This window comes from Protomyctophum bolini, assembly GCF_963924005.1.
Source record: "Protomyctophum bolini genome assembly, chromosome: 8".
Lineage (NCBI taxonomy): Eukaryota > Metazoa > Chordata > Actinopteri > Myctophiformes > Myctophidae > Protomyctophum > Protomyctophum bolini.
The window spans coordinates 16,975,126-17,104,296 of NC_137869.1; the positions used below are offsets into that span (position 1 = coordinate 16,975,126).

Sequence of the window (129,171 nt, forward strand, 5' to 3'; positions counted from 1 at the left end):
AATGTTTGTGTTTACACAAACACTCAAAACTGGCTATTCATAATTGTCAATGGCATTTAATGTGTGTGTTTGCACAAACATTCAAAACTAGCCATTCATTGTCTCCACCAGGCCGAAGGCATGGGGAGAGAGTATGTTTTGCACTCCATCCGTGTGTGTCTGTCTGTCGGTGTGTGTGTCCGTCCGTCCGTCCGTCCATTACCAGCTAATTTCCGGCACCGTTGGCCCGATCCATGCCAAATTTTGCACACACACTTCCTAGATGCCAACAATGAACCCCACATTTTCCTGAACGGCCTGTTATAGCGCCACCGACTTTTGTAAAACAATTTCTTTGCTATTACTCCTCCAGATTTTGTCCAAAAATCCCACTCTAAAGTCATGCTCAAGAGGGATCTGTCCGATATTTCATATTCCATCCTAATTGACTAAAATTGGCTTTCAAAGTTTGCAGGACTGGCCCGTTTTGAACAAAAAGCCTCAAATCATGAACGCAGCGTGCAATTTACGTGAAATCTTTCACGCACTTTCCTACTAGGCTGAGGAATATATCCCACTCTTTTCACATTGGCCTGTTATAGCGCCACCAACAGGTGGATTTTTGCAAACACATTTTTGGAACTAAATGCCTCAAATCATCCAATTGCCATCAAAGGCATAAGAACAAATGGCACCCTTTTCACATTGGCCTATTATAGCGCCACCAGGAGGCCACAACCTGACCTGCCCTGGTGGAGACCTGTGCCTGTACCTTTCTCTAGTTGTCAATGGCATTCAATGTTTGTGTTAGGACAATGTTTGTGTTTCACAAACCCTTAAAGCTGGAGATAGGAGGGGCTAGCGCCCCTCAAAAACAAGGCAGAAGTCAGTAGATTTTAAAAGCAATCTGTTTTGAGCTTAAATATTTATTTATTTTATTATTCTCATGCTTCTTCTGTGACTGGAGGTGGCCTTCTATTTTAATTATTTTTACTGGACATATGGTGTAATTTTATTTATTTTTGTTCTGTGTGACTATTGTTCATATATTAAGGATTATGGCAATACATATTTATATGTATTACAAGATAGGAGATTGCAGCACAATGCCTATTAATGAAGGTACCATATGCAGCGCTCTGAAGTCTAAAGCATGTTTGCACATAGGTATTGGGCCATTTGTCAAGCCAGGAGAGCTAATTATCTCATACCATGCAATATTGTTTTCAACCAATGCATTTCATTTTGCAACATTAAAACACACGTGGACAAGTCAGGAAAAGGAATGGTTTCCATGAGTATGAATGCATTAGAACATTTTGGAAGGGGATATTGCATTACAACTCCACAGGGACATCAGCATGCTACACCTCTTCTGGTTTGTCATTCATCTTGCTCAGGGAGGGAGGAGAAAGAAGCAGTGTGTAGTGACGCCTTCAGCCAACTTGGCAGGTTAATGAAGGTAATTTGATTTTGCACACAATGGCTGCCCATGCCACGCAGGGCTTAATTGCGCTTGGTGTCTGGGCCTCATTTCATGGTACCAACCGAGCCCTTGTGTAGCTTCCTGAAGGTTGTGCGGAGGCAAACAAGTTCCTGATTCAAGCGAGACGGAACTGATAGCTCTGTTTCATCTGCTAATAGTTTGTCTGATTTCCCAGTCAGCTGTGAGCTCTGCTGTCACAGTGTGACGGCAGCAGCTCAGCTTTACTGAATCACTCTGGTTCATTATTTCAAGGCAAACAAACACTGTAGCTGTCCTGTGGTAACTCACTACAACATACTGTAGCACTGTTGTTCACTCTTTGATTGTGCTTTTTATTTATTTATTATTATTTAGAATTCTAGTTTCCCTTGTATTTTGTAACAATTAACCCCATGGCATCAACCACAGCAAATATAGGAAAACATTGAAAATAGTTAGCAAATAGCAGACCTACAAGTTGCACGATTCCGCACTATTTTGGCCAAAAAAATAAAAATATAATATATATATATATATATATATTATATAGAGACACCAGGTTGAAATTGGTTTATCTTCGTTGTATGTATGTATATATATATATATATATATATATATATATATATATATATATATATATATATAGAGAGAGAGAGAGAGACACCAGGTTGAAATTGGTTTATCTTCGTTGTATGTATGTATGTGTATATATATATATATATATATATATATATATATATATATATATATATAGAGAGAGAGACACCAGGTTGAAATTGGTTTATCTTCGTTGTTTCACGTGGAACTCTTAACAAGTGCTATTGTCAAGGTTATTGCTTTCCATTTGACAGAGACAACACATGCCTTGTACTGCATTTGCTACAGTAGTTTAAACGGTGTATAGTACCAGTAAGACGCGCAAACGCGGGAAGCGAACGCAGCTGAGACCCTGCAGATCATGTCTGTCTGTCTGTGTGTCTGTCCCGCTGTTACTGTATATGTGGACCTGGCCCCTTTTGTGCCCATATATGGAGCTGAGTGGACCTGGCCCCTTTTGTGCCCATATATGGAGCTGAGTGATTGCTGATGCAACACACTCCATATTTGGATAGCGGGACAGACAGACAGACAGACACACAGACAGACATGATCTGCTAGGTCTCATAGTAAGTGCTCACTGCGCAATGAACAGTGGCTGGAAGTGTCATTAGGCAGATTTCTTTTAAAACAAGATTTGTTTTAAAATATATTTAGATTTTTATTATTGTGAGAACGATCGCTTCAACTTTTGCATTGCAACTTTTCAGGAAAAGAAAGCCTGCCGTTTCTATTAGCTTGGATTCACCATCGATGATGTCAATGGTGGACAGGTTTCTGAACTGAGTAGGAAAATATTGTGGTATTTTATCATGAACATTAGTCAGGTCCAATTATAGGAAGAGAAGTTGAAAAGTGGTGAAGTGATCCTTTAAGGTGTAGGCAAAATCTGAGAGCTGTGGTCTGCTGGAATTCAATAAAGGTGTGAGGCTTTGTCTCACTTCCCTTAATTAAAGTTGAATATTATATGCCACTTGGTGAGCTACAGTATATATTCGTGTTGGGATGATTTTTATTGCTTAGCCAATGGTACCTATATTATTTTTAATCTAAATGTTTACCGTACCCATAATGGTAAAGAGTAAAACTTATTTCTTTAGTTTAGTTATATTATATATTTTCTTCAACTTTTGGGTTAGTATTCTTCAGTATTTGTCTGACATTGAAAGAAATTACACTGTTAAAGGGAAACTTCACCCTTTTTGCAAAAAAATATATGTTAATGACGTTTAGAAGATTTAGAACACTTTCCTGGGGGTCTTTTAAGTGTGTAATATGTGGTTTTAGATATTTTAGATTTTAGCAGTGAGCCCAGTGTCTCTGATGTCATGGACACTGTTATAATCTGATTGCCCATGGCTGTGTACTTGAGACACAGTGTACTTAATATGTACTGGGCTCACTTACTTCATGGACTACATGTTGTCTCAGTAAGACAGCCCTCCCAAGGAGGAGCAGTGCACCACAGCATTATGGGACATGTAGTCCAGGAAGGAAGTGAGCCCAGTGTCGATGACATAAGAGACACTGGGCTCACTGCTAAAATCTAAAATATCTAAAACCACATATTACACACATAAAGACCCCCAGGAAAGTGTTCTAAATCTTCTACATTTCATTAACGTATATTATTTTGCAAAAAGGGTGAAGTGTCCCTTTAAGTCATCACACAGCATTAAAAAGATAAATGGGGCAGGTGTGAAACACAAGCCATCCTGAAATTAATTTAAGATTATCTGCCCTCAATTTTTTTTATCCTAATCAGCATTTTGATTCAAGCTATTTTCATGAGACCTCTTTGGTTGATCATTATCTACAAAGCTGTTATAGATATTATAGGCCAAATTCCTTTACTCTGCCATACAATCTAAATGGATCTCATTTCAAAGCCTTAAAGGAAAGTCTTGTGATGAGTATGCTAGATTGAACATTCCTTATTTTATTTATCTACTGTACATCCACAAGGATGTCTGTAAACAGACAAAGCATACATATAAATATCTTTTCAAACATGCAATTTTAATTTAAATCCATTTTCATTCATATACTGTTAGTGTATACCTTACTGTTTCTTGCCTATGGTGCATGTTGTAAGCAAATGGCCCTTATCCATTTCCTCTATTTTGGGAACGTCAACATTTAGCTTTTGCATTTCCCCTCCAAAATAGTGAAAATAGAATAGCTACAAGCTCACAACAATGCCATGTGTTGTGGGCAATTTTTGTTTTTGTTTTAATCTAAGTGGTTAATAACTCAACTTCAACTTTCAGTTGCGTGAGTTTGACCTTTCCTTTCAAGGTGTGCTCTTTTTTTGGGACTGAAAACTTTTCCTCAAGATGTGCAAGCAGTTGAGCAAACGCCAAGAAGACCCAGGGGTAATAAAAGGATCACTCTGAAAGCCACTGATTTAGATGTGCCTAAATGTCACCCTAGGATCTGTTGTGTTTTTCCCAACAGGGCACAACCATGAGACCAAAAGATACATCTGCCTTGGGGAGCAACTGTTATTATAGTATTGACTCTTAACGCATGATGAAGGTATTACAATACTTCTGTTTAGAATTTGACCTCAAACGTGTCTTTCCAGCTTTGTATCAAATCAAATGTACAGTATTACTGTATACCGTATGAACAGATTGAAAATATGCTTTTTAATTTGGACACTTTTTAATTCCATCATTCCCACTGTGAGCTACAGTACATTCAAATGTTTTCAATTGAGTTTACCTTACCGGTAGAAGTAAAGTAACAGACTAAACTAGAAGAAGTGCCCCTCGGGGCACAGGTCTCCACCAGGATAAAGCGTTTGTGATGTTCGAATAAAATGTCTAGGAGTAATATGAACATGTTTTGGTTTTAAAAAAATAACACGTAACAGTGTATTCATAATTTGTAGTAAGTGCATATATACAAAGTTGTACACAGATCAGTGCAGTTATAGGTTTTCACGCGTATGATTTCCGCTGTGTTAATGATTTGAGGCATTTTGTTCAAAATGGACCAATCCACCAATTGGAAGGCAATCTTAGCCAATGGGGATGGAATATGGGAAAGCGGACAGATGCATGTTGATCTCATTACTATGGAGATAGTGTATACCGATTTGTGATGTATGGATAAAATATGTACGAGTAATGTACATAAATGTGTTTTACCAAAGTCGGCCTCATGGTGGCACTATAACCGGCAGATGTGGCATTTCTTACTCAGCCTAGTGGTAATGTGTGTGCATAATTGCAGCGAAATCGCACGCTGTGTTAATGATTGAGGCATTTTGTTGGAAATGGACAGATCTTGCAAACTTTGGAAGGTAATCTTAGCGATTGGTGATGAAATTATGAGGAAGCGGACAGGTCCGTATTAATGTGTTTTGCTCAAATTGGCCTCATGGTGGTGCTATAACAGGCCATTGTGGAAAATTTGAGAGGTTGCCATCCAGGAAGTGGGAACGGTGCCAGAAATGTGCTGTACGCAGACGGACGGACGGACGGACAGACACGCATGGACGGACGGAGTGCAAAACATACTCTCTCCCCATGCCTTCAGCCTGGTGAAGACAACAATACAATGCTCTTTTTAAAAATTCAACGTGTCAGTTGTCAGTTAACATCCAGAGCTTGGGTTGTTGGATAGTTATCATTTCTTCACTTTCATACAGTAACTGTCCAAGCACTGGAAGCATTGACAACGTTAGTTATCAATGCTTTGCAGATCTACAAGCTCACAACACGTTAACTTATGATGTGATGCATTGTAAGCTTGTTGAATAAACACATTATTAAGGGGGGGAGCTTCTGTTCCCATGCTGAAAGCACTTTCTCCCACTTGCAAAAGCATGTTGTGCATTTTTGGCAAAAGTTTTTCATCAATTCCACAGTCCCTGTCAGAGTCAATTGGATAGGCAGGTGCAAACAATTACGCCAGCTCCAGTAACATTTTTCACCAGCTATTAAACCTGCAATTTATGTTGAGTGAAAAGGCAATGGCAAGAACATAGCCAAAGGTAAATCTAATGAGCTATTGGACTTCTGTAAATAGTGCCGGAGTGCATCTTTGATGACGGCATTGGATATAACTTGCATACCAATATTATTCTTTACTGGCACTAAGCCAGGATAGAGATGCTTTAATGGCTCAGAGAGTGTTGAGTGGTTTGTTGGAATGAGAGGGACTGTTTGCTTTTAGTTGAATATCAACAAGTTGATGGCCCCCTGCTTGACAATTTCCCTGCCCTTGTTTACACGCAAATCCTTCAGCTCCTGACAAATCTCTCTTGGTCTGTTGGTTCCTTCTAAAGGCCTATTGGACAGTCAACCTAACCACTTAGCCCACATCTCCACATCATCATGGGGGGGGCGGTATTGGCTCAGGGGTAGAGTGACTGGATGGTAACCGCAAGGTTGCCAGTTCGAACCCGGGCTTCCCCAGAGTTGGTGTCGAAGTGTCCTTGAGCAAGACACTGAACCCCTAATTGCTCCTGATGTGCTGGTTGCATGGTTTCCGCCGCCATCGATGTGTAAATGTGTGTGTGAATGGGTGAATGTAATGCACAATCTATGTAAAGCGCCTTGGATAAAGGCGCTATATAAATGCACCCTTTACTATCATCATTATCCTGCTGAATTTTGAACTCGTTTTCAAGCGGTTTTGGTTTCAGACGATTGTAGTTATGTTATCATACAGGATACTTGGTTAAATCAAAATCACACCTGTGTGAAGTGAGGGGCACTCTTATCATTGTACTGTACATCATGACGTAAAATAGACACTAAGCCAATTTGCTCAGACACTATACGTAAAAATGTCCATTCATTGTCAATGGGAATTTAATAGGACAAAAAGGGACACAAGACGATTTGCTCGTTTCAGATATGACGTAAATTCTCCATTCATTGTCAATGGAAATTATTGTTTGTGTAGGACGAAAATAGCCGATTTGCTCGTCCACATATGAAGGAAATTCTCCATTCATTGTCAATGTCATGGGACTTTGTGTAAGACGAAAATCTACAGTAATAGCTGACTCCTCATAAAAGGGGTTTTTGTACCAAAATAGCATATCTTAGTTAGATAGTAACAGTAGTGGTTTGTTTAATGGTGTTACGAACTGTTCTAAAGTCTAGGGGTTTACTGCCCGTGACATGGATGAAAGAACAACACGGCTCATAAAAGAGTATCCGTTTTAATACTCAACGGCAAATAAATACAAAGTGGCTTAAGTGCATAATGATAATGATGAAAACAGAGTGGAATGGAGTGACTTACATTACATGAAGTTCAGGCATCTGTCTAACAAAAGAAAAGGGTGATGCCGGAAAACATACAGGAACGACACTACAACTAAACCTGACACACAGAACAAACACTCCTCCCCGAAGGGAGTGAACTTAAAGATACACAGAACGAAACACATAAGCAGACGGCTGGAGGGAAGGCCACACGCAGCAGTGTTCCCACCCCGAAGTCTAGGCAGAGACTGAGCTTTATAAACGTAGATGGCAATAAACACACATAGTTACGTCATCAGCCAATCCCTGATTGGCCGAGCAACACTACCAACACAAGGAGGCAATCCAAAGGGTCAAAGGGACCACCGACATACGCAGCAAGCTGCCAACTCTCGCTCTGATTGGCCGAGCGACGCACCAAGATACACAGATCAGAGATCATCGTGTTGTTCTACCTGGGAGCTCTTGCCTTGTCCATTGTTCCTGGACTGTGCTTTGAAGCTTCTGGTAATTTGCTTGTACCTCTTTGTTTTTGCATTTTTGGACTGCTTAGTTTCTGCCAGTATTTAGTAGTCTGCATTATTAAATAAATGTTTTGATTGCATTCTGCTTTGCTGGTCGTGACTGCACTTTGAACGTTTGGTTGAGCGTTTTATGGCCTCCTCCTAACCTGCGTGCTGAGGTTGAGGGGGAGATTTCAAACCAGAGGCAGTGGCTTAAAGAGAGGCCTTTGGTCAGCCATTTTGTGCCTTCGCCTTGTCTCAGCCTCCCGGCCGGCCTCCAGATGACGCCTCCTTCGCCTCGTCTCGGCCTCCCGGACGGCCTCCAGACGACGCCTCCTTCGCCTCGTCTCGGCCTCCCGGGCCGGCCTCCAGACGACGCCTCCTTCGCCTCGTCTCAGCCTCCCGGCCGGCCTCCAGATAACGCCTCCTTCGCCTCGTCTCGGCCTCCCGGCCGGCCTCCAGACGACGCCTCCTTCGCCTTGTCTCGGCCTCCCGGGCCGGCCTCCAGACGACGCCTCCTTCGCCTTGTCTCGGCCTCCCGGCCGGCCTCCAGACGACGCCTCCTTCGCCTTGTCTCAGCCTCCCGGCCGGCCTCCAGACGACGCCTCCTTCGCCTCGTCTCAGCCTCCCGGCCGGCCTCCAGACAACGCCTCCTTCGCCTCGTCTCGGCCTCCCAGCCGGCCTCCAGACGTAACCTGCTCAGCCATCTTGCCAACGGTGCCGGAGATTAGCTGATTACAGACAAACGGACGGATGGACGGACAGACAGACAAGGTGCAAAACCTATTCTCGGCCATGCCTTTCGACCTGGCGGATACAATAACATACTGTATAGCCTGTCTTTCACAGTGCCCAGCTGAACAGACTGTTCAGACCTGCCTGGGCTGGGGTTGCTATGGTGATCAATTTGCCATATTAGGGAGCCTAGTGCATTAGCCATTACCAGAGTGCTTGGAGGCCCAGTCTGGGGCCTTGTGGAACACCATATTAAGGCTGGTGTCATATTGATGATGTCTGTGTGGAACAAACGATGCAGGGAAATACAAGTTGGGAATGAATGCCCACACCCGGTTATGCAATACCCGTACCCATTGTCAGTGTCAGTTGTACACGTCTGTCTGTGTCGCTTTCATGAGCATTTGGAGTCATCAGTATACTCCCATATGGGTCGGTTCCCAAGCGGCCCAACAGGTAATCCATATTATGGAGGTGCCTGAACTCTCCCAAACTGATTGGTTGAAACACCCAGTAGCTGCTGTACCAACATAGAAAGCATGTCCTTCTTGTTTTCAACCAAATATAGCTCCCTGACTCACTTTTCTCAAATGGGAAAGAAAGTAGAGTACATGTATGTGCTCAGCGATACCCACCATACAATTACTACAAAAGTGAAACCTTTGTGAGGGCTTCTTATAATAGACCAGTTGTTCTCAAAGTGGGGTTTATACTATTATGTGTCACAGTATTGAAACAATATTGAAATACATAAAGTGAGATTTCCACAAAATGCCAGTTTGCTGATATAGACAAAGTAGCAAACAATATTCACATGTGAATATAAATGTTTGCGAGAATAGCCCTGGATAAACACTATAGTGTTTTTGTCAGGAGCGCGTGTGTGTTTCATCCTCTTGTTATGACATACTGTAGGTGGTGCAAGGTTCTGTGTATTCTATATTGTACTGTAGGTCATGTCTTTGGGTCTTTTTTATATTCCTTATGGCACAGCATTGGTCTAGCTGGGCAGTAATGTCAAAGTGACCGTTTATCAGATAATATCTAAACGTTCTTTCATAAGGTCAACATCCACGGTTGTTTTGGTTCCATAATCTACCATAAAGGAGAAGCCAAAGTCCACTTCTGAAAATGACTCATTAAGATTTTGATCAATCTTGTGCTTTCGGTGAGACAGAGTTAGGAAATGCCATCAGAAAATTGCATTTCCCAATGACATTAGGCGCCCACTCCACCATCCAATTCCATGTGTTTCTATTGAGACATTAAGATCTGATATAATTTGGGTCAGAAAACCTGCCTTTTTTCCCTCTGAGTGAGGCAATTAAATTTCCTTGATGGTCTCTGAGAGCACTTAGCTTAAGAGAATACACTTCCAAATCAAAAAGCTTTCAATCATCTCAAATCATATTTCGAAGAGATCTGCCCCCGAGTGTAGCATCACATGCGATGCTATTGACCATGTGACAGCCTTGTGCCGAGACAGGCGACGTTGGGAAAGGTTAATGCCTGCCTGCGCATCGAAAGTAGCCAATTTGCAAGCTCACAACGTGCCATAGCTCAACGTGAGCTTGTAGATCTATTTTCAGTGTGCAAGACTGGTGCGCAAAAAGTACAACAGGACTTTTATTCTGCGTGGCTCTTTGGCCTTCACATTGCTTGTGACATCTGGTTTGTCAGAATCATGATGTTACTTGATGTCAGAGACAGGACAAGGCACGATGAGAGGCATGGCTCAACAGACGAGAGGCCTGCTAAATTGATTGAGATGGGATGAGTCAAGTACAAGTGGTGGATGGGGTGCAAGTGGATGATCTCCTTCAAATGAATTAAATGAGAGCCAAGTGTAGTGCTCAAGATAAGTGCTTTGGAACAGCTGTACTCATCTTTCTCCTTCAGAGTTCAGATAGGATCGTTGATATAGCTGGGCACCAGTCAAGAGTAAGACTCTTTTGAAAATGTCCATCTACTGGAAATGAGAAACGATTGTGAGGTGTGGGGTCATTTATTCGTGCTGGGGGGTGGCAGTGGCCAAATTGAACCCCGGCTCCTCCTGCCATTTAGCTGTACACACAGAAGCCCTAAATGTTCCCGGTGAGCAGGGTGCGTTGCAGCTGGGTGAACACAGTGCTTTAGGTAAAGGTGCTAAGGGCATTTACACTTTGGTTGTGCTCTAAACCGGTATAAGAGAAAATTTTGTGGAAATATCTTTATAGATTATGATGATGTTTTCTTTGTTTCTTTGTGTGATGACTGATTCTACAGTACAATTACACCTCTGGGAGCGAAGTTGGAGTTTTTCTTGTCTGTGACATTCCTAAAGGTCACATTATAAAAGCTAAACATGTATAGCAGTTTAGTCAATTACAGGTGAAAATGGTAGAAAGATGATAGTCTGGCAAGCCTACACTAGTATTAGACCCTCTAACTACATTTTACAGAGGTGCACTAGCTGGGTCTGTAATCCTTTACTATTCTATTCAGATATAATATTTTCTGACAGCTAATTAAGCAGGTTTTATAACTAGGTTTGCTTAACTCTGTCAAATAAGGATGAATTACTATTTTGCATTTCTCACTTAATCATTTTAATTACAACAGGCAATTTATCAGGCTATCCTCAGGGTATGAATAATTGGTTGGGTTATTAGTTGAAAGGATGTATCATATATATTTTTGGACTAAATTCCGGAACCTTTGAAGTGTGGCTAGTCTTAGTTGAACTTAACAGAAAATGAATATTGTGCACTAGTCCACCGTTTATTCAGAAAAAAGAAGAAGAAATATTGCTGATGTTTGTGTCAGGCAACACCCCTCCAGGTCCGTTAGTAGTGAGTTCTGAACCGCCGCCATTTTGTAAATGTTAATCCCATTACTAGTCTAACCAGATGATTTAGATAAGATTTTACTCAGGGATTGGTGGTACACTGTAAACTCCTTAGTGTTCATTTATCCATTTGCAACTCAAGGTTAAACACTCAGAATTTTTTATGTGTAACCATAATGCTCTCCATTTTGCACGGTTTTACACTTTTTTGTGTTTGTGAATTGGGAAAGGGTTGTCCCTCTAGTGACTTTGTCCTGACATTCAGTCCCACTATCAACAGAAAAAGGAGGGGGTGCATTATAGACACTCCAAGCAGATCAAAGAAGGGCGTGCCATATTGCTGTGGGCTTACTTGAGAGACCACCAACTTGAAAATACCACATCCCAGTTCACAGAGGGGGGCCAGCCTGTAATTGTGTCTTGTCAGACCTCCAAAGTCCCTGGCACAGCTTCGCACCTGACATTTTACTCCACTGAATTTATTTTTCATTCTGTGGTATTTTGGCAATGGCTGCACCAGTGACACTTTTCCCCCAACCCTGCCCCCCAACACACATGTACGCACGAACGAACACACGCACGCACACATGCACACACGCACGCACGCACGCACACACACACACACACACACACACACACACACACACACACACACACACACACACACACACACCATACAGTATATATTGGACTTCCATGATAGAGGTGTGAGAAAATGTAAGTTGGCATAACAACAGAACATTATCCATATCTAGTAAAGGTCACATCAAGCTGCTGTGATGAACTGGCAAATCGCTTGGTTGCAAGCCACAATGTGTGCAGGATTGTTGTGGTGTATGGGTTTATGTGTGCTTCACTCACTGAAAACACTTTTAGCAGAAATTGAATTTAGCAAGGATTCTGATTCATGGAGTGGATGGATTGAAACACTCGGTACACAGTGTTATACTGACAATGAGGCCATTTAATATGGCCATTTGAAGACCAGAAGGACATCCCTCACTTTGTGGTATTGTACCTCAGCAGCACTACAGATTGTGTGAGAAATTATGTCAAAATGCTATGTAATTTTCTAATGAAAGGCCCTCTCATTATCAAAGGAGATTGAGGTCTAGCTCCTATAATGCATGAATCAGTAGTCTTTCAAAGATGCTGCACATGTACTTAATTCAACGTCCTTGTCTTTTTTTCTCTTCCGACCTATTTCTTCCTCCTCTTCTGCCTCTAAATGCCCGGCCCCAACACTTTAGTTCATCAAAGTTGAATTTACAGTAGTAATACAAATCGTCTCACTGGGAGAACAAAATAGTGGAGTGTAATACAGTTTTTTATCTCCACCAGAGAATCTACCGCAGGAGGAAGTTGCTACGTTGCTCTTGAAAGAAAAGTCTGACGTTCTTTGTTGGAACTGTTACCCCCACAACTCGATTCCGGATAATCAGTTCAAGATGGATAGATGATCGGTGAATTGGCGGGATGGTGGGTCTGAGATTAGGATTTCACAACAAATAATAAATATTCAGGTATTTACTTCTTTGGCCTACTGGCAGCATGCACGAGTGCATGGTTTGCAAGATTAGCTGGAAACAACACACAGGGTTGAAAACATATTCTCTCCCATGCCTTACGTTTGTCAGAGGCACTGAGATGGACCAAATGTTAACTTCAAGTTCTTAGATCTCCTCCAGCAAGAACATGCAGAGCAATATTGAGGTGTTCAGTGGTCGTACTGTAGGAAAGACTGACTGCACACTGTCCATGCAGTAACTCAGTCAAGGCAGCAGGCAAATTGAAATGCTCCAAAGAGTGATTTTAAGCTCAAAACATCACCATACTGGTAATCCATTGAAATTACTTTTGGAGCAAGATCCAGTGACCAGTGTGCAGTCTCCAGAGCCATGCATTTTCTTTTCCACAATGTCCCTGCAAGATTAGGACTTCACCACGGACTCATGTTGCTTCCCGCCACGTTTCTGTGGTGGCAACATATTGGTAGAGAATGTCCCCATGGCAGAGAGAGATTGGTAGAGAATGTCCCCATGGCAGAGAGCGATTGGTAGAGAATGTCCTCCCGAGGGAGACATTTTGGCCCTGCCAGGGACTCAAACCCAGGTCTCCCACACAAGTGCTGAAATATTTACGACAGAGCCAATAGAGCACAGATGTTTGCTCAGGGGAGATATTGAAATTTGACATTCAGGCAGTACCACCTGTTAACCAACTGTGGTCAAAGCAGACCACAGGGTCTAAATATCTCAGTAGGGGAGTAGGTACACCAAATGCAACCACCACAGTTGTGTTGGTTATGATGTATTAAAGGGCGAAGTCTTGTCTTGCGAAGCTTCCGGGTTCTACAGGAAAGCTGAACAGGACCCAGAAGTCTTGTGAGACGAGACTTTGCCTGTGATTTGAGACAAAGCCCTCGTATCAACACTACGGCGTCTGCAAGCAAGTTGGGACACTATCGCTGTGGACTGCATGTAGAGATGCTGCAAAAAAATAGCATTTTTGAGCGGATGTAATAGGCGATAATCAATTCACCTAGTATACTGTACCGCTTACGTTTAAGCTGCAGTGGGAGTTGACCAATATGAAAAATATCAATTGTACTAGTCTGTAGATAGAGGATATAATAACATTAGCAAATGGTAAAAAGAAAATCCTCTTTAACATATAACATATCTCTGCTGTCGGGAGGAAACCTCATACTCCAAAATGTTCATTTTTCAGGAAATGAAATAAAAAAAGTAAAAAACATATATTTTTTAAACAAAACAATACTGCCTCATCAAAGTTGGTGTTGTAACTTTAGTTTATATATTGTCAATTACTTCCATGAGAGGGGGAGAGGTGGTGGAGTTAGTTGCTTTAGCAGGCATTTTGAGGGTCCAATGGAGTTAAGAGGTTTTGTCCAAAGCACTTTTTACTACTTTCCATTGGTTCAATATTTTGGGTGTTCAATAGCACTGATTTATGCCAAAAATAATCAAAAACCTCAAAAATTGAGTTATGAGGTTTCCTCCCGACAGCAAAGAAACAATACTCTACCACACAGATTGGTCAATATAAAAATGTATTCACAGAGAAAAGTTACATATTGCACATATGAAATGACTTATACTGATTAACAGCCGGATAAACAACGTAGTTACAGCCATTTTCCTATAAGGTGGCAAAAAAAACACAACATAAAAGTATAAACGGAGAAGTTTTATTTGTTCTGCAAGTTCCAGACATTCCTCTTTGAACATGACTGTTAAGAACTACAAGTTCTCTAATATCAATTTGGCAAAAAATATATGAAAAACTGTGCGTTGTAACCTGTAGGCCTTTGTGGTTTGACCCACAGGTTCAGAGCTGACTCACGACTGTACACCTTGTTACTACTTGACACTAGTCAATCACAAAGCTGTGTCCTTGATGTTAATGACAACAAAGATAAGGCGGATGACAATTAGCTCAGGGTATGGTCACTTCACATCAGTCAACAGCAAGTATCTCATTGCCTCACGTGCCTTCTTCTTTTTTTAAAGGATTTAATGAGCATTACATTATCCCCTCCAGAAAAGCCAGGCCTAAATGCAACCTTCTTACTGTCATCAGGCACTGAGAAAGTGTAGGGTGGATGGAGCCCCGGGGGGCGGCGGCGGGGGGTGCTGGGTGGTGGGTTACAGCTTCTATTTCCCTTAGTAGGCTTTAAAATAAATCTCCTGCAGCTCTGTTTGACTTTTTGGAGAGAAAGTGTTGTGCAGTAACATAATTCTGATACGAAAAAGCCACTTAAGGAGACTAAGATGTAGTTTTGCATCTTTTAAGAACTATTTATAGTCCTACATTGTGGCTTACCCATTTGTAGGGGTATTCTATGTTATACTATACAGCTGAGAGAGAGAGAGAGAGAGAGAGAGAGAAGGAAAATGGAGTGAGGAATCCTTGGAGTGAGGAAGCGATACCATGGCAGCTATACATTATCATGGACGTGCACATCAATATGACTCCCAATCTGAATGTATTGCCGAAAATCCACACCGTTTGATCATACAATTCTATCTCTAAGAAAAGGGGAACACTTTTCACTGTAACCCCATTGCCTCGGTGCCCCTAGAAATCCATTCCCGCTAACACGCTGTACATTACCGTGAAGACTGAAGATTAGCATATGACATGACAGATTACATTAAATCATGTCTGCGCGGTACTTTATGACATTAGCCTCTTAGCCCAGGCATACAGATGCATGCAAATGCTCGGTGAAAACCCTCTTATTTAAATCTGCTGCGTGACATGGCACCTTTGATATGATTATTAGTCATCTAAGCGACTTGACTTCACCCTCATCAGATAGGACATGTCAGGGAAGGTGAGGAATGATGAACGCTTTGAACGTGGGCCTCGGATGAGACACTGTGAAGCACTGAAGAGCAGGCCGTTGTTTACAGTTAACAGTTGCCTTTACATTTTTGATGAACAAAAGGATGTGGGTGAATTTTTGTTTTCTTGTCATTATCATGCTGTCATGATTTATTTACATTCCCATTCCATTGAAAACGATGGTTCTTTGACCTAATATTGGACTTTTTTGTCGACATTGGTATCAGCAATAATTCTGCAGATGTGACCAGATTTTAATTTGTTTTCTTTTGTAATGCATTGTGATATTTTTGAAACATTTGAATAGGGCTTAAATAGTATTTGTTGTACTGTATAATTAAAGTGAAATGTTATTTTGATATTGAAGTTTAATATAATTATTAAGTATTGTTTTTAATCAAATACATTTTTGTAATCGACTGTCTTCAGTCAGTTCTAGTTCTTTTGTCTATTGAACGCTGCTCTAAAATACAAAAGGAACCCCCAAAATGTGGTTGTTCTTTTCATGCTGCATGTCCGACTCATCGCTACCATCATGGGAGCACAGATGGTCCCCCAGTCTGCACCATGTAAAGAGTGAATCATCATAATCACACATAATCTGCTGTTTGACACATGCCTTTTGCTTCACTTCTAACATTATACAACACAGCGATTCAGAAAGCAAGCTATTCCTACTTTAGCTCTCAATATGACCCTGAAATCATGAATTATTTGCCAGTCTAAAGCAATTCAGTGGCCCTGATGTTTCTGTCTCACTTCAGTCGTCAGTCACTTCCGATGTTTTCACAGTCATACCCATATTCCTGTACTCTTGGGGGAGGTAGGGAATGTAGATACTTCTCTCCAATTATTCCCAGTGTCATCAGAGAAGCCCCCAACACCACTCGAGTGTCTTCTCTGTGCTCTGTGGTCTTTAATCTTAATTATAAAGCTATCATTACAGCGTGGACCCTGGACTGCCAACGGAGGAGCCCTGGGCTCATCTGTTCCAAATCAATCAAACCAAGTTCTGCACTGGAGGACTTTTACTCCCCCCATTCTTTTTTTCCTTCTTTTCAATCAGGTCATTTTGATTCTCTCGTTTCCCCCATTTTCATAATTATACTTGTCCCTTCTCTAATGAACTGAAAACATAACTCTGCCTCCTGAAGGTTCATGCAGTCAGTTGTTAATCTTTAAACCCGAATTGCAACCTGGAATTTGTGACCTTGGATTAGGCACAAACGGCAACAGTAATAGTTCTCTTTTGGGACGAGTGTGTAGAAGTGCACTGAATGATCAAAATCATGGTGTTCTATTTTATTTGATTTAGTTAGTTCATTAATAGACAGCATATGGGGGAATAAATGTTATTAAAACCACTTAAACCTATACTTCCCAAGGGGTCTATAGTTGGTTGTCACCTCCTTCTTTCCCTCTGTTGATCTACAAACTCACAACTTGAAACATTGTGAGCTTGTAGATTGTCTATTTTTGCAGAAAGTTTGCCCCAGAATAGGGACGCTAGGGATCAAGTGGTTAAACTGCGATGAGGAGAGCCCAATATCAATTTCACACTCAATTGTTTGTGAGAGGATTTTACTGTAAGTATATGGAATGGAATTATAGAGTCAGTGAAACAGTTGAGTTCTTTCAATCTGAAGGACACCCTCATTTACACTCAGATTGACAGATTTTCGCAATTCAAATCAATGCAGTCAAGCTGGATGTTGGAGAGAAAGTTAGGAACAGCTAACGATGAATATATTCCATCTCGAAAAACCGCTCACATTTGAAAGCTGCGTCAAGTGTCATGATCAAAGGCCCTCCGTTTTCTATTGAAAGAGTGTGTGTGTGTGTGTGTGTGTGTGTGTGTGTGTGTGTGTGTGTGTGTGTGTGTGCGCGTGCACGCGTGCGTGCAGGGGAGTCGGGTGTCATGATGACTTCTGCCTCACTGCCAGGAGGTTTGTTTTATCCTGAAGGCTTCTTTATGTTAGAATTTTATGTGTCAATTAATTAGGTGCGTTCTAATGTATGTTGAGCCCTAACTCTACACTATTTAGAGTGGGGGATAATTTATCCCGGGAAAATCATCCTCTGCATGACTCTTTAGTCATCTTATGATAAATTTAAAAATCAGAGCCAAAACTTAACAGATAGTTAGTTCACTAAAAACTTTCCTGTCCAAAGACAGTCTGGTGATTCACAGTTTTGGAGATGAAAGGGTAGATTTGTAAAGTATTTACATCTAAAGGTAATGTGTAAAGTTACAGTGGGCCTCATGCGGCAACAGTTCTTAAGAAGTTCTTACGAGGAAATCTGTTCTTAGACCCACTTAGGACGTTTTTAAGAAGGTTTTGCGATCCCTCGATGTTTTCTTAGCTGTGATTTGTTCGTAGGTAAGAACAAAATCTACACACACTGGAGCACTCTTAGGGTGCAATCTGAAAAGTGCAAGTGCAATCTGAAAGTGGTCCTTGAGGAAGTTCCAGGCAGTCCACAGCAAAATATGCAACATTTTTGAGCGGTGCCTCCATTGTGCAGCAATGTGTGTATACATGTCTGTATGTCTGAGCACAGCTGCAACACCTAAAGTGGCCAGTAGAGTACAGCACAGAGTAAAGTGGCACAGAGTACACTACACTGTAGCCCCTAGCGGCCAGGGTTCTGTTGCGCATTTACAATGGAGAGAAAACCAAGATGCCCACTAGATTCCGAGACATAGTATGGACAGAGTGGATCAAAATACCTTTTTTATTGAAAACTACGGTCGTACGGTGTGTAATTGTTTTGCGTACACCCACCGGACAAGTGGGGCAAAGGATACAGTGGCTTAGATTTTGCATTTGTACAAGGTAAGAGTGATTTTGAGGCAAAAAGGTTCGCCCCTGGCAAGGATTTGGCAGTAGAGCCGCTTAGACTCTCATAGAGAGATTCGTCAGAATCAGAAAAAAACTCTACGATAGTCTAAACCCTAACCTAACCATAACCGCAAGCACGGAGCAGCACATGTTCGCCAACCTTAGCGCATGTTCGCCAACCTTAATCCGATTGTTTTTCGCATGTCAGTCCTATGGTATGTCGGAACAAAAGTCAGCCCCCCGAAACTATGTGTATATATTCACACCACCAACACAATAAATGCTTTTCTATATAAAGACAGGTTTGATTGACTATGTCACAATGTCAAAGCTTTGTGCAGCAGTAGGCTGTAATAATAAATAAAATGTCGGGGGAGAAGCAAAACCACACTTACTTTACGCCTACAGTACTTATGTAGGAGACCATTTGTAGGATTTTTGTACCATTTCGCCTCTAGTGGCTCCAACTGGGATCGACTATCTTCCTATATTAACATTTTTTTGGTATATGAGACTCAGAAGATTATGTCGAGTTCACAGGTCACCTTTTTAAGCATGCAAACCCTCTTGAACACCTTACTGCTGTCTGGAAGGGAGTGAAAGCATTACTTTAATGCGCTAGAACGAAGGTCCTCATTCGTTTTTAAAATATGCAAAGAAGCACATGCTAACATTAACCACTGCCTACATTATTTATCCCGCTGAAAAGTGTTTTATCAGCACTAGGACTGCTTTACTTTTAAATATTCAAATGAGAGCTGAAATGTCTAACTGCAGCCTGTAATAGAGTATACTATACTCTATTAGAGTCATTGCGGATTCCACAGAGTACCTACAGTGGTGTAAACTGTAAAGTAACTAAGTACCTATAACTATGTACTCAAATACTTAAGTACAATTTTGAGGTTGCTTTTTTTTTTACACTTTACTAGAGTATTTCCACATTTTAGTACTTTTACTTCTACTCTCAGAAACAAATATTGTACTCTTTTACTCCACTACAATTATTTGAGAACTTTAGTTACTACCGGTAGTTACTTTGAAGATTTTGAATATTCAACCATAAGGTAACATTTCTCGTACTGAGCTGGAATCGAACTCTCCTCTGTCAGTCCGTTGCCCCCCCCCCCCCCCCCTACTTTGTTGTGCATCATGCCGTGCACTGAATATAGCTGATTTACAAGCTCACAACGGGTCCCACTGTGATGCATTGTGAGCTTGTAGATTGTCCGTTTTCGTTGCATATCACAGCCAGGCGTCCAACAGAACAAAGTATAAATCAGGCCTTACAGTACAGCATGCACCATGGCATTTGCTGTATATGATTCTTCATTGGAATGTGCTGAGAACAAAGTCTAATTATCCTAAAAGTACTGTCAAAGTCCAAATCCCTATAGCAATGTGTTTTATGCGGTATTTGCGGTTGAACTTGGGGGCCGGGGAGTATAGTATTGTGTAGGGGGACACAGACTAATGAAAGGTTTTTTCACGTAACACTGTCAGGTCATAAACCAATATCCATATCTCCCATAAGACAATTTCTATTCATTCCTTTCCTTTTAGTTCTTGATTCCCTTGCTGATGTGGACTTTATTTACATGGCAGGAGAGGGAAAAGCTTTTACCATGGTTTACATTGGCAATGTATCATTGGGGTTACTAAAAACTCTAGAGCTGTTCCTTGCTTTTTAGCACTCAATCTTTTTCTGTTTCTTTATTCTCTAACAACCATTGCAAATTTGGTCTGGTATTTGACTGCTAATTCATCCTTTCAATGTATGATCTCCTGTCATCTCCTCATTTGTCTCTGAGTGTTTCTAATCTGAGATAATCCCAGTCAAATCCTTTGATTGTGAGTTTGGACCTGATCCATCTCAAAGAAGCCATTTAATGGGCTTCATGGCACTTGGTGTCGAGTCATTTATCTAGTGGAATGGATGTGGATGCTTGTTTTAATAAGTGCTCTTCGTGAATATAGTAGGGGACACACTATTTAATTAGACAAAGTGAACACCCACCCTGTGCATGCACCTTCAGTACAGTACTTTGTTTGTCTGGGGACACACTGTAGTCCGACTTAAGAAAGTAATAATAATAATCATCATCATAATAATAATATGTGACGAGTATGTTCACGAGTGAGGGGAGGACGGAGAAGGATATCACCCGGAGAATTGGAGCGGCAGGGGCGGTATTGCAGTCGCTGTAGCGCACTGTTGTGATGAAAAGAGAGTTGAGCCAGAAGGCAAAGCTCTCTGTCTACCGAGCAATCTTCGTTCCTATATCACCTATGGTCATGAAGTGTGGGTCATGACCGAAAGAATAAGGTCGCGAATACAAGTGGCCGAAATGTGTTTTCGGGCGTTTTCCTAGGGAGGTCCTCGATGCACGTCCCACTGGGAGGAGACCCCGGGGCAGACCAAGGCGCAGATGGAGGGATTACATCGACTCACTGGCCTTGGAACGTCTCGGGATCCCCCCAGGAGGAAGGCACTAATGTTGCTCATGAGAGGGAAGTCTGGAGCTCTCTGGTAGAGCTGTTGGCCCCAGCGACCCGACTACGGATAAGCGGTTGAAGATGGATGGATGAATTATAATAATATAATAGTATACTGTATATGGGTTGACAGAAAAGCAGGGACATAATAGATACACAACCTATGAACCTGTTTAGGAAAAAGTAGTTTTAAAGGGATGGTTCAGAATCTTTGAACTTAAGCTGCATCAAGTATTTGCCATTAATATAGTGGTTGCAACTGTATTAATTGAAGTCCCATGGTGGGAGTCCTGCTCTGGTTTTGGTGAAATATTAAGTACCGTTAGTTCCGGTAATTTTGTGGGGGGCACAGGGGGCCATGCATTAAAAGTAAATAAATTCACAAAATTAGCGTAATTTGTATTGTTGACCTATTTCTACCATATAGTGCAACTTTCGTTCACTTTTGACCCATCTATCACACAATTGTCCATATCATTACGCCCGGAAAATAGTTCCATGTGATAGAGGGGTCAAAGTTGAACGAAAGTTACACTAATATTTTAGAAATAGGTCAACAATACAAATTACGCTAGTTTTGTATTGTTTGTATAGTATTGTATTGTTTGTTTATTTTCATTTAGTGTATTGTTAGTCAAAGAGCCCAATTCCCCCAACGTTGCATACTGAGAGGGTAGAGAGCCCATTTGGGGAGCTGGATTGACTCAGGTTTGATTCCAGGCCAGATTCAAAGTGTTGAAGTATCCCTGAGCAAGACACTTAACCCCAAGGACAAGTTGTCCCTGAGGCGCTGCCCCGCGTAGCTCCCACTACTCCTGTTACTTAGTTAGGATGGGTTAAATGCAGACACCTCATTTCACTGATATGCAATATACAGTGACAAATACCACTGAGGACTGTGGACAAGTGACAGGACAACAACTTAAAATTTCCATAACGCACTTTCCAGTCATATTATACTTAGGTCAGCAAGTGGAACAATAACTGCTGTTTATAAGGTCAAGTGTGTGTTGGGAACTTCTCAAATCTATCTGATTCATTTCCCATACACGAGTGATATGGTTGAACTCGTGTTCCCAGAAGTGATGTTTATCACTCCTCCATTACATGCCTCTCTATTGTAAAATATGTTTTTTTCTCTACTGCAATATTTTTCCTGGGTTGTCTGCCTTCATTCAAAGCAAAACATGATGTCATCACCATTTGCCTGCTCATAACGAGTGTATCATAGCCTAGAGCAGGGGTGGGCAACTTTGACAATGGAGAGGGCCACTATATTTCCACACTCACTCCAGTAGTAACAAAAATAGATTGTACATAAAATACAAATACATTGGACATTAAAACTAACATAAGGGGCACAGTTGGTAGTGCTGTCGCCTCACAGCTAGAAGGTCCTGGGTTCGATTCCCGCTCGGGACGCTGTGGGTGCTGGCGGCGTGTTTCCTCCTCCGCGTCATCAGTGCCCATAGCCAAGGCGGGGTTGTTGAAAGGGCGTTTCTGTGTGTAGTTTGCATGTTCTCCCCGTGTCCCCTAGGGTAGGTACCCTCACAAAAATCATGCAGTAATCCTGGTCTCTAAACTGCCTCCCCCTGGCCAGCCGGGGCGCCTGATGGAGGGGAAAGGAACTGGTTGGAATAACGTGTTCCTTCCACGCGCCAACCAGGGAAACTCCCCCCTGGCAGGTGTAAAGGAGCAACTTGGACACTCAGGCATGAAGGAAGCATGAGTTCAAGTCCGTTGCTCTCCCCATGTCCCCCATATACAGTATGGGGACTAGGTTGGCGGAGGGTGTGTAGAGCCCAGGATCACATTAGATAATTGACACACAGGGATGAAACATGGGTTACAAAATCGTAGGATAAAATTTATAACGTAAAAAAAAGACAAACATTTTAATACTACTCATTAAGCTACAAATTTAGACTGAAGTAATTAGTGGGTCATGTTTGGAAATCAATAATATATCAGAATTCTGATATTAACCAATAACCTGAGGGCCACATTAAGTGAAGGTGGGGGCTGCATGTGTCCCCCAGGCCGCCTGTTGCCCATGTATGGCCTACAGTATTAATAATTACTGATATTAATATTAATAATTAATAATATTAATGCAGTCTGCATGTTGAACCAGACCCGACAGAAAGTGTGCACACTGAAGGCCTTTCTTTTACTTTCTTTTTTGGCTCATTTGTCTTCCTGTCCTGACATGCTCCTGCCTACAGCTCGGCTGTGATTGGCCTTCTGCATTCACAGCTTCCTGGAAAACGAAACCAACAACGATCAGCTGACAATGACTAACCCACTGGCTGAAACTGAAGGAAGTACAAGATATTCAAAACAAAACTTCTGCTCTCTCTCTTTCACTGCACTTTAAATGTCCATGGGACTCCATAACACAAGAAAACAGAGGAATGTAAATAGGAACGGCAGGAAACTGCTGACATCTGGAACAGATCAGGAGTGGATGGAAGAAGCCGTCTTTGACACAGGGGAAAGGAAAGTGAAATTATGGACAATTATGGATATGACACTTCTAACGTCTCAAAAGAACCGTGCAAAATGATGTTCACAGGTACGTTACTTGTAATTTCATCAGGGAAATGGAATATACGTTGCTTACTTTGTATCTGTTCATGTGTAAACATTGTAGTAGCCCCATCTCTGTTGTTTCTAAATCTGGCTACAGTATTTCTAATGACCCCCCCCACACACACACACACACACACACACACACACACACACACACAGACGCACACAATAATTTGTGTATATCAGTATACTTTTACTTGTGATTACATCTAAACACTAAAGCCTGAGTTATTGTCTCCACCAGGCCAGGAGAGAGTATGTTTTGCACTTGTGTGTGTGTGTGTGTGTGTGTGTGTGTGTGTGTGTGCGCAACTGCGCACCAATTCCAGTTTTTTCCTATAACTGCATCGATCTGTGTACGACTTTGTATGCACACTCCCTTGAGGAGATGGCAAAACATTTTCCACATCTCTCAGTTATAGCGCCACCATGAGGCCGGTTTCTGTAAAACACATTTGTTTATATTAGTCACACAGATTTCATCCAAATCTCACGCAAATCGATACACATGATCATGCCACTTGACAATTTTCAAATCAGTGGCCAAGTCGCATCTTCACATGTAACTGCATAAAACATTGTGTGCCTTTTCGAGCGCCACCAGGAGGCCCATTTATTTGCAACACCCTTTTTTGAGTGGTGCAACCACTCCCTTACGGAGTTGTGTGGGTGGGTGCCTGCCTGGCTGGCTGGCTGGGTATGAGTACGAAAACAGCATGGTTGTTTTTCACCACCTGTGAGCAACCCAACACACACACAAACACACACGCACATATTAACTGTATATATGATGATTTCGGGTGTGCCAGTACAGTGACCGTACAGGGTACAGTAGAGGGGTACATTTCTGTACCGTTTCGGACTCGGGGCGGCTCGCCAGAACCGGGCCGACACCCTGGGTGCGTTCCTGTGGGTCTGGAACTCCACCCCCTCCCCCCCGGGAACCCCCACACGGAGTTGCACCACTCCCTTCACACGGGTGTAATTTTTTTTTTGTCAGTTTCATGCACTGAACTTAGTCACACTACGATGCATGAGTTTTTAGAGTTGCTATTTTCGGTGCACAAATAAGTATTCATCGGGCATAACTCTAACCCTAACCCTTAAAGCCAACTTTTAAATGTCAAATTCTACTTGTTGGGGACATCTGTATAGTACTATATAGTAAGTAGAGTAATACAAACACGTACGCACGTACACACACACACGTACACACACACACACACACACACACACACACACACACACACACACACACAGATTGACCCAATCGCAAACTCCATCCTCACATTACTAGTCGAGGTCTGAACTACATCTGTCTTTTTGCTGAGGGTTTGAATGTCAGTAAATCAGATGAGATCCGGAATGTGTGATAACGACATTGACCACGATGTAATTGAAAACCCAAACTAATCAAATTTAAGGTCAGGGATTCTGTGAACTCGTTCACTGATACACAATAACATGCACCTCCAGCTAGATGCGCTTATGGAGCCACTGGCTGAAAGTTGTGCTGGCCACGGTGGTGTGAGCTTACCCGCCCCCCCGCCATCATCCATCCAGCCCTGTCCCCCACTAGGTGGTGTGAGCTTACCCACTCCCCCGCCTACATCCATCCAGCCCTGTCCCCCACTAGGTGGTGTGAGCTTACCCGCTCCCCCGCCTACATCCATCCAGCCCTGTCCCCCACACTAGCCAGATGGCTGTCACACAGGCAATTCCTCTCCCAGACCATGCTGATTTCCCATCATTCTTTTGTTAATGAGGTCGTTAACAATGTAACGGACAATTAAATTATCTCAATCTGGCATTTTCCACCATTAATTTACTGTATAGAGTATTGTATAGTGTTTCGAACTGGTCAACATATTGTTTCAGTAACATGGCTCAGATTAGCGACTACTATTGTCTCTGTGACACCCACAGATGGTCAGTAGTTCATTAAATGTGTAAATGGTGCAGCTGAACCACTGAACGATTGTTTTTCAAGGGCATACTACCTGTATGTGTTATATTACACATATCGTTGCTATTGGGCAGAAACCTATCTCCATATTTGAACTTTTAGTTTTTTCGTAAATTAACTAACTTCGTCATACTACAGTGTCAAACAAAAATAGACAATCAAGTATTCAAATGTAAGTACGTTTTGGACATACTGTAGGTTTCCATCCGACCTTTTTCCACCCGACAGCGACAATATTTTACATACATTGTAAATATGCAAAAGTGTGTTGAAAGCCAAGCCAGCCTGTAAGTTACTGTAACTGTAGTAAATTGTGTTCTTAACCACTTACAGTATACTGTACTTCCTTGACCGGGGGTCCCCCAGGGGTCTCCCTGGGGTCTCCCCTCCTGTTTCCCCTCTATACCAAATCTCAATGGTTTTCCTATTTACACTGAATGTTTGCCTATCATGACAATCCCAGAATAGGGGAGGCATGTAGTAATGCAAAATAACGAGTAAAAGAAAAAGTATGATGGCAATGTGAATGCTTCGTTTTAGTAAATCAACAACCAGTGTGGGCTGACATTGACATCCATGGGATGTTTCGGTGTGTGGAGAGTGACTTCTGCCAGTTAGCTTAGTACTCACCTCTGTCCAAAGTATTGTCTAACGTTGACACCCATGACAGTTAATTATAGGAGCCACAGATCACGGAGACAACCCACCTGTGCTGCGATTGACATGCCACATGTTTACAGTACATCTCTATGTTGTATTGTTGTCTTCCTGCTTATTTTGGCGCCAGCAGTGTATCTGTATTTTTGTCCCCCCCTAAGTGCCTCGGGGCTTGCCATAATGATCGTAATAGCAATACAGATTTCGAGGAGTGCAACGTTGAAAAGGAGCACTAGTGGGTATAATTGGTGAACTTGCCACATCGCAGTAACTTGAGAAATATTTTCAGGCAGACAGTGGACACACACTGCATTTTATGTGGGAAGGTGCTTTGGATGTAATCTTCAGAGCACTAGCATGCAGATTGACATGCGCAAAGTTCGAATCCAGGTTGTGTTGTTATTAGCACACATCGTTTAGCTCAAACTGCTTAAACATCAACTTGCCCTGTGTTGAGTCGGTCCAGAACCGCCCCAAAAAGGCCTCTCCCCAGGCTCTGGACAGGACCCCTGACCAGGGTCCATATATGGAGCTGGCCTGTTCTGACATCATTCTGACGTCTGCATAGACTCCATATTTGGGCATGCCAGACAAAGAACTCCATATATGGGCATAAAAGGGACACAGACATAATATCTGGGTGGGCCATGCATTTCCAACTTGCATCGTTCCAAGTAGGCCTGTGCCCAATGGGCACCGCTGTATGAGGCTCCAAACTCATAATATCTGGGTGGGGCATTCATTTCCAACTTGCATCGTTCCAAGTAGGTCAGTGCCCGTTGGCACCGCTGTAGAGGCCCCATGGGCACCGCTCTAGTAACTAAAAGTCTGCAAATATTTTGAGTGTGCATATCTAGTAGTAACTAGAACTGCACTCTGTCGAGTGCCTACTTGTGCGTTGCACACAAGTAGAACGTGCAAGTACTGTCGACCGCTACGAACTTTCAAATCTCAGCCTCTCTGTAAAACATTGAAATTAAATACTAAAGTCGGGTTATAACTGGCTGTCAATGGTGACGTAATTGTCTCCACCAGGCCGAAGGCATGGGGGGAGAGTATGTTTTGCACTCCGTCCGTGTGTGTGTGTGTGTGTGTGTGTGTGTGTGCGTGTATCCGTCCTTCCGTTACCAGCTAATCTCCGGCACCGTTGGCCCGATCCATGCCAAACTTTGTACACACCCTGGATGCCAACCACGAACCTCTGCCCCAAATATTCCTCAACGGCCTGTTATAGCGCCACCAGGAGGCCTATTTTTGAAAAACATTTTTATTTATATTACTCCTCCAGATTCTGTCTCTATAGTCATGTGTTGTTACAAAACCATATGTCTAGGGGTAAAGGTAATGTAATATATGAGAGAAACGGAAACCAAGGCCTTAATACAAGGATTTATTCAATAGTATAATGAATAAATTATAAGAATCAACAATAGTTTACAAAATAAATGGCTCTTTAACTCGCATGAACATAATAAACGGAATCCAAAAACAAAACTAAGGTTATTCCTTTCCGAAGGGAATAACTTGTCTAACAAAAGTTCAGCTTCACAAAATAAAGGAACAAAACAGTTGGCGACATGTAGTAGTAGTACGACGGATGGGGGAAAGACCTTGGAAGTGTTTCCCCAGCGCTGGGCTGGGCATGAATGGGCTATGTAGTGAGAGAGCCGCGGCCGCTAGCTCGCTCACGTGACCGTCAGCCAATCAGGGAGGTTGATCAGACCTCCATGGTCATGGCCAACAGGGTTACCCCAGCCACACAGCTGATGACAATCAGTCTGTCTGAAAACCCATTAGTATCCTCTGCATGGGAGGAGAGTTAGTCTAATACAGGTTCATAACAACTGCTGCACAGATATAGATATATATATATATATTAGAAGACATCTAGGCCTAAGATAATCCACATACATATATATATACTATAACAATATACCACCATATAAATATATATATACTATTAGCAATAAACATATATATATTTATAATCCAAAATAACACTCATAAATCATAACACTCATAATTAATCATAACCACACACGACCATAGTCGTGACACCCCCCTTCCCGAAAAGAAGTTATATCCCCAAATAACTTCTTCTCAAAGAAGAGAGCACCTTAAACCCGGGAAAGGGCATCCGCAAGGACATTGTCCGTCCCCTTCTTGTGGCGAATTTCCACTTCAAAGTCCTGTAGCATCAAGGACCATCTCATCAGTCTCTGATTTGAATTTTGCATTTGCCTTAGGAACACAAGGGGATTATGGTCAGTATAGACAACAATAGGCAACGGGCTTGAGCCAACATATACCTCGAAAAATTGTAATGCAAGTAACAGGGCGAGAGCTTCCTTCTCAACGGTACTATAGTTACCCTGCGCTGAATTAAATTTCTTTGAATAGTAACCGATGGGATGATCGATATCCTGAAGATCCTCCTGGAGCAGGACAGCACCGGCGCCACAGGCGCTGGCATCCACCTCCAGCTTGAACGGTTTGGTGAAGTCGGGCGCAGCCAGGACTGGAGTGCTGCAGAGGAGAGCCTTGCAGGATTCGAACGCTAACTGACAGGCAGGCGACCAGATAAATACTCTTTTGACGCTAGTCAGCGTAGTCAGCGGCGCAGTGACGGCAGCAAAATTTTTGCAAAACCCCCGGTAGTAACCTGCCATGCCCAAAAACCGGCGGAGCTCACGCCTAGTCCTCGGCACAGGATATTCTAGAATAGCCTGGATTTTTGCATTAATAGCACGTACCTGGCCCTGACCAACCTGCTTCCCAAGATACGTTACGGTCGCACAACCAAATTCACATTTTGACAAATTTAATGTCAGGTTAGCCTCTCCTAACCGCTGAAAAATCTGTCTCAAAGTGTGTATATGCTCAAGCCAAGTATCATTATATGCCACAACATCGTCCAAATAAGTCTCTGTATTGTCCACGCCTCTTAGTACATTATTCATTAATCTTTGAAATGTCGCTGGTGCATTTCTTAAGCCAAATGGCATCACTGTATATTGGTATAAACCGTCTGGTGTCACGAATGCACTGATCTCTGATGCACGGGGTGTCAAAGCCACTTGCCAATAACCCTTTAGCAAATCCAATTTAGTTACAAATTTAGCAGACCCCACCCGATCCACGCAATCCAACATCCTCGGGAGCGGATAACTGTCAGCCTGCGTTATATTGTTAACCTTACGAAAATCTGTACAAAACCGCTGGCTCCCGTCAGCCTTAGGCACCAGCAAGCAGGGGCTAGACCACGCACTGCTGCTATGAACAGCCAGCCCGTTCTCTAACAAGTAGTCAACCTCTTTTCGTAGTAAAGCACGCTTGGTTGGATTAACCCGATAGGCATGTTGCTTAATAGGAGGGCAATCCTTCTGTACAATTACGTCATGAGAAAGGGCTGATGTGCATGATGGGTTATCTGAAAACAGATTCACATTATTTTCCATCAAATCAATAATGTCTGCTTGCGCCTGGGGACCCAAATGTTTTAAATACCCCGGTAAATCATTCAATATTTCAGAGTTCTGTAGACGTGACCCAGACGAACCTTTTACACGCAGCCCATCACTCTCAGGGGAATAAAGTGACGGCGCTGCTGCAGAAAGTGAGGCGACAACTGCGGGAATAACAGGAGTATCTGACTCGGTGCGAGCCAGATACGGCTTGAGCATATTCACATGACAAACCCTTGTCTTTTTGCGACGATCGGGCGTCAAAATCACATAATCCGTTTCACTTATTTTTTTGTCAATCACATAAGGACCACTGAATTTGGCCTGGAAGGCTGAGCTTTGCAGTGGGAGCAGCACCAACACCCTCTGACCCACAGCAAACACTCTATGCACAGCCTTCCTGTCAAACCATGCCTTCATTTTACCTTGAGCTTTACTCAGAAAGCTGCTAGCCATCTGTCTGGCCTTGTGCAATCGCTCGCGAAACCCCGCAACAAAATCCAATACATTAGTCACCGGCGAGTTTGCGTTGGCTAATAAGCCCTCTCGAAACGCACGCAACGGCCCGCGCACCGTATGGCCAAACACCAGCTCCGCTGGGCTAAACCCCAGCGACTCCTGTACGCTCTCTCTTACTGCCAGCATAAGATAAGGCAAGCCCTCGTCCCAGGCTTTACCAGTTTCGTGACAGTATTTCTTCATCATCGCTTTCAACGTCTGGTGAAACCGCTCAAGCGCGCCCTGGGACTCAGGATGATAAGCGCTAGAGTGTCTGTGTTCTATGCCAAGGGTGGAAGCAACTTGAGCAAATAATTTTGACATGAAATTTGAGCCCTGGTCACTTTGAAGATACCGGCAAAACCCAAAAGTAGAGAAAAAGCTAGAAAGCGCTTTAATAACTGGTCTCACTTTTAGTGTGCGTAATGGGAACGCTTCTGGGTAGCGCGTTGCACTACACATTACAGTAAGAAGGTATTTGTGACCAGATTTTGTGGTCGGTAATGGACCGACACAGTCAATCATGATGTGCTCAAATGGTTCACCCACAGCAGGGATCGGTTTCAACGGCGCGGGCGGAATAGTCTGGTTTGGCTTCCCCGTCATCTGACACACATGACAAGTGCGGCAGAAGTCAGTAACAGACGCATTCAAACCCGGCCAGAAAAAATAGCGTAGGATGCGGTCATAAGTTTTACGAATGCCCAGGTGGCCAGAAATGTTGTCGTGAGCCAGACTGAGAATCTGGGAACGGAAACCCTGAGGTACCACAACCTGACGCACCACATTCCATTTCAAGTCACCGATAGCCGCTGGAAACCATTTACGCACAAGGAGGCCATCCTCTACACTATATGCACTCGGCCCAGCAGCCTCACCCACTTTGGTAACTGCCTCCCAGCACACAGAGAGAGAGCGATCGTGCTTCTGCGCATGCGCAAATGTTTCCCTATCGATATCAAACCCAAAATCACTTTTAGTAGCCAGCAAGCTTTTCCTAGCCCGCTTACGCGGTGTCTGTGGGGCATCACCCACTGGTCGCTCGGCACACAAGAAAGTGTCACACAACGTAGCCTCGTCATCAAACTTTTTCAATTGTGCGCGAGTCACAGCACAACCCGGAAACACAGTGGGTGGGGCTCCCAGCGCAGGCATAGCTACGTTAGCCACAGGTTTTTCAACCACTTCTAGCGACGCAAACACTTTGTCCCCAGCTATGTCGTTGCCAAGAATCATCCCCACACCTTCAATGGGTAAACTTTCACGTAACCCGATCTGCACAAGACCAGAAACAAGTGGAGAGCGTAGGTGGATCATATGCAATGGAGCGCGAGAGGATATCATTTCCACGCCCAAAACCAATGCATCGGAACCACAAAAGGTATTCTCCGCAAATGGCAGTACACTCTGTAAAATAAGGGACTGTGAGGCGCCTGTATCACGCAAAATGGTGATAGGAACGCGCTCATTTTCCTTATCAGACAGCGAGACTGAGCCATGCAAAATAAAGGGATCAAAACACTCCTCTACCTCCGCCCGGACAGCCATAGCTGTCTCGGAAGCAGACCGAGGAATAGTATGCACAAACCCCACACCCTTTGGTTTTTTTGAATACACATTTCCATTTCCATTCTCTTTCTGCTGCTTATGTTGTACTTTAGGGCAGCGAGAAACCAAATGGCCCACTTCATGACAGTAAAAACAAGCACGATTGTCAGGCGCTGCACTTGCGCCCCTCGGTGGACTTTTCGGTTGTGACAATTTGTGCTGTTTTTTCTGCATGTTGAACAGACCCTCCCCGCTACGCACCGGAGAAACACCCGAACGGTGCGTCAGATCATATTCATCGGCCCTCACAGAGGCTTTAGCAATTGAGTTAATCTTTTGTTCCTCAAGATAGACAACAATACGATCTGGGATACATGATTTGAAATCTTCCATCACTATCAGCTCAGTAAGCTGCTCAAAAGTGTGTACGTTGCTCGCGTTGCACCATTTCCTAAACAATGTGGCTTTTTCACGGCCAAATTCCACAAACGTTTGAGTAGAGGATTTTTGAGCGGCCCTATATTTTTGCCTATAATGTTCAGGCACCATTTCGAAACCGCTAAGGATAGCCGCCTTTACGACATCATAACATAGGCTCTCATCCACCGTGAGTGCGCTACAGATATCCTGTGCTCTACCTGTCAACTTACATTGGAGTAGCAAACTCCAGAATTCCCTGGGCCACTTAACAGCACCAGCAATTCGTTCAAAAGCACAAAAGTAGTTATCCAACTCACCCTCCTTGAACGCAGGTACCAATGCGATTTGTTTGCTTATGTCGAACGCTGCCACTCCTCTGGAACCTGGGGGTGACCCGTGTCGCTGCTGGGAGGCGGGCGCCCCTGCGGACGCCTCGTCGGGGTAGGTCTGGCCTCGCAGGCGTGCCATGTCGAGCTCATGTCTCTGATGCTGTAGTTTGCACTCCTCGCTCTTCAGCGTTGTTAGTGCTATTTCCAGCTCAAGCTCCCGGAGGCGCAGAACCCCCCCTATGTCCTGAGGACTCCCCCCAGTGCCCCGTGGGTAATCATGTGGGGCCTGAGCAGACGGGTCCCCCGCGGGATCCTCGCCCTGCTCTAACACACCCGTAGTGTCAGACTGATTGGCCCCACTAGAACTCGGTTCTGCGACAATGAGTGATACGTCTCCCCCCTCACTCTCATCTGACAGCATCGTAATGACTCCCTGTGAAAACAACTGCCGTGAGACAGCTGCGAAAATCGCCTCTTTCTTTTTGGTACCGTGCGGTAAAGGAACGTTAAATTGTTTGGCAATACTGTACAATTCCCAATATGAGCACTGTTGTAGCTCCTCAAGCGACAGGACATCCGTACTAGCACCCTGGTCATCAGAGGCCATACCAAATACAGGCCATATACAAAATCCGCTACTCAAACTGGTACGAGCAACATACTCACCATTAATACTCCCCAATCCGTCTACCACCAAAAGCAATACTAGCAAAACAAAAAACATAACCAACTGAACAACTGAATCCTTAATTTGTTTTTTGAAACGGACGGGCTCCCAAATATGTTACAAAACCATATGTCTAGGGGTAAAGGTAATGTAATATATGAGAGAAACGGAAACCAAGGCCTTAATACAAGGATTTATTCAATAGTATAATGAATAAATTATAAGAATCAACAATAGTTTACAAAATAAATGGCTCTTTAACTCGCATGAACATAATAAACGGAATCCAAAAACAAAACTAAGGTTATTCCTTTCCGAAGGGAATAACTTGTCTAACAAAAGTTCAGCTTCACAAAATAAAGGAACAAAACAGTTGGCGACATGTAGTAGTAGTACGACGGATGGGGGAAAGACCTTGGAAGTGTTTCCCCAGCGCTGGGCTGGGCATGAATGGGCTATGTAGTGAGAGAGCCGCGGCCGCTAGCTCGCTCACGTGACCGTCAGCCAATCAGGGAGGTTGATCAGACCTCCATGGTCATGGCCAACAGGGTTACCCCAGCCACACAGCTGATGACAATCAGTCTGTCTGAAAACCCATTAGTATCCTCTGCATGGGAGGAGAGTTAGTCTAATACAGGTTCATAACAACTGCTGCACAGATATAGATATATATATATATATTAGAAGACATCTAGGCCTAAGATAATCCACATACATATATATATACTATAACAATATACCACCATATAAATATATATATACTATTAGCAATAAACATATATATATTTATAATCCAAAATAACACTCATAAATCATAACACTCATAATTAATCATAACCACACACGACCATAGTCGTGACATGTGTTCAAGCCGGATCTGTCCGATATTTCATATTCCATCCTAGTTGGCTAACATTGGCTTTCAAAGTTTGCAGGATTGGCCCTTTTGAACAAAAAGCCTCAAATCATGAACGCAGCGTGCAATTTACGTGAAATCTTTCACGGACTGTCCTACTAGGCTGAGGAATATATCCCACCCTTTTCACATTGGCTGTGTTTTGCAATTTTTGCAAAACACATTTTTGGAACAAAATGCCTCAAATCATCCAAGGCGTAAGAAGAAATGTCACCCTTTTCACATTGGCCTATTTTAGCGCCACCAGGAGGCCACAACCTGACCTGCCCTGGTGGAGACCTGTGCCCCGAGGGGCACTTTTTCTAGTTATAAATGTAGAAAATGCATGTGAAAAAGACTAGAGAGGTACTTCTATGGCCTACTGGAAGTGTGCATACTGTACAAGTATGGCGCCGATCGGTCCAGTGGTTTGCGAGATTTGTTCTGGACAGGCAGACAGTCAAACACGCTTGCATTGCACGCATGCACACACTCACACTCACACACGCACACACACACACACACACAAACACACACACACACACACACACACACACACACACACACACACACACACACACACACACACACACACACACACACACACACACGTCATATAGACAGCTAGTCTCTTACATAGCCACAGCATGATAATAAAAAAACAACTAAAGCTGATCCATTTCCATACATGTATACAAAGTGCCACACAATGAGACAAAGCCCAACAGAGCATTTAAGCACACAGTAGGATTTGGAAAGTGTCTCAGCTGAATGATTTCCATTAACACAGACTTTGTACATGCCCAGGTGGCTGTTGTCAGTAGCAGGGAATGATGTGCCAATTATGCTCCATCGTACAACGGTGTCACACGCTGAAAATAGCAAATCTACAAGTTCAGAATGCATCGTCAAATCAGGCTTGAGTCTGAGCACCAGCCAGACGACATACAGTACATACATATTCATCTGATTACTAAAATGAGTGTCAGAGGAAGAATTGTTACTGTAGTTCCCCTCATCTCGCGTCTTGTCTCAGAGAATATTAATGCAAGTTGAGATATATGCCTGGTCAGTAATAAAATCTGCTTACACAGATACTGACGGGTTACATTAAAAGCCTACCCTTTGATTAAGGGATTTCTCATCTGAACATAGCTATTCACCTGAAGCGATCCAGCTCACCGAGAGCCCCCAAAGAGACAGCGCCTTCTGAAGCAGCAGTTTATCCCCAATTCAGACAAGCACACTGATGACAGCCAGCCCTCACCGCTGTCTCCCTGTATTTTTATGGATGAAACGAGCCAAGCTGGCTTCCAGCTACTGTCCAATATTTTGCTTCAAAGCCCCCTGTTTGGGGATCATCAGTGGAGAAGATGTGGGCTAAGGTTGCTACTAAATCAAAGGCACCGGTTGCAGCACAAAGAAGCATAAAGAAGAACTGTGAAGGGATCTTGTGACGAAACCAGGCCTAGGGCCTACACCAGCTGTCTGTCTGGCAACTTGTATGTGATGTATATTCTGCTACTCAGCTTTTATGTCCATTCCAGTAAGAATGAGGACGGATACAATTACTGTACGCCATCATTTCAATGTTGGGTCTGAATCAGTTGGTGCCTGACCGATGACAGATATTTCTAGTTTGATGCCCATCCCAATTTTGGAGAGTCATAGACCACCGATTACCAATGTTTTGACAGATATTTTCTTGTAAAAATTCTTAGATAATTTATTTTTAAATCAAGTAGTCGTGTATATTAAACTACAATTAGATAATAACATCCTTAACTAATCCAATGAACAAGTAAATATAAATAAAGCACATGAACTGAACTTTATTAAATGTAATAATTTTAGCTCTATTCAACATGTTTTAACAATAGCAGAAGCAATGCGTTGTGAGCTTGTACTGTGTAGATCAACAATCTTTTTAGACGTTTGTGATTTTTTGAATGTTGTGGCTGCATAATCGATTGTTATAATTAGTCCATGCACAGTACATCTTAGTCTGTGTACTTGAACTTGAGATACAGTGTACTTGATATGGATTGTGTATTGCCTGTACTGTAGCCTACTTTATGGATAGGCTACGAGAGACATCTCAGCACCAGCAAGGTCAGCCTTGCTGCAGTAGTCATTATCATGTCACGTTTCTATGTCTCATATCTTGTTGTCACGTCATTATGATCCAGCACTATATACAGTATGTTCCTGTTTGTGTAATAAACTTTGTGAACCTTTAGTGTGATACTGTCTCGTGTCACGTTATTGTTCTCCCGGGGCCGCTGCCGCAGTCGCCGTACCAAAGGAATGCTTCAACCGGATTATCACACACCACCCAGCCTGCACACACTACCTGTCTGTCAGAACCAGACGAGGGTCCAGTACTTAGAGATTACAGCATCGATGTTGTAAAAAAAGAAGAAAATAATGCAAATGATGGCCCATATACCGACCAAAGCTATAGCATATATCAGTCATGCTCTGATCAGTTGCCGTTGTTGCCCCTTTGCCCATTCTCTCCCCTCAGCCTCTTGCCAATCGCTATCTCCTATCGGGCCAAGCTTCCAACACATTCCTCAGATCTGGGTTTGATGCAGTTTCAAGTGCTGACACCTCCATGTTTTAATTGACTTACAGGTGCAAAGATCAGCTCATGGCTGCCAAAATACAGCGCCTGGCCAAAAAAGGCAAGAGATCTATGGGCTAATGTAAAGAAATTACTCAAAATGGTAATTTCACACAAAAAAGGATGTTTCATCTCGGAAAGACTGGAACAGAGCCATATACAGTACAGGCCTACTGTAACTATACACATTGTAATGAATATGGTAGAGGGTGTATAATGTATCTTGAATATGCTTTTAATGGTTTGCTCTGGAAGGTAGCTGCCAAGATAAAACACTTATGAGAAACATGAGTTCATAGTAAATTAGAATGAGTGATTGGTGATGATTGTAGCAATCCAGAAGTGAAGAAACAATAATCTGTGTCTAGGGAGTTTTTCCACTATTGCTCACTTTGAGAGTTTCCTGGCTTTATTTCCTGAATCGACAAATCTGAGTTGTTTAATGTTATGTACTTTCCCTAAAAATGTTGACGTGAGTATAATAGTATAGGGTGAATGCATTTTAATGTGTGGATCCAAATTAGAGCCCAACTGTATATTGATTTCACTGATATATCGGCCATAATTGTGTTTTCTTTTGATGCTGTGTTGGCAGTTACAGTACAGTATGCAGCCAATTCTTAACCACTTCAACCTGGCATCCCTATTTTCGGCATGTCATTAGACAAAAATAGCAGATTCAGTAGTATTAACCATTAGCAGTTGTGTTATTAATATTTACTGGTTTGCTTTTCATTGAATAACTAGTTAAGTGTTCTTAACTTACTGTAACTGTTAATCAGCCATTCATTGCGGACTCTACTTCAAATAAATATCAATGTGATTGTTTGAGCTGACTTCAAATGCAAAGGTCTTGTAGTGTTGCATTTTTGAACTACTAAGTGCTGTGTTTTTGAAAGCCACTACTTCTATACTGTATTTTGAAATAGTATCTTTAAAGTGGATCGTACAGGCTTTTCATCAGATGTTATCAGCATTCATAGTGCATCAGCTGGTTATTGTGGTGGCCCCAGGCTCTCATTATAAGAGCATTGTTCAGCCACCTCCACAACAAAGACTAGAATTGTTCCTCTGATGTCCAAAACACACACATACATACACAAAGTGTACAGTGTACACATAGCTGCTTTAGTTAATTGCAATTTTTAAGATCAATGGGTTGTCTAATCTATTTTTCTTTTGGGCATCTTTCTATCACATGCGCTTAATGATGCACTATCCTATATTTTCAAGGCTTTCGAATTTAGATGATATAAATGTCAGGTAGTCACCAACTCACCATTCTGTATTAATCAAAGCTATGAAACTATCTTAAAAATCTTTCCAATTCAGAGAAATAAAAATGGTATGAGTCTATTTAAGTATTCAGCACAACCTTCAGTTATTGCCTACATCACCTTACAGTTATTGCCTGTTTTTATGAGATGGTATAGAATCATTCTCTGCTTATGATATCTGTGGATAATTTACCCTTCAACAGTCAGTGAGTGAGTGAGTGAGTGAGTGCATTAACAATTGTACAAAAACACATCCTGTCAGTTTAATGTGACACAATGACAAATTGGCATATAAGATAACCAGTCTGAGCAAGGGGCAACTTCAGAGATTTACACCCACTCCTCATAGTCTGTAGTAATCAAATAATTGCTCAACATGGTTCATGTCTAAGCCAGTACATCAAGGAATCTAACTAAACTATTAATCAGCTTATGGCAATAAAGGAACGCTTAAAAAAATTAATAATCTGTTCCAACTTCCTTCATACCTCAAGAGCTACCTTTCCTTCTATAATATATACTGTAACTTTGGGTATCATAGAGATTAGTAACTAGCAAGTATAGTGGAAAAGATTATTACGTAGAAACTAGTTTCAGTACAGGATGTGGAGCAAGTGCGCTTCCTCTGGTCGCTTCCATGGCTGTGGGTGCTTGCTTCAAACAGCAGCACGAGATTAAAATGCAAGGCTTGACTCGGATGCATATTCTTATATTATGCTATTATTATGCTATTATACTATTCCCACTTTTTGTGGTTCTTTATACTTAATTTCACTCCAGATTAAGAGACAAATTCAGTGAACGTATTTCCTGTAGGCGGAGACAACGTTTCTCTCCAAAGTTGAATGTTGCCACTACTGTTGGAGCAGCCATAAACTACACATCCCGATGTTCTGGGCATCTTTGTGAAGTTAGTATTAGTAAAAAGCAGGTAAAAGAGTAACGTTTGAGCAGACTAACATCAGTCACTCTACCATTCAATGTAATAGAAGACCTGCCTGTTTGTTTACACCGCAGTTATGTCGTCTCCGCCTACAGGAAATACGTTCGCTGCGACCAGGGGACCCGTCTCTGAATTTGTCTTGGAGATTGCTGATATCAGCAAACTCAACATCAACTAATGATCCATTCATGAAGCTCATGTCGAGCCCTGCTCAGTATTAGGCCTTTGTGATTGCATCCTAGTGATTCCTAAGCCACCTGAGCCAGTTGAGCTTGCTGTGATTGGGGAGTGCATGTACGTAGGTTCAAGTACTATTGCAGGTGTGCAATAAAACAAAATACTATACATCACCTAAAAACAATCTAGGTATGCTGCAAGTCAATTTACATGTTTTGTAAGTGAAATGCTCCATGTTGTTACAGTTATTTCTTTTTCAGAACACTCAAGAGTGATACTAAGAGGATTTATATTATAAACGTGTTCAGCTGTATATGGGGTCATTGTGCAAAGATCCCATAACACATCATATCGTAGTGATTTTGTCTTTTGTGTGTGCTCCTAAAACCCTGTTGTCCACTGAGAAGATTTAGCTGCATTGTTAGTGAAAACATTGCTTATTAGAGTGTTCCTGTGACTTTTCCCATAATGGGATGGAAAATTGATTGAGCCAATTTAGGAAATCTTAATCTGAAGTAATGTGTGTTTTCTCCTACAGAGACCTCAGAATGCTTCATTTGCAAAGACGTTCAACTTCTGGACAGTGACCCCCTGAGGACTTTCTGTGACTGTAAAACTCTGCTTGCCCATCATGTGTGTCTGTCCAAATGGATCCAGAGGGTAAGAAGTTCTACATCCGTGTTCAAGCAATAGCTTGATATATTTCATGTAAAACTAAATCAAATAAAATGAACACGCAGGGAAATGCCGAATGCAATTGTACTATTGCGGGCAGATTCCACACTTCTCATTCTCCCCTGCTTGTTCTACAATGTTATGTCCCTTTAATTTGCTCTGTGCAACAGGTTGTCTTTATTTAACTTTCAAACAACAGGGGATTTCTGGTGGTGGTGAACTCTTATATCTGATATTACAGAATGTGTTGATGTAGTGTATCTAGTTCTAACAAGCCACACTCTAAGCCAGGGTTCCCCAATAGGCGGCCTGTGGAGCGCCCCCTTGTGGCCCCTGGAAGAATGTTTAAAAATATATATATACCGGTATACAGTATATATATATATATATATATATATATATATATATATATATATATATACAGTAGATATAAGTGGCATTACATGGGGGTCAGTAGCCTATTCATGTCAAACTGGGCATCCTTTTCAAATGGGGTCTTGCCCTGAAAATGAATTTTCAGGGCAAGACCTTGACCTCGCGCGTGCAGACTCGGCCCCCAGCCAGGTACGCTAGTCAAAATATGGCCCTTGAGGAAAATTAATTGGGGAACCCTGCTCTAAGCATTAGCATTAAGAACTTGTTATGCATTGGGAAATTTGTCCAATGTCTGTTCATCTGACAGTTGTATAGCTGCATTCAAGCTGCATTCAATCCTGTTTGGATTTGTCTACGCAAAATTAAAATGTATCTCCTGTAAGAACAAAGTTTGTCCCATGCACTGTTGATCATACGGTATGTGAGTATAGTCAGTCATTCATGTGCTGCTTGAGGACACTTCTTCCATAGTGGCTTCACTCCTGTGAGCCTTGGGTCTGTTTGAATATTCCACAAGTGGTAGACAACGTGCTACAGGAGACCTTTCATCTGCACTACCCAGCTGTCACAGTGAAGGGCCACTTCCATTAAGTGTGTGTGTCTCCCTGCTACCCAGTTCCACACACACACACACACACACACACACACACACACATGCACAGTCGCACACCCATGCATGCACACACAGTACACTGTGCACGTGTGTGTGTGTGTGTGTGTGTGTGTGTGTGTGTGTGTGTGCACTTTTAGAGTACTTGGGTTAGGCAACCCCTTTCCCCTTTTTCCGGAACAGAAATCTACAATTGACCTGTCACTTTTGCTCTGATGGCCATCTCTACAAAGCGGGTCATGCACGTATGTCTAAAGTGCCTCTTAACCGCATTTTATGAAGCCAGAAAATGTAATCCAATTACGATTTGACTTGTGAGAGCCGGCCGGCCAGGGAGTGATAGCATGTGCCGTTACCACTCCTAAAAGCAGCTTGAACGAGAGAAGTGAAAAAAAGAAGGCAAATGTTATGTCCTTATTTAATTTCACACAGTGTCACACAGATGTCGCTTAAAAGGAACACACAGCGAGCCTGCCCGATTCAAACAGAAGTGGCACTGACGTTATTTTACGTAATGCCTGAATTATATACTCTGCCATCTGACGGTGTCCCACACCATACAGCCGATCTCAACGCATCGCGGGTGTTTTTGGCACGGGACACCGCCATACGGCTAAGTATAAATCAAGCTTAACTGTTGATCCACTCAGCTGTTTGCTGCAGCGGAGGACTTATTGGCATGATTATCATCTGCACTGAGGCAAACCATACGCTATCTTTTTTTAGATTGCCTCATTTGTCCCTCCTCAGCCCCCCTTCCGCGTTCAGGCTCCCAAAGACAAATAACATGGCACAAAACTAATTAGTAACCAGGAACTAGTTAAGAGATGCCCTTTGAAAAAACATGTCCCGAGGCATGATTTAAATATAGGGACAGAGCCAGTGACTGAGTGTGCCTGGGAGATCCCGGCCTCCAGGCGCACCACCACTTTGACCTCTGACCCTCATTATAGGGAGCGCATTCCTAGAGGGGTGCAACCCCTCGCAGCACAAAGTACAAGGGCATGGGAGGACTGTATGGCTCTGGTACTATACCAGCCCACCACGCCTGGTGTGTGTCTCACTATGGAACCCTCAAAAGGGCTCTCAAGAATCCAGGGCTTGAGAAAATACAGAGCAAGGACAGCAGTGTATACCATTACTTTCCGAAAGCCACGTTTTAAACCATCCGCAATCACTCTCCCTCTGCGATCCCAACAGATAAATATGTTTTTCATTTCTATACTGGCTCCATCTGGTTTCACTCTATTAAAGTTAATGGAAATGATATTCTGTTAAAAAAAATCTCTCGAGAATATGTAATCCAATCCATTTGAAATAAACCTCAGAGTAGTCGGAGTAAAGGGGGGGGGAAAAAGATCACTGTGGTAAGCCAGAGGCAGGCAAGCTTTAAAATGCTAACAACTACCTAGCTAAATATAGTTTTGTTCCAATGATAGACCTGAGAATGAAGCATTGATCGAAGTATGAAATGAAAAACATAGTATGGGAAATGGTAATGTAGATGGATGACATCGCAGCAGATGTTTTAACATGCTGAGATACAATAACATTTCTGTGTGTGTGTGTGTGTGTGTGTGTGCGCGCGTGTGCGTGCGTGTGCGCGTGCGTGCGCATGCACGTGCAAGTGCGTGTGTGTGGTGGGGGGGTTTTCAATATCTATGTGCATGTTCATGTCAGCGTGTGTGCCCTTGACTGGGAGCGTGCATGCGTATATCTCCCCTTAATTGCGAGTAGTTTGAATAGTGAGTTAAGCTCCCCCGCCCTCTCTCTCATGGGTTGATAATTCTCATCATTGCAAACAGACTTGCTTTACATTCATTAGCCAAACACTCACAGCAATCAGGCCACAGTGCCAGGGGCAACGGTCCTCTTATAAAATCACATCGCCTAATAGCAGTGTTCTATAATTATATGCCATTAACATCTATCAAAATGTGCTCCTGCATGGCATGCATATTAGCAGTGGATTTGGCAATTGTGTTTGTACAAATGCTTTTCTTGCAATTTGCATCTTCGGTTAGTTAACACCAGCTTGAAGATTATTGCCGACATGTTATTTTCATTTCATGTGCAAGTGACATGCAGAGCCGAGCAGTGTTTTGTTTAGTGAACTGTTACGTTTAGTGGGGGAAATAAAACAGCGTCTATTGGCATAAATAAACAACTACAAATGATCTTAAAAGCACAGTAAATACATTGGCAAAATGTGTATTAAGAGTGCTCAATTGTGTTTGTGTTAGAAATGCTTTCATTGCAACTATTATGTTTTCCATAAACAAACGTAATTAATTTATTGACAAAGAAAAAGGATTTGTGATTCCTGTAGGTTATGGTTATTATTGATATCTCATTGTTAGAGTTAACATGGGTACTTTTCCTGTAGCTGTGTGATCTGTGATGATGTCTTACATTTTGCTTCTTTACAGGGGCATGACAGCTGCAGTGTGTGCGGGGCAGAGGTAAGTGTGTACTACTGTACTGTGTGTGTGTGTGTGTGTTAAGGCTGTACCCTAGCCCTTATTTTAGGACTCGAACTTCGGCAGGAATTTCCGAGTGAACATTCAGACCATTTTTTTCTAATTAATTAATTTCTCAGAGTGCTTTTAACCAGGCTGCAATTCAACACTATATATCCGCCTTGAACATGATTAGCGCAGCGCTGAAGAGAGCGCCCTCTCTTTATCTCTCTCTCGTCTCTCCCAACACACACACACACACAAACACACACACACACACACACACACACACACACACACACACACACACACACACACACACACACACACACACACACACACACACGTAGTTTAGGGCAAGGGGGGTCTGCATTTTCCTAAGAATGTTCTAATGCTGTTGTTCATTTCAAATCACAACGGATTGTATATTGTGGAAATTCAGTGATGTCTCATTGTTTTTAATCCTGCTCTGTGAGATGCCGGGTACACAGCGTTTAGACAGACACCATTTAAGTCATTAAACAGAGGCATCAGCTCGCAGAGCAGATTTAACAACAGCAGATCCATAATACTAATGAGCAATCAGGTCTTTGTTTCTCTCTCTCTCTGATTTGGCTGATTTGCTAGCGGCCGTGTTGGTTATGAGCTGTAAGCTGTCTTTTATTCCTCATTATTGTACCAGAACACTCATGGAAAAAAAAGAAGAGGGGAAACATTATAATATTTGGCAACGGATACAAGGCATGTAATGACAAAATCTGTATTCGTTTCATGGGCAGAAATTAATCACGCCTTCCTGCGGTACATTCCCCATGCAAATGTTCTGTCAACACGTTGCTGCTTCTTCTGTTTGTGAGTTTATTTGGACGAAACAGTGGGGCTGATGTGTCATCACAGATGGGGTCTTGTGCTCGACAAGGTGGACACATTACAAACAATCTCAGATTAGGCAGAGGTTTGCTGTTGATGTGCTGTATGTATTCATGCCCGCACAGTAGGTCAAAGCATCACGGTATGGGTACAGTGTGTTTTATTCATTGAGTATTATTGCTGCTGCTCCTGTCTGTTTGGGCAAGGAGACGGAAATGTCATGTTCTTGTGACAACCTTTTTTATGATTTTGGTATTTTAAGATAATTAACAATATTCCCTATGAATACAACCACCCACTCTCTCTCTCTCTCTCTCTCTCTCTCGCACGCACGCACACACACACACACACACACACACACACACACACACACACACACACACACACACACACACACACTCTCTACACAGACACACTACAGCATGTATGCATGCACGCACACTGACATAACCGCACAGACACACATGCACACTCACACACAGAAATGATAAAGTGTTCCATAAGGCTTATTGGCAGTCAGTTTTCTGTTTCAGTTTTTCGTCATCATACATCAAGTAGATTGGAGGTTGTGTCTATTTGGGTCCAACAGCAATCAGTACTGAGTGGGATGGATATTTATTTATTTATTATATCTTATTAGAGATGGTATGCATCTCCTGAGCACTCTCATCTGTGTGTGTTGGGGTATTCACAATAATAGTATAGGGTGTCAACACAGAACCCTGCAAAGTTTTCATTCAAGCTCAAAATATCATACTGTAGCAGTGTATTGCAGCAAAATAAAAATAAAAAACACTCATAGATATGAGCTACAGTTGTTAATCCTCTGGCACAAGGATTTGTTGTCCATCACATGTAAATGCTTTATGAAGGCCATTTAGTGTTTGGTAAGTAGTCCAAATATCCCCATATCAGTTCACAGAGTCGAGACTGTTGTAATGTAGCGTACTGGGGCTGTCACTACATATTGTTTGATTACAAGTTAGTTTGAGGTTTCATGATGAAACCATGTTTGGCTGGAGGCAAAGTCACCATGTTGGATGTTGATGCAACAATCTCTGCTCTTCTAGTACCGATGAGGGGCCGTCGCCTGAACTTTTGCTGCAACTCCAGTTTACTCTTCACTCGTCTTTGTCCATTGTACCACTGGCATTGTCATCAATTATTAATGTAGAGCAGTAAATGGTCTGAGGGACATCCCAGTGAGAGCCCAGACAGCCATGAACTCATGAGGGCAGAGACGGCAGCACTGGTGAATGTTGCAAGTGCACACATGTGCCATTTAGAGAATGATTGTTAGGAAGCTTCAACCGTATATTGATATGAACTCTGTTAAGTTAATGCATCACTATAATAACATTTTAATGCCCATAGTAGTATAAAGCCATTTAATATTTGCCCACAGAGAGATATATATGTAGATCCGCAATGACTGTAATGACCATAATGATAATCATTTGGTCCTGCACTGCTATAACTCCGTAATGCCTTCTAGTTGCTCACCGGTGGTTAAAATTAAGAGCCTTTAGCTATTAAGACTTTGAAAAAACTCACAGCAATTCTCATAATGTAACCTCTGATTCCATGTGCCTGCCATTTAATTTTATTGCATTTTTTGTTGATGCCACTGTTTATTGTTGGTTGTTTTCTTTTCTTTTCAGTTCCTTTTTTTGCACTGGGGTCTCAAATGTGGGCCATTTGTATGAGTTATGCTAATGTGTTAGGGCAATGAATGCATTAATTTCATTAGCAAATGGCCTCAAAGCAATAATTACCAGAGTAGGTGTGTCACAAGCAATCATGTTAAAATTTGCCAGTTAATTATTAAGATTTTGTTCTGAGGGACCTGGATTTGACATGAGTCGCCGTGGGAGAAAAAGAAAAGGAGAAAAAAAAGAAAGAAAGAAGAGAAAGTTAATACATTCCAGTGGCTGAAGCTTAATTTATAATCCATTTTACGACTGCGTCGCTTGCCCACAAGAACTGACGTTCGAGCTAACGATGCATCGTTAGCTCGAAAGTCAGTTATTTTCGGCGAGTGACACCAATGTACGACGGATTATACATTTTGCTTAGGGCTAGGTGCTTATTGTGCTCTGTGGGGGTGACTGTGGTATTGCAAGGCTACTGGCGGGAGTTTTGCATGTTGACAGCTCACATTCTGGACTAATTACTGCAAATAACAGAGGGCTAGCTGGTGCTCCATGAATCCAGAGGGGTGCAATTATAAAGAAAAGGAGGGCCAGAGCCGCCTTAATGGCCTCTGCTCCCATTGATTGGAGTCCAGTGGAGTAGGCGTTGGCAGATAGTGGGGCGGCAGGAACAGATACACGGTGCCCCTTCCTTTGGCCCTGATTAGCCCCCCGTCCCACACCAGAGCTGGGTTACAGAGGGCAAACTTCACTGGTCTAATGACTCAGCTTTAATAGAAATCTAATACTCTAAAAGTGTTGGTTCCCAACCTTTCTGCCTTAATAGCCCCACCTTCTTAAATTAGAGAAAAGCTTTCCCCCCTCAAAACAGAATCTCTGGCGCAGGTCACAAGCTGAAATATTTCCGAGTGAAGACAAGATGGGAAGATAGAATAAAAGCATCTGCATACACTGTGGGGAATTCGGGAAATGGCATAACGACTACCGGTACATTGGGACTGGGAGAAACAAGGGTGAAAAATAATTGGCAAAACAATACATCTGCATAAGAAGATTTAGAAGGGGATGTATTTAGAAATTTTGTCTGGAAAGTGAGTTATTATGTTTTCTACCTCGCTGTGATCTTTTCTCACAGCACCATACCACATTGTTATGAAACTTGTTAGTAGCTTGGTTTTATAGTGTATAGGTGGAGCTCTTCATGTCCAGTCAAGGATTTGAGTTTCCTGTAACTACAGAAAACAGCAGTCCATTGTTCTGTGGAAAGATAAGGCATACTTGCCGCATTATGAAATTTGATGTTGGTGGGCTCCATAATCAAACTCCACAAACATTAAAAAGGGCACACTTTTATTTGTAGGTTCACATAACTTCATACGCAGATATGGTGGCTGCCAGCCTGTCTCATTTCAATATGTGTCAACTACCAGAGGCAAGAATTCAGACACCACAAAGAGGGAAATGACAGGCCGGCCAGATTGTCATGATGGAGAGTGGAATGCCAGAATGGAACAAAGTCAGTTGAAGAATAACAATCAGTCTTTGATTTTTATGGAAAATGTAAAACTAATTTATTCAAGTCATTAACATTATACCCTTGTTGTGTATGGCTGTAATGGCCTTATTATAGTCCATGGATTTGTAACAATCAGTTACAGTCCACTAACACACTAATTACAGTAGCATAGTAGCCTACTGACGGCCAATTTGCCACTAAAACTTTGTACACTGTATAGAATGCTGTATAAGCTGTATCCTTTTTTCATGATATGCTAATTAAAAGAACCTTCTGACATAGTTCTACAGAAGTGTCTAAGCGTAAATGTGGTGGCATTTGAGCTTAGCATTGGTGTCGTTCACAAAAGTCTACCAATCTCTCCTCAGCCTTTTCACATTCACAATTGGTGCAGTGAGGCACTTTTATAACCATAAAGTCATGTTTTACAAACCATATTCAAACATTAAAGACACAGTAGCTTGGTTTTTTCTCAAGAACCTGATGTTAGATAGGAAATTGTGGAGAGCAGCGATCTTTTTAATTTGTCTGAGCAAGAACTCCAAATTATTCATCTGGACCACTGTGGTTCAAATGTGTGATGATATCTTGCCTGTGCATTCCGGCAAATAGGAACAGACTGAACTCCTGACGTACTGTATCAGGACCAGTGTACATGCTGTACATCACAATGCAAATGTCACTCCAGAAGACATGCAGACTAACTTGAGAAATAGGTTCCTACAGTACTGTGTACAGTTGATCCTCTGCACTTCAAACCCTCCAACACTAGCCTTCCTCACCATGTGTCTCTCAAGTGTCTCCTTAAAGGTGATAACGTTTTCAACCCCCTCTTCACACAATCTCTCTTTGAAATGAAGGGGAAAAAGGGTAATCATGACTTGATATTGCATGGAAAGCAGCTTATCCTTTGATTTAGATGAATGCAGCAGCTGCCAGACTCTTCATTTGACTAAAAGCAGGACATTCTGCCCAGACCTCTCACATGTCACTATAAGCCTCTGTCAGGAGAGATGTCACATGAAAGGAATGCCTCCTTGTGGCTTTCCCAGGACAATGGAACTTGGCCTTGAGGTGACTCGGGTGTGCGTGCGTGCGTGCGTGCACGTGCATAGACACACAGAAACGTGAGGCATTGCATGGCTTTTTAATTACAAGTTATAAATAATTTGTCCCACCCAATTGCCATATTGACACACAGTTAGGATACTTCCACATACTGTACATCCTTAACAACTTAAGCTCTATACTTCGCCGTACACTGAATAGCGAAAAATAGCCGATCTACAAGCTCACAACACTTGGGAGCTAGCTAATTTTGCTATATTTGAGGATTTTGTAAGATTTTCTAAAACGGCGAGCTGTATTAAATCACATGCCCAATATAGGGCTGCCAGGTTGAAAGTTTGTAAGTCCCTGTGCAATGGAGTGCGCCTCTTAATTTGTTGAAAATACACAAAACTTTGGGAGATTTTGCGTGTTGGTGCAAATGAGTACACATTTGGGCTGGTCCCTGTGTCAGTATTGAGAATGGAAAGCCACAAGGTTACTTGAGGAATAACAACCAGCCTGCCTGGTCAGATAAGGTCACAAACAAGATTTAATTTGCATCAATAGCAGGGTCAGTCTGTATAGCTATTATTCCCAGCCAAGAGTTGGATTGTGGTAATTTCACTCTCTTTTTATTTAACCCTGATGCCCTCTCCCCTTCTCCCGCCACCCCAGCCCCAAGCACAATTCATTTGAGTTCCTGTCCAGGAGGTTCCTGAGGCTGATTCAATTAAACGCTCCTTTAATTGGCTCTCAGGCATTCAAATTGAAACTGATGGGGAATTAATAACAGCTACGACTGGTTGCCATGCAGCTTGGAACCTTGGGAACATCCTTGAGAGATTGTGTCCTGTGACATTGGCCTGACCTCTGTGTCCCGTGTTCTGTAACAGAGTGTCTGTTTCGGTACTAGTTTGATGACACAGCTGCCAGAGGAAAATGCCAAGTCACATTTGGTTTGCACTCCTCCCCGCTGGCCTGCCGTTCGTCTCCTTGTCAGCACCCTCACCCCAGCCTTTTGGCACTAACTCTGTAGAACTATGGGAAACCAGGAGCCAGATGTTGGACGTTTTCCATAAACCACTGCAAAAAAAACACAACGTACACAAGAACATACTGTACACACATTTATTCAAAATTTCTAAAAGACCTGTGAATGCCTTGAAGTTCCAATCAATACGTTTTATGTCCTCTTCCGACAGAGAGAGCTAAATTGCAACTTTAACAACCATAATTTGAATTAATTGGAAACCAAGCATCTGCCACTCATCCAAGAAGGAATCCCTGCTTCGTCAGGGGATATGTTGGGCTTATTGGTGTCCTACCCGACACCAGGATCTACATTTCTCAATGGAAGAGTAGGGAGACCACCTCCAACCACTCAGTTATTGTTTTAACATACTCATACAGATGTTTTATTCATTATAAAATAAGTTCTGGATTGCAGCTTTATGTGCACATTTCCTGTTATTAATCACAAACTCCTTCAAATCCCGCAATTAGCAATCAATGATCATTGAAGCATGACCATATTCACTACCCAAACGTGACATAAGAGCTGCCATGTAAATATGTTCAGTGCGTCGTGGTACTTCTTTAATTTATGATTTAAATTAGACAAATAATATAATGTAAATAAAAGTGACTTTTCCATCTTTAAAGTTGATCTGTATGGATAGATACCCTGGATCCCCCCTCCCAAAAAACAGTCTATCCCTTGAAAGCATTTATGTTTTATGTTTGATTTATGTTAATGAGAGACATATTGGAGAAGGAAATTAAAGATGTGCACAGAAATGAAGGTTTGAAATGCACCATTAATAACCCCACCCCTCCCGAAGCATTACTGCACCCCGTCCTCACCATGAAGTCTGGCTGGCAGTGGCTGCCATTGTCTGTCAGTCATTTTACATCATTATGCATAATCCACTATAATCACAGAACAATTTAGTATTACATTTTCAAATGTTACACCTTACTTTTTGGTGGTTACCATGGTTATCTTGGACATATGTATGATGTGTTCTACCCTTTGTAATAGAATATTAAGGAGTGAGGCATCTAAATCCAAGGCAGGACATAAATGCATGCAGGAACATTTGAAAGGCTGATTCAAATAAAAATAAAAAAATTAATACATACAGTACAGCCAATGCAGCAGTCAAGGTTCAGGCAACAGGCCAAGCATTATAAAAGTATTCTTTCATTAATCCTTTACTGCATTTGAAGAACAGAATATTAAAAATCACAAGACACACTGTCATGACATGTACTTTGTACTGTAGACCAATAGGTTCAGCAAATATTCTCATGTCAAGGTAATTTTTTACTTTAAATTCAAATCTTTTATATAGAGAGTCATTTACCACCTTAGGGCTAGACTCATTAAAAGTGTATAGACGTATGAAATCCACCTTCAACAAAGTGTAGCTTTATATCCACACCAAGCCTATGATATGAATATTATTGTCTCCACCAGGCCGAAGGCATGGGGAGAAAGGATGTTTTGCACTCCGTCCGTGTGTGTGTGTGTGTGTGTGTGTGTGTGTGTGTGTGCGTGTGTGTGTGTGTGTGTGTGTGTGTCCGTCCGTCCGTCCGTCCGTCCGTCCTTCCTTCTGTCTGTGCAATTTCCGTTAAATTATACACGCACATTTCCAATAGGCAGAGGACAACGTGCCAATATCTTTTCCCCAAATCAGCCTCACGGTGGCGCTATAACAGGGCAATTCCTGTTTTACCTATAACTGCATAACTTTGTATGCACTCCCTAGAGGCCATGGAAAAACATTTTCCCTGCATCCCTCCACATCTGCCGGTTATAGCGCCACCATGAGGCTGATTTCTGCAAAACATTAGTCGCACAGATTTTATCCAAATCTCACGCAAATCGGTACACATGATCTCTGTAGTCATGTGATCAAGACGAGTCTGTTGGATTTCTCAGATTCTACACTGATTGGCTAAGATTGCCTTCCAAAGTTTACAGAAGTGGCCCGTTTTGTACAAAATGCTTCACATGTTCTGCTCATCCAGAATTCTATCCTCAGAGATGCTATGAGTTATCTGGCTCTGCATTTCCTCAACAAAATGAAGACAATTGTTGCAAAAAACAAACAAACAAACAAACAAAAACATGTTTATAATGTTTAAACATTTTGCCAAACATCACACACACTCCTATCCTCCTGGTGGAGACCTGTGCCCAGAAGGGCACTTTTTCTAGTTATTTAATCATTTAGGGGTGAAACTATTTAATTAAACCGTAGTAATTAAATAATAATTTCATCATAGTATAGATATTTTTAATGCGTGCCATTCGCAATGTCATGTCATGTCATCAACATGTGAATGATTGTCTTTGTTACGTATTACAACATTTATAGTTAGACATGATTTCAAGATGTACTTATGTTGAGCATAATTCCGTACCTTAAGTTACCATTGTATTGCCCAAATTATTTTTTTGCCCAAAGAATCTAAAAACTAAACAAAAACTAAAAAGATGATTAATCAAATTATGAAAATGATATGGCTATTTGCAGCCCTATAATTAGTGTTATAATGATGGCTGCATAAGAGACAGCATTTTAGAAGGATTTGTGTATTGAGCCTTATCTGGGTTTATACCACCAACACTAACAGACCTCCTAACAGACCACCTAGCGTAAATACACCATTCTAATTAATTTGGGGGTACATAAATGCACTGTAACACAAAACAGATGTGTTAAATTTGTTCACAGCTAAAAACAAAAAAAATAGTAAAAAGAGAGAATGCGTTCACCATAGTAGGCAAGGCAATTTTTATTTGTATAGCACATTTAAACAAAAGGACATTCAGTGTGCATTTTCCATACAAGCTATTTTTAATAACTGGTGACAAAAAAACTGTATGTTGATGTTCCTGTAGGTACACTACATATGTATTTAATGTATATATTATTTGTCACAACTCGAGTTGGCTAAGTCCGTGGCGTAAACGTCTTTAAATAAATACTTTTTGAAAAGTCTATGAGGAAAATGAACAGAGAATTCTTTTCCGGGTCTCAAGTTGAGGGGGCGGGACTGCGACGCTCTATAATGTTAACACATCAAAGTTCCACAATCATAACTGTAGATGTTTATTAAACCCAATTTTAACCACTTAAGCCTTAATCGCATATCTACAAGCTCACATTGTGTTGCACTGTGAGCTTATCTCACCGTATTTTGATATTTTGGAAAACATTCTTCTTTAATGACATTCCCAAAATAGAGATGCCTGCAGGTTGAAAGTGGTTAAAAAACAAAGCAACACACAAATGATTTCCTATCTCATTTCATCTTTGAAAAAAACAACAACAACAACAACGTCAAACTTGACATCACAACATCCAAAAGGTTGTGCATGCTACGGTAGAGACTGTCAAACACTGTTCCATCATATTCTGTTCAGTGTTAACCCATTCTGACCGGGCACCCATTTTGGTGTCAGCATCGTGTTATGCTTTAGCTATTGAAAAATAGCAGATCTACAAGCTCATATCGCGCCACCGAGTGGCGCGATATGAGCTTGTAGGTCTGCTATTTTTGAAAAATTCGAAGAACGACTGACATTTTTAGAATCTGATCTCAGGTCAGAATGGGTTATTCAGACCAGTTTGTGTCCCGTGGAAACCTCGTATGAATCTGATCTCAGGTCAGAATGGGTTAACAGTGTTGTTCTCAATAATACACCAGTGCTTCTCAAACTTGTTCTTGTCAAAATGCATTGTAATAGTATATTGAAAATATTTTATTTTAATAGCCTTTGTTTTTAGGGTTAAAACTTTCCTCTTTCCTCTCTCTCTTTTTTTAAACAAGATTTATTTTCATTATACACAATATTAATTGTATATAGCTGTGCAATTGCTGAAATATTGCTCAGGGGAGAAATATAATCTTGACCATCAGCTCAAAATCCTGTGTCTACATGAGACATGACCTTTGACACGATCTAAATGTCTCAATAGAAGAGCGTGGAGACGAAATACAATCACCCCAATTAAGTTATATTGTATTAACATATTCTAGTAATTCTACCATACAGATTGGGCAAAATTACATTTTATTCGCTTAAAAAAAGTTCCATAGTGCTGCTATAACCATTATAACTATTTTAACCGTAGTGCATGGTTAAAATAATTGTGTTACTATAGTATTAACACATGTTAATGTGTCCCCGGACCCCACTTTGGGAACCACTGCAAAACATCTCAGCTCACCAAAAGCTGCACTGTAACGCTATCAGATGTTGTTCTATCCTTCCTGTTTGCAGTTTGGAATTGGTCTAAATAGGGCATATGAAATGGACTCTGTTTAATCTGAGCAATGAAATGTAGACCGTGTAATCAGGCCTCGTTCACATGTGGGCCATGATAAGACTGTTTTTATTTGTGTGTAAATCTATCCTGAGAGGCCTCATTCTTGGCTCTGGATATAGTAAGCCATGCCTCGGAGCTATAGCACTGTGTGCGTGCGTGTGTGCGTGCGTGTGTGCGCGTGTGCGTGTGCGTGTGTGTGTGTGCGTGTGTGTGTGTGTGTGTGTGTGTGTGTGTGTGTGTGTGTGTGTGTGTGCGCATGCGGTAAGGGGACATAACTGGTCCTTCGCTTGGGTCCCCACCCCTTGCCTGAGGATCCTTGGGTAATTGAGAGATGATCTGGGCATAGCACACACAAAGCTTGGTCACACCGCCCCAGGAAGTGAGCACAAATAATCTTTGTAACAAGGCTGGGATGAATTTTCTTGTCTCTCGTGGTGGAAACAAGGGAACACTGTAACTCAAGTGGGAGATAATTTGATTCTTTAACGAGACAGGGGGGTTGAAATGTTGACTAATTTGCTCTACCACAGAAGAAAGTTTCAACTGTCAGCTTTTAGCAAACTTCTGATTTTTTTGTCTGAAACGTGCTCTCCCTTCAACACTTTGAACTCCATAGCCCTGCCAGTGATGTAAACAGCACACTATTTTGTTTCAACAAAACGTTCTTCATCATTTGCATCCATTTCCATTACTTTAGCTCTGTAGCAACAATGCATTATGAACAAAACTTGATTCCAAGTTGTCACTTGAGAAGCATTTCCTTTAATTAAAGTCTTTGCATGGATATCCATGCATAGAAACGGCTTATTTTAAGGGTGGAAAAAAAGGAGTTAATTTGAGAAACTACAAAGAAACCATTTATTCCACACCAAAACAGCGCTTGCCATATGACAAATGATACTTTAGTCTTATGAATAATTCTCAAATTCTGAGCAATCAGGTTTTAAAGGTATCATAAATCCAGTTTAAATGGCCTCATTCATTATGCCGTGACTACAGGAGGGATACTAAAAAAGTGTTATGTCTCGAATCATCACCGACGCCATGCTTTGCTGGGAGATGTTCCGGCTAGGCCTGATATATGGTACAGCTGACTGTATGGTGATGGAAATGTCGCTGTGGCCTCGTTAGCATTCTGTTGTAACCCCCGGGCCGCGGTGTCAGATACTCTCAAAATTTACAGCTCAATTTGGAACCCAAAGATATAGTGCATAATGGCTGTGGGGCGTCTTCTAATGAAAATACAGATCCACATTAGTAGTGTTTTCTATAAGCAAAATGTTTAAAAAATAAAAACACATTGGCTACCGTATGCAAAATGCTAGCAATGGTTAAGCGCATGAAAAACATAATGTTACATTTTTGATCACCGCTAATGCCAACTTTAGCTTGTTTTCTTTAAGTGTTGTGAGTACAAAGTTCTATCAGATCTACCTGGGCAGATTGCCCAGGATTCAAATCTTTCTTTCAAATAACTTTAATCAGGCAAGCTCCTTACCCCATATACATACTGTGTGTGTGTGTGTGTGTGTGTGTGTGTGTGTGTGTGTGTGTGTGTGTGTGTGTGTGTGTGTGTGTGTGTGTGTGTGTGTGTGTGTGTGTGTGTGTGTGTGTGTGTGTGTGTGTGTACAGTATATATATTCATTTTTTTCACAATCCAAGTTCTTAAAACCCATAATGAAAAAGCTTGAACTCAATTAGATCTCAATTATTACTACCTTTCATGAGTGATCAGGGCAGGTTTTTTGTGGTTGCGTTCAAAGGCGTTGTTCATTGTTGTCTTGAACCGTGCAGAACCTGTTGGGGAAAGCAGCAACCATGTAAACTTTGTGTTGTCACTCTTGAGGCCAACCAACCCGTTGAGGTTTTCCTTTTTTTAAATATATATATATTTTTATCCCACGATTTTGCAACCCATTTTTTCACTCAGATAGTCCAGTAAGGCAGGGGTTCTCAACGTTTTTGGCCAGGGACCCCCGGAGATGCACAAAAAAAAGAATGGCGGCATCTTGGATTAAGGCAAATTTAGGATATTTGCAGTGAGCGGATTAGGGTAGATTTTTTATCCTGGCTAGTAGACCTAATGTCCTGTCAGAATCAGTTGAGAAACAAAATAAAGCAATTTATTCCAACCTCTGCTATTTAATTATTGGACTAAATGTCAATTATCTAATGTAATCCTGGGCGCTACACTTCCACTGCCAACCTGGGAGGGAGGTAGGAATGTTAACATTTTACTACATTCATTTGACAGCTATTATTTTGTGTGTGTGTGTGTGTGTGTGTGCGTGTGCGTGTGCGTGTGCGCACACTCAGATTCGACACACCAAAGGTCCGAAGTATGAGGACATGCAATGCGAAAATGCGATGGTCCGACATGCGCTGCTCCCGTGTTTGCGGTTATGGTTAGGTTAGGGATTGAGGTTTCGAATAAATAGTATATCGGTGCGGGCGTATGTGTGTGTGTGTGTGTGTGTGGGGGGGGGGGGGGGTTAAGGGGACATACAGTCCTTAATTTGCTTGGGTCCCCACCCCTTGCTCCACCACTTTTACTCACGTCAATGTTAGAAAACAGACATTTTACTTGATGCTATTTTTATATTGTGGTATTCCTACTTTAACTTAAGTTAAACAAGAGGACTTCTTCCACCACAGACTCTTAAGAGTGTATGAATGGAACCAAAAAGACCTGCAAGGGTCCATGTGGATGATGTGGTTCCATTTGTACACTCTCAGACCAAGGACACTGAGGATTTTAGAGTGTATCTAAACCATGAAGCATCTACCTGACACATTACTGTACCTCCCTGTTCATTATGAGCCTATATGAAACGGCACGCTGAGTGTATAGGTGGGTGTGTACAGTATGTGTGTGCATGCACACACGAGTGGGTGTACTGTACAGTATATGTGTGGGTGGGTGTGCTTTAAAATCCAAGGGGCACGCTGCAACGCCTCATCAAAGCTTTCGATTAGATATGGGTTTTATGTGGGGATGGTCCATTTAATTAGGTTATGTACCAGATAAAGGCTGGCTAAAAGTAATCACAAGGATTATTTACTCTTGTTAATTGAGCTTCCATCTTTCCACCACAAAACTAAAGGTTAATGTTCTCTTGATGTATTATGACTCCACTCTCCAAGACTAACTTACAGGGGAACACACAGGTATGGAAAGTGGAAAACGATTTGCTGGTATCTTGAACTATACGGACATTTACCAGGCCCATGCACTGCAAAGCACTGTAATTCTATACAACTTTTTAATCATCTTTTCTTTTGCCCCAGTCAGGGGCTTAGGTTTCCTAGGGCTTTTAGGAAGGTGTAGCCCTCCACCACCCTTAATCTTTCCTTTAACTAACCACTGAGTACTAGATAAATCTCCATGCACATGTAAATCACGATGTGAGGTTTAGTGTGAATTGAAAGGTAGATTTGAATTGACATTGTGTGATTAATTCTCCTGCTCTCTAAATGACCCCTGGTTCTGTCTTCATAGGAAAGCCATTCTAATAGTCTTTTCCAATGGTGATTTAAAATTACAAAAATGGTAACCCGCAGGTTAATAAAAATGGTAATTTAACTAGTATCTGATTTAATTGACTCTGAAGAAGTACTTAAGCGTGTTTGCACTCTGGAAAATCTACATGGCTCAGCAGCAAAGAAATTGGAATATCCAGCTGTCAAGTTAATAAATTTGACTATTTCATCACTGTAATCTTCAGACAATCTCCCTTTGTACTCGTCTGCTGTGGCTGTCCACTAATGCAATAAATCACCTAAATGTTTTGAATGGTTTCACACAATTTAAAATAGCTGGAATCCAGTTCAATGGATCGACTAAACGTAGAGCTCCTGGTGTGTTTTTCACCTTCTTATACAGTATGTAGATTTAAGATTAAGTGAGTCTCATATCTTCGCTGTCAGGTGGAAACCTTGTAAACTGTACTGTACAGTACTGTACTGTACTGTATGTCCAAAACCGTTAAATGGAAAAAATTACCTGTGTTTTAATCTAAGGGACCCAATGTAGTTATTATTTAGTCATACAGTAAGCTCTTGTTAAACCTTTTCATTGGTTTTATATTTATAAAACAATACACAAAATATAGCAGATCTACAGTACAAAACACATCAATGTGATGATATTTTTGCTACTTTTGCACAACATTGTTGTATGACAAAGTAGGGCATTCATTTACCAAAAAAAGAAGGTATACTGGTATGTAGATTTAAGATTAAGTGAGTCTCATATCATCTTCCACCTTTTTGACAGAACAAATGAAACTCACTTCAGTCATTGGTCCCTAGACGGGTACGTATACAGAAATATGATTGTTTCTTTAACATAATACTGTAGGTTGAGTTCCAAAATGGGTCATATGCCATATATACATATGGCTCCCCAAGTGACACGCTGTAAAGTCCTGAGTGTTCATTTAGCATTTAAAAGTGTACAAATGGTCCCTCTGGCCCATTTGAATACTCTGGATTTTACTGTGCAAGAAGTTTTCCTGACAAATAATAATGTCTTTCATAATAAAGTCCTGAGTTAGTATAAAAATTGACCCATAAGAGTCGAATCTCACACTCACAGAGTTAAATGAACACTCGACAATCTGCTGTGAATGCATTTTTTTGGCTCCTTCATTTATTTCCCCTGTTTCTTATTTATGCAAAGCCAAAAATAAAAAATATAATGCTCCCAGGCCTATCCCTTTTCTGTGGCTATTTGCAAAACTGGAGAGCTAAGAGGATTTATCATTTTGACCCATCACACAAGGACAATGAGCCCTGCACAATATTGGTGTCCAAAGGGGAGAAATGAGTGTGGGCACACCCACTGATCCCCAGGCATGGCTTCTAAAGACAGAATCATGTTACAGGTGTGAGAGCCATTACTCTTGTCTGTAGTCTGTATCAACTCTCAGTGCAACACTACCTTTCTAAAGGCCCGGTGCATGTGTGCGTTAAACTCGGGGATAACTGTATGCCAACGCTGAACGTCCTCATTATGTGTCTGTCTTGTTTTGTGTGTGCGTGTGTGCGTGCGTGCGTGCGTGCATGTGTGTGTGTGTGTGTGTGTGTGTGTGTGTGTGTGTGTGTGCGTGCTTTCTCGGCCCAACCTGGGCTTCGGGTTTCAAACAGTACAGAGCACTAGATGAGCCCTGTCTGTGATGACAGTGGCGAGACAAAGCCGTTTCTTCCTGTCTCCAGTAAATAACGCCACCACAGTATCACCCTTTTGCATAGTGGCTCGGATAAAATGGGGGATGCTGAACTCTCCACTTTCTGCGAGCTGTTTGCCCCGAGGCTATGGCTAATGGGTTACTGACTCCCCGACAGACCCCGAGGGCTCTCGGTAGCCTCGCATTGTCAACCTGCTCTCATTAACTCCCATAACTCCGCCAGAGTCACACAAGTCAGACAGTCACACACAACTGCACTACTTCTTACAATACGAAATGTTGCACTGACAAACAACGTTTACAGGCAAAAGTACAAAACGAAGTGATAGCTACAATAAACTCCCAATAGAATGGCAGGAGAAAAAAATCAAGTTGTTTCCATCGAGCTTTAGATAACTTCTCAGGCAAGATGATCATTACGATTAAAACAATTAATCTCGTCAGACAGCGTTTTCCTTGTTTGTGTTAGATTATCTTCCTCACAGGGTACGATATTGACCATTAAGTGCATGGTTTTGTCGGGGAAACGACAATATTTCTATCAATTACTCAGTGAAACCTTGAATTCATGCAGAATCTATGTTTTTCTCACCTGAGCAAGTGGGGTTTAATAAGACCTGAGTTCACATGCACACGCTTTCCGAGGCTTGCTCCTCTTTGGTGCGTGAGACGGAAGTTCTGAGAATATGACTGGGTACATGACACTTGCATTATACTTTATACATTATATTGAGAGTTACAGTGTGTTGGAGTTTAACAGATTTTTGTAATAGTTTTGCTGTTACAATCTTGGACCCCTATTTCCTTCAATTCTTTATTATACTCCAAAAACTAAATTCTCCATGAATTCAAGGCTTCACAGGGTGAGTAATTGATATGGAAAAAAGTAATTCTGGGGTGAAGTATTCCTATACAGGCGGTTCTTAACTGACGTTTTCAACACTTTTCATAATCTCCTTTCATCGCCTTCTAGATGAATACCCCACTCAATGGCTTATCTTTGAATATGAGCACAAATCATGGTAATCTCTACATTTACTGCAGCTTCCGGGGGAATTCAGGTGCGCTTTGCAGACACCTCCATTTGCATTTTAACCTGACAGGAAACAAACATGCATTTTTGAGTGGTGACCAGATTCAAGGTCGTCTACTTTATAGTGCTGTAAGGCTCTCGGCATGGCTGACAATACTGGTTTTTGAACGCTGAACTCTATTGTTTTTTATGATCATCCGTTGACAAAATATGACATCCGCTTGTGGACGGAGTGGAATGCCCCTAATCCAGCTGGGAACGCTGGAAGTCCGTTTTCAGGTCTATTACATTCCATTTCAACTTTACTAAATGATGGTGGAATATTGGTTTGACTGTGTCTGTGTTTGCTAAAAAGGGCCTTGTTTTCAGCTTTATAGTAATATCAGTTTTACAAGATAAAAGGTTACACAGTTTACACGTGTTAATTAATCCATTTGTAAGTCTGAGATTGTACAAATGTAACCAAATGGACCCTTATGGGTCCACTTGGTTAGATTTGTACAATCTAACACTCAGGATTTTACTGTGTTGTAGAAGAAGAAGATTGATTGATTGATTGAAGTATTTATTAACAGTTTGTAGGGTACATTTCACATGAAAGCATTTCCCTGTCAATCAGGCTCCCCCAGAGTTAGTGTCGAAGTGTCTTTGAGCAAGACTCTGAACCCCTAATTGCTCCCGATGTGCAGGTTGGTGCCTTGCATGGTTTCCTCTGCCATCGTGTGTGTGTGTGTGTGTGTGTGTGTGTGTGTGTGTGTGTGTGTGTGTGTGTGTGTGTGTGTGTGTGTATGTGTGAATGCAATGCACAATCTATGTAAAGCACCTTGGATAAAGGCACTATATAAATTTACCATATATGGAGCTGACCTGTTCTGAGTCTGACATTCCATACTGTATGTTGATCTGACCTCATCAAACTCTGTACACTCAAGACACTGCACCCGCTGCCACCCTTAGATCTCTATATACGGAGCTGACCTGTTCTGACATTCCATATGTTGATCTGACCTTATCAAACCCTGTAAACTCAAGACACGCTCCATATATGGCCAGTACAGAATTAATTCCATATGTTGATCTGGCCCCCCATGCCAAAGTGCCAGCGCTCGCCCAGCAGTCTGCCGTCAGCCCGTCACCCAGGTCGCTTCTCGCCCTCAGGGTGGCTTACTGGTATTTCTATTAAATAAATTCTTCTCGATTACTGCAGACCTAGTTCCAACATAACAAGAAATAGTCTGTGTTGCATTATGCGCTCAGGGTCAAATCTTCATTTGGGCTCCAAATTGAATGAAACTTAATACAGGGGCTCAGTTACAACATGGCTTGAACGAGTTTGCATTGAAGTAAGGTCAAGTGAATAGCTTGCATATACTGTAGGTGGGGCATATATTATGCATGCACCGCATTGCTCTTGGTTGGTTTGGTAATCACCAAAACAGAGTGTTTGAGAGCAACATGAATGAACAAAACAACCTGTAGAAGGTTGCATTGTCTTCTTAATCTTCATCCTGCTCTTACTCATCCCTGTTTATTTGTTCATTCATTAGGCTAATGAAAAGTTAAGACACTCTTCTGGCTTTGAATCCAAGGTTAATGTAGTGATTTGTGGCTTAGCCAATCAGACCGAGGGAGTCATTTGTTCAATCTCTGCCTCCTTTACTGTACCATAAACCTGATACCGCAGATTCCCTTTTTAATAGGTTAAAATCCTGTGTTCTCTCGATAGATCATACACATAAAGGCCGACATGCTTAGTTTTGTAGATCAGAATCTTCCATACGACGGTGCAATCCATCTAGTATACAGTACATCCAAACTTCAGTGTTTCTGAACTGTCAACAGTAGACACAGAAATCTGCAACGTTGGGCGGGTAAGAATGTCAAACCAAAGGATGTACCCAATTCCCTTGTCGAACGATCATCAAGTATTAGTTCCATCCATTCATTCACAATGGAGCCGCTTGTTGATGCAACATCAGATAAAGAGGCTGGCTTTCTCCCTCATTTCTGGAAAAACAGGACACTGTAATAATGACAAGTTCCACATATAAACCCCCAAGGGCATTGGAACACATGCTACTCATGTATTGTAGCTCTATTCCACTTTGTGAGTATTATTTCTGTATTTGCTTCAGGTTAAATGTTTTTCAGTAGATAGACTGTATAGCGAATAGAATTGGTGTCCTTGCCAGATAAATTATAAATGTTTTCTTTTTTTACTAAAGGTAGCCAGCAGCAGCCTAATAGGTGGAGAGGCAAGCTTGTAAACAGCAGTTTGTTTGAATCACCATGAGGTCAGTTAGACGTGCTCTTCCTTATCTCCACAAACACTGTTGAGATTTTCTTTGGGTTATTGTACCAACGACCTATTGGAAATGCACCTGACTGGAGGGAGGTTTCCAGGTGTGTTTATGTACAAAGTACGAACGCCTGTCCGTCTGCATCTTTGTTCACTAGGGTTCATGGTTAGTCTGCTTACCCTCATCTGGCACTTGTACATTGCTCTGGATAAGAGTGTCTGCTAAATACCTAAATTGTCATTCTAATCACGACTTCTTCCTAAAGCTGCTGCTGTAAATGGTCTGCTCATAGTCTATTGCATGGTTAAATAATTATAGTGCCACGAGGAAAATGGCCAATCTAGAAAGTCACAACTTGCTTCGATGCAATGCATTGTGAGCTTGTAGATCTGCTATTTCTGGTGCAGGTCATCGTCATATGTCTAAATCAGGCTTAAGGGTGAAGAAGGAAGCATGTAACTATTAACTACCTTATAGCAACAACAAGTCCCCCCTCCCCTCCTTTTTCATTTGCCCGTGTGCTTGTGCTTGTTAAGGCTACAAAAAACAGATTAGAGGAAAGGAGTGCACCATAAACGGGTTCCAGCAGGCCTTGGGGCAACAGTGTCTGCTCCGACGCTGGATAATCTCATATCAGTGTGGCGTTTCATTTAGCTTAAGAGATAGGACAGTTTCATAAGCAGCTCCTTAGGTTATTATGAGGCTTTTCATACTCAAGATGATAAACTCATTCTGGCACCTGTGTAATTCACTAATGACACACGGTTTTAGCCTCGACATCACCGCGATATCGGGAGGAATTCGGATGCTTCACACAGGACCCACTGCTGCTATGCCAGTTTGACACTGGAGGCAGAACCCCTCAGAAGCCTGTGTTTCAACAGCAACTTCTTTAATTACGTACGTACAGTATATGCTGCTCCCTCGATTTTATTTGCGAAGATCATGGTGGAGCCTACGGTGAGGTGGATTTAATTATGGGACACTGATGAAAGCACACGACTCTCACCATCATCACACAAGTGTTTCCTCTGATTTCGCTGCAAAATGTCTTGGTGACAGGTGGTGCCGGGGAGGAGCTGACAACACAGCTAAATAGAACGATTTGGATTCCTTCTCACACATGGTGGGAAGGAAAACACTCTCAACCGGTTGAGGTCTCTCTGGCACATCTTACTGTGCCCAATGACGCTGCAGCCTCCCATGTGATTTTATTCACTGTCTTCACACAAGATTAATTTAAACCCTATGCATGTACAGACCCCCGAGGGGTCTGGACATGGCCTCCTCCTCCTTATTTCCCTCTACACCAAAAATATATTCACCTGACCAAACATATTCAATCTACAAGTTCAATAACACAACATGATCTGCTATTTTGGAATGTTCTGAATGTTCAGCTATTATGACATGCACAGAATAGGGATACAACTGTTCATGTGGTTACTGGTTAAACTGTCTACCTGTGGTGGCTATGAAATGTATATCATAAAAAGTATATACTATATCTGTAGGAATGTGTAAAAGAGTAGCCCCATAAAGGATATTCCTGATGGTTGCGAGACGGGGGAAATGCAAGATTGCAATTAGCAAGTGCAGGCATGCCACATTGTCAAATGCCCTCACGCTCTGTCTCTGCGATAATTGTCACAGCCCCTCTCCTTTATTACAATCTGTCAGAGAGTCAACCATATTCATTATGAATTCTTATCTCTGTGTGCTTTAACGTTTGCCAGATGGCACACTGGTATCAAAAGCTAATAATGATGTAGTAAGGAAATTAAGACTTTATCAAAAGATACTTAATGCCAGGGAAAAAATGGGGGGGAAAAGGAAAATCAAAATGCATTGATGAATGAGTTGGTTCCTGATGAACCCATCTGTGAATGTGCAGAAGCCAGAAGGTGAATCCCTCTGTCTTATAGCCATGAAATAAATCAAACACCAGAGAGAATCTAACAAGATTGGACTTTGCTGAAATAATCTTTTCTGGGAACATTATAAGTTTGATACGGGGACAAATCCATTTTACACACATAATGATCTGATGTCCATTAATAATTTTACTTTTTCCATCTACTGTATAGAATCCTTTTGAAATGAACTGGAGAGATTATTTCCCCTTTTATGCACATAATGATCTTTTGTTTCTTTTACTTTATATTGTACTGTATGTGGAAATAATTCATTTTTGGAAATAAAAATGAACTATACAATGTAGCTTACTGAATATTACACATACGAGGTCCATTACCGGTATGCTATTAATGTGGTCAGGTGCATAATATAGAGTTTCACATACTTTGTAGACTGTAGAGTATTTTGTTATTTCCTCCAAGTCGAAGGCAGGGGGAGATTATGTTCTCTGTCTGTCCCTGTCCACTGTCTCTGTGTTTATGAGAAACCTCAGATTGATGAATTGAATGTCCAATCTTCAAATCACCACATGGAGTCAGCAGCCATATTGAACTGGACAACGATACCACTTCCTGGTTGATCCCAAATGTGTGGCCGTTTTCGAATGAATACATATGATGTGATATTGATTGTCAGTCAGTGATGTCAGAGATTTTCTCTCCATTAATCACACCTTACTTCCATCTTTCTCCTATCCAATTCTCATTGACAAGAAATACTTACAGTATAAGAAGTATTTAATTTAGGATATTACCCCTCCAGATTATGTCCAAAAATCCCCACAAATCATTACACAGTATAGGCCTATCTCTATAGTCATGTGTTCAAGACGGATCTGTCCGATATTTCATATTCCATCCTAATTGGCTATCATTGGCTTTCAAAGTTTGCAGGATTGGCCCATTTTTAACAAAAAACCTCAAATCATGAACGCAGCGTGCAATTTACGTGAAATATTTCACACAGACTTTCCTACTAGGCTGAGGAATATATCCCACCCTTTTCACATTGGCCTGTTATAGCGCCACCATCAGGTGGATTTTAGCAAAACACATTTTTGGAACCAAATGCCTCAAATCATCCTATTGCCATCGAAGAAGAAATGGCACCCTTTTCACATTGGCCTATTATAGCGCCACCAGGAGGCCACAACCTGCTGACCTGCCCTGGTGGAGACCTGTGCCCAGAGGGGCACTTTATCTAGTTATTTATAAATTAAGGCCCATGTTATACTTTGTCATATGACAGTGTTGTGACGATGTGCAATAGTGGAAAAGAAGATCTACAGTAATGATTTACATGATAGCGATGCATGTGTTGTGAGCTTAAAAACCTGCCCAAAATGGGGACACAATGTTGAAGTTGAAAGTGGTTTAATTCTCTCTGTGGGATTTATAAATATTTAAATAATGGAAAGTACGAGAGCTTGTGACTAAATAATAACTACATTGGATTCAGTGGAACACAGGTTATTATTATTATTTTTTTCAACTTCCTGAAAAGTAACGATTTTGGACATATTTGTACAAGGTTTCTGTAGTGTAGACCAATACCTGCACCCCCTTCAGTCACAGACTCTGGGTGACCTCCTCAGAATTAAACATGGCAGAAGGTAGAGATGCTAAAAAAGAAATGAGAACGGACACACCCAATGTAATTAGACTAATCACACAGTGGTGGAGAATCGGTTATTGAGATGCCTCATGCAGTGGCTCCCTTGTCTTTAAATAATGCAGTAAATTAAAAGGAATTGTGCCTGGGAGCACTCTTCATACCATTGATTTAAATGAATCAGGGTCAGGCTTGTCAGAGCCAGATTAGTCTCCGTTGTCCAATAACATGCTCGCTGTTGGGGAAATCATTCCAGCAGGACGTCTGCACCAGTGCACCCACTTCCATGACCCCACAGCTATGAAGGGAGGTGAAGCAGGCTCTCACTCATGGTGGCGCTGTACCTTGTGAGAAGAGAGCGAATGGAGAGAAGTAGCCCTAATCGTCAACGTCCATACAATACATGTCATTGCCTATTCGCAGCTTTGCACATAACATACTTTTCAGTTGCTGCCGTTGTTTTTAGACCTTGGGTATTTTTACAAGTCATTAAATCGTTACAGAACTTACTCGAATAATTGTGCAGTAAGGAAGTCATGGGCATTTGCATTTTGTTAATTAACATTTATTCAGGGGATTGCTATGATCCAACTTTCGCACTGTTTATCGGTTTAGCTTTTCCTCTGTTTCGCATTTCCTGGTTGTACAAACGCTGTTTATGCTGCGGAGGTTGTTCTGTTTCATGAGGTCATGCACCTCATGCAGCGTGAGCTGTGATTGGTCTACTTTCTTCATACAGTGCATACAGACAAACATGTTCTAATCTAGACCAAGGCTTGGCATTCAGCCACACTGTAAACTCTGTACAGTATTGTATGCTTTGGAAAATGGTCAGCAGTAATGTCAAGTATACCATGAATTATAAAGTCAATGGGAAAAACATGTCAGTATGGACCTTAATTACAGTATGTTTCTATAAGGTATGGCCATCTCTAGTGAAACATGATGCTCTTTGCAAACTATGTACTCTACGAGAAGCAATATGCAAAAACAAGCAAATATAGTCTACTGTCTTCATATTTCTATTTAAATGTGTAGTAGTAATACACTGACAGTTTCAACCATCCATAGTTAATCTGTTTGGTTTGAGAAATGAGTCTTGGGAGGGGAAGGGGTGGGGTCCTACATTTTCCCAGCCAGCTTGTCAGTGACATGTTGAATAGTTTAGAAATGATGAGCAAAAGTTGTGTAAGATAATGTCTGCTGAAGTGGAGTGGGTGTCACCATTTTTCATCACAGTTCCTTTCCATTCTGAGCACACCTCTCCAATGGCAGATACCTATTTCCTCAGGATTAATGTCCCAATTTCTACACCCCCTCGACTCCCCTCCGTTAATGACCTTGATTTAAATCACCAGAAGGTGTGTAGGATCTCGCATCACTTTCTAAACAAGGAAATAGATCAGCTTTTCAGATTTGGGGTTTTTGTCTGGGCCTCCGGCAGCCCACCTTTCGCCCCTGCAGCCCCTTGAGGCGTGTTGGTAGACTGCCTTTGTTCTAAATAGGAACCACATTGGATCCATTTTTCCATGATCAGAAATGTAACAGTTTTGAACAATCAAGGTTTCCACCCGAAAGTGTCGATTTATTTTGCCTACAACTTACCCCACCCGCTCCTTTGTGGTAACTGCAACTTTCCACTGTGACATTACTCACACCCCAGAGTATTTCCAGTTCAACCACCTGCAACCGCACAACACTGTGAAAATTAGCTACAAAGACCCACATTTAAACAAGATAATAATATGGAAACTATGCTAATTTAGCAAAGGATGAAGTACCTTCAAGATTTTTTATGACCTTCTCTACCCTCGCCCACGTGCAATTATTCAGAAAGTTAGTTGTTTGTTTTTGAGTGGTGCAACCACTCCCTGGGTGGGTGGCTGGGTGGGTATGAGCACGAAAACAGCATGGCTGTTTTTCACTACCTGTGCGCAACCTAACACACACACAAACACGCATATATTAACTGTATATATGATGATTTCGGGTGTGCCAGTACAGTATACAGTACAGTACAGTAGAGGGTACAGTAGAGGGACCCCCACACAGTAACTCTGTCATTTCTGAACCGTTTCGGACGTGGGGCGGCTCGCCGGATTCGGCCTGGCCCCCTGGGCGTGTTCCTGGGACCCCCAGGGGACCCCCACATGGAGTTGCAACACTCACTTCACACAGGTGTGATTCTTCTTATGACACGAATCTGTGGAATTGCAAGTTTATGTGACGTCCTGCCAAAAGAACCAAACCAAACGCTGCATGGTGAAATAATGGTCATTAACGGTAATAGGCCTACAGATTATTCCATGCAATGTATTATCCATTCTCACATCAGCAGAGAGGGCACGCACTAACTAATAATTTATACAAATATTGTACAGTGATGAAGTTAAAAGCTTTTGCATGAGTCTCTGTTAACAATAAAGTCAAAGATCATTTCAGATCAATCGCCGTGGGTCACAGTGTTTGTAGTGTGTAGCAATGTAGCGCGACAGCTGTTGTCAATGTGTCCAGCCTGTGACCCCTGAAACCAGAGGAATGCCTACTTGAGACCTCCCTGGTGTTGGCATGCTTTCACAGACTGTTGATCTTTGACAGTATAGGCCTACTCAACTTTACAGCTGTAGCTAAGTAGCTGCAAATAGTTATATAATAGTTAAGTAATAGTTTAACTTGATATTTATAAACTGTACATAAAAATACAAATACTTTTATCTCACACATTCCATGAATTGTATTGTGACCAGAATGATCTCACAAACCTCCTGGGGGGGTCTGACCCTCAGAATGAGGATCACTGATGTAGGGCAGATGACACAGGCAGCCAATAACACTTTGCAGTTGAAGAAATATGAATAGATGTTTTTGCGCACGCACAGTCGCGTTTCATCCTCAATCTTCAGACAGAGTGCAGATTACACCTAATAAAGCCTATGAGGATAACTGAGTGAGTGGTGATGAAAGTCATATGCTTCTCCCTATTGAGCTCTCTTAGCTGTGAACAAACAGAGACATCTGGATTTGATCTCAATAAGGCCCGAGGAGTCTGAGTAATCGCCAGAGTAGCCCAGGTAAACTATTGCAGATGTGAGATAATTGCGGGGACTTGCACTCAAAATAACTTCATTTAGATATCTTCTTGCAGACGTTAGGCGGTGTCCGTCCATACTGAGGCTGAAGGACGAGTGACCTCCTCCTGTAGCTGTTTACTGCAGAGTGGCCAAGCTGCTCAACGGAACACGGGCCGTCACGCTGTGTAGAGGAGCAAACCTCTAGTGAAATACAGAAGAGCCACGGCTCGTGTTCGTTCAAGTTTCCGTGTTGTAATCGAAGGCCTTTTCCACGTAAGACTAGTGTAGTTGTGCTTCATTTGGTGTCAAAAACGGAAGATCTACAAGCTCACAACAGTGACGCATTGGGAGCTTGTAGATAGGCTATTTTCAACACGTGACAGTCTTTCGATGATTTATAAAGCAAGTCTGGGTCTGCAGAGAATGAGCAAAGCCAAACGCAAGAAAAACAATATCCTTTTAAAACTAAATATGGTATTCTCTTCCCATTGAAAATAGACGATCTACAAGCTTGCAGATCGTCTATTTTCGGCACTGGTCCTACGACAATGTATAAATGTGGCTTTTGGTCGTGGAAGCAAACCCATGCATGCCCACAGAGACCGAGCAAAACAAAAGAAAAACAATAGCCTTTTGAATGGAACCTAAATAAAGTATCCCAGTAATTGTACAGAGTTGTTTCCTCTATTGTAAAGTGACAGAGATGGCGTAATGCTAGTCTTCATGGGTAGATATCCTGCCTAATTGGCTCTTTAAAAAACGGGGTTAAGGCATTTTAAAGTCCTTAAATTGGTCTTTTCTCCTTCAGAGCAAGTTCGGAGTGCCAAAACTAATTAGAGTGTTGCTGATTATTTTGGAACCCAAAACACACTAAGGCAAAGCAGACGGCAGGAAGGATGCCAAGGGAGCCTTATGAGTCTCCGTTGAGGTAAAAGGAACTGACACTGATTATATACCGTATGAGTTAAAGAGACAGTCAGCAATCCAGATTATGCAACTAACTGCGGTGTATACAGCCTTGAAAAACAAGGATTTACAGTTTGCAAAGTCATTATTGGTTGAATTGAGCCTTTGTTCGGTAATGCCTTAATTGGCTAATTCACGCTGGTGTTTTGGTCTCGCATGCGGAACTGTAAATCCAGAGGTCGTCGAGTCAGAAAATGGTCAAACCTCAGCATTCCTGCTTTTCCTGCAGTGAAGCTAGCACTGTTGTTGTTGTTGATGTTACTTTATGGACTGCAGGCTTGCAGTATGTTTTCATTTCAAGCTTTTAGACAAAGTGCGCTCTTAGATCCACACACTTAGATTTCAGTTGTATGCAGGATTCTGGCCATTCCTCTTAATCCAACAACATGATGACGGCTTCCGTTCTCATTTATTGCAAAAGTGGAAATGGCATTATTTACAGCTTGTTCTAGTTTATGGAATGGGGAGGGTTATTTAATGTTCCCTCATTACAAATGTCTTACAGATGCGTTTGTCTTACATGGGTTGCATAGGTCCTACATAGGTTTTACAGCAGCCTTTAAGCCGTAGTAGCCGAAAAGAATCAAAAGCAAACGTGCCTTCTTTATTCTTTACCGATGGAGAGAATCAAACATTAATTGTCGAATAAGACCCTTCTGAGCGCTCGGCTCTCCATAGCAGCTGTTTCGGGGGAGTTCCACATCGCAAGGCTCCGTAACGGTGGGATGGAAACATGGTGAGCAGCGGATGTCCTAGTAGCCTCATTCTCCCTGCTAGCAGAGCATGTCCCAACTGTTGTCAATTTATCAATGTATCGTGCACTAGTGGGCACAGTTTGAGCCACCATTAGGACAGGTGCCTCCATCCATCATGGCCAAGTCACTTATTCCACCTTGTCACGGGAAACTAAATGGGGCTTTTGAAGAAATGTAAACAACTCTCAACGGACAATCAGTGCGCCCATCTCAACGCAAACTGAAGAACTGAGTGCAGACAGAGTTCAGTCTTCCATTAACACCTGGGCCCTCCTTTGCCAAGGATACGGATGCAGAGACGGTGTTCATGCTTTCTCACAAGAAACTCATGAAACAAACAAAAGAAAAGCGCATTGTTTTCTTTTTCATACATTTTTGGGATAAATAATACATTGACTATCAGGTCCTAATTAGAGATACCACAGATGGCCACATATTTCAACATTGAATATTGACAATGGGTATGACAAAATGCAATGGTTATCCAAATATCTGAAATCCTTCCTTTTTACCACTTATACCCTATATAAAATATCTTGACCATTGTTCTCCAGGGGTATATATTTGGTCCCCTCATTTTGACCCTCTACTTCTACTACATCAAATTACCTACAGTATTTGCAAGCTTGCGAAGTCTAGTGAGCTCGTAGATCTTTTATTTTTTCCAAATGTTCATATATTTTGACATGCTCAAAATTGGGATGCTAGTGTTTCTGTGGTTTCAGGAATCAGGGAAATGTTTTATAATAATTGAAACTATGAGTTGTTGGAAACCACCTACATTGATAGAATGTGATGTTCTAACAATGATGATTTAATAGCAGTATAAATATCTAAATATTTTATGCATGTATGCATTGTACATGAGCATCTACTATTTAATTCATGTTTGGAAATCGGTTTCACTAAAGCTTGTTTGGTGAAACTGACAATTATACTGTAGGCTTCTATGGAGGTCTCCTACCCCCCTAGGACACAATTCATTCATTTTTGTTACACTGTTACACAGTGCAGCCAGGGGTGAATTTAACTAGGTTTTAATTAAAAGAGAGAAAAAGAAAATAAATTAAAAGTCGGTGGATTCAAATACCATCCCACCATCAACTTTGATGAGAAGTCTCTCTAATCACTTGCATGTGAGAGGATAGGGAACCGAAAGATGAAATATTGTTTTAGTTTTTTAATCAGTGGTCAAAATCAAACCTAAATCCTTGCAGGCATTTTGAAAGCGGCTCTCTGGTCATGGTAAATGCATGCTCGTTGCTCTGCAAAATTTAACACAGCCTGCTATAGACTACAGGGACAACAGCCTCGGTTAATGATGCTTTGGAGATCATTTTACACACATAATGCAGTGAGTTTCCACCCACTCCATATTGTTCCCCTCTTTCAATATTTCAAGCCAGAAAGAAGCAAGGTGATGTCTGTTTGTGTGCAAACCAAGGTCAATGCTGTCCCTGTGATATGCACACAGCAAAAGCATCAGTGTTCATTCAACTCTGGGAGGGTAATTTGAGGATTTTGCTGTCCAGCATTTAGATTGAAACACAATTGGGAAAATTGGGAAAAATGCACGCATTAGCCAAATATGTTGATTATGCTGCTTCATTGGACAGAATACACTTATCAATCTGTTTTAGTTGATGCTTTCAGTGGGCATTAATTGGCAACAGGTGTAGCAAAGATTGTTGTTCCCAGGCTTATAATCATTTTCCAACGCGCCACACTATGGATAATGAATGAAACTGCTTAGGATATTGAATCATTAGCGTTGCTGAGGAATCACTGTTAGTCATACATTGATGTCACATCATTAAATGAAGACAACTTCCCTCCCTGAAGTATATAGTTTGACTCTGAAAGTTAAAGTTAAAAAACACTTTTTTTTTGTTTTACTTATTTTGCTGAAGAAGCCTCTTACTCAATTGATGTTTTCAAGGGCCACAAAGTTATGTCTTTGAAGTGGAAAGGAGAACTCTCTCCATGGGCCTGTCTTTACAGTCCCCTTGCCAGCACTGCTGATGTGATGTCCTTTGGAAGTGTCCCATCTTCCCTCCTGTGCGTATGGCCCACCACTGAAGGTGACCATGATACAGAAGGAGAGAGGACATGTTGGGGACAGGTGCTCTATAGAACTGCAGTAGTTTAGGCTGTAAGAGACATTATATGCAGCTCATTGGTGCTTAGATACCTTAGAAAACCTGCATTGTTTTTCCACACATTGTTTTTGTGCTGCATCCAGTATAACCATGTAAATATAGCTTTATTGATTGATTGATGTACATGATAAGGGCTTCCTTTGAGCTATAATATAGGCCTATGTCACAAAGCAATTCATCAGATTGGTGAAATCATCATTATTGAAGGCCTGTTGAAGAATGCAAACTGTGTGCATTAAGCACACACAAACTCTTTGACTAACTTGCTTTAATCAAACAGTGCCTAACCTTAAAACTGAAACGAATCAAGTAAATTTAAAGGAGATATAGACAACATTCAGTGTTTGTAACTTTGTACACAGAAGTTAGAGGTTTTGCAAAATAGATTAAATTCTGGCTCCCCCCCCCCACCCATTGAGCCATGTAACTTCAGGCTATGGGTTGTTGTTGTTGCTCAGCTCCTGGCCCTGGGAGAGACGCATTGGATATTTGCGCTCATAATGGCTAAATATGGCATTAAAAAATATGAATTTCTATCCAATATCTTAGTTACAATGAAATTTAGTTGAGGTGGGGCTTTTTTAAGGGTAACTGTAGTATAATCGCAATATCACAGTCCTGTGGTCACCAATATCTGAGATGCTCTGAATTCCCGCACACGAATGAGGACGTAGCTCACTGGCTCTCAACATATATTCTCTTTTATTTGTAATTGGTGCATATAAAAAATATATTCCTATTCCTAAATATATGCCCCAGCCACTACAGCATCGTTCATGTGAACTACTTTGTCCACGCTTATTCATTGTAATGATCGCTATGATGATCTGATCATAATAGCGACGGCTCTGCGCCTCTCATGGCTAGCGAGCACGGCAGAATCCACTCTTCAGCCGTTTTCACACCGTCACACCCTCGCGCTGTTAGGGGGCAGCGGTGGCCGAACGGTTTGCGGAGCGGTCTTGATATCGGAAGGTCGCTAGTTCGTATCCCCGGACCGGCACGTTAAAATTACCACCGCTGAAGTGCCCTTGGACAAGGCATTGCACCCCTACCATGAAATGTTCTATGAGCAGGGCCTGGCTGTAAACAAGTTCTTGAGCTTAGACCAGTTACCCTGGGTAAACATACGTAGTACCCAGGGTAGGTTGAATTGAATTGAATTGTCTGTCTGCCGGTAAACACCCAAGCATCATTATACAGGGGATGATAGAGGGGGAAAAGGCCAAAGATATAGAGTATGTTGCAGCGCACTATGGGAAGAAGGTAATTGCGGGAGTTGACTCCACATGTAGTAACGGATGGGTTATTAGTTATTATGTGTCCTTATTAGTGTAGTGTAGTCAACATGTTAAGGCTCGTACACACTGCCTGGTATATTGCTGTCGGGGAGCATTTTTGGCGCTCGCCGACAAAAACCCCTGATCTGACGTTAAGCGGTGCCCAAATGGTAGATCACGATCTACAAAGGCTTTGCAGGTAGACCACGATTTTTGCATCTGCCGCTTTAGATGACCTGAGATGACTTGATTGATTGACATCAAAAAGGGCCTGTCAGCTCAAACACACAATGCAATACCTGTTGCTTACAATCATCAGTAGCAAAGTCAAATACCAACCAAAATAAAACCCTACCATTTCCATTTTTCCCCCTCTATTTCCCATTCCATGTGCGTTTGTCTTATATGTAGCCTATGAAAGGCCCCTCAATTACATTTTGTAACTATTTTCAGCAATGGGATGATAGTATTATTTGGTGGGTATGTTGAGCTGGTCGTTTTGAAAGTAGCTCTGAAGTAAAAAAAAGTGTAGGCACCCCTGGTATAGATGATTATTTATATATATATATATATATATTCATTCCGTCGGTAAATCCCTGTAGGCTATACCCACATATTGGTAGCCTATATTAGCCCAATATTGGCATTTCACTTGAATAATGTGTGGGCGCGTGCGCATGCGGAGAAAGACAGTTATTTAATGAAACTCAAGATTATAACGTCCTGTATTGGTAGCCTATATTAGCCCAATTCCTGTGTGTGTTGCGTGCCGAGAGAGAGAGAGAGAGAGAGAGAGAGAGAGACTCCGAGAGACACTGCACGTCAAAATGAATTGGAATAAAAAAAACAAATGATGTAGCCGCTGCCTATATGTATCGGGTCTGGATCGCATGTTGGTGAACTCTTGCCGTGTGTGATCTTCGGCGCGGGGCGGAGGGGGTCCGCGGTAGTATATATATAGTAAATCAGCGAGTCTGCTGGCACGTTTTCTCGGCGCTCCGCTGTTTTTTTGTGTGTGTTTGGGACACGGACACGGGGTAGTGTTGTGTGTGTGTGTGTGTGGGGGGGGGGTGGCTTACAGGCGTGCGTGTGTGTGTGTGTGCAATCCAAAGTACTCGGCAGTAGCGAAATAGCCAATGCAATGTTGCGAACAGTCTAATCGTTTTACTTAGGCAAAAAACAGCTATTGTCGAAGAACAATGTTGATGTAACTAAGAGATTCGCTGAGTGACCTATATTTTATATACAGAGATTTAGAAGGAATAAGCAAAATGGTGAGCCGACTATTCCTCCTTCCGCGAAGATGTTTCTCTGCGGACTCGGAGAGAGGGAGATCAGATTGCAGGCTCGCAGCAGGCAAAGGGGGAGGGGCATTGGCCATGCGAACATCTTTTCATTGGCTTGTCACCACATGCGAACATCTTTTCATTGACTTGTCGCCACATCTTTTTCGCACGTGACAACTTTAGACTTGTTAATATAGATATATACATTTAAAAATGTGGCTTAAAAGTTAAAAAGAAAAGATAAATAGCATATAGTGTCAACATAATTGATTTGAACGCAATACTGCTACTGTTTCTACAAATGTATGAAAGGTGTTGCCAATGATACCTCGAATTTGCAGGCAATGTCTTTTTCACGAAATACTGTATTAAATGACCCTGGTGAGAACACGTTTCATCCGCCTGTAGCTGCAGAGGCTCTGTAGATGACCTGAATGCAAGCTAGAGAAAGGGAGAACATGCATGTGACAGGCCTCTGTCCCTCAGACTCCCTCATCTCTCTAATTGTCCATTTGCTGGTGACCAATGTGTGTCTGTTTTCCCAGCAGTGTATGGTCCTGTTTGAGGCAGACTAACTTTATGCCCCGGGCTGGGCAGGACTTTTTTGGTGCAAGCCTTGAGTGAGACTTGTAACATACATTTGACTCTTAAGGGAATCTGAAGTGGGTATCATCTTAAATTGTACATGTGAATTGTTGTGGATGGCAGTTTCAATATGCTGGTTAAGAAGGAGGTGAAGGAGGTACTTCTACTGATTAGGTCAGCGAACAAGTGCTTCTCACAGCTCAAGTCAGTGACTGCACTCTGTCTTGTAGTCCCTACAACAGTTTTTGTCGTGTTGATAGGGCAAATTTGATCCATCTCTATAAAGCATCCCAAAGATATGTTCAAACCGCCACGAACGGGTCCATAACTCTCAGAGTTAAACACTTTTTTACAGTGTAACACATTTGCACACTATTGCACAAAGTATATATATATTTAATCTATAGAGCACCGAAGTCTGACGTCAATATCGGTAGAGGGCGCAAATCCACGGGTTCATGTACTTTTTATTTGCATTGTAATCCCCATAGGGGGATTTTAGATTACTCATAATAACTGTGTTTGAAAAATAAACAAATCATCCAGGCCACTTAGAAAACATTACATTTTTGCTAGAAACAGACTGTAACATATATGAGTGACTGACTGTCGCAAACGATACAGAGACACCTCCCTGACAATAACGCAGAGACAGCTTGTTTATTTTTGCGCTTATATGAAATGATTTTAAGATGAGCCCATGTTGTTCTCCATAGAGAAATTACTTCCCTGAACCAGGGGAATAGAGGGGACGAGCGAGTGACGTCAGGACTTCGGTGCTCTATTGTGCCGGTCTATGTACTGAAATAATCATCATAATTATAATAATTGACTGGAAATTATTCTTGCCACTCTCCAAAATAGTAGTCATGCATCACACATCCAGACACATTTCACCTTCTCATTTAGACAAATCACTGTGAAGTGAATTCCATTCAATTTCAAAGTAATTACTCTCTATTATGTTCAAACAAGATGTTGTAAACCTTTGGCCACAGTAATCAATTTTTGTCTTTTATTCCAAATCTTCTTTTATTCCAAAAGACTCTTGCTTGGCTCCATATGAAGTCCCTTTCATTTTTGAATGCTTATTATCAAATTTTCTTTTGAAGGCTTTGATTATCCCGTGTCTGAAAATGGACAATAATTACTGCCCCACTGCTTACAGAGGTCCAATGAACAGAAGAATGAGAGAAAAGTGGATGGACATTTTGAATGGTCAATCAACAAAGGAGTAGATTAATCATTATTTTGTCAGTGCATTTTCTTTGCTTTGTTCGTGGAAGAGAGTTCTCGCGGAATTAAAACGTCTTTTACCCTGTCCATCATGCATGCCATTTATATGGCTATTCTGGAACATATGAGCAACAAACATAAAATGGAGTTTTAAAAAGGAGAGCGTGCTTTGAACACACGCCTTGAGGATTCTTGCCTGAGAGTCTTTGATGTGGATCAGTGCATGAAAGACAGGTCCAATTGGCCCGGGGTGGCGCTCAAATTTGTAACTCTTTAATCTTGTGTTCCACGGCAGGTGCATGAAAGTGCACACAGTCCCCTTCATGCTTTATCATTTTTTATCATTATCACACAATCAAGATGTGTCCTAAGTTACTGTGACAGACCAGTGTGAAACAATTTCCTGCTCCGAGAAGTACCTTTTTAATTATCATACAAACACTACTTCTGCTGCAGAACAGGTGCTTCTGAATTAATAGTGTGTGTGTGTGTGTGTGTGTGTGTGTGTGTGTGTGTGTGTGTGTGTGTGTGTGTGTGTGTGTGTGTGTGTGTGTGTGTGTGTGTGTGTGTGTGTGTGTGTGTGTGTGTGTGTGTGTGTGTGTGTGTGTGTGTGTGTGTGTGTGTGTGTGTGTGTGTGTGTGTGTGTGTGTGTGTGTGCGTGCGTGTGCGCGCAAGTGTGCGTGCGTGCACTGGGGGTCGGTGGAGAAAAGCCCTAACAGTTGTTGTTTAAATACTTTAATAAACCCTCAGATTGCAGCACCTGATTGCTATCAGCTGGATGAAATTTAAAGGTCAGTGACTGCCTTTTTTGTTGAGGAAGGAGGAATGATGTTGTGTGTGTGTGTGTGTGTGTGTGCGCGCAGTGCAGGAAGTTTAGATTATAGATTCATCTACCCACGACATTTCTTTCATTCACCACAGTCAATTCACACATGCAGGAGTGTGCATACTCTACTACCATATTGCGGCACCACGTGTGTTTAGCTTATGATTCTCTTGTGCTAATTCATGCCTGCAACATCTGGTATTTGCTTTATTTATAGGTAAGCAATTAACAACATGTGAATTTGTGAATATAAGACAGATGAAAGGTTATGCTGACATGTGGTGTACTTGATTATGACTCTGTGCATGGAAACAGGCAGATAAAGTCTGAAAAGTTTACTTCATTATAAAAAATACAATAAAATACCAGACCGGTATTGGTAACTATGGCATTGGTTATTTCTGAATTATCACTGGATCCCTATAAAAACCATCCACAATTCTGAGAGTGTACGTACATATAATACAAACAGCAATCTGTCCATAAACTGGGTGCTGTTGAGCCTATCGTGGCACAGACATCCCTCTGCGCCTTAATAGGGTCTCCTTATTACTATATGGAGATAGAATTGGAAGACAAATAGGATTTAAGGGAACATATTACCACATGTCCCTCTCTGAATACAAAGGGCTGCCCTCGGTGCTATCACAAAGAAAACAGCTTAGCAGCACTGCATTTGTTTTCCATTCAGAGGGAGAAGCACTTTGTCTTTCCAATCGTTACCTGTCTGCGAATCAGTTGCTCCATTAAGGCAGGCCTAAAGAGGGAGGCGCTGTCTGGGGCTAAATTGCAATTAGTCGGCCTGCAAGTGAGGCTGGCACCAGTTAACTTGGGATATTGGAGTGCAAGGGCCCAGTAATCAGCCTTTGGTCATGTAGAACAATGCATAAAATTAAATTGACATTAATGAATAATTGTGTAATGAAAATGGAGGAGAAGAGTTAATTGCATGTTACAGTGAGTGTAATGCCCAGATAACCTTGTGTCTAATGCTATTCTTAGTCTGACTTCCAAGGCTCTCAACAAGGCTCCTCTCTGCGGGAAGTCATTAAAGGCAGGGAGTAGATAATGCCGGTGTGCCGAAACCCAGAGTGGCTACAATCTAGCTCTCAGACTTTCTTTCACAGCCTTTTTTTTTTTGGGCTATGTTGAAGTCATTTGTACACAGTCTGAATGAAATTAAAGGTCACCAGTGCTAAGCATCCATGCCTGGATGGGCTTTTAGAGCAGGGCCCACTCACCTATAGGGGCTGTCACATAGAAGAATATGCGCCTTTAACTGACAGGGGACTGGGGAAAGATATTCACCACAGATGGTCACAAAGGGCCTTGTGACTTGACTGACAGCTGTTTAGCCTACTGTAGGTCACGATTGCATCTTATATCCCACTGCAGCGTTCATTCAGAATAATTCCAAACATCAGACTATGCTAAAAAAATCCAGATTGCACATTTTGTTTCCCAATAGAACTACAGTATACTAGCTACAGTATACAGTATTCCATATACATGTTTTATCAATAGCGAAAGATGGTTTAAGTGGCGCATGAACCTTTGTCCAACAGTGTGATTGAATCATTGGGCCTATAAAACCACTCATTTGATAATGTTTATCATAATTTAACAGATTACACTAACAAAATAAATCTATGAAATAAAGGTTTTCTTGCCACACATCATAATTGGAAGGGACTAATGTAATGGATTAATTTAAAAGGCCTAACTCATACTACATTACACATGGCAGATCAATGATTTTATTTCACAGGACAATGTTATAGTTTTCAATATATATTTCAACTTCCTAATGAGTGATTTTGTTTTATATTTATCAGATACATGGCACTGTAAGAATTCTCAGTATTCAGGGAGTCAATGCTGGCTGATACTGACAGGAAGATTGCTCAAACCCTTAAGTATAGATCAGCAGTTTATGGCGAGCAACATAAATCAAACATTAGCTTCACATGTTGCCCCCAAGCCAGTGTATTGAAAGACACCTATATTGACAATAAGTCTTGTCTTTTCTTCATGGTAGGTGGACATGTGAAGTGAGTGTTGCAACTCCGTGTTCCAGACCCACAGGACCAAGGCCAGGGTGCCGGTCCGGTTTCGGCAGAGCCGCCCCACGTCCGAAACGGTAGAGAAATGAGAGTTACCATGTGGGGGTCTCCGGGGGTCCCCGGGGAGTGGGGGTTCGCCGCTAGCTCTTGTTCTTGAGCGACAAAGTGGCTAGTCTCGTCCTCTAGGTTCATACGCCACATCAAGGCTTTTGTTGAGTAAGCCCTAAAATTATGATGCAGGGAATTATTTGGGTAATTTAGTTTGGGGGCTCCGGCCTGATGACTACAAAACAGACTACAACAAGTTATCATCCGCTCCCGACAGGATCCTAAACCCCAAAACCCAACAGCCAATAGAAAGGGAATAGACCCGGCGGCCTTCAGCAGTATGTCCGTCCACTGTGGCGGAAGGCTGCCACTACTTGTGCTCATGGTCATGGAGTGCTGAGTGATATGCATGTTGTATCATCTTTACTGCACCTAAAATATTAGTGTCCCTGCATGCTTTCCCTGTGTGTGTGTGTGTGTGTGTGTGTGTGTGTGTGTGTGTGTGTGTGTGTGTGTGTGTGTGCGTGTGCGCGTGTGCGTGTGCGTGCGCGTGCGACACTTCACACCTGCGTCCTTGAAAGCTGATCTCTGTGGATATGGTCCACATGTTTCTCAATTGTCGGAGAGGAGGGTCCCGTTTTCCTGTGAAAGCACATCTGGGGATTGTGACTGAGAATACTGTCCCAGGCCTAAATTAATGCTTAATTAGCCTAAATATCCGAACTGTAAGTTCACAACAAGTCGTGTTGCAATCATATAACTACAGTAGTCACTCCAGCTGTCAACTATTATTCACTGGTGCAACTGTGAATGTCTCTCTAGCATGAAATAGGTGGCACAGAGTCAAACGTGGCATCCTTGTCCCTCACCACTTTGACTATTAAACCTGACCATCATGTACTGTATGTGGAAGCAATTTGATACAAATATAAAACATCTTGAGAGCTACGATGTGCATTTAGTGCATTTAGTGCATTTCTTTGTTAAAGTATGTGTAAGATAACTATTACAGTAGTAACCATAGAGTGTATCCACTCATAGATGATGATAAAGAAAAGATAGAAAAGACTAGAAAAAGTGCCCCTCTGGGCTCAGGTCTCAACCAGGATAGGAGCGTTATTTTTCTTCCTCAACCTAGTGTGTGCACAGTTTCACCGCAATCATGATTTGCGGCATTTTGTACAAAACGGAAAACTTTGGAAGCCAATCAGGTTGGAATATAACAAATCAAACAGACCCATCGTGATCACATGTGTACCGATTAGCGTGAAATGTTGATAAAATCTGAAGGAAAAGGAAGGAACTGAAACACTCCTGATTGGATAAAATTGGCATCCCGACTGAAAGTGTATGTTCTGTTTAATGGAGAGAGAGTGGGAACACTCTCTTTACTGAACAAACTTTCTATAGCAGTGATTACTAGTGGAATATAGATCTTTAAAAAATAGTTTTTGTTTTCTTTACAAAAATATATCACCTGTCCAACGCCGCTTTAATGGTAAAATAATAGCGTGCCTGTCCCAAATTATTTGTTCAGATGTTTTTTTTTTATTAAGATGAGACACAATGAGATGCCAATATTTTGGCAGCAGAGGAATAATACACAGCAGAAATATGAAGAATAACATTACACTACATTGCAAGAACACAAATAAAGCAACAAAACTGGTGTTGCCAAAACATGGCTGCAGTGAGTGGAATGTCCATAATGTATTTGTGGGATCTGAGGAGGCTATGGTTTCTCGGTCGTCAGAAGCCACATGTGACTGTCCCCTGTTATAATACATAGTTTCGCTTCTAATCTGTGCCATGTTGAAATTGTTTTTAAATGCCCACCTACAGCTTGGATGACATTCAGGGAGAGATGATCCAAAACTAAAGAGAGAAAAAACACTCCTGTGTGGAGAACACAGTCACGGCTCTGGCATGAGGGGGTACAAAAATGAATTGGTTTGGAGGGTAAGAACATTTTCTCATTAGCCGTGATTGCAGATGAAAGCCAAGGCTAATCTTTTTCTTTTTTTTTGGCAATTAGGCAGATAATGAATCATGCCTCGACCTGTTTACACCTACTCAGACATTAAAGCACTTTTCCCCTTTATTAGTCTTTTTTTCTTTCCAGTTACAGATAATAGGGAAGTTTTTTCTTTCTCTCTCTTGTTCATTACAAACTATGTGATTCTATAGTCAAAGTACAATCTGTGGAATCAGTGCTCGATCTATGGATGTGCTACATGAAAGGGAAATGGCAGAACAGCGGAGTTGCCCTGTTCTTTATGAAGATCTTAAAAGACTTTGTTCAATACAAGGTGTCCAGTAACCTATTGTGTAATTCACACGGGGCCTGGTCGAGATTACTTCTCTCTCTTGAAGTTGGTTGAAGTTGTGTTCAGCCTCATCTATATACTCCGTCTATGACGGTGTCCCATGTTGAAAATAGCTGATCTACAAGCTCACAACACGTCACATAATAGCTGATCTACAAGCGAGCTTTAACATTGCAGAGCCGCTATTTCATTTTCCTTTCCTAGAAATGTAGTTGACTCTAGTAGGCCTACAAAAAAAAATGTCTTTGAAATGTAGTGGAGTGAAAGTCATATTAAAAAATACACATACTCAAGTGAATTCTTCCTTATGGTCCTTTAAGTATGTCCACCACTGACGAGCTCGCCTTTTGTGCTGGTCAGTGGCGTGGATGTGAGCTTGTAGATCAGCTATCTTCAGTGCGGACACCACTGTTCAACTAGGCCTCCTGTAATCTTAAATCAGGCTTTAGACTGTGGGAATAAACATGCGGTGGTGGTGATGAGGTGACGTTGCCTTATTGAGAGGGAATTCCTTCGCAGTGCAGTTTAGGTGCAGATGCCGAACAATTTATAAACAGATAATGAAGAATAACCTGTGAGAGTGGAGACTACGGCTTTTAGCTGCTTTGTTTTGACTTCACAGGACTTTAGGCTTTTCACTGCTCTTGAACAGACTGACTCAGCTCTGAATAAAACTGACAACTAGAAATGCACTCTCCAACTTGCGCCTTGCACACAAGTAGGCCATGTATGGCCTACTTGTGTGCAAGCAGAGCGCGCCATGAAGTGAGCTCACCACTGCTGGTACGACTCCTAAAGCGAGTCCTAAAGCTCTCTGCTGCTGTCGGGTACGACTGCATCTCTGAGTCCCTATAGAGGAATTCACAGAGGGGTGCCCTGGGCACGGCCATTACTGAGGGGTAATCCATGGAGCAGGTGCTCATAGGTGTAGCTAATCAGTGCTGCTGCGCTTAATGGCCACACCTCAGTAATGGCCGCACCCAGGCAAGCCTCTGTGAATTTGTCTATAGAGCTCTCTGTCTAGGTACAACTGCTTCTCTGAGTCCTAGAGCTCTCTGCTATTCGAAATCCTTTAGACCCGTTATTGACCTTATACCAACCATGAAACGTACCTTATATTAGTTACGTCACCAAGAATGGTGGTCCCGTTTTGGTTGGAAGACATACCGACATACTATATATATTATACATGCATGCGTGCGTGTGTGCGTGGGTGCGTGTGTGCGTGGGTGCGTGTGTAGTGTGTACAGTACGTACGTATTATACCTACACATACATACATACACATACATACACATACATACACATACACATACATACATACATACATACATACACACCCCCTATTGACCTTATACCAACCTTGAAATGTACTTTACTGACATCATCAAGAACAGTGGTCCCTTATTGGCCGGTGGAGTACAGTCAGCGACATATACATACCTAGCCGATCGCAGGACTTGCACGCTCTGCTTGCGCAAGTAATTATGAGACAACTGTTCATGAGGTTTAAACACATCTAGAAATTGGAAGAAAAGGTTATCCACATTTACTTATGGAATGGAGCCGCTGTATTGGTGAAACCTGTATTTTGGGGTGAGTTATGCAGGCTGTGCACCAAAGGGTACCATTTTTACAATCTCACAGTTATACGGTTTATGAAAGCAGACTGAGCTCTATGCGTGATTGACCAAGTCATACTGTACTGCAAAACAGCATTTCACTTTTCAGAGTGCAGAATTCTGTTTGCAAAGACCGGCAAGGCTTGGAGTGGTCTTTAGATTGACCACCCGCTAGCACCCACAGTGTTTTTAATAGGCTCCTCACAGCAGGTGGTGTTGCAGCCATTTGTGTTGTCCGGGACCCCTGAGGAGGCCGGTTTCTCTCTTTTTCCCTCTGCTACAAAGGGATGTTTCCTTGACCCCCGAGGGATGAACCTTGGTGGATAGTATTGATCTAATTCTAAAGTACCGTACATGTGACTGGATCACGCTCACGCACAATCAGGATGATCTTATAGCTCGGTGAAGAGCAAACAGGGCGATGGGTGGATGAATAAAGGCGTCTTCTGATATTTCGCCCCACATTCTCAACCTTTTTCATTTCAGGGATCCCCAGTTTGAATTAGGCCATGGCGTGGACTCCCATTTCATACTTTTTTTCTGCACATTTTAATCCACACTGTAAGAAGTGTACAGAGAGTGTACAAATGGAACCAGACTATCAATCACTCTATGAGTCCCACACTGAATCACTGTCTTAACAAGTTAACTTTGTTGACTTCTATTTAAAGGCCTATACAAAATGAACAATTCATTGTCTTCATGAACCACTTTGACACTTTTTGGTGGGTGTGCGCTCCATGACACTCTTGGGGGTGGGGGGGGGGGGGGTGCGCAGAGACGTTACCTGTCTGAAAAAGGGCGGCAGTGAATAATTTGATCGCATTTTTCATTTCGCTCCGAGTGCTGAACAAACAGGAATCTGTGATTAACAGTTTTAATTAGGACTCTAACTTGACAAATTCTTACAGCCTTGCAACGCGTCTGCGGCGAATAAATCACCGGCTCCGGGATCATCAACCTGCCTGCTAAGTGAATGTGCTCATAGCCACAGATTGCTCTGTGACTCGACAAACTGTGAGTCAGCCCAGGCACCCACACCCCCACCCCCTCCCTGCTTCTGTCCACTGTATGACCATCTTGTCAACAAAGTGAATTCTCAGCCCTTTCTATAATGTGTACGTACAGTACATACTCTCAATGCTCAATTTATATTTATCATTTAAAGTGTACACATTTGTACATGTTCATTGATTGATTGATTGATTGATTGAATACTTTATTAGCAGTTTGCAAAGAAAAACAAAGTACAGAGAAAGCAAAAGTGCAGTTCGATACAAGGTCTGCTAAGAGGATTTTAAACCCAAGAAGGCATATGGCTTTCTATTGGGGTCCTTTTGTACTCAATTCATCTAAACATTTAATGACAGACAAATATATACAATATTATGCACATCGTATAAACGGTTAGAAGTTAAAAAAAGAAAGATATGTACAATAAACAGCTCGAGCGGTTTTGAAGGAGAGTAGGGATTCACACTCCTTTATGACTGTTGATAGGGTGTTCCACATTTTTGTGGCATAGCAGGACTTTTCATGTATTTACACCCTTGTTTGAGCCAAATCTGGGTTGAACATGATTTGTGGAGCTCCCTCTGGTGTTGTGATTGTGGACGTCATTGACGTGTATCTTGTAGACCAGGCCCATTGCACGATGTTGTACTCTGTCCTCTACCCTGAGCCATCCCACAAAGGCCCTAAAACAAGCTTGCTGCAGACATCCCAAAACACAAAGAAGCTGCTTGGACTCCTCATGCATAGAAGGAAGCATGAGGTCGCGCCCGGCAGCCGGCGAAAACTAGAACTAGAGTTCTCAACAGGCCCGAAACTTAAGGCCCGGCCCTACCTGGACCCACATCAAACCCCGTACACTCAAGACACTGCCCCCACTGCTACCCTTAGATCTCTATATATGGAGCTGACCTGTTTTGACATTCCATATTGTTGATCTGACCTCATCAAACCCTGTACACTCAAGACACTGCCCCAGCTGCTACCCTTAGATCTCTATATATGGAGCTGACCTGTTCTGACATCCCATTATGTTGATCTGACCTCATCAAACCCTGTACACGCTCCATATATGCCCAGAACAGAATTCATTCCATAATGTTGATCTGACCCCCCCATTCCAAAGTGCCAGCACTCGCCTAGCAGTCTGCCGTCACCCAGGCGGATACCTGCACGTGAGGTCGCTTCTCGACCTCAGGGCGTCTTACTGGTATATAGATGGATGGACAGACAGATGATTAGACGGATGGACGGACGGATGGATGTCAGACAGACAGACAGACTGTATATCAATACATTGTACTAGATAGATGGATGGATGGTTGGACAGAGACAGACAGAACGAACATGGGTCCAGAATTTGTGGCCTCATGCGCACGTCTCCTCTCGCAAATCTGCTAAACATAACCATACACCGTAAGAGAAAGTCAAAGTGCCCTACTATAATAGCAATAAATGTTTTTTTGTCTTTGACTTATATTTTCCACTGAACAGACAAAAGACTGATTTTAACCTCTTCACAGTATGTTCTTCCTTCTTTCCGATACGTTTCTATAGCAATATGATTGTCTGTAATTCACAGGCATCATAAGAGACGACACAGCAATACAATGAAAAGAGACAAGTCAAATTGACTTAGCAATACGTGTTTTTCTTTGTCTTCCTCTCAGGGGGAGGCAAAGCGTAGATACTATTTTTCACGGAACAGACAAAGGTTTGGTGTTCCTCCTTTCCCTTCCGTTTCTGTATCAATTTGGCCCTGGCTTGCACATTATACTAGGGTTATGCTGTCATTTTGGTGGATTTAAGAGGTGAAATGGATCTGGAAAATGTCACAACTTCTTTGTTTTAAGCGTTTGTTTTCAGTGTGAAAGTGGATGTGTGATAAATCTCCTACTTATGAATGCTTGTCTGTTAGTGGTGTGTTTCTATATTGCTATTTGAAACCTCACATCATGTATTATTGTACGACAATGACAGAGTGCTTTTTCCAACAGGCATGTGAAAACTAAATAACTGAAAATGTGTGTAAACAAGAGGAGAATGTTGAAAAAATTGTGAGTATCAATTGAACCACTTAAAACCCTACTTTGTTGACTGGAGTCCTCCAGCGGTCTATACTAGGTCCGCTCCTTTTCCCCTCTACATCAAATATCTTCTGCAAAAATAGTCGCTCTACGAGATCACAACGCATTAATACGTTGTGAGCTTGTCGAATGTTTGCCCTGTATTGCTGAATGTTCACCTGCTGTGACATGCCCAAATTAGGGTTCAATTGGTTTACTGTGAGTTAAATGAACACTCTGGATTTTGCAGTGTAGGCTACATTATTGTATGTCTGTGGGCACTGGTATCTGAAACGTGAGATCGCAATGTGAGAATTTAAAACCTGATGATATGCATCATAACTATTGTAATTATAGATCCTGGGCCTCTCCTACATTATTAATTGTCCAAAGCGTAATGATTTATTGTGGTCCGGCAGAATGATTATTCATTTTCTGGTTGATTATACCTGTGGGCGGCAACAGCACTGTTCTGGATTAGAGCGTCTGCTAAATGAAAAAGTATTATTCACGTGAAAAGATGTCCTTGGAGAAACAACTCATTTTTGCTTTAATCAAACACATATGAAGGTGTTGTTGATTAAAGGTGCCGTGGCCCCCATTCTGTGGGGAAATTTGGAATGAGCGTATTGGTTTTGCTCTTTATGAGCGAGATGATTTCCTTTGTTTAGACTGCAGAAATGAACAACGTTATACATGCAGGGAAATCCTAACTACTCTTACTACTATATATATACTTTATTCCGCTGAATGGTTTGCAGGTTGTAACTTGGCAAAGGGCTCAAACCAAAACAAAACACAAAGCTCACCACCTGAATATTACACTGATGGGACATTGTCGTTCATCAGCATTCCAAAAGAACAGCGGAGTGACAGGAGCCTGTGTGTACAATACAAGCTTGCTTTTCCATCAGGCAAGTCTGGGTCTGCCCGAACTGTGTACGCCAGGCCAAGTTCAAACTTCACCTTGAGAAATTCTAGGATCTCAACGCTCAGTGGAATGCACAGGTGCGGACACTGTTGTAGGAGACAGTTCCTGCAAACACTTGATCTATTTGACATGTTAGGGGGCTCATGTCGGTGGCAGGTTCCTGTGGGGACTGCTGAAGGGCCTCATGCAGCAAGCGAAAAAGAAAAGAAAGAATTCCAAAGACACAAGTGCTTTCTAGAAAAGTAGCTACTATAGAAAAGGCCCCTAGAAAAGACCCACAATGTGTCTGTACACAGTAAAATCCCCTGTTAAAGCTGCGATCCGTGAGCTTCATCCCCTACCCAGGCTTTGAACTCAGGAGATATTGCCCTTTACGAGTATGATCAAGAATCCACCATTATGGAGACCATCAAAAACTTGTGCTAGTTATATTGTAACAACATACTCTACCATTCGGATTGGTTAAAACATAATTTTATTCAGTAAAATAAGACCTGGATTGCAGCTTTAATTTATTCATTTGTAACTCTGAGTGTGTGCAAATGTAACCAAACGGACCCGTAAGGCCGCCATTTGGTTACATTTGCACACGCTCAGAGTTAAATTAACCCTGAGGATTTGACTGTGTACTTAGAACCACAACATCACTACTGACAGTTTGTGTAATAACACTATTACTCTGACAAGCTTGGCAGGGAATGTCCGGTGGCAAATTAATCTATCTGTGTCCAATTAATCAATTCTATGTTTCATGCTCAGCCTATACTCGAGCTCCCACTTCCACATTACTTCACTGATATCCCCCGACGTGATGCATCGGGGGAACGCCACTGCATGCATGAAGAATACACAAACGCCGCCCTTACGTACTTTTCCCCTTTCGAATCGAGATTCGCGCAGCCGTATTGATCCGAATCCAATACTTTAAGTAGTTTCTCCGTTGTAGTTATATTAATGATCAGACCAGAGAGAAGCTCTGAAGTGCTCCGTTTGCCGCTGTGATTGATCGCGAGAGATATCGCTGTCCCCGAGACAAAGGTCTGCAGGACTTTTCATTATCTGAATTGAATTGAAGTTATCCGATTAAAGAGGTTCAGTCAATTGCGGAGTGCTATTTGTCATTAATTTGAAAGGAGGGGACCAGATGAGGCATTCTAATGGTGCTTTATGATTAGGGCCCGTGGCTGGACATCATATCGGTTTTGGGTGATTTGTGACATTTGGTGTGCCCGCAGTGAGCATATTTTTGCTGGGAATAGTGCAGCTGACCTTTACAGTGCCGGCTTTAGTTCTTTGTACTGGAGGCAGAGCCATGCTTACCCTGGAGACCCCTCCACCCCCCTTGTCCGGCCACTAAAAAGGAGAGGCAGATTAATTAACGGACCTCTGCAGCCAATGAAGACAGGTGGCAATAACCCTGATAAGAGACAGATCTGAAGCCTCTCATACAAAACCAATTTCAACCGTGCCCCATTTTTCAAAAGCTCATCAGGGTGAGGGACGAGAGTGTTGAAGCCGTATGGCCGCAGAATTTGTTTCTCTCTGATTGCCTTGTCAGGATATCTTATCCCGTGGCAGATGACCAAAACCCCACCCTTCACAGACAAACTCCCTGCCTCCATCGCCTCCCCAAACACAAACGCTCTTACATTCTTTCTTTCTCTCTCTCACACACACACACACACACGCACACACGCGCGCGCGCACACAACTAACCACTGAAAGGAACTTTTCACTTGTGTCTCTGCGTGTTTCTATTTTACATTGTCCCTTTATTTGATGTGGACTGTCTAATTCACTTATTAACTTAACTTCAAAAGGTCAATGTGATGCTCTGCCTCACTACGCAGATTCACCTTGATTCAGGATATTTGTAAAATACATACTGTATGCGGACACTGTTGTAGGAGACAGTTCCTGCAAACACTTGATCTATTTGACATGTTAGGGGGCTCATGTCGGTGGCAGGTTCCTGTGGGGACTGCTGAAGGGCCTCATGCATGTAAAATATATGTACTACACGAGTGATGACGTCAGTGATGGAATTATTCTTGCTGAAAAGGTTCATTGAGGCAGTATATATCTTTCTCAAAAACGAGAACAACAGAATATTTTATAAAGTTTCAACCTGAGGAGACTCCAGAGTGAATGGAAAGTAAACCTTAGTGATTTATAAAACATAATCTATTGTTGTTGGTCTTGTTGGACACCCTAAACGTACAGTACAGTAGGTGCTCGTGGCTGTGGTGCAACTGGCACATGCTGTAGCAATGTGCTACAAATGTATAATTAGCCCTTCGCTAAATGCCACCCCAAAAGCGATTGCTCGATTGCGTGCGCAATATCTGTATCAGCTAGCTACCTCTCTCTTTCTCTCACTCACACACAAACGCACACGCAGGCTCTGTTGTAAAACGTGCATGGTGCAAACGCAGTTAGTTGGCATGTGATAGAAGGCAGCTTTTAAATCATTATGTGGGCCAATTAAAATACATGGGTCTAAAATCCATCTGGTCCTATCCTGTGCAGCATGTTGTGCCTCGCCTAATGTTAGATTTGCCATCTTCAGTTCTGAGGTCACAGTTCTCCGCCAGGTTGTTTTTGGCCTCCCTTGTTTCCTCTTTCCATGTGGGGTCCATCTTAGGGCTACTTTAGGAATGCTGTTCTGATCCATTCGAAGGACATGTCCGAGCCATCTGAGCCGACTGTGTTTGATTTCCAGGCCTGGTTGACTAGATTTAGAAGACATTTTGGAGCTCTTGCTACTGAAATGATCGATTATTTATATGGAGAAACCCATGCGTAAGAAGTTTGCCAATGTCTACTCTCTTAGTAGCCGTTGCTAACGTGCCAATTGCCGATATTCAGACCGTGGCCATCTTGCCAGCAAAGTGCTAACTACAGTAGGTGCAACTTCCCATTGACAGCCCATTCATCCAAACAGAAATCTGATTGTATTAAATAACGTCAAACTCACTAACATTGCAGCTGTGCAAAAAGCTTGAATTATCCTCTTTCTATCTGCAAAGTGTTTGTTTCATAACAATTCTGAGCTTGTAGGTCCGCTATTTCCCGTCCGCGACACGGCGTGCAAACAAGTATAAACCATGCGATAGGGCTCAGTGGGTGGATGGCAGTGGTGGAAGGTTATACTTAAGTAAGCTGGACAGGTGGTGAAAACTAGCACGTATCAAATAAGTACTGTACATTTTTCTACAGATCTACAAGCTACAAGCTCACAATGTGTCGCGATGCGACTCATTGTGAGCTTGTAGATCTGCTATTTTCAAAAGAAAACTTGAAATGGGGCATTCTGCATAATTAGTACTTTTTCTTTTGGTACTTTAAGTACATTTTGAAGCCAATTACTTTTGTACTTTTAGTACATTTTGAATTCCAGACATTTACTTGTAACAGAGTATTTCTACATTGCAGTATTGGTACTTTTACTTAAGTAGAAAATGTGAGTACTCTTTCCACCACTGCAGGTCGATGGTAGAACAAGCCAGCGCTGTCCAAATACGGGTCCCTCAGGAACATTAATTTTCAAACACTCCCATGAGAAGAAAGGAGAGGAGAAGGAGAGCAGTCCCAGCAGGGATTTTACTGCGAGGGATCCCACTGAGCGTGAAGATTAGGGAGTGGGAGCCGCACACACCTCCGTCAAACAAACTTGTTGTGTCTTCTTCCAAGGAGAGCATAATGGAGGCAAATTAATTTCCCTTAGATTAATGCACACGGTAAATATTTTAGCTCAAGTACTTATCTCCTTTGAAAGTCTCAGTATGGACGCCCACCCCATACCCTCCAACCCCCTTCTCCTCCCTATAGTGTGTGTTGAAACATCCTGGATGTGGAAGCAGCCTCTAATGAGAGAGGAGATTCCAACGCAGCCTGATGGCTCTCATCAATCACCTTTCTCCTTTGGAAGTGTGATACGGGCTGGGGGAGAGGGGCTTTCAGAGGGCTGGGCCGGGAGTGGAGGGAGGCATCAGGCTTTTAATCTCTATAAGTTAATAGACATTTCTAGTTTGGCCCTGGCTAAGTGGAACTTCGCCCCTGTTGTTAGCAAACAAGTTGTGTGAACACTGCAGCTGCTTGTCTCAGGAGCAGTGGCATGCGGTTTGCTCTCTGTGTGAGTCGACACAAAACTTGTGTCATGCCTTAAAAGAAGATATCTGACAGCGGTCCGAGAACATGCCACCGACAGACATCTCAAGGAAATCACTGCCAATTCTTTGCAATTTTCATTTTAAAATAGTAATAATAATAATGTTACAATACAAAATGCATGGGCGACAATTGCATCTACTCTAATCTAGAGCCTTTTCCTGCAGCGATGCTCCAGGATTTATTTATTCATACAAGATAGACTTTCTAAATGTACAGAGTCAGCATGGTAGTCTTTTGCAACATGTAGAACCACAAGTGTGTGAGTGGTTGACTTACTTATGTTAAATATTTATGGCTTATCCCTTGGCCAGAAGGCAGAATACGATCACTTAATTTTCAGTCACTGAGTTCTCTCAAATGGCTGTTCAGAATGTCCGGACGTCTTCACTTACGCATATGATAACGCGTGAACAGTTAATGAATGGTCTCTCTCTGGAAGAGTGTATGTGGTTGTGGTTGTGGTCGTGGTAGGTGGAGGGGGGAGGTGGGAGGGTGGCTGTAATGTGGAAAATATGTGGAAAATGTATTTGGGTTAACTGTCCACTGATTAATAATGATTGTGTTTGGATAAATAGTGTCCTACTTTCGGAATCTGTGCCTCTAAATATCCCCAATAGGCTTCTTCGCTCTGCACTGATTGATCGGTGTGCTGTTTAAAGGTCACAGTCATAAAACATAAGCATGTAATTAACACGCTGCTGTCTGTGATTTTTAACCAGTGCTTAATATATTGTATGTTGTGTTATTAAGCTTTATCTGGGAGCGCTGACGTGGTAGCTGTGTTCCAAAGTGTGAGGGTTTCCATTTGTTTAGTTTGTTTTACCAATTTCAACATGGCGTTCCTAGGTATGGATCTACAAGCTAACAACGGGTCATAGTGTGACACATTGTGGGACTGTAGATTGGCTATTTAAGTTATTTGCCGTACAACAAAGTATAAAGGGCTTAAACAGTGGTGGACAAGTAGGCTACTCAAACCCAGTGCTTCATGAGTCAAAGTTTAGATACCCCTGGTGAAAGATTACCCAACTACAAGTGAAAGTTGCTCAGTCAAATTTGTGCTTGAATTAAAGTAATGGAGCACTACCTTTAAAAAAATACATACAATACTTAAAATACAGATCTACAGTACAAACTCACATCGCATAACGATGTGAAGTGTTGTGAGTTTGCAGATCGGTTATTCTCAATATATTTGAAATAGGGCTTAAGTGGTTAATACTTCCCCCTTCCTGAATAGTAGTGGAGTCCAAAAGTACAATGGTCTTTGAAATGTAGTCATCCAAAAATACAACTAAGTAAAGTACATATACTCAAAAGGTACAGTACTCAGGTAAATGTACTTAATTATCGTTGACCACTGAGCTTAAGTGATTAAGATTTGACACAGTTGTTGAACAAACAAGGTGTCCGTCATCAGATGGCAGGAGAGTGCACTGCAGCCAGTCTGAGATAAATTTGCATATTTCCCTCTTAAATCAAGGACTCCTTTTTTAGAATAAATGAGCCATTGTGTCTCTATTTCCTCTGGACACCTCTGGTCCTCGTCCATCTTCCAGACACTCTGCACGGCTTACATTCTAACATTTAATGTGTTTTCTCCTTATAGATACTGTACTCAGCTTCTTAGTAGGCAATCTATTTGTCTGGGTGTTGTGGCGAGGGGGGGGCCGTCACCGTCAAAGTATAGTTGTTTTGTGTGTTGCTTTTAACCCGCATTCAAAGGGCAAGGCCTTGATATGTCTAAAGCCTGAGGGTTACATCAATGAACGTAGCACTAACAGCTTCAATTAAACGAACCTTTTCAGGGTTTGTCTACACAATAATGTGTGCAGTTGCTTTCAGTTCTCCCTGGAACCAATGTAATGACTTCCCAGCACTTCAGATTCTTCCTGTGTTATCCCTTTCCATTCCAAAATGACAAAAGAAAAGCAACCACTGTATAGCGACACATTTAGCTCTCAAATGCTGTAACCTTGGAAGTTGAGTCTATTCACATCTCCTCCGAGTCCGAGATTGGAAATGTGTCTTTGTTTGCAGAGACATTTGTCTGATCATCTTGGCCGTCGGTGGTGAGAAAAGGATGAAATCAGCTCATACAGTAGACACTTTTATTCTCTCTCCATTAGACTTTTTAAAGACAAACACATGCGAGTTAACGCTCAACTAAACGCTCTGCAATATGAACCGTATGAACCCGTACTCTTCAATCAATCAATTTAAATGAATAATTTATTCAGTGGATTATAGTACAATAAAACAGTTACCAAAAGTTATGAGTTGAAAGTTTTAAAGTCCCATGCACTTTAAAAAACACACTGATGGTGCCCGACCAACACACTGACGGGAAATGCACGATTCCATAGTTCGCAAAAAGGTTTCTGATATTTTGGCATTTTTTATAATTACCTCAAGCCCAAAATGAGCCAATGTGGTTTTTCTTTTCATTTGTTTTGTTCCGACTGAACGGTCAAATACCACAAAAGCTAATTGTCTACAAGTGGACACCACTGTATCCCGGTGAATTAATCATAGTGGCTAAAATCAAAGGGGTACAAAAAGTTCAAGATGTGAATGCAATGAATTGTATCAGGCCCTCAGATCCCACTGACATGGCTTGCTTGTGGAGGAGCAAGCCCAGACAGAAAGGGCTGAGTAATGAAGATGGATGCATTCTGTTATCAGGCAGCCACTTACTGGGGCCTGATGTAACCTTAAACATTGTGGAGAGCTCAGTCACACAACGAGTCTAATTAATGAATAGCAGCCATGGAGGAGAACAAGGCAGAGCACATTTGCAGATGAATTCCAGACACTAATCAAACGCTGCAAAAGTGGTTAGTCCGTGACCAGAACAAGACAACATTTGGCAAGGATTTTAGATAGTGTTTGTCTGCATAGGTTACATATGCATATGGGTGAACGCACACGTACTTGTATGTTTGTTGGTGTGTTTGCACATATCTATGCAGACACATATTACGAGCGAGTGTATTTCTGCATGGAAGCCCTATAGGTGGCCTGTGAAATGTTGTAAACAGCAAAGTTCCATGCCTGAGGTAAAACAGCAGAGGACAGGTGCGAGACGGCGTTACTCTGAACTGTTTATTCTAACAATAGGGCTATTCTTTACTTTGCATTAAGGGCCGGTGCCGCAATTATTTGGACTCTCTGTTTTTCTCTTGCCCTGCTTTTTGCCTGTTTTAGCTCGTTGCCCGTTTAATGCGCAGGTTAATGGTACACTACACATACTAAAGAAGTGCTTCTCAAACGTTTTTCATGTGAAGGACCACCACATTGATATGTATTATGCTGCAGGGCCCCATCAGAAAATATTTGATGCCAGGGACCCCCATACAACATTGGTTCTCAACCAGTGGTCCGGGGACCACCAGTGGTCCTTGAGGGGGTTCCAGGTGGTCCCCAGCTAAATGATGGAGTTGGTAACCAACTAACTTGATAGTTTGGTTTCATTTTACGCTCTCAAGAGTTAAATTATTGTTAAACATCTGCATTACTTAATTTCCAAGACATCAACACAATTAGAGAATGTAGAAGAATTGTTATTTTGATCAACATTTGCCTGTTATCTCTCCCATGGTACCAACATCAATACAGTGTAGAATTGTGGACAAAATCTTATCCAACAACAAAATTCAAAGATGCTAAATCTCATCAGGTGGTCGGTCGCTCAATAGCAGAATACATAATGGGCCTTGATATGAAAAGGGTTGAAAACCACTGCCATACAAGATTTGTGTTGTTTAAATGTTTCAAAAAACCTTTTCACATTTATTTTCAATATGTTTTGAAAATAGCAGATCTACAAGACCTAACCCTAACCCTAATCCGCTATTTTCAAATAGCCGATGTACAGTATATTTACAGTAGGTGCAGTAATAGCAATGGTTACATTTTTATGCTATATTAACTCATTTTGCTGAGTACCCAAGTACGCCAAAGACCGGGCCCCAAGTACCCTTGGGTGTCCCTGGCCTATACCCCACTTTGAGAACCACTGTGCTAAAGTATCACCAGCACTCCGTCCTTAGCCACAGCAACTAAGGACGAAGGAATGATCGCCCCCTATTCTGGGGGCCAACATTCACAGAAAATTGCCATTGTAGCTGGGCTATTTTCGGCAAAGAGATTTGGCGTAGAGAGAAAAAAGGTGGGAGGCGCCTGGTATAGATCTGTGGTGGTCAACTCCGGTCAGCAAAGTATGGATGAAGCGGTCAAATAAAAGTCAGGATGACCTGTTTGCTTCTTTGCTTCCTTTGACGCAGTACCACCTCCAAAGGAGCCCTCCGTGGCGGTCAGTGACATGGCACATATGGCTGATGCTCATCACTGCCTTCATCCTTCTGGGATTGGTGGCTTACGTGGTGTACTACCTGATGACGACCTTCGACCCCTCACCCCCCGAGTTCACAGTGGCAGCTGGTGGCTTTGGTGTTCTCACAGCGATCCTTGTGGTCATGTGAGTATTACTATTACGCAATACTTAATCCTAATAATTGAGTAAATGTTGGCTAAACAATAATTTCATTAGTTAATAAGTGATGGATGTTTGAATTTCATTGGCAAATTCATCTTATGTACAAGGACTATATTCGGCTAGACTTTTCAAATCAATCTGCCCTTTAAAAATTGCATTAAAACATAAATACTAGTTACATAATGTTGACAAAACAACCATATTGTGTTGGCCTATCTCAGCAGATGCCTCTGCATGTAGAATGCTTTTCTCAAACAAGTACCACAGACATGTTTTGGAAAATGGTCTGCAGTAATGTCAAGTATACTGTAAATCGTATTCAAGGAGTTTAACACGCCAGACTACCAGTCCTTTAAGATGCTACCAATGCCTCTTGAAAATACAATCAGTTTGTCTTCAGATTTTATTCAGGTCAAGTTTTTCATGTCTGTGTTTAATTTATAAAATATGTGTGCCACTCTGAAGTAAGAATATTTACTATGTCTTCAAACTAGATATATTACTGCCCAAGTCATCCGAATAATCAACTCTGAAAGCCTATATGCTCGCTCTCTCTCTCTCTCTCTCTATCTCTCTCTCTCTCTCTCTCTCTCTCTCTCTCTCCTACCCCCTTCCTCCCATGTGTGTGCTCCCTCACTCATTTCGCCATTTTGATATTGCTAATTGGAATACTGCCTACGGTACTGTAAACCATTAGTAAATGAACAGTCTGTTTTTATTAACATCTAACTTGTAAATAATGCATTAGATTCCTGGCATAAACATCCCCACTTCTGGGTTTGGGGAGTAACATATGGCACGCCAAGACATTACAGTAATCCCATTACAAAAATGTACTGTAATCTGCCTCAATACACACCAAATCAGATCACAAATACTTTTGAGGAAAAGTATTTGTCTGCTACTTATTATTGGATGACTCACAAGTGTGCTTGAATGGAAACAAGGTGTTTTGATTGGGGCATTATGTCGTCGCCCACTCTCACATCACTTGGCTCATCATTGATAACGGTTGCAGGGGATGATAATTACTGAACAATCCAACACTGAACTGACAATTCTCCCATGATATCTGCACTGTATTCTTAGGTAAGCAGCTGTTATGACTTTAAGCAGGTAATCAGCCAATTGTAATAGATTACACTTTATTGACCAAATCAACTCATATTAAAACAACCTCTGAGGGCATTTAAAATAAATTAATTTTCAAAATTCATTGTTTGGCGCAATAGAAAATAAAGCCTCCAATAAGCCAACATGCAGTTATTGGTTCCAGCAAGAGAATTAACTACTTGAATTATTATATACTTCGTCGACCGGGGTCTTGTACTGTACCTTTTCCTCTCTGTCAAATCTCTTTACCAAAAATAGCAGATCTACAAGCACACCGAGTGTGTGAGCTTGTAGATCTTCTATTTATTTATTTTTGCCACCAGAGTAGGGACGTGGGACCATGACTTTCATAGAATGTGGAGCTTCTTTTGTCCCTGTTTGTTTTTAGTTACAAGGAGAAGCTGTTTGTAATCAACTCAACAAGGCTTGTAACTTTTCCCATTAACCAGTTTTGTGGGGGAATGTGTCCAGAAAACTGGTAATTATGGTTGCACTGGTAATGTGCTTCTGCTTCATTATCCTGTTGAAACCCCTATCCATGCTAGTAATGAGCTGTAATTTTATGACAGGAAATTAGTTTGTTTACAACACATTCAGCTGCTTCAGAGACAGAGATTCTTGGCAGTGCTTTTCAGGTATTCACATGAAGTTTGACTGAAAGTGGTAAAGAGGGGCAACAAACAGAATCACTCTTGAGTCTTGAAATGTAGGAATATACAAATATAGTAATTGTTAGAGATCACCGAAGCGCCACAGCGGCTGAAAAGTGGAGATACTCTTCAGTGTAGGGATTCTGTATAGGCCTTTCATCAAAGAACACACCGCTGCGCTGTTTCTGTTGTTGTCATAGGTGGTGAGCTGATGTTATTATGATGGGGAAGGAGGAGGCTGCGTAGGATGTGCCAGCCTCCTGCTGCCCTCTGTCAGGGTACATCTCAGTCAGTATCGGCCCCGGGGGTGGAAGCCCTCCCAGCGACCGACCCCTCGTCGCTCACTAGCTTCCACAATGGATGCCATTGGCAATCTTTGTGAACGCACCTCCAGTCCAGATAATGATTTAAATAAATAAATAAGCAAATGTAAAACTCGTCCAAGTTCAAGTGTTGGCTCATTTGGCATGCATCGCCAACTCTCAACTCTCAATGAGCTGAAACATCAGTCCAATGTCAGGAGAGCTAAAGCATGTTGCCATGCTTTGTGGTGATTGGTCAAGGCAGATGTCCACTGCTGTAAGCAGTGTGTCACCTCCTTTTCCTCGTCATCACCGTCAGTCTCCTGTGATAAAGCATTGCAGAGGCCACGTTATAGTACTATTATTATAATTATTATTACCAAGTGTTTTTTTAATATAGATAATTTTTTACACTTATTTTAACAAAATATATAACTTACACCACTTTGAATGTACCCTTTAATAATCATAAACCACATGTGACATGTTGACACAAGTAAACAACACAATTGTTGCTATTATTTTCATGTTATTACAGATATTTTGCAGCACATGCAGGATCCTTCATCCTTAATGTTTATGGAAAGATCTGAACAGCAGCCGATCACCGCCACACTGAACATTGTGCGTGTGTGCATGCGTGCGTGCGTGTGTGCATGCGTTGCTCTCCCTCTGAGGAGCTTCTTCTTTAAAGGTATCTTTTGTGGCTTTCGACATTATACATTTTTTTTGTAGAGGGATAGAATCACAGTAGGCTGACAGGAAATGGGGAGAGAGTTGGGGGGAGACATGCAATGAAGGCCGTCAGAATCGGGAGTCGAACTTGCGGCACACTGCCAGACTGGATTACCAGCCAAGGTGCCTGGACCACTGAGCCACGGTCCAGGCCACTTAAAGGCAATCGTACACCTAGTTTATATACTTAGTTGTGCCTCGCGCTCTTGTAGACCTGCTTTTTCTGGTGTGAGACAGGACGGTCAACAAAGAATAAATCAAACTACAAGATGTTAAGGCGATGATGTGCACAGACGAGGCTATCGTATAATGCCGGAGTGCGTGGTCCTTCGATCAGATACCCTACAAAATGCCTTTTGTCTCTGCGATGGCACGGCCCGTCGCCGCGTACCGCTGCAGGTTCTGTTGTTGGACACATTTGCACCGTCACATGGCGTTTGTTAGGCTTCATCTCCCTTTCAGAACGCTGTCACACAACATGTGCCCCCCTCGCTTCCTCCACTGTCACACAGCACCGAGACAGTGGCCTGACCACGCTGCTCTGCGCTGTGAATTTTTATATGCCATCGCCCGGAGGTTAGAAAGTCTCATTATGCCGTGTTAGATTTATTAAAATAGATTATGGAAATGTTAATTAAGTCATTAATTACATTATTTAAGCAGCATTGACAGATAAGGGAGTGCGTGTGGGGTAGGGGGTGGGGAGAGATGGAACCGGATGGGGGGAGGGGGGTGTGTCGAGCTCCCTGGGTGGTTTAAAAGGATGTGATTGGTGACAAGGGACACCGCGGCGGTCTGGTCGAACTGCTGGCACTGACATGATACAAAGTGGCCCCCTCTGCTCCTTCACCTCACGCTACTGTCCACCGTACTTTGTACTGTACAGCTGCCAGAGGACACGTACGGCTCGCTCATCGCCCATTACCCGTTAGCAGATGTATAAGTGTACACAAGTGTATATAATGTCCCTTTTTATGGGGAAATGTACCTCAATCATTCTACACAAATTACTTAAAAGGGGATTTGGTCCGGGGAGAGCTCAGGTGTGGCTTTGAAACGCGTGCATCATCATTCCGCCGTGCCCGTGCTTATTTAAAACCATTTTTAAACTCTGGTTTATACTTGATTCCAAAGAGCTCTAGGTCCCCTCAGTCACTCTACACTAAATATCTTCACCAAAAGGACTCACAAGGTCACTGAACGAGTCGCAATGTGACATGTTGTGAGCTTGTAGATCTTCTATTTTCGCACAAATTTTGCCGTAGAAAATGGGTTTCTATAGGGTTCAAGTGGTTAAACCGTCCATTGCGTGCGTGAGTGTTTGGAGGAAACATTGGCTGTGACATTTGAGCAAAGGCCTCAAACCATATTTCCAAGCTGCTACAAAAGAAAATACAAGGGAAGGATGGTGAGATGAATTACCCAGGAGTTGATACTATGGTCTCTCTTATCTGTTGACAGTTTAGTTACCATGAAGCACAAGAAATGTGTTTTCCAATTCTCCCAGAATTGAGCTTTTCTTTGTCCCATCAAACCTATATTAAGGGAGGGAAAATTGCTGCGATCGTGTGTGATAAGAGCAAATGATAGATGTAGTGACCAACGAAAATGCTTCAATCCTGATCTTAAACGTTGATTTGCCTGAACAGCCTATTATCTGGACTGAGGTTATGCATACTGTTGCCTACGGGGAGAGTGGCTTTTGTTTGCATCAAAAGCAATTACACGTGGTACAAAACCATACTTAACAGTGGTGACATTTCAAGTACAAAATTAACTGTTAAACTCAGTTTTATATAAAAAAAGAATCACACCAGTGTGAACTGAGTGGTGCAACTCCATGTCCAGCCTCCCAGGAACGCGCCCAGGGGGACGGGGCGGTTCCTACGAGTCGCCACACGCCCGAAACGGTTAAGAAATGACAGAGATACCGTGTGGGGGTCCCCAGGGGGTCCCTCTACTCAGTCTACTGTCCGTGCTCGTACGGACCCAGCCAGCCAGCCATGGACCCAGGGACACACATAGCTCCGTAATGGAGTGGCTGCACCATTCAAGAAGGTTGCGTCAGTTGTGTCGCAGTGCATGCTTTGCAGTGAGAAAATAACCATCGCTCTTGAGTCCCCAGAACCTCTCACAGGTTGCCAGGCAGCATGAAGCAGCAAGCATTGATATTAAGTGCGTTTTGATTGTGGAGGGTGATATGAGCAGACAGTAGGAGAGCTGTAGTAGATATTCAGCCATATATCGGTACTAACATACCGATCAGCTCCGAACTTCTAACCAACAGACAGTCGTAGTATACGCAAGTAAACAAGATAGGATGAACACACATGTTTTGTATTTTCTGGAACCTCTCCTTTAGCAACTTCAAGTGCTGTGGTGATTTTTTTTTTAGATGTGTTTGTGGTAAAATGTTTATCTTGTGAATCGTATCATAATGGCAGACACATGACTATGTGGAAATGATATACAGTACATAAACAGTAAATACCACAAATGCACCACTGTGCACAGTTGTTTGTCAATTTTCATGTTAAAACATGCATTCAATTGTATTTCAACTGCAAAATGTATTTGCCTCAGCCAACAGAGTTGAACAGGGTTTATGTTTTCGCCTCATCCCGTTTGTAAGTTGTCTGTTAGCAAACATAACTTGAGAAAGATTGGACCGATTTTCATGAAACTTGGTCTGAATGATGGCTTGGTGGGAATGATGACGAGTAGTCCCTGACGTGCCCTTACGTAGTGATAAACTTTTGGGCCAAAAGAGGTCAAATCTCTATAGGTCATGTCATGTTTGTTTTTTTTAATGGGTTGGCAGATGTTTTTTAAACTTGATTGGAGTTATTTATCATAGGGCTTCCCCGCAGAGATGATGAACTTTTGGGCCAACAAGTCCTGAAAGACTGAGATGTGGATCACTGGACTTGGTTGGAGGTATCAGGGTGGGCCATTATCATGTCTTGTCAAGACACCAGGAATGGTCTAGCAGCACCCCTGGATGTCAGAATTGTTTTCCGGATTCACTATAAGAGCTTGTTTATTGAAGAAAGATGCAGAGATGAGATTGTGCAATACTACCAAATAAATTATTGTCTGGCATGGCCGGTAACGGAAGATTTGAAGATTGTCTTTACAACGGGCTCTGTGGTGCTTAACTAATGTGTGTGATTTTGTGATATTTCATCAGGTGTCTGTCACACTACATCAGCAGTCGCTACAAGCAGGCTCGACAGAGCTCCTTCACGGTCCAGGCCAGGTGCTCTGAGGACGGCAGGCTGGACTCAGGCCCATGGGATCGGCACGTGGCCGCATCAGCAACAACAGGCCACGCTTTGTCAGCAGCCCCACTCATTGAGGTGGACGACAGGAAACAGGATGCGGACAAGAGTTGACAACGTCTGAGCTTCCTCTTGACACTGTGAAAGAACGAGCGGGCATACAGAATACCAGCCTGGGACCAGTGGTTTGACAATATACAGAATACTGGACTTAACTGGGACCAGCGGATTGATGATACCTACACTAGAGAACTGAGTTCTCAAAGTGGGGTCTGGACATCCCCCAGAGGTGCTTGAGGAGGTTTCTGGGGGGTCTTCCCGCAAAAGGAGGAACAGTTTAAAAAACTTTTTTTTTCCCCGGCTATTTGAAAATGGCCGATGTACAAGCTACAAGTAGCAATGCAACGCAAGCTTGTAGATCTGCTATTTTCCCCCAAGCCAGACCAAATACATATGAATTTAGGGGTGACATGAAAATGTTTGAGAACCAGCGCACTAGAGAATCAATTCATACTGTAGTATGAAGGTGAACATGTCACTTTATGTCCCTCAAACGTATTTCTAATGGTTTGAAGTGGTGCAGTAAAACGATTCAGGTGGGATTCGAACTGATTGTTGATACTGATGCAATGCTGTTTGCGATTTGGTTGCACTTGTAAATATCGCTTGAATTACATAACTGAACTCCAGCCTGCCTGTCTGACGAGGTGATTTTTCTTCTCCAGAATAGTTATTTTTTATCATCATTATATTCATTGATTGACAACCCCTCTCAATCAATGGATGTACTGTTACATGTTGCAAGGAGATGATGAGGAAGACCAAGTACTGAATGCATGCCGCACACATGATTATGTCCAAGCCCGGGGGGGGGGGGGGGGGGGGGGGGGTAGAAAATGCTGAAATGGCGCTGCTTCCTTAATGATGCCCACACAGAGACAATGGGGCGCCGCGTTGATTAGTGTCACCTGTCCTTGTGCATCTCATCAGCTCCATTATGGCTGCGTCTCCCATCTTCTCCCGCTAATTGAATAGCCTGTGAAGTGGTGACGAACACGGGGGCGAGAGCTGCGTCTGTCCCACACAACGCTCACAGACACAGAAACACTAGTAGTTGGACAAGAGACGCTAAATATCATATAGATGGATCACAGTAATGAAAATAATAGGTTAATAGTATATTTAACCACTTAAACCCTACAGTATACTGGAATCCCCCAGGGCTCTATACTCGTTTCCCTCCAACACGCTGATAGATCTGCTATTTTTTTGCAAAATTGAAATACTACAAGTTATAGGCTTGAAGCCTGGGCTTAGTAGACTAAGAGCTTCAGATAGGGGAAAGTAAACAAGACAGTTTTTGTTTTGTTACTGTAGATCTGCATAGGAAAGCTGAAAGTCTTTTTTTCATCCAGAATGCATAAACATTGTCCGCTGTGATGCGGGCTGTAATGTCATTGACTCTCCCGCCAGGCAAAGAGCTTCATCGTTAGATGCTTGTGCCTGGAGGCACAGCCACTGTAGAAGGATCTTCCTCACTCAGCGCTGCTTCTCCAGGAATTCATCCTCTCTGGGTTTTCACCTCTCGGTCACAGCCAGCCGACTCTCAGCAGCGCACCAGCTTAGCGTATAGGGCCTTTTCTTGAATGATGCGGGATGGCAAAATGGAAGCGCCTCCATCCACCGTGTCGCACGCCACATGAAACTGCTAAATGCCACGACAACGGGGGCTACAGAGAGTCTGCCCAGTGTCTGCCTGGTTCTGGAGGCTTAATGTGTGCATGCGGGGGCCAGATGGACAGTTTCATGAGTGTGGATTATTCTGCGGGCTACATCTGGGCCTCCACATGGTACAGCAGACTGGAATGAGAGGTTGTCAGGCACAAAGGGAGGGCACCCTTCAAGTGGGTGCCCACCTTACATCTATGCCCACCGACAGGGTGTCGGTGCAAAAGGCAGACCGAAAAGGTTACAGGCTGTACCTGAATAAGACAAATGTTTTTCTGAATCCAGGCAGGCAGCTCATGGACTCCACAATGTACCGTACGTCTCTGTCTGAACGCTGTTCTCACTCGTTCAATTTTGTCAACCCTCTTCTTTTCCATCTGGAGATGAAGAGTGTGCATGGTTCAAAAATACATTATATACACAGTGTTCATATACCTCTGGGAGAGTAAAATTGACCCAAATAGACCCTTAAGGGTCAAGTTCAGCATTGTATTCCAGCCCTGACCTGCATTGAGACCTCTGTTGAAAATCATGCTTTTAGAAAACATACTATAGTATTTTTTTCATGAAAATCATGAAAAACGACATACTACAATAATGACGTTATGTCACTTTTCATGTTTTTTGACGATAAAATAAATATGAAAATTATAAAAACAACATACTAACTATACTATAGTATGTCATTCTTCATGGTTTTTGACAATAAAGAAATTATGAAACCATGAAAAATGACATACTATAGTTTAAGTCAAGATGTCAAAATACGATCTTTGCGATGAGTGAGTTAACTGCTACTTCTATTATCACTCAATACCAAACAATGCATGCCCTAACAAATGTTCCTGACCTGGTGGAGAGTCCTGTGCTCCGAGGAGCACTTTTTCTAGTTTTCTTTGAATATAATTATGAACAAGTTATAAACAAAACAGAAACCGTGTTGATATTAGTCAGAGACAGGCCAATGCAACATGAATGACTTCACTGTCAGCTTCTGTCAAAACAAAGTATACCTCCTTGAAGTTATTGAAGTAATTCCCATAATAATTAGCAATTATATCTGTATAAAATCAAACTGGTATCAGCATATCATATCATATAAGATTGTGGGCAAAAATCACATTTCCCCTCGCAGTTCACTTGCATTTAAAACAAAAATGATATTGTATAAATGTATACGGTCTCCTCATAATAGATTGAAATTCAGCCAGGGTTTCTGTTTGATCACAGCTCATTAGGACAGTCCATCCATTATAAATGGCCAGGGATCCATCAGGGGAGAGATAAACCTTGGTCCCTAGTCTCTACAGACTACAGACTGAGATCCAGGTGAACACACTGACGGCATGACCAGCCACATGCGAACAAGATATTTCTGCTTTGAAGCACCAATGCAGATTTGAATCGGTGAACCCGAGTGCCAAATGCCCAGGGTTTGAGTGATATGTGATGTGCTACCCATGGTGGAGGATTAAACAAAATACAGATGGTGTTTGCATACGAAACAAACTAAGTAGGCTAGTCTCTTTTCTGACGGGGAAAAACGAAAAGCATTACAAACTTTGTAATTAAGTGTAAAATAGACTATTAACTTAAACCTACAGTATATAGGCCTAGCAATAGTGTACCTTTGTTGGACTGTACCCATTCTGCAATCTGTTAATACAATGTTCCATCAATCAAACTTATTGTATGTAAAGAACAAACAAAAAACTTCTTATTATCAAGCTCACAACGTGTCTTGCTGCAGCGCTTTGTGAGCTTATAGAATGACTATTTTTGCCCTATTGTTTGCCTATTTCAGCCAAATGTTCTTCTATTTTGGCAGATGTTTCACTTATGACCAGATTATGGGACATTAGGGGTTAATGTGGTTATGAACGAAGCCCTCTACAGTAACTGTTGATAAGAGACCTCAATGTCCTTTCTTGTGGTACTGTAACTTGAAGCAGTTGAATTTGAGTGTCTCTTAAAATAGAACGTCATGATTTTCTTCTCCCTGCATCCAGTTGTGTTTTTATCTGTTATGAAAGGTGAGTCACTATGCTGCTACAGACAAGATGCGTGATTTTTTTTCCTGACCTGTAACGGAATCTCACATGACCACAACATCACTTCTTCTGAAGGACAAAGGTTGCTGACTGACCAATATATCTGAGTTGTAAACAAGAATGAAAGCACAATGCCTTAAGTTCTGACCGCCCTAGTGTTTGAGTTGACTTGAATTAAATGAATTACCAGTTCCCTTGTGTAAGTGCCAGGGATGCAGGGTGGCATGTGCACGCCATTACCAGAATGATAAGGATATCTGCATGGGCTCGCGTTAAAGGAATTACACATAGCATCCTGAGGCCACTGAGACAGTGTGACAGTCTTGCACACAGTGGCAAGTTTGCATGACATTAAAATGTGGTGCGGCTGCAGAACGGCCAGAGACTCTGTACCAGTTGAGCGGCTGCCTGGCTGAAAGAGTCAAGACACAGACATGGTCCTATTGTTATGCAAATGCTCAGACTATTGTGCTTAAACAATGCATTAATATGTCCCTCTTCTCAAGATAACATCACAAGATGTGCAATAACAGAAAATGATGTCCTCAGAGGTTATTTAAAGCGATATGACATCAAAACTTGACATTGCAGAAAGTCCTTATACCGCCTGTCCAACTGTTTCATCTCCGGCTTCGATAATAATAAAAAAAGAACAGATGAGGGACAGAAGGTTGCTGTTGAGTCACGGAGACTATATGGGGAAAACATTTACATAATAGTATGTATATTATATTCCACTACAATGTTATATTTGAATGTAAACTGAATTTGTGTTGTGTTTTTTATGCCTGGATACCAAGAGAAGTGTCGTACAGTAGCTTAAACACAGGACACGTGGCAAGGTGTCCGATAACTTTGTCTTCCACCTGTAATCTGATACTGCACAGAAAGGAGGGATCGGCCTCAGTTCCCAGGGTGATTTATGATTGAGGACATGTTAATAAAAATATCAAAACAATCTGAGCTCTGGTGGGGAAGATACCGGTCCACTACGTACATCATGCTCGACAGGCCGGTGCTGGGAATAGCCTACTGACTGTGTGATTTTATGCTGCTGTGGTTGCCCCACTCTCCTGTTCTTGAATAGAATTTGCAGTTTGCATTTTTTTTCTTTTTCTTTTTTTGGAGGGGACAGGGCGGCACTTTCCACACAAGGTGACATTTACTCAAACACGTGCGCTATTCTATGCTAGATAAAGCAGGCGCCATCTTTGATATTGTGAAGCCTTCCTTGAAATCTTGTTTTCTTGCATAAAATAGCAAATCTGCATTGTGACTTTGTAGATCTGCTATTGTCGGCAAAGAGATTAGATAATTATTCGTATAAAGGTTGATATAAAGTGGTTAAATAAACAACATTTAAGGGTAAGAAGTCTCCTATGGTCGCTGCAAATGTCATGCTGTTACTGCAGTTGAACAGTATATTGACTTATTTATGTTTTGCCAGAAATATAGCCTACTGTAGGCAATATGTACAAGCGAGCTTGTAGGCTACTGATATTTCTCAGTGTGCGGCACCTTCGTACATTGAAATATAAATCAGGCTAATGGCCATGGAGGCTTTGGTATCTCCAACTCAGACAAGCTTGCTGGGATTTAGTCGAGTCTGATTGCAGCTCATTTTTAAACTAAGGTCCTTGCTAAACGTTTTGGACAATATAATGACAGTGAGGCCCAAAATATGGACACCAGGTTGAAAATAGTTCTGGTTTTGATCCGGAGGCTCTGTGGAGTACAGCGACAGCGATGTGGACATATGAAGTCATCTTTAGGGATTGTAGCTAAATGTCATTTTAATTTTGGTCAGTGGCGCTTACCTCCCCTTTTACGCAAGCACAAGAGATATCGCTGTAAATGGAACATTCCCAACGTGCAATCATATTATATCCTCTGACACAGAAATGATGAAGATTCATCATCACCCTGAAAAAGGGGGGGCTGGGGGCCCCACTGCTGCAAGGCCTTCAAGACAGCATATTTCAACATCGTAGGAGTGACACGGTCTCATGGAGGCACATTCCAAATAGGATTTCATTAAATGGTAAGTATGACTGGATATAAAGATCTGGCACCCCATACCGTTAAAGTTCACATCAAATTATTTTTCTTGTGCTTTTGATGGATTTATTTGAGTGTGGGCTTGGGGGTTAGGGGTTGTAAAAAGCAGTTGTGGGGATGTAGCCGGCAACACTGACTTAATTCCCCATCCCCTATGATTATTCCTGAAAGAAATGATTTCCTGTCAAGAGGTCTTGCCTGAACACAAAAATCACCTCTAAGTATACTGTCAAAAAAAAGTGTAGAAACACAAAATATGCTGTAATAGGGAGTCAAAGCACTAAGATTTACAGCACCAATACATCTCCTTGCTAAAGGAGGTACTGTATTCGATCTACCAGGACATGAGTTAGCTTTCCTGTACTTGTGACCAAAAATATTTTCCATAATTTGGCTTTCCTAAAGAGGCTATTTATGATGTTTATCATGGGAGGATTGCCAAAACATTATGAATGGAGCCACAATGTTGCAGTGACCTGTCACATTAAAATAGGTCAATTGTTCATATTTGAGAAAGAAAATCGAGCATAAATGTTTTATTTGTGATTTCAGTACTGAGGAGTCAGTTGCTAAAAGGGCTTCACCAGTTAACAGCAAAATCATGTCATTGTCCATTCACAGCTTATTTGGCCATATTATACACAGACATAGACAATTTTTGGATAATGAAGTGAAAGTTGACATTATTGTGTGGGCAATAAGTCATGGATGTTTGAATTTCATTTGAAAAACATTCTTACGAGTGTGGTTTCATTTGTGACCTGTCGTTTTTGATTCATTGATTGATTGACTCTTTGACAGAAATGCACAAACATACAGTACATAATCTGTCAATAAGATAAAGCTCAAGAGCTTTGAGTGTAAGAGTGTGTTAAACAGTAAATTGGGACTTTACTGTGTAGACTAGAAGAATGTTTTTGTGGGCCTGATAGTTTGGCAAATAGTGACTGAATGACCATTCTAATGCATATTCTCATTCTAGAGTGTGATTTTGATGACAACAGAGGACAAGAGGATAAATCCGTGTTGCATGTGGTTGTGTCTTAGATGTGTTTGTATAGAACAAATGTTCTGTACACACACAAACGCTAAAGTAGAAAATAGGATCAGCAGCATGCAGTACCATTAGTTGTTGTGTCTCTTCAGGAAGTTTATTTGATGCCAAACATTTTGGGTTATCATTCCGTGGGAGATGATAGTGGAGAGTGAGGAAAGACATTTCATGACATTAAAACACACAAGATTCTTCCAAAGTGCACTAGTCTACTCAATCATCAAGCATGATGTCAGCCAAATTACATAATGGTGTCATAATACTGGAATTGAGCCCTGACTATTCAGATTTCCCAAAGAATAGAAATGGAAACGCTAAAAGAAAGAGCAGGATAATACATTTTATTGGATAGGGTGCTGCAAAATAAACCCCTACTTTGGCATTTAGATGTTCTAATCTATGCCATTAAAACAACAAAACAAAACAAAAATACATTAAGTGCAATAACACCAGAGTAGAGTAGAGTGGTTTATATATTGAGTTGACTTGCAAACATAAGGCTTCAGCTTGGTCGCACCACTTTTATAGGCCTCAAACAAAACAACCGCCTAGCCTAGCTCATACTGTCTTGTCTTCCGACACTATGTAACACGATGTTCTTTCAAGACACATTCCACCTAACATGAGCGACTGCACCCTGACATCGGCAAATTTAAAGTTGTATGAATGTCAAGAGAGATGTGTCGTGCTTTTGTTCATCGCAGATTTTTGCCAGCAGCTCATTTCCTCTAGGAATGCATTAACAAAGCGGTTAATTCTATCATTAATTAAAAAGGAATCACAATTCAGTGAACACTTCAAATTAATCCATTGAGATTTGCTCTCACACATTGCTCCCATTCTATTTTCTTTTGTCTAATCAAGGAAGTTTCAGCCAGAGAAGCATGTTTTTATGAAATGAGCTCTGGTCCTGTGTATCTCAGTTGGCAGTGCCTGGCACTGCCAAGGTTGGTGGTTTGATTCCCATTGGGGCCATCCATGCTTAAAAAGAAAATCACTGTAAATGCGTTATGTCAGGCACTTTTGATGAACTTGTCCCCAAACGGCATATGTTACATAGTAGTAATATGGCCTTGGATAGCCACAGGGGAGACAGAAATTAATATAGAATTTTCTTTTCTTTTTTCTAACAGCAATGTAAGTGTAATTAATCGAAAGGAATTCATGGTCTGGTGACTTACAGAGATGCTCTCACAGTACTGATTCTGTGCTCCACACTGATCGTCAAAGTTTGGGATAAAGTGCTGAATTGATCTGATATTCTGATCGATACACTAGTTGTTGTTTAGAGTAATATAACTAAACAGTCAATATTTTATTGCAAAAATAAATTTAAACATAATAATTAATTAATTTGGCCAATGGCCACCCTGAGCGGTTTATCTCCTCAGTCAGTGAAAATTACAGTAGGTTATAAATACCCTGCACTTGGCATCTCCACAGTATGGAGCTACTTGGAGGGTGATAAGGCGCTAATTAGTAACTGTTAGCAGAAATACCAAACCACATCCACAGAATGAAACATATCTCCTTGTTGTCACCCAGTGTTCCAAGGATGCCTCTCTGCTAGACTTGAGAGATGTCCCTATTAACACTGTGTACCAGAAACTCTCTTCTTTTTTAGCCCCTCTTCCAGGCAAGCCAGGTCTGACAAATTAAGCCTGTGGATTCATTAGATTAAGATAAGAACTTATCTTTTACTTTGGGACAGACTTTTATCTATTGTATTTCTCCTCTCTCCCATCTCTTCCCTTCCCCTCACCCCATTCTCTGTGAGGATGGTTAAAGTAATTGGGACGTTATGTGACCAGAAAGTCCAGATAGGATTTTTAACCCTGTCATGGATTAACCTTCTGTGTCTAAGGTAGGTCACCGAAGGTGCAGTTGGAGACATGTAAAGACTCATTTAAGGGGAGTCTTGATATGCTCACACTTCAAAATCAGGTTATTTTGTCACAGGTACATTTGCAGAATGGTCTCGAAATGAGCACTTTTATGGCGCCAGGAGGTCATTAAAGCATCGTGAAATATATATGTTTGGGGTCAGCGAGCAAAGACTGGTTCGGTTTCAACATGATTTGGAAAATATTCAACAAGGTTTCATCACGGGGGCCGATGAAAGCCTTTTTAAATGACCTTTTAAAGTTCATCACTGTCATGCTCTGCTGAACAATCTGTGTCGAGGGAAAAAAGAGGGTGGAAAAAATACAATACAGAACCACTGTCAGTCTGAGTCTTTCTTTTTTCTTCTTTTCTGCAGGTATGCATGTTAGGATAATAGCGTGATTAATGATATTACTCTCATTAACAGGATTTTCTCCTCCTGAACATTAAATAACATAACCATTAAACCCTGCAGATCAATCATGTGTTTTTTTCCTTATTTTAATTCATCATCATAAATTATTTAACCTAAATGACATAACTTGAAGCAATGTACGTTAATTAGCCATCCTTGGTGCAGTAGTTTCCTGATAATCTATATTTCTCGCCTAGAATTATTATTTAAGGGCAGTAGCCTTCACAGTATGATCCTCCAAAAAATAAAAAAAATGTTAATGTATCCATCTGTAACTCAAATGGGTCTGTTTGGTTCCATTTTCTTGAGATAAACACTCTGGGGTTTATTGTGTATCACAGCCTCACACCAGCATGTGTAGAATGCTAACATTCATTATTACTTTAAGCATAACACAGTATAAAAACATATAAGCAGGACATAAAGCACGTCCTTATCAGTTCTGTGATCCCCGTGTTTAAATGGTCCTTTGTCTGGAAGGTCACTGTACCACCAGAGAGACAAGCGGATGGCGGATTTAGCTCTGGATGCCGCAGTTAACTGCAGTTTAGGGTCAATGGAATATATTATTAATTAATATCGGATAAACCGCGGGTGAAATAATGCTGGAAATAAATTAATGGCATCCATCTATAGGTTTTATAACTTTTAAAACGGAAATAAATTAATGACATCTATCTATATTATATACTAGGCTTATAATAGTTTTTAAAAGGCACAAAATCTCGGCGTGCGTGCTTTATAGCAGGTTAGGGTTAGGGTTAGGTTTAGGTATAGTTTTACTGAGGTTATAGGGTTAGGGTTAGGGTTAGGTTTAGGTATAGTTTTACTGAGGTTAGGGTTAGGGTTAGGTTTAGGTGTAGGCTGTCAATCACAGCGACTGGCCAGTCACAGCACACCATTTTGTGAAGCCACTAAGGAAATGAAAGTTCATATAATGGCCTGTTGTGGCGCTGTCACTGGACCCAGAAAAACCCATAGCCCCATAGAAGTCCATGTATTTTGGCCCAACTTCACCTAGACTGTATTACCTTAATAAACATGGTCATGAATACTTTTTGCTTCCAGTCATTAGTTTAAAGTCTCATTTCTAATGTCATAATATTCTTTTTGGAAAATGATGGTCCCATTTATAAGAAAAATGACCATAAAGTCGCGCATGTTCTGAGGGGCGTGGCTACCGTTACTTAATACTTACTCCTCTTCGTCCCCAATGGGACATAAGGCTTCAATGAGCGCTCTCCATTTCATTCGATCCCTGGCAGCATGTTGCGCCTCTCCCCAGGACAGGTTCATCTGTTCCAGCTCCTGCGTCACAGTTCTGCGCCAGGTGGTCTTGGGCCTCCCAGGTTTTCTTTTTCCTGGTGGTGTCCATCTTAAAGCCACCTTTGTGATGCAGTCCTGCTCCATTCTCAGTACATGCCCTAGCCATCTCAGTCGTCTGTGTGTAATGTCCTTGGTAATGCTCCGGCTCCCTGTTTGTTTGTACAGTTCATTGTTGGATATTTTATTTGGGTTAGGGTTAGGGTTAGGGTGGCTACCGTTACAGTCTATGAACGGGATCCCCCACCCCCTCGAGTCAAAATAAAAACCAACGAAGAAGAAGGGGGAAGTCCCGCCTCGTTGTCTGGGCCAGCCAATGACGGATCCAAAACGGATCTAGAAAGATGGCGACTTCCATTGCAGGACTGACAACAACGAGTGGTCTGCTAGCTGCTAGGCTAACATGCAGCTGAGAGTATGAAAGAAACTTACAACTAACTGAAACAGAAGGGAAGAATATAAGTTTGGCGTGGGACTCGGTGCCATGGGACTGCATGGGAGCGAGGGCTGGATATATGCCACATGAAAAGACGTTCGTTGCAATGTGCGAACGTGAATGACTGAACGGACGGCATGCTTGTTGCCATGGAAATGGGAATATACAACCGTATACTGTCGGCAGTGGTGAGTGACACAACTTATATAGCCGATCTACAAGCTCACAATGCGTCACAGCGATTGATTGATTGATTGAAATATTTATTAACAGTTTGTAGAATTACAGTACATTTCAAGCACAAACTCAATACAAAGAGAGCGGTTTTGAAGGAGTCAAGGGATTCACATGTCTTAATGACTGTTGGTAGGGCGTTCCACATTTTGGTGGCATAGGAGCGAAAATAATTTAGTCCCTTGTTTGTGCCGAATCTGGGTTGTACATGGTTTGTTGCACTCCCTCTGGTGTTGTGGGTGTGGACTTCGTTTACATTAAGGAAGTATTTAGACAGGTACATGGGTATCTTAGTGGTGTATCGAATCTTGTGGACCACACCCATTGCAAGATGCTGTACTCTGTCGTCGACCCTAAGCCATCCCAGCCTGTCAAAGTGGGCAGGGGTGAGGTGGGTTCGGGGGGTGAGGCCAAGTAGGAGCCTGACCAGTTTGTTTTGGGAGGTCTGGAGCCTTGTTTTAAGGGCCTTTGAGGTGCTGTGGTACCAAGAGGTGGATGCATAGTCAAAGAAACCTTGTACGAGGGCTCCTAAGCGAGCTTGTAGATTGGCTGTACTATTGTATACAGTATACACTTTTGCTTCCCTGCAGCGGATTTCAGGTGGTTGCGGATATATAAATTGGATGAATTAATTAATGCGGTCGGATAACGGGCAGATTATAAATATGCACACTCGGATTCGGATGACAAAAAAGCTCATCCACATCTGCCGCTTTTCTAGCACTAATTGCGTTCACATTCTTGACAATTTTGTCAGACAATTTTGCATGACAGCCAGTGGTGGACAAACTACGCAACAAAGTATAGATATAGCTGGTTAAGTAATATTCATCTACAACAACTGGACTATTTGCTTTTAAATTGTATGCAAAGTACAAGCTTTTAAAAGAACAAATTACAAAGTACATTTTCCTTTTTAATATCAATGCATTGCGTTATTGAAATTTCGACATTTTCCAAACAAATCTGTGATCTTCAAGATCACAATTAACACATCGGTTATCTTCACTATATTTGAAGTAATTCCCTTCCTACTTCCTGGGAGTCAAAAGTACAATATTTGTCTTTGAAATATCCAGTTATCTAAGTAAAAAATGTAATGTACAGTACTCATGTAAATGTACTTGGTTGCCACTGGCCTACATTCTTGACCACTCTGTCAGACATAGTTCTGCACTAGAGCCAGGAGTGCACACAACACTACATTACTGCACACGCCACTTGTTTACTAGCATCACAATAACAAGGGTACGTCTCTGGAATAACGAAGGCCCTGCTGATGTGGAAAACACATTCTATTTTCCATTTTAATGGTGTTTAAGTGTGGAGGCTGCAAGAGCAGGCTTCTTGAAATATGTAACTAAAGCATGGGCCTCACTGGGATCCAAATGGCAAGGGTAGCTGTTACGAGCATGATGCCCCTTTGATGTGAACCATAACTAGCTTAAAGCTCAGTTCCAGTGCATCACGGCTACAGCCTGACTGATGTGAGTCTTCCATTTAGACCACAGACACTTTGCCGTTCCAGCCAGCTATACCTTTAATTTGAAATTCTGCGACAGCTGAGCTGGGGGTAACATTAAAGACCGGGGTCATTAGTGTATTGTAGTAGTTTTTTTTTTTTTTTTCAGTACGCAAGCTGGACTGTCATCTCTTGGAATGTTGTCATATTCATCAATGCACCACATAATGGGATGGGAAATTATTTACATATCGGATCAAAATTGCCAGAGGAGAGCATTAATTATTGAAATGCTGACAAAATCAAAAGAGCGGCTTTTCCCCTGTTTCATAGTTTGATGTCTGCACTGACTGAAAACCCCTCTATGCCAAGTAAACATAATTATCACAATTTTAAAGGCATTGCAGCCTCTTCTTTTCTCCCCCTTTTGGAGAAGATGTGGTCCATATAATGCATGGCCATCATATGTTGAGAGAGAGAGAGAGAGAGAGAGAGAGAGAGATTCTTCTTTGTAGTATGCGTATGGCCTTTCTCTAAGATGGGGAGGAGTATATGTCTGAAGAGTGAACTCTCTAAAATTTCTGAGACCTATAGCCTGGGAGATCTGGGAGTATTTATGGTGTTAAAGGTTTTTTTAATCCTGATTCTTGCATGACGATAGTAAGTGCATGTGTCCTTTTGATATTGTTTAACTCAAAGAGAGCAAATTGAACCAAATGGACCCATATGGCTCTTCTCAGAGTTATACATGGATAAATGAACACTGAATATTTGATTGTGTACACATGATGCTATTTAGGGTGTGTGTGTATGTCTATATTATGAGATATACTCGATAGCGATTATTGCTATTGAGTGTTTGTTCTGTAACAGGAGTCTCTGCGTCGCTCCAACTCTTTAGTAATCAGACAATAGCATGTTGGATCAGGATACCAATTACTGTACATCCAATTAGGAGAGAGAACTCTTACAGGATACAGGATAAACAAGGGAAGAATTTTTTTTTATTTTCTGTTTACTAAGGAGCTGTAGAGATGGGGAGAACATTTGATCCTCCCAACAAATGCTGTATTCATTGTCTCCCAGTCCGAAGGCGTGGCCAAGACTATGTTTTAGCCCCCTGTCCATCCGTGTATCATTGTGTCTGTCCGTCCGTCTGAGAGCAGCTAATTTCCGGAACCGTAGGCCCGATCGAAAAGAAAAAAAGTTGCCTTATATAGGATGTTAATGGTACCCCAGCGTATTATGCTAATTATAAAAAATGCCCAACATAATGCAAGTTGGCATCCGGCAGTTTCTAAATGCTGGGGACCCATACTCAACATTTCTAACATAAAACTTTAGGGTACTCAAAATGTCCGGGTTCAAATTCTGTCAAGTAGAGTCAAAGTCATACGATTTGTCACACACGTTACCGCAGTGAAATTTGTTCTCCGCATTTGACCCATCTCTTGGAGCGGTGAACCGCAGCCAAGGAGCGGTGAGCTGCAGCCGTGCTGCGCTCGGGAATCATTTGATTAGTAGATTTGACCCCCAATCCAACCCTTTGATGCTGAGTGCCAAGCAGGGAGGCACTGGGTCCCATTTTTACAGTCTTTGGTATGACCCGGCCGGGGATCGAACCCCGACCTCCCAGTTTCAGGGCGGACACTCTAACTACAAGGCTACTGAGTTGGTAAGACTACCACATCTTCCAGAACGGCCTGTTATAGCACCACCAGGAGGCCGACCTTTGAAAAAAAAAAAAAAAGTTATAGGCCTATTACTCTTCCAGATTCTGTCCAAAAAGATCCGCAAATCGTTACACATTATACTCTATACTCTCTATAGTCATGTGTTCAAGCCGGATCTGTCCGATATTTCATATTCCATCCTAATAAGGGCCTTTCTCAGCCCCACCCCTCTCCAATTGTTTATATTGTGTTTAGTTTCCAAGATGGCCGCAGCACCAGGAGGGGTTGGGGCGGAGGTGAGCGGGTGGGGTTGACATATGCCTTTACTGGGCTGCGTTCACACATTCAAGACACCTGTCTTGTGTCTGTCTTTTCTGTGTTTAATGGCCGCTCCAATGCATTTCCAATGGAAGCCCTAATGGTTTGACCAAACATTTAGTTTGATGGGGGGAGGGGGGCAGAACACATCCATCAAAGCTGTGTTCAGACACAAGTCAGGTGTCAGACACAAGGCAAGTGTCTTGAATGCAGCTCAGTGAGGGCATAATGATGCACAATGTGTGCATCAACGTGTCCCACCACAATGTGTTGTGAGCTTGTAGATTGGCTTCTTTCAGCAAACAGATTTGGTGTAGAGCAGTGGTTTGCAACCCTTTTCATTTAGGCTCAATTTCTTATGCAGCATTTAAGCCACGGACCACCATTTGATGAGATTTAGCCTAAAACTAAAGAATATTTTGTTGCCCTCTCTGCGTGTCTGCTAGTTTGTCTGCTAGTCTTTTAGTCCGTCTGTCTACCCGGCCCCCAGTCCTCCAGTCTACCTTCTGACTTTCTTTCCCGCCAGATGTTGTGTGAGATCACGCTGTTTGTCCGCTTGCCTGTCAGTGTGACACACTGGTTCCGGTTGTATGGTTGTGCTTTTCGCTGTCTCTCCTTGTCTGTCCTGTGTCTGTAGCAGGGGGGAAGTCAGACAGATATTTTGTGAAGCCACTAAGGAAATCGGGACTTCCTGAAAGTTCATATAATGGCCTGTTGTGGCGCTGTCATTGGGCCCAAAAAATCCATAGCTCCATAGAGGCCCGTGTATTTGGGCCCAACTTCACCGACTGTATTACCTTAATAAACATGGTCATGAATAGTATTACTTTCTGCTTCCAGTCACTAGTTTAAAGTCTCATTTCTCATTATGGTCCCATTTATTAAAAACATTACCATAAAGTCGCGTATGTTCTGAAGGGCGTGGCTACCGTTACAGTCTATGAACGGGAGCCACCCCCCGTTCAGTCAAAATAAAAACCAACAAAGAGTAACTGGGGAAGTCCCGCCTCGTTGTCTGGGCCAGCCAATGGCCAGCTGGGCCAAAACGGATCTAGAAAGATGGCGATTTACAATGCAAGGAATTACAGGCTTCATTTTACGTCCATGTTAGACCCGGTATTTTTTACAGTCTATGGTCTGTAGCCTGCAGTGTTTTTCTGGTTTCTTGTAGTTTTTCAGCTAGTTGTGTGATGCCTGTTTGGATGTCTTTGTCCCTGTCTGTGTGTGTCTTCTTGATTGCTTGTGTGCGTGATTCCTATTCTCTGTCTTGTCTCTTTTCTGCCCATTTCTAGTCAAATTTTCCTTGCCGGTGTCCTCTGTCCGCTCCCTGTTCTGTCAGTCATCCCCAGCCCCTCTCCATCCTGCCTTAGTCCCCAGCCCCTGGATCTTTACTCTAGTCCAGTTCTGTTTTCGCCCTGCCCCCTCTGCCCTGTCCCTCCAGTTCAGTCCTGTCCCTCGGTGCTGTGTCTTGGTCCCTCCGCCGGACCACTTTCCGTTTGTTGTTTTTGTGGGGCGTCTGGGGATCCGCCCCTTTGATGGGGGGTAGTGTCAGGATTTGCCTTCTGTGTGTTGTTTTTGTTGTTCTTGAAACTTATTCTGAAGTTATGCCATGGTGTTCTTGAATCTTATTTTGAAGTGATGCCTTGTCTCACTGATTTTTGGTCCTTTCTTTTACCAGTGTGTCTTGTTTTCCCCCAGCCAATCCTTGTGTTGATTTGATTTGAGCTCACCTGTGTCCTGTTCATCTTGTGCCTATTTAAGCCCTGTGTTTGGTTGTTTTCTCTGTTGGATTATTGTCATGTAAACCTGAGTTCCAAGTCTGTTTGTTTGATGGTGTTGCTCTCCTGCAAGCCTCTGTTAAAATAAACTTCCACTTGATTCTCACTTCCTCACATTTGTGTCCTACGTGGATTACATCCTGACACATAGGAGATTAGGGAAACATTATTGTACTGTACATGCTCTAATTGTGTAGACTTCTTGTAAATTAAGTAGCCTAAATTGCCTAATGCAGGTATTTAACAATAATTTTACTCTGTCTCTGTCTGTCAAGAGTTACATTTATAAAGGTCTTGGTTAGAAACGCTATCATTTAGTTGGGGACCACCTGGAACCCCCTCAAGGACCACTGCTGGTCCCTGTACCACTGGTTGAAAACCACTGTTATAGAGGGGAAAAAAGGAGCGGAGCTATAGAGCGTCGGCATAGGCATTTCTTAAAGTATTTATTTAAAGACTGTTACGCCGCGGACAAAGCCAACTCGGATCGTGACAAATCATGACAATGAACACAATATTTTGGGCCGATCAAATCATTAGAAAGAAGAAAATAAAGGCAGGAGACAACACTATTTGTTTTGTTTTTCTTCTTATAAATTATTTGATCGGCCCAAAACATTGTGGTCATTGTCATGATTTGTCACGATCCGAGTTGGCTTTGTCCGCGGCGTAACCGTCTTTAAATAAATACTTTAAGAAATGCCTATGGGACAAATGCATTGGGCCACTCGTTGTTCTGAAAGGGGGAGGGACTGCGACGCTCTATAGAGCCCTGGTGGTAAACTAAATCTATAGTGATCAAATGGCATTATGGCTACGTTTTCACTCTGGCTGAAAAACATGCAAAATATACATGTGCTGTACTCACACTCACACTTGCTGAATCCTAGAAAGTAGAAACTAGACTACCTGACCATCCACGGCCATGGAAATCTGCAGTGCAAATGTAATTATTTTCCTTGACCAAATGCCTAAAGCTGAAAAAAAAAATACAAATATAAAATGCTTTTTCAATCCCATGCAGTTCTCTTTTATTCCTGACGCTGCTTACGACCACTGAAAAACATATGCTAAACATATGCCAACCTCCAATAAGACCATGTTATTACAGTCTCTTAAACTCCACCAGGGACAAGATAACCCAGAGAAATGCAGGTCTGCGTGTTTAAACAGTCTCTTAATCGTTGATAATGTAGTGTGTTTTACAGTGCCGCCCCAGTATATAAATTAGATATGCACAGGCAATAAGGACAATAAGGATGTACTTTGAAAATGTATACAGATCCGTTTTACTGCACCCCCCTTAAGCTGCCAAGAGAGTGTACGGGGGTGAATTCACAAGGGTCTACTGTAATAGGCTGGCACACACACAGGCACAGCCTGTGGAACCTTGCACACTGGTGAAGCCCGGCTTGGCCGTGCTTCTGGCAGCTCTGTGGTTATGTGCACATTCTTTCATGAGGAAAATAATAAATAAAATAAAATAAAGTTTTAACTAGCTACCCTTGCCACTCCTTTATAAATGAGGAAGCTCTTGGCATAAATAGATCTACATGTTCATTTTCGGTATATTAAGAGAGTCACACAGCTAAAGAGTGTTCATTACAATTGTAAATTTCTGCCCTAGGGCCCTTAGCCCGGCGCTAGATTACATGAGGTCTATGCTCACGGACAGCCCCTGGAATCTGATTGAAGGTCCAGTGCAGCTAATTAATTTCATTAGAAAGTGAAGTCATCTTCTAGCAGGAATTAATATTTGGAGCGTCATGTTGCTAATTTATTTCCAGATTTAATTAGCTCAGAGAAGAAATGTTGCTTGGGCAAGAGGACTTTTTAATTATCAGCTTGGATAAATTTGAAAATGTTGATGCCTAAGGGTTGAGTTAATTAAAACCTGCATTATTTTAACTTTAATTAGCTCCCATCTTTGTTTTTCTTCACCATATGGCCATGTCCTGTAGTCAAATTTAGTTAATTAAGCTAATTAAGCTAATCATTTTAATTACTCAAGACAATGTGATTGGATGGAGGATGACTACAAGTTTATAGCCAAGTACTTGTTTTTCATTAAGTTGAAGGGACAGAGTTATTTCTGATTGCAGTTGGCAAGCATAGCAGAGTAGTTTGGGAATGTGACAGCCTCTAAGATATTAAGGCTGAAGTCTAATTGCATTTCTTGATGGATAAAAAAAATAAACCATGTCACCAACCACCCAAGTTCTTTATTGGAGAAATGGTTTACTGCAACCTCTTTACGTATTCCACTTGTATGCTGGTGGAGGGCTCCGTCAGATTAAATGGTGCACTGGCTTACTCACAGACCTCACACCTCACTGTACCCCAATGTTTTCATTATAGGCAACAGAATTGGAAAGGAATGTCCCAAAATTATATATATTTTTTAAATAGCCGAACTACAAGCTCACAGCGAGTCTATTTTTTAAGAAATAGCACTTAAATGGTTAAATGTGCTGTCCTTTTGCAGCAGATGCAATAACAGACAACAGACAATCGTGTATTAACTGTCGGTTCAATAAACATCCGTTTGCTGAATGTCTCCTGACATTCATAAAAAACACTTGAAACCTTCACGTCTGACTTAGTTTCTACTGAACGGGGGTATGAAATCGAACTGTAATTGGGTAATGGGAAAGCGCCTGTATAGTTGCTATGGACTGGAAACGCTGCCTCTCCTCCCGTCGACCTCAGAGTGTGGGAGGGCCGGGCCGCTGGGCTGCGTGAGCCACTAGCAGCTGTGCAGTCTGGACACAGGCTGGGCCCGTCCAGGAACCAGGCCTAGCTGACAGATGCAGGGGCTAAACCCAATAATGAAATAATACCGCGAGACATCATGTCCGTGGTTTCCATCATTGTTAAAAGATTTTGGTATCTGAGTACCCCCACTTAGGTAATTTGTTTCTGTGTATAATCCTATTGCTCACTATTAAATTAAACCAACTGGTCATTTCAGTTTGGAGCCTATAAATAAACTGGGTTGCTATGTGCATGGGCAGTATGTGCGATGTCTCATCTGATTAGAGGGGAAGCACTTAATAATTTGAACTGAAAAAAATAAATAAAAAGGTGACCTTCGGTTTCAGGTGACCCCAGCAGCCAGCCGCGCACATGGTCCCAACGGCAGCAGTAACAGCAATATTATTAATGTCCGCCACTAATGTATTTCCCACAATCCTCATCTAGGACCACTCTCAGTAAATTGTTTTTGACGAATGTTGATTTGTCGCGAGAGGGTGAAGTGTATAGGAAGACGGAATGGACAAGAGCAGTAACGCTCAGGACGATTGGTAGTAGTCCCCGGTCAAAAGAGGTCTCTTTGCTTTCATCAGACAGTGTAGTGGCCAGTTGTCTGAAGAGCCTGCAGCATTCTCATATCGCTGTAATTTAGAAAGCAATATGAGATGGGATGGCAATTAGTCACCCAATCGTCACCAAGCATGCACCAGGTTAGGTTAATTGTTTGTGTGATCACCTAGGCAGTGTCAATAAATGCAATGAGTGTCTGGTAACAGCACATCACATTTGGGCGGTGGCCTAAAGGTTAGAGGAGCGCCCTTGTTGCCGAAAGGTTACCGGTTAGATTCAGGCAGGAAAGATCTGGGTGGGGAAGTGATTGGTCATCACTCACCCAACACCACTGAAGTGCCCTTGAGCAAGGCACTGAACCCCCAACTGCTGCTTAGTGGCCAACAGTATAAGATTGTGGTTGTACTGGTCAGCTCCCAGGTTTTAATGTATGTGTGTGTTTCTATGTGCAGAAACGAGAAATGAGCAATTGTGCTCAGCTACTACCCTGGGTAAATAAAGGGGGAAGGCTGAGATATACGTACATAGGGTAGATAAATAAATACAACTATAGATAGATACATATTGTCCTGTTCTGTTGTATAGCTGAGTCAATAGCTATGAACAAAAACAATTTAAATTCAGGAAGCCATACATAATCTCCGCCCTAGAAATTAAGTTGTTTAGAATGTAGTACTGATCTGAGATGCTGTACATTCAGTAAAATGGATGTTTGTGTTGTTATCAAGGTTTTTTAAACAATGGCGTCCCGTGAGCCGTGATACAGTCATGTGACTAAGTACAGTAGCTGATAGGTGTGGCATAGGTGCCAGAAGCTAACAAGCTTTCAATACCTTGTCCCACCTCCCAAGCTGAATTTCTAAAATGTCTTTTCTCGCTTGATGTATATCTTTCAGAGATAATTATTTAGCTTCTTGTCCATTCTAAACTCCTAACCCAGGCTAGGGGGTACTCAGTGAGGAGCCTCCTAACCCAGGCTAGGGGGTACTCAGTGAGGAGCAGCTTAATAGATTAGGTAACAGGAGGGAGACACAGAGTTCTTCAGCGAGGAGAGCATCTGCTCAAAGGCCACCTCCCCACGCCCAGATCACCAGCTCCAGAAGAACTCGGGCATGGAGCCTTCCATCCCTGCACTGCACTAATTCCATTGCCCCCACCACATGCAGGCTAATTAAGGCCATGCATTTATTTATGACTGAGCTCATTAAACAGAGAAAAAAGATGGTCGCCGCTCCAAAAACGCATTAGTCCCCGAGGAAACTGCCTGTGAAGTCGCATTCCTCAGGCTGTTTCAGGTCACAGACTCTGAGTCTTTGTGACATATGAAGAAACAGTGGACTGAAATGCTCAAACAGAAAATGGGTTCTGAGGGGACAACGTGGGACAATCTTCAGGGTCCATTTGAAGCTGCTTGAACTGGTCCCATAATTACATGTATAGGTCATAGGATACTGGGGAGGAATGAAATGGCACTAGCGGATGGAATTCTCTTGTCCGTGTGCAGTGGTGAAATCCAGTGTATTTGCTATACCAGAGTGCACTGTGGGTAATGCCGTTGACAACTGAGTCAGAAGGGAACAGCACTCGACCAATCACAGTAATAGCTGTCGCAACTTGCAACAGTTGTGTTGGACTTGATGGTAGAATGCTGAGGATGAAATTGCGACACTTGGACAAAATACCCACCTTCTCAAATAAACAGAGCTTGTGCTATGAAAATATTTTCATAGACTGTGTGACATTGAGTATTATTCTATTTCAGTTTGTTTTTAAATGCCTATACTAGAGCGGTTCCCATGGGGCCTCTACAGCGATGCCCGTTGGGCACTGGCCTACTTGGAACGATGCAAGTTGGAAATGCATGCCCCACCCAGTTATTATGTCTGTGTCCCTTTTATGCACATATATTGAGTTCTTTGTCAGGCATGCCCAAATATGGAGTCTATGCAGACCCCGGAATTATGTCAGAACAGGCCAGCTCCATACAGTATATGGACCCTGGGCAGGGGCCCTGTCCATGCAGAGCCCGGGCAGAGGCCTTTCGTGGTGGTTCTGGACAACCGTGGGTCCGACTGACTCGACACCAGGCACTGCACTCCCTGTGGGGGTGTGGAACTTGTGTGTCGAATTTGAAGTCGGTGGTGCGAACGGTTCTCGAGTTACGTAGATTGATTGATTTATTAACAGTTTGCAGAATTACAGTACATTTCAAGTACAACTCAATACAACAACTGTTAACTTTGAGTGGACGACACCATAAAGCATTACACTTGTTTACAATAGGGCCCACCATTTTCAATTCATCAAAAGGTAGGTAGCTATGTTTGGGTAATGCCTAATTTATGCTCTGTCGACGATGGGTTTGTGCGGCGAACATAACCAAAGATTGCCGGAAATGGCCGATCTACAAGCTCACGTGTCACATCCACAATGCTTTGTGAGCTTGTAGATCTGCTATTCTCAGCGTACGACACCATCATACAAAACATATATCAGGCTTAAAGGCTCTTGTCCAGTTATGAAATCCAAACAGTGACGACATTTATGTACATTCTCTCTTTCCTTGACTTTCTCTCTCTCTCATTATTCTCTTTCTCTCTCACTATCCTTTCGCTGTCTCACTATCCTGTGTGTGTGTGTGTGTGTGTGTGTGTGTGTGTGTGTGTGTGTGTGTGTGTGTGCGCGCACGCGGGCGTGTGCGTGCATGTGTTTTGGGAGAGGGAATGGACAGAGAGATCGTTCACAGATCCTCCTCCCTTCCATGTAATTGCAGAGATAACGCCAAGTCATACAGGCCTCTCCCCAGACAACTGGCAACTTGATTTACTGCGCTTTAATGGTTCCAACTTTAAATACTTTCTGAGAGAAATTCTTAATGTTTGTACTTATCGCCGGCTGCACACTTTATCTTGACTGGTTATATTACGGAAAGATAATGAGATATCTGTTTTGTGTTTTATCCTTTAATTGAGTCAAGAAATCCAGACAGGAACAAGCCTAGATGGAAGGGGCAGGTATATATATATATATATATATATATATATATATATATATATATATATATATATACTGTATATATATATATATATATACACGCACGCACACACAGTGTTTTGGATGATTGCAGGGCGCACAGCAGAAATCACGATTAATACGCAGGCTATTCTCGCTTTGGAGTGTGTCGTTGTCGAAACGGATGACAAACAAACAGCATTTGGTGACCTTTTGGTGTTCTTAGGGAGGATTTAGCCCCCTGCTCAGAGCTGCCCCATGCTGGCGTCTCCAGCAGACATGCAGGCTCACAATGACAGTGTGTGGATCTCAGATGGGACCGGCTCCAGGAAGCCATGGCGTCATGTGTTGTGGTCCGGAGTTGGGACTTTGTACAATGGTGGAAGACGTACTCTCCCTTCTAAATCAGTACTTCTCACACTTTCTCCTTTTCAAAAATGTTCAAAAATAGCAATGTGAGCTGTGTGCTTGCATATCTTCTATTTTTGAATAGCCAATGCAAATATCAAAAATTACGTAGATCATGCTTTCCCAGTTTTAATTGGTAAAAGTAGCAATAACACAATGTAAAGATATTCTGTTATGGGCGCCCGCTGGCCTAGTGGTCCAGGCACATGCCTGCGTTGTGTATTCGAGCCCTGTTCATGACGACCTTTGCTGCCTGTCTCTCCCCTTCTCTCTCTCCCTCTTTCCTGTCATTCTACACTAGCAACTATCTATCTATATATATATATATATATATTCTGTAAGTAAAAGGCCTGTAATCAAAAATGTCCTTGATATATATATGGTATGCGCATGACATCATCATCATACTTGGAAGTTATGCTGGAACGCCTATTGAGCGGTAAAAAAAATACTTTCTGGCCATGACAGCCAATGTATCCAAACAGAAAAGTCTTGTCTGATTGAAGTAAACGACGTTAAACTCACTTTCCCACTCACTTTATGCATGAGCATAGCCTCTATTATTGGCATCAAAATCTCACAGTACCAATTAAAAGTACACACATTTTTCAATATTACTATGATTAATCATGATGCGACACGTTGTGAGCTTGTAGATGTTGATTAGCAGTTTTTTAAACGTCTATATAGACCGTTTATAATATACATCTGTTGAAACGACCTAGATCACTAAAAAACTTACATTTTTAGACCAATTGTAACCCATTTTTAGACAGCCATTTGGACGTAGTTTAGACGTCTAATAAAGAAACAGCCTGTGCGCGTTACGAGAGAACATGCGTGAATGTGCCCCCCACAAAACCCATGTTAGTTCCAACACCGATTAGAGTAAGAATGGACCCGTACAGGTCCATTCTCACTCTCTCAGGGTTAGAATTGAAACTCACTGTGCTGTGCACGCCAGTGTGTAGGTGGATGGGAGTGGTGGGGTGGGAGGGCAGCTATTCTCCATAGGACACTGCGTAAGATGCTTTCAACAGCAGGCAAACGGGTTCTGCACTTACTGTGAGAGGAAGCACTGAGTGTTTTGAGTGCTGCAGCACTCTTAATGCATTATTATTGTTACTACATTCTTGAAGAGAATGCTCTGAAGGGGGCGGGGGGGGACATGGAACAAGAATTTCTTTTCAGGAGTCCAACTGGTAAAAATGTGTAGGGCTAAATATAACGTCGATGCCTGCCATTTGGTCATTCCTATTTGGGTTTTTGTTTGTTTGTTTGTGTGTTTGTCAAATTATCAATTAAAACCGTGTTTTTTGTATAAATAATAATATCGGGCTTAAGCATGTAAAATTGCAAACACATATTGAATTTAACTGTAATTAATCTAAACCTAATTATGTTTTGTTGTTAGAAAGCCCATATTTTCCACTCCATAAATTCACAGAAATGCAAAAATTGATTTTCCTTTTTCTTTTTTTGTAGTAAATGTATTCGGGCAATATGAGATCCAGTTTTCCAGGAAGAAACCTTAAAAAACAAGAAAAGGAACAAAACAAAAACAATACATCCTGTAAATGTGTTTCACTTTTCGTCAACCAAGGCACAGGAGGAGAATGACAGACTCCTGGGTTTCATTACAAGTACATTTCCACAACGAAGGACACCTAAGCGTAAAGTGAGCCTCTTGTCATCAGAAGGTATACCCTTTTAACAGTAAAAAGCGATGCCTCCTCTGTGCTCCCCGCACTAGAGTTCACGGCACCCATAATGGGGGGGATAGTGTTACCTGCTACTTCAGGGCAAACAAGACTGCCCTTAATTGCCTTACCAATATTTGCATGTCCCTCTCCATGTTATTGAACACCCTGCTAAGTAACTGAGCACCCAGGCAGAAGCACTATTTTAAGTTGTTTGCAGATGCCTTGAAGGGCCGTTGAAACGGTACAACTACTAACCAGATTTCACTCCATAATGGTCTTTAAGGGCCTCTCGGTTTCACCGGGGGCCTGTCTCACTCCCAGCTCATCCTCCTGGCTGCATTCCTCTAACGTCCTGCCGTGACCTTGATCAATGCTGACCCAATAACATCGTTCTATTACACCACCGCTAATTGATGATGTGGTTCAAGGAAGAGTGAAAGGAGCGTTTTAATTATTGAACAATTGCTTACAAGGCCCGTAGTGCAGAAGACGCCTGTGGTGTGAAGACGGCCCCACAAAATCCGCTAATGTTTATGTCCTGTGCTGGAAAGTAACTAAGTACAGTACTGTACTTACATTTTTACTTTATCTGAGTGTTTAAACCTATATATTTTATACAGTACTTTATCTACTCGACTATTATATCTCAGAGGAAAACATACTTAAATACAACAACATACTCCACTACAATTATTTGACATTTACTACAGAAACTAATTACTTACATAAGTTATAGATTATATGTATTGTTAAACTACCTAGCAGCACATTCAAATCAGACCCACCTTTCCCAGCTGAAAAATTAAAGTGAGGTTAATGCATTACTAATTACAATTCAATAACATGATTGTGAAATGGGCAATTCAGTAGTTTTATGTTTGGTGCTGAAAGTATATGTTCATGCCAATTCATTTTCATATTATACAAGTCCAATTTTGAATACAGAACATTTTATGATTTGTGCAATGTGGTATTGCTACTTTTACTCAAGTTAAAAAAAAGCAGATTACTTCTTCCATCACTGCACCAATGCAGCCATTGGTCATTTTGACAATGGACTGGGCTTATGATACCAGGACTGACAGTACTTACTGTAAGTGACAAAGAAACACAGGCTTTAATAATGTATATCTATAATACCACACAAACCGGGGCCAACGTGGGGGGCAGTAATACTTTCCAGAGGTCTCGAGTCAACCAGCTTTTAACGTATTAACGACAATGCAAAGTTGAGTTCTCCTGTATTGGTGGTAATGGTAAATGCTTGTATCATAGAGGAGTAGAAAGGTCACTGGGGAAAAGACGCTTTTTGTTGGGCAATGACTACACTATAAAATCCTCAGTGTTCATTTAACTTTGAGAGCGTACAAATGTATCCATTTGTACACCCTCACAGTTACAAATATGAGAAAAATACAGCTGTGAAAAAAGGTTATTAGACATTTCCTAAAAACAAAACAACTATAAATAGAATTCGTTTTGCAGACTGACAACACATTTATGAAGTAACGGCAACAAATAAATGAGTGAAACAGAAGCGTGAAAATGGTCCCTTTTCACAAACAAAGAAAGATACTTTTCTGTTCTGCTCTGATAGTCAAGCGTACGCCTTTATAATTATTAT

The 129,171-nt window shown here is 41.9% G+C and overlaps 1 protein-coding gene across 1 annotated transcript; it reads left to right on the forward strand.

Annotated features, from left to right (window-relative positions):
* The first annotated feature begins 23,377 nt into the window (after nucleotides 1–23,377).
* On the forward strand, nucleotides 23,378–103,653 carry LOC308319406 (uncharacterized protein). The gene is made up of 5 exons (XM_080769468.1): nucleotides 23,378–23,619; nucleotides 39,642–39,763; nucleotides 43,193–43,225; nucleotides 96,394–96,587; nucleotides 102,596–103,653. The coding sequence occupies exons 1-5, from the start codon at nucleotides 23,556–23,558 to the stop codon at nucleotides 102,798–102,800; spliced, it is 618 nt and encodes a 205-aa protein (XP_080625594.1). The 5' UTR covers nucleotides 23,378–23,555; the 3' UTR covers nucleotides 102,801–103,653.
* Nucleotides 103,654–129,171: the final 25,518 nt, after the last annotated feature.

Excerpts from the sequence above, each read along its gene's own strand:
- LOC308319406 (XM_080769468.1), top strand. The coding sequence starts at position 23,556 with ATGGACAATTATGGATATGACACTTCTAACGTCTCAAAAGAACCGTGC. Across the intron at positions 23,620-39,641 it reads GTGCAAAATGATGTTCACAG|AGACCTCAGAATGCTTCATT; the intron begins GTACGTTACTTG and ends TTTCTCCTACAG. Across the intron at positions 43,226-96,393 it reads GCAGTGTGTGCGGGGCAGAG|TACCACCTCCAAAGGAGCCC; the intron begins GTAAGTGTGTAC and ends CCTTTGACGCAG.